This window comes from Miscanthus floridulus, chromosome 8, assembly GCF_019320115.1.
Source record: "Miscanthus floridulus cultivar M001 chromosome 8, ASM1932011v1, whole genome shotgun sequence".
Lineage (NCBI taxonomy): Eukaryota > Viridiplantae > Streptophyta > Magnoliopsida > Poales > Poaceae > Miscanthus > Miscanthus floridulus.
Window position 1 is genome coordinate 62,889,841 of NC_089587.1, and position 122,795 is coordinate 63,012,635.

General features: G+C 48.4%; 11 protein-coding genes and 2 long non-coding RNA genes across 28 annotated transcripts; 5 read left to right on the forward strand and 8 right to left on the reverse strand.

Moving 5' to 3' along the window:
• Positions 1-588: 588 nt before the first annotated feature.
• LOC136469211 (uncharacterized) lies at positions 589-894 on the reverse strand. The gene has a single exon (XM_066467499.1). It carries the CDS (start codon positions 892-894, stop codon positions 589-591), a length of 306 nt encoding a protein of 101 aa, XP_066323596.1.
• Positions 895-5,420: 4,526 nt separating this feature from the next.
• LOC136472311 (uncharacterized) lies at positions 5,421-8,267 on the forward strand. The gene is made up of 3 exons (XR_010762314.1): positions 5,421-5,482; positions 6,935-7,036; positions 7,196-8,267. It is a non-coding gene; the product is annotated as an uncharacterized lncRNA (long non-coding RNA).
• Positions 8,268-9,257: 990 nt separating this feature from the next.
• Positions 9,258-14,050, reverse strand: LOC136472312 (uncharacterized). The gene is made up of 6 exons (XM_066470033.1): positions 13,932-14,050; positions 13,481-13,821; positions 11,471-11,683; positions 11,109-11,257; positions 10,961-11,029; positions 9,258-10,776 (listed from the first exon to the last, which is right to left on the reverse strand). The coding sequence occupies exons 2-6, from the start codon at positions 13,766-13,768 to the stop codon at positions 9,447-9,449; spliced, it is 2,049 nt and encodes a 682-aa protein (XP_066326130.1). The 5' UTR covers positions 13,769-13,821; positions 13,932-14,050; the 3' UTR covers positions 9,258-9,446.
• A 3,599-nt stretch (positions 14,051-17,649) lies between these two features.
• Positions 17,650-20,341, reverse strand: LOC136476516 (dihydroxy-acid dehydratase, chloroplastic-like). 14 transcript variants are annotated; one of them, XR_010763638.1, is made up of 7 exons: positions 20,258-20,341; positions 19,995-20,065; positions 19,720-19,821; positions 19,502-19,621; positions 18,947-19,390; positions 18,277-18,485; positions 17,650-18,180 (listed from the first exon to the last, which is right to left on the reverse strand). XR_010763638.1 is itself a non-coding variant. In XM_066474388.1 (6 exons), exons 4-5 carry the CDS (start codon positions 19,232-19,234, stop codon positions 18,302-18,304), a joined length of 354 nt encoding a protein of 117 aa, XP_066330485.1. In that variant the 5' UTR covers positions 19,235-19,390; positions 19,502-19,621; positions 19,720-19,909; positions 19,995-20,221; the 3' UTR covers positions 17,650-18,180; positions 18,277-18,301. The 14 variants fall into 14 exon arrangements, 2 of the variants coding, with proteins under 2 accessions (XP_066330485.1, XP_066330484.1); XR_010763640.1 differs by having other exon boundaries at positions 19,720-19,824; XR_010763639.1 differs by having other exon boundaries at positions 19,720-19,901.
• A 61-nt stretch (positions 20,342-20,402) lies between these two features.
• On the forward strand, positions 20,403-22,785 carry LOC136476519 (uncharacterized). The gene is made up of 2 exons (XR_010763642.1): positions 20,403-22,001; positions 22,080-22,785. It is a non-coding gene; the product is annotated as an uncharacterized lncRNA (long non-coding RNA).
• A 20,110-nt stretch (positions 22,786-42,895) lies between these two features.
• LOC136472313 (uncharacterized) lies at positions 42,896-47,789 on the forward strand. Its single transcript, XM_066470034.1, has 7 exons — positions 42,896-43,214; positions 44,163-44,310; positions 44,610-44,801; positions 45,556-45,684; positions 46,223-46,392; positions 46,912-47,042; positions 47,393-47,789. Exons 1-7 carry the CDS (start codon positions 43,016-43,018, stop codon positions 47,468-47,470), a joined length of 1,047 nt encoding a protein of 348 aa, XP_066326131.1. The 5' UTR covers positions 42,896-43,015; the 3' UTR covers positions 47,471-47,789.
• A 5,652-nt stretch (positions 47,790-53,441) lies between these two features.
• On the reverse strand, positions 53,442-56,666 carry LOC136472314 (2-succinylbenzoate--CoA ligase, chloroplastic/peroxisomal-like). Its single transcript, XM_066470036.1, has 10 exons — positions 56,358-56,666; positions 56,187-56,259; positions 55,931-56,102; positions 55,692-55,790; positions 55,471-55,568; positions 55,073-55,266; positions 54,857-54,984; positions 54,272-54,642; positions 53,965-54,173; positions 53,442-53,828 (listed from the first exon to the last, which is right to left on the reverse strand). Exons 1-10 carry the CDS (start codon positions 56,567-56,569, stop codon positions 53,702-53,704), a joined length of 1,683 nt encoding a protein of 560 aa, XP_066326133.1. The 5' UTR covers positions 56,570-56,666; the 3' UTR covers positions 53,442-53,701.
• Positions 56,667-59,520: 2,854 nt separating this feature from the next.
• Positions 59,521-61,997, reverse strand: LOC136472315 (large ribosomal subunit protein uL10). Its single transcript, XM_066470037.1, has 4 exons — positions 61,537-61,997; positions 60,440-60,538; positions 59,967-60,359; positions 59,521-59,778 (listed from the first exon to the last, which is right to left on the reverse strand). Exons 1-4 carry the CDS (start codon positions 61,861-61,863, stop codon positions 59,638-59,640), a joined length of 960 nt encoding a protein of 319 aa, XP_066326134.1. The 5' UTR covers positions 61,864-61,997; the 3' UTR covers positions 59,521-59,637.
• Positions 61,998-63,725: 1,728 nt separating this feature from the next.
• LOC136472316 (uncharacterized) lies at positions 63,726-67,769 on the forward strand. Its single transcript, XM_066470038.1, has 8 exons — positions 63,726-63,891; positions 63,986-64,124; positions 65,000-65,187; positions 65,291-65,462; positions 66,080-66,282; positions 66,586-66,708; positions 66,783-66,886; positions 67,490-67,769. The coding sequence occupies exons 1-8, from the start codon at positions 63,816-63,818 to the stop codon at positions 67,622-67,624; spliced, it is 1,140 nt and encodes a 379-aa protein (XP_066326135.1). The 5' UTR covers positions 63,726-63,815; the 3' UTR covers positions 67,625-67,769.
• A 109-nt stretch (positions 67,770-67,878) lies between these two features.
• On the reverse strand, positions 67,879-71,071 carry LOC136472317 (L10-interacting MYB domain-containing protein-like). 3 transcript variants are annotated; one of them, XM_066470039.1, is made up of 4 exons: positions 70,543-71,071; positions 69,211-69,324; positions 68,801-69,109; positions 67,879-68,651 (listed from the first exon to the last, which is right to left on the reverse strand). In XM_066470039.1, exons 2-4 carry the CDS (start codon positions 69,283-69,285, stop codon positions 68,106-68,108), a joined length of 930 nt encoding a protein of 309 aa, XP_066326136.1. In that variant the 5' UTR covers positions 69,286-69,324; positions 70,543-71,071; the 3' UTR covers positions 67,879-68,105. The 3 variants fall into 3 exon arrangements, with proteins under 3 accessions (XP_066326136.1, XP_066326137.1, XP_066326138.1); XM_066470040.1 differs by lacking the exon at positions 70,543-71,071 and having other exon boundaries at positions 68,801-69,138; positions 69,227-69,324; XM_066470041.1 differs by lacking the exon at positions 70,543-71,071 and having other exon boundaries at positions 68,801-69,138.
• A 174-nt stretch (positions 71,072-71,245) lies between these two features.
• LOC136476520 (BTB/POZ domain-containing protein At1g30440-like) lies at positions 71,246-76,014 on the reverse strand. Its single transcript, XM_066474390.1, has 5 exons — positions 75,904-76,014; positions 75,314-75,784; positions 73,860-73,929; positions 72,523-73,749; positions 71,246-72,091 (listed from the first exon to the last, which is right to left on the reverse strand). The coding sequence occupies exons 2-5, from the start codon at positions 75,373-75,375 to the stop codon at positions 71,474-71,476; spliced, it is 1,977 nt and encodes a 658-aa protein (XP_066330487.1). The 5' UTR covers positions 75,376-75,784; positions 75,904-76,014; the 3' UTR covers positions 71,246-71,473.
• A 2,005-nt stretch (positions 76,015-78,019) lies between these two features.
• LOC136472318 (endoglucanase 19-like) lies at positions 78,020-79,901 on the reverse strand. Its single transcript, XM_066470042.1, has 2 exons — positions 79,588-79,901; positions 78,020-79,484 (listed from the first exon to the last, which is right to left on the reverse strand). The coding sequence occupies exons 1-2, from the start codon at positions 79,795-79,797 to the stop codon at positions 78,195-78,197; spliced, it is 1,500 nt and encodes a 499-aa protein (XP_066326139.1). The 5' UTR covers positions 79,798-79,901; the 3' UTR covers positions 78,020-78,194.
• Positions 79,902-87,214: 7,313 nt separating this feature from the next.
• LOC136469212 (uncharacterized) lies at positions 87,215-87,697 on the forward strand. Its single transcript, XM_066467501.1, has one exon. The coding sequence runs from the start codon at positions 87,215-87,217 to the stop codon at positions 87,695-87,697; it is 483 nt and encodes a 160-aa protein (XP_066323598.1).
• The last annotated feature ends 35,098 nt before the right edge of the window (positions 87,698-122,795 follow it).

The following is a 122,795-nucleotide window of genomic DNA, read 5'->3' on the forward strand; positions in this document are numbered from 1 at the left end:
TTGATCAGGCTAATCGAACGGGTGGATTTGGTTGGCGAAGCATTGCTGCATGCACCTTTGGTAGGTGGCGCCAGCGTTCTTCAGACCGAAAGGCATGGTTACGTAACAGTACGAACAATACGGGGTGATGAATGAGGTTGCAAGTTGATCAGACTCTTTCATCACAATCTGGTGATAGCCTAAATAGGCATCTAGAAAGAAGAGGATCTCACATCCTGAGGTGGAGTCAACTATCTGGTCTATGCGTGGCAAAGAAAAGTGATCCTTTGGACACGCTTTGTTGAGGCCAGTATAATCAACGCACATTCTCCATTTCCCGGTCTTCTTTTTAATAAGAATAGGATTGGTAAGCCAGTCAGAGTGGAATACCTCTCTGATGAATCCGGCTGCCAGGAGTTTGGCGATCTCTTCACCTATGGCCCTGCGCCTCTCATTGTTGAAGCGACACAGGCGTTGCTTAGCGGGCTTCGAGCCCGGGATGAGGCGCAGTGTGTGCTCGGCGACGCCCCGTAGTATGCTCGGCATGTCAGATGGCTTCCATGCAAAGACATCACGATTAGCGCATAGGAAGTCGATGAGCTCGCATTCCTATTTGGCTGGGAGCTGGGTCCCGATCTGCACTGTCTTGGTTGGGTCAGTAGGGTCCATCCCCGCCGCCTTGGTTTCCTTGAGTGGGCCAAATGCCATCAAGGAGGTTGGTTTGTTGTAGTCCGGGACTGCTAGGGTCGACGACACCCTAAGCTGCGGGAGCTCGGATGAGTTGATGACCGCGGTGGCGAGCTCAAAATGCTTGCGGTCGCATGTGAAGGCGTGCGAGAAGGAGCTGCCCATGGTGATGATTTCGTTTGGTCCCAACATCTTCAGCTTGAGGTAGGTGTAGTTGGGGATCACCATGAATTTGGCGTAGCATGGCCACCCCAAGATGGCGTGGTAGGACCCTGGGAAGTCCACCACTTCAAAGGTGAGGACCTACGAGCGGAAGTTGGCTCGATTGCCAAATGTGGCGGGCAGGTCGATCTGCCCGAGTGGGTATGCCTGCGCTCCCGGGATCATGCCGTGGAAGGGAGAGCCTGCTGGGTGGAGTTCTGATCGGGGGATGCGCATGGCATTGAGGGTGTCGACGTAGAGGATGTTGAGGCCACTGCCTCCGTCCATCAGCACCTTGGTGAGGCGCTTCTTGCAGACGATGGGGTCAACAACGAGCGGGTAGCATCCTGGTCTGGCGATGTGGGAGGGATGGTCCCTCTGATTGAAGGTGATCGGAGATTCCGACCAGCTAAGGAAGGAGGGGATGGCTGTCTCGGTGGCGCATGCCTCCCTGTAGCGTACCTTGTGCTGGCGCTTAGAGTAGATGGCGTCGGATCCCTCGAAGATCATGATGCATTCCTCAGGGTCGGGGAAGCTATCCCTGTCCTTGCCCACCGCACCTCCTTTCTTGGCTGTCGTCTCCTTCTTTTGGCCCACCGGCCTGTCGTAGAAAATGTTTGAGGAGCTCGCAGTCCTTGTAGAGGTGTTTGATGGGGTAGGCGTGGTTGGTGCATGGGCTATCCATGAGCATATTAAAGTGGTCAGGTAGGCCCTGCTGGGGCTGCTTGCCCGAGCGATCAGCTATGGTGACCAACGCGGTGTTGGCCAGTCGACGCTGATCCTTTTTGTTCTTCTTGCCCCTCTGCGTGGAGGGGCCCTCATCTTGGTCCTCGCGCTTGGCCTTGCCTTTGTCCCAGCCTCTATGGAAGACTGCTCCAACAGCCTCCTCGCCGGAGGCGTGGTTCGTGGCGACATCGAGTAGGTCACGGGTGGTACGGGGCTTCAGGCAGCCAAGCTTGTGGATTAGGGACTCGTAGGATTTCCTGGAGAGGAATGCGCTGATGACATCCGCATCGATGATATTAGGGAGGGAGTTGCATCATTGGGAGAACCTACGGATGTAATCCCGTAGGGACTCGCTGGGCTCCTGCTGGCAGCTCTTGAGGTCCTAGGAGTTACTAGGGCGGACATAGGTCCCCTAGAAATTTTCAACAAAGATCCTCTTGAGGTCCGCCCAGTCGTGGATGCTGTCATGCGGGAGGAATTCAAGCCATGCTCGAACATGTTCCCCCATGCAGATGGGGAGATATTGAATGATGAAATGGTCATCATCCACCCCTCCGGCTCGGCAGGCGAGCCAGAAATCTTCGAGCCATATGCCGGGGTTCGTCTCCCCGGTGTACTTGGCGATGTTGGTGGGTGGTCAGAAGCACTGTGGGAACGGCGCTCTTCAGATGCGTCGGCCAAAGGCCCGTGGTCCCGGGCCATCTGGGCTGGGACTCCGGTCGCCTGGCCGGCAATCATGCCTGGGGCATGTTTCACTGCTCCCCTCGATGGTCTAGCTAGGGCCTATGTCACCTGCCCTCACCGCCGCCCGATGGATGTCATCATCACGCCAGGCCTAATGCTAGTTGCTGATGATGCTACGAGCGTCTTGGTTCGGACCGAGCCGTTCACGTACCGGCGATCGGTGTGGAGCAGGCGCCAGGTCGGACCGCAGCACAGCCACAGCCTCTTGTGCCACGCTTGGTGGCTGTAGTGGTGAGCGGATGGAGTGATCCGCCTAGTACGTCCCCTCTCTCCTGGTGGGGAGAGAGGCCATGAGTCGGAGTCATGATGCAGAGCTCTCCGCCTATTGAACGGCGGTGGCTTCCACTAGCACCCGTTGGTTTCAGTGGACCGCCCGCTCCTAGGGGTCGACGGGCTCAGGAACGCCTCGCAGAAGCATTGCCACAGTGGCGATGTTCTGGCTAGCCCGAGCGAACTGTGGGGGATCGTTCCCCCTGTCCATGATGTCGCGCTGGACTTAGCAGGCGTGACCCCAGGCACCGCTCGCTGGGTTACGCGCACGGGACGCATCATGATGCGTCGAGCGTGTGGGCGCAGGTGGTGGCTGGTTATGCCGCCTTTGTCGTAGCTCCTCACCATGTGCCTAGGCACATGCGAGGGCATCCGCGCGAGGGTCCAAAGGGATGTGAGTCTGCAGGGACTCCGCTACCACCAGCGGCTATCCCGGAGCGTCCGCCATAACGCACTCCCGGGACGGATAGTGGCTAGGTGCCATGTCATCGATGCTGGAGTCGTCGCTCTCAACATCGTCATCCATGAGGTCGTGGAAACAGGTGGGAGCGTGGCTCACCATCCCCACGAATTCGGATGTGAGAGGGGGCGGCACCAGCATCCTTCGGAGCCATTTAGAACCTTTCAGTAGAGGATCATCCAATTGTGCTCTAGCCACTATATGCACTTAGAGAACATTAGATGGTTAGCAAAAGTGTTAGGATTAGTGCTTAGCTAATTAGAGGATAATTTATCGCTTACTCTAGGTTTAGGCCTAGTGTTTAGTAAGGTTTTCTACCTTCTTGCTGTTGGAGCTTGCGTGACCATGTGTTGTACTCCTCAAGGCTTGTAAATCTTGTGAGACCCTCGAACTACATTTGTGGAGTGGTCACTGATGGTGTACGAGAGAACGTGGGGCCCTCGACATTTTTGGACGAAGCCCACCTAGTGGAAAATGATAGGACGTCATTCGGGATAGGCTTGGTTGGTAGAGACTCACTTGCGAGTAGGGAAGGCCCATGAGAAATCCATGGAGTTACTCGACCCAGAGCTTGGCCCTTGCAAGAGGTTCCAATGAGGACTAGTGGAAAGCATGAGCTTTTTTATACCTCGGAAAAAATATCGCCAAACAAAAGTTTGCATCATCTAACTCTTTATATTCCGTAATTAGATTCTTGAATTTCTTGGTGTGTGATTCACCTCCCTAGTTTGGCTTGCTAGGTTAGTTGATAGGTTTGGAATCTAGGTGCAAAATTCTTTTACATTAGAGATAGCAACACACTTATTAGAAAAACCTAGTGCACATATTAGAGGGCAAGATGCCTATTTAATTGGATGTGATAATCTCGATGGACATAAACAAGAATTAGAAGGAAGAGCCTTTTCTCTTGCTCGGGCGTGGGTTGCCCACGGCTAGCCCCCTCTCTCCCTCACAACCTCGGCAACCGCCATAACATCTGGTATCGCAGATGCCAGGTTCCGCTGCAGATCTGTCCCAACTTTTCCATCGCCTACTTCATGTCAACGGAACTGCTTTTGCTTCTGTTGATCCTTCATCCGGTGTGGGCAGTGCACCATCTTCAAGCGCCAGCGCCATCTCAACCCTGCAGCACGCCACTCTGCAGCAACAGCTGTGCTACGGGAAGACATGTCCCTATGACTCCCAAAGGCGAGAGTGTCTCCTGCTGCGATTGTCCCATCGATCAAGGATCTGTACGCCGACATGAGGGATACAATAGCCCAGATGCAAGCCAAGGTGGAGGAGTTGCTGTAGCTGCTACAGTTCGAAAAGACGACGGAAATCACAGCGGAGCCAACGAAGAAGATGCATACCCGCCAGGTGTTGGCAGCAGTGTTGTTATAGGCTACAGCACGCGGACTCCTGGCGCAACGGCGGGTGTGGGCCATGCAAAATATGCGGCTGATTGAGCCTCGTACCCCTTCGCAGCTCCTCCAAGTTGCGCATCGCCGCGCGAAGGACCTTGATCTTGTCCGCCACGTTAGGGATCTTGGGCATGACATTTCCCCTGTGGGCGGTGGGCTTGTTGTTTCCTCCATGAGCGGCAAACTCATAGTCTGCGACATTGACGGTTGGGGAGGCGCACCCCTCCCCGCCGTTCTACATCAGAAGCCATCCTCTCTTCTCGGTGTGGTGTGGACTAGCAGCCGTCTAGCGGGGAGAAGCCTTGGGGTCAATGACAGGAGGGCACCGCATAGCGCTGCTGCATTCCGTCACCAGCCGCCGCGAGGGCGCTTCCGTTGGTTGTTGTTGCGGCCACTTCCAGGTGGCCATCCACGTGCAACCCCTTCATCCCGATGGTGTCCATGGGATCCAGGTGGTTGTACGTGTGCATTTGATGGTGTCCACCTTTAATTGAAGAGGCCACAAAAATAAAGCGTTCAAGCCTATTTTAGGTACAGAATAATAAAATGAACCAAGATGTAAAAGATTCGTTTTTAGGTGTTAAGTTTGTGTCGAGTCGAGTCTTCGTTATAAGCTAGTTAGGTTGCAGCTCGAGGACAAGTTGCTTGTCCAGAAGGGGTGTAGTGTTAGAGGCATGTAATGGCATAAGTGGGCAAGGGAAGACCGTTCATGGCCTAAATTTAGGAGGAGAAAATCAGGCATGCGGTGGAGCGCGGTGGAGGACTGGGCAAAGGGGATGTGCCTAAATTTAGGAGGAGAAAACCAAGCATGCAGTGGAGCGCGGTGGAGGACTGGGCAAAGAGGATGTGCGGTGGAGACTAGGCAAAGGGGATGACCATGGGCAAGATGCCTATTTAATTGGGAGATAAGCAAAAATTAGAAGGAAGAGTCTTCTCTCTTGCTCGGTGGTGGGCAAGGTCCCTGGTCGGCCCCCTCTCTCCCTCGCAACCTCAGCAGCCGCAGCATATCTAGGTAGAACTTGTGTAGTTTTTTTTATAAGTGACTTTTAGCATTTAGCATTAGTTTTAAGTAGCCTCTCCTCTTAGGTCTCACAGTCCCTTCTCTCTCTATATAAACTCTCAAGAATTCTATGTATATACCACCTGCATTTTCCTACACAGGTTATCACTGAACTAAATATGTCGCGTTATCGTAACTTTAACGGAAGTAAATTGTCTATTATCACTGCTCTAGAAAATACCGGACTTGTATTATTCTATTAGAAAAAAAAAGATGCTTAAAGGAGCTCGTTTTTCAGAGCAAGCTTGGTTCATGCATGCATGTTGCTTTGCGCAGAGCTAGCTTCTAGCACAACAGTGGTTCCCCCTCTTTTTACCAATGGTAAATACTGTGGCGCAGTTTTCGGAAAACCATGAATTACTTCTCCATCGCCTCTCTGTAATTTTTTTTGTATAGCTTGTATGTCCGGAATCTCCCGTTCTACACATCACGGCCTATATAAGGGACGGGCACCTCTACTTCCTCCCTTCATCACATCCATTCATACATGTCAGTCATCACCACTAAAACACTTGTGATAGAAACCATGCATCTTTCTGCATGGTGTGCAGCATGCATTGGGCAACAATGCCATGGCACATTTATATGAAGCTTTGAGATCGACCACAGGATGTGGAAGGGCTGTAGATATTTCTATATATAGAGAGAGATTCTCAATAGACAGTAAGCAAAGGTGATTTACATATGAAGGTTTGCATTGGGATGTGCCTGGCTCCCTGTATGCCACTCATCTAGAGCAACAACTTTTGATGCCTATGGTTGCCTATGATGGATGGCGTGCACGGTGCCAAGCATATCTCTCTATTTCCGAGCTCATTTTCGAACCCTTTCTCTCGCTCCTCTCGTTTATTTTTAAAGTTAGTTTACTTGTATTTATCGCCCATTTGTATGATTTTATATGTATGACTTCCTCTATGGCTAGTTTATTTGATCTCCTGCTTTGGTGATGTACAATGGTTGTTTTCATGGCATTTAGGAAGGCTGTTTTCTGCACATTGAAACAAATATTATTCATTAACCTTTACAAGTAATAAGTACTAATTAGTTTCAATTCTCCATGACTGTTTTCTGATATCCATGATTTAAACGAAATTTTCATTGGAAGATTTGCATGACTCCGATCAAATAAATGTCCATGTAATTCATTTTCCAAGTAATTAATAGGGACTCTATTTTTTTATTGTTTATTACTGCACTGTTAGATATTGTTTTAATGCATTTTTCATTTTTTTATTTGTATTGAAGCCTTTGCATTGCAAGCATAAGCGGGGTAAGCGTCGTCTACAAGACATTAAGTGCATGAAACTAATAGCATTTGATTTGAAAATATTGGCAGTGTCATTATCTCATTACTATCATGTTTATTACTCTACAATGCCAATTATGTTATTAACTTGTCACAAGGAACGGAAGGATTTCTAAAGGGGGGAGGCCAATTGAAGGCTTGGTTCAAACCGTTTAGCAAGAAGCATGCATGATTCACATAACCACAGTAAGCGCCACCAAGTATGTCACAAGTGTCCTCAAAGGGTGGAACATAAACAAATCATGACTGCCTTGATTTACAGAGTTTGTCCAAGTTATGGGAGAATGAATCCAAATAATTTCATAAAACTGTTAAGGCTTGTATTCTGTATTTGAAACCCTGAGTGTTTCACTCTGCAGGCAGCAGGATACCAAATGAACAACTGGCAGCAGCATTTGAGGAGTTGATCTGCTGTTCAAAGAGCACATGGCTGGTGGTTTTGTATATCATCAATGATTAACGTGTCATTGCAATGTAATTATTTCATTCATTTTGTCGGCAAGAAATAATGTGTCCATTCAATCAATCATAAATGTACAGCGTATAAACCGTGTACGCATGGAAGTCTGGATTCAGTGCATATTTGTTCAGAATGAAGCCACCGATTTCTCTGAATGTCATCGATTACCACTCGACATGCATGAGATTCAGGCTTAACGACTGTAAAGTGCAAGTTGCCAATTACCTCTCCGTCACAGTACCGGCACGTGAAAACGCACTGTACCGTGTCTTCTCTCTCTACCTGTCCAGGAAATAACTGAAGAAGATGACTGGCCGCACGGCATGATTGAGCTGGTAGAACAGTTCCCCGTATAGTAGTCACCCTGGAAAAAGCCATCCACAGATGATTCAGGTAATGGTGCAGTCACCGAGGCCCGCCCGTCGGCCGGCTGCCACTTCTGACGGCCGCACAGTTTATATAGCAGTAATTGTGTGTACCTCAGATGAGTGCGACGAGAGATCTCACGTTCCCTGTGCAACCCGACCTCCAAATGCATGTATCCATTGCTGCAGCGGTCACTGCTCACACTGATGACTGACCACGCAGTGCACACATACTGATCAGTGTATGATTGATTGCATTCGTATCACATCACACAAGAGAAATGTGAAGCAATGCGACTAGCTTCGTATCTGAAAACCCGGGATAGATATGATTGCATTCATTCATTAACAGATGATCGAGAGGTTGAAGAAGAGTATCTTACAATTCATAGACAGTGCAGATCGATCACATATAGAGATGGTTGTGTATATAAACAAGCACCAGGACGAGGATTCAGCAGGTAGACAGCTTCTCCATATGTGAAGCCAACAATGGCTCCGTTCGGCTTACCCCATATTCGGTTTGTTCGGCTTGTTTTTTCAGCCGGAACAGTATTTTTCTCTCACAACAATTCAGCCAGAACACAGCCAGTTTCAGCCAAGATTCAGAACGGGGCCAATCATGCACTAGAATTATTAGAGGCCAAACCCTGGCGCTGGCGAGGCGAGGCTGCCTCGCCTGCAGCCTTGTCGCCCTCATCGAAGTGTCGACAAGGCGCTACACGTCATGACAACTGAGCTGGCAGCATCGCCTCGGCCTTGGGGCCCAAGTCCAGAGGTTGCAGATGAAGCTCAAGGCTGCCGGCCAGCCAGCCAGCCATTGCTGCCCCTGAGGAAGGACAACCACCGTGTTAGGACACCCAGACCAGCTGCAGTAATGGAATCCGTCAGGCTCCAGTGTGTAGACAAGCTAGAAAATGCCACAGGAATTAGCACTATGCAGATGCAGGCGACTGCTCAGTAGCTGCACCTGTGTCCATTTGCAAACTGCAGTGCTTTTCATTGCTTGTTCCTGTAGTGGACAAGAGGAGGGAGCACACTCAGATCTTGCAGCGCCCCATTATGCAGGAGATGTCCAGCCACAGATGGAACCATGTACTATCATCTAAACAGTAGTGACAAGAGTCCAAGCAATTTCATGGTAAGCCACATTGCCGAGGTGATGTGAAATCAGGGAAGGAAAAGATTCTCAGGGGGTGTTTAGATCCATTCCAGTTTGAAAAATGGACACTGTAGTACTTTTGTTTTTATTTGGCAAAAATTGTCCAATTATGGACTATTTAGGCTTAAAAGATTCGTCTCGCCAATTACGGGCAAACTGTGCAATTAGTTATTCTTTTTACCTATATTTAATGCTCCATGCATGTGCCGCAAAATTCGATGTGACGGGGAATCTTGGGAAATTTTGGATTTTGGGTGGGATCTAAACAGGGCCTCAGTCACAAAATAGTGACCACTCTGAGAAATTGATTTTTTTAGATAATGGATACTCTGAGAAATTGATAGACAGACCACCAGTTTTTATAGATACTTGGGCACTCTAGTGATAAAGAAAATATATACAGATATCATGATCCATCGACGTGCAGGAGTATGAATGGTGGTGGGCTGTGAAGATATTCGCAGAGTTTTTTCTGTAGCTATGCTGAATCTCAAAAACAGAACCAATTGAAGCGAAAAACTGTGTACAAGGAACTATTTCACAGATCCCATCTGTAGTTTGGGTGCAAACAACATGTTGCGGGAAAGGAAAACTTCCATCAACAGCAAGGAACAAGGACATAGTTACACAACATTTTGGTTGATCTCATTTGTGATTTCCTGGAAGACCCGCAGACGGTTCTGTGGCCTCCATGACCCTGTACTTGCCTCGTTATTAGGCCAGTGATGAGTGGCCTCATTGTGACTGGAACAATGAGTGTGTTCGTTATCATCAAACAGAACACAACCATGGCCATATCCTTCACCCTTTGATTTCCAGTCAGGAAAAAGAGCGCGCTGAGACGTGTTGCTTCTCCGCGGTACTTGCTTCGTGCCTGAGGCTCTCTCATGGGGATGAACTGTGTCAAGCCTTTGCCAAACTCGATTGTTGTGGTCCTGTACTTTATGTTTGCTCCATGTCGGAGCAGTCCTCACAAGATCCCGGTTCACATTCTTATCCATGGAGATTTTGGAGTCATTCTGTCTCCATGAACCTGCTGAAGAACCTTGCAGTTGACCACCCATGACTGGTTTTTGATGGGCCCTGCTTTCTTGACAAGACAATGGTGTTCTGTACTCCAGCTTAATTGCATGCCTACTGCTCTCATTTTGTTCAGTAGTTCCCATAGCAAGTGTTGACTTGCCATCACCCAATTGATGTTCATCCTTCGCCACCATGTCAGCCCATGGTTTGTCATCACCCAATTGTTGTTCCTCTTCATCCACCATGTCAGCCCATGTTTTTCTAACACCTTTGGTCAATAGCTTCCCTTCTTGCATGGGGGTCTCACTAGCATCTAGGTTTCTTTCAGAGTTTGGCAAGCATTCAGTTGGAGGAGTCTGAATCTGATCATGAATACTGATTTTTGGTGCCTCTTTAACTAGCCTCTTTCGTAGTTTCTCAAGTATTGAATGAGGTGTAGCAGCATCATTGAACAGTCGAGAAAGATCTTGGAACTCTGCAAAGCCTTCATTCTTTTCTGCACCAGCAGTAACCATAATGTGTGGTTCTTCACGTCTCAACTGAGTAATGGGAGATTGAAGCCCTGAATTGCAAATCTCATGCTTCTCTGCATTTTGTGAAACTGAAATATGTGGTTCTTTATATTTCAGTTCACTCAAAGGAGTTGATAGTGTTTGTGGCTGTAGATCTACAAGCATCTCCACATCATCAGCAACAAAAATCTGTGATTCTTTGGACTTCACCTGAGTTATGGGAGAGGGGAGTGATTGCAAGTCAAGTTCCCTAAGCATTTCAGTAGCCCGGGAGAGAGACTTAACATGACTTTCATCATCACAGTTGTAAGGTATAGCTTGAATCAGGTATTTAGCTTCAGCCAACTTTCCAGTCTTCATCAAACAGATGGCCAAGTTACACTCTTTGTTGTAGTCAGCTTCTATAGCAAGAGCTTGCCTGTGCCAAGTCAATAGTAGCCAGAGTTAGTTTGTTTCCCTTTCGAGATAAAGGGTAGGTGCACACAGCACACCACATGCAAGTATGCCATTCACACACTTAAGTTTATAGGTCCATCTGCAACATGCCATTTGAGAAAACTCGTGACATTTAGAAATGAGAGAAGGATGAACTCAAAATGTACCTGTAGAGCATCTCTGCTTCCTCATAATTTTCAGACTGCATATAGGCCCAAGCAAGGTTCCCCAATAACCTTGGCAAGAAACAAGGAACTTAGTTTGAATAGTGTTTAAAAGTCAAATCTCAAATGGGGATATAAAGATTTCCAGTACCTTGCTTTTTCATCTCTAAGAGAAAGGTAGACTACTCTTCCATGAGATTTAGACAGTTTTGTTTTCCACCGACCAGAAGCTAGCTCCTCATCAACAATTCGCAGCTTTATTGTCAGCATTTCGATCTGCTCATCTGTCCTACCACATTTCTGGTTTGACATGAAAATTATTAGTTTCAGAAGAAATGTATTAGTGGCATTTTCTTCCAAAAATCATGTGATAACTAATTATTTTAAGATGACTCATTCGCAATGGACAATGTGATAACTAATAAAATGAGTTCAATATGTATCTGCATAACCAAAGAGAAACTCTTAGCTTATAAAAATGAACCCATTTCTTTGAAAGGATAAACAATATACCTTGTATAGGTCTAGAAGAATATTGTCAAGGGACTCCTGAGCTTCATAGGGACACCGATCACGAAAGGATCTTATTGCCTCAATGGCTTCTTCAGCCCGATTTGCTTGTTTCAGTACATTGGCCATATCCTTTAATGCACTCTCAGTCCGGTCACCACTGTTTATAGCTGCCCAAAACAATGGAACAGCCTTGTTTGGATCCTTTTCAACTATCTGGAATAACAGAGACAACATATGGAAACATAAAAATCTGCATATTCAGCTTATGGTACTTCCTATGTTCAGGATGGCAAATGCAATTTTTTAAATGAACATCCACAGTTTTAAAAAAAACAGCTGATGCCAATACACATAAAAATCTTGACTTAATAGTGTCAATCCAATCTCTTGGTACAACAGGTTTCTGGTAATAAGATGCATAATCAGAAGGTACAGTATTTTGGTTTCAATTCCTCGCTTCCTGGTAATGCTTACTCAATCTACAATTTTGTTTGTGCAGAGCAATTTCCTGGTATTTTGTTACAGCTACATGGTAATATGGTATCCTAAAACAATAATGGGGCTTTCCTTAAAGGATAATACATCTTTCTCCCCCCAATGTGTTACCCTCGAGTCTGCAAACACATATGAGAACGAGCCTGCAGTATAGTGCATACACAGAGGACCAAATATCAAATGCCATCATAATGCAGCTTGCAGGGTCTGTGTTAACTGAGTATTACAAATGTTTGAGTAATTAATTAGGTCAACATCACATATATATTGATACTTTAACTAGATAACTAGATGATAAGGACTTTCACAGTCTGCAGAGGACCATTGCATTGCCAGTCCCAACTCCCAACAATTGAGTAAACCTAGTAGACTTTGGCACGTAATCCTCCTAATAAATTGTACGGCTGTAAGGTTTTTGGGCCTAGCTTCCCTTATAAACCGGGTCAATTCTTTTCTTCTTAAGTGAATTGCAGGACCTCCGTGCCCTCTTCGAAGAGGTTTCTTTGGAAAAAAAAAAACTTTGGCGCTTAAGTCAAGGAAGCCACATTTCCTCCTGAGTTTAAACTGGGAGTACATGCATGTTAGAAACTTGGAGAAAATCTAATCCATTCTTCAGAAATTAGGCACATATGCATGCGAAAAATGAAAATCGTTGCTACAGACAAGGCAGAAGGCTTAACATAATTGAATTGTCACTAGTAGAGAAATGGGTTGTAGTCCCGGTTGGGAACTGGCTTTAGTCCCGGTTTCCCAACCGGGACTACGAATCCGGGACTAAAGGTCCTGGCCTTTAGTCCCGGGTTACATAACCGGGACTAAAGGTCCATCCTCAGGAGAAAAATAAACGAAATTGTAGGGAGACCTCTCTTGCGATGTGTGAGATTCGAACCCAGGACCTCTTTCCTCGCGCATAAACTCCTTACCAATTCAGCTGTACACCACATGTGACAGGGTCCTGGACACTCTCCTTTTGAATTAACCTGTGAGGTACCTTTAGTCCCGGGTGGGAGACCTTTAATCAAGGTTGGTGACACCAACCAGGACTAAAAGGTCACCCTTTAGTCCCGGTTGGTATTACCAACCGGGACTAAAGGTTGAAGGACCTTTAGTCCCGGTTGGTAACACCAACCGGGACTAAAGGTGGCCTGCTGCGAAAGCGTGCCAGGACAGGGGCCTTTAGTCCCTGTTGGTAGCTCCAACCGGGATTGCTACCAACCGGGACTAATTCTTCATTTACTCCCGGACGCAAAAAATACCGAGACTAAATCCCAAAATCGAAGCGGATGAAAGGTCAATTCTCTACTAGTGTGTTAAAGGCCTGAATGTGGCAGGTATCGATCGAACATTGTGTATGAGAAATGCCTAAACCATTTTAATGGTAACAATCGCTAATCCCATGCGTGAGCTGAAGGGCAGGCTACGACTAATTGCTGACAAGCTACATGTCGTTGTGTAGTTCTCGAATTCTGTGCCTAAACATGACCGAAATGCATGGTACCGCCGATGATCAATTACCTGCGCCTGCTTGGCCCGCACGTAGGGCGAATCCAGGGAAGGTGGCGGCCTGGGCGGCCGCGACGAGCATCCCCCGGTCGACGGCGGCGTGACGCGCGCGCCCCCGCTCGTCGGCGGCGTGACGCGCGTGCGGAAGCAACCCGCGCTCACGGGCGGCGTCCCGTAGCCCGGGCCCGGGCGCGGTCCACCCGCGGCCGCGGGCGTACCAGCAGGGCCCCACCTCGCAGCCCCCGCCCCCGCGCTCCGAGGCGACGTCCACGGCGGCAGCCGCCTCCCGCCGCTCGGCATGGGTCGCGGGGCCCGACTTCCGTCGAACACCTGGCGTGCGCGCGAGGCCGGGGCTGCACCAGTACGGTCAGGAGACGGCGATTAGCATGCCTCGTGATGATTATTTCCCGCAGGATGAGCGCGGTGTCCTGGAGGGGATCAGATCAGAGGATGGAGTGCTCACCTCGGCGAACTTGAAGCCGCGCGGGCGCCGCAAAACCCTAGCGGCCTCGCCTGCTTGGCCTGCGCCCTGCGCCGACGCCGCGAGGTGGCCAACGGAAGCGCGCGCGTGGAAGGAGGGAGGGAGGCAAAGGCAACCAGCCGACGCAGCAACCGCCTCGAGTTTATATGCCACGCGTTAAGAGGAGGAGGCTTTTGAATTTGGAACGGGCAGGAAGCTGACGTGGACGGAGCTGTGGGGCCCGCGTGCACACGTGGACGTTGCGTCACGGGGAACCCGTCCGGCACGCGTGAATGCGAATGATGACTTGGCGTAGTAAGAGCAGGTCATGTGTTTCCTGTGAGAGAATTGCTAGTAACCATGAGTTGATTTCATTCACCATTCTGGAACAGTGACAAGGTCAAAAGGGAATATTTAACCCGTCGTCATTTTCTTCGTGACTGTGTCTAAGCATGTTTTCCATTATTAAGAATAGAAAGTTACAACGTATGGTCTTAGTAAGCGGACTTATCAAGAACCGCACAAATCATTACGTGATTAGTCTCTCAAAGATCAACCATATCTCACAATTAAATGATTATACACACAAATAATCCGCGACTAGAACTAAAAAAACTGGACCTGCGAGGATATGACCATCTCCAGGTATTGCATTAAGAAGAAGACATTCTCACGCAGGCCCAGAAAACCCCCGAACCCCTACCCCACCCTTACACAGTGACACCGTCGCCCTATGAGACCGGACCGGTCCTTAGACCTGTGTTTTGACGTGGGACAGACGAGGGGATTTTTTTAACCCCAACCTAAAATTCGCTCCCATGGAGAGTCGAACCCAGCGACTAGAACTAACATATATAGAATCCCTATTCATTAGGACACCAATAAGAGCGGCTAGCGATATACACTGGGGTCTAGACCGGCTTCAGTGCCCCTGATGGCCTCCTCTAGGAAAGAGTTCCCTCAAGGCCACCCTTTTCGAAGATGATATTGATGATGCAAAAGCCTCCGTGGAGTTTGGCGTACAAGGAATCATCCGCCTCCTAAGACTTCTTACCGAGACCCCACTTCTTGAGAAGCACCTTCCTTACCCACAGATCTGATTTGCCTAGGCGTCGATCCGACTTTGCGACAAGCCTACTGCTATGTTTGGGAATAAGCTCTAAGGCACTGGATAACCGGTCGCTACTGATAGTAGGAAGTGAGGAATAATTTGCCACTTTGTTAGACAGGTGAGCGGGAGGAGAGGCACGGTAGTAATGGCAAGAAGTTAAATTTATGAACGTGGCAATCCCAACGAATAATCCCCCTTTGCACTAATTTCATGCCACATTCATAAATTTCTAAGTTCCAAATTTATCTTCTGTTGCACACGGAATACGATAGAACATATCTTCGATCAGAACATTTTCTCCTAAGCAAGTGGGAGAATCACTATCCCACAACCTGCATTCAGTTCCAATCGGCGGTGATAATTACCTATCGTTGTCGGTTGGTCAACCGATAGTGATATCCTATCACTATTGATTTTCATAAATTGTCCGATAGTATGGGTCAACAGGGATTATGGTTTCTGCCTATATTTATATTTAAAACTCGGGCTACGAGGGTAGACACCCCCGAGTTATTTAATTAGCTTAAGGTAGATGACTTTTCATCCAGCCCGAGAAAACCCCGAACCCTACGACAGCATATAGGGCCTGTAACCCGGTGAGAGGGCCTGTACATTTTACCTGTACTTTGGGAATGAGGGACAGACGAGGGTTTTTTTCACACCGCCGGCCAGAAATTCGCCTGACCAAGAATTAAACTCTGGTCACGGGGGTTATATTAAAAAGAAAAAAGTCTACATAACCCCCAACTATTTAGGGTGGACTACTTCACCCCAAACTATAAAACCGGATTTTTAAATGAACATCCACAATTCAAAAAAAAACAGCTGATGCCAGTACACATAAAAATCTTCACTTAATAGTGTCAATCCAATCTCTTGGTACAACAGGTCTCTGGTAATAAGATGCATAATCAGAAGGTACAGTATTTTGGTTTCAATTCCTCGCTTCCTGGGAATGCTTACTCAATCTACAATTTTGTTAGTGCAGAGCAATTTCCTGGTATTTTGTTCCAGCTACATGGTAATATGATATCCTAAAACAATAATGGGGCTTTCCTTAAAGGATAATACACCCTTCTCCCCCAATGTGTTACCCTCGAGTCTGCAAACACATATGAGAACGAGCCTGCAGTATAGTGCATACACAGAGGACCAAATACCAAATGCCATCATAATGCAGCTTGCAGGGTATGTGCTAACTGAGGATTAGATATGTTTGAGTAATTAATTAGGTCAGCATCACATATATGTTGATACTTCAACTAGATAACTAGATGTTAAGGACTTTCACACTGTTTGCAGAGGACCATTGCATTGCCAGTCTCAACAATTGAGTAAACCTAGTAGACTTTGTTACGTAATCCTCCTATAAATAACCGTGCGGTTGTAAGGTTTTTGAGCCTAGTTTTCCTTGTATTCCTAAGTGAATCGTTGGGGCTCCATGCCCTGTTCGAAAAGATCTCTTAGGAAAAAAAAAACTTTGGCACGTAAGTCAAGGAAGCCACATTTCCTCCTGGGTTTAAACTGGGAATACATGCATTTTTAGAAACTTGGAGCAAATCTAATTCATTCTTCTGAAGTTAGGCACACATGCATGCGAAAAATGAAAATCTTTGCTACAGACAAGGCAGAAGGCTTGACATAACTGAAGTGTTAAAGGCCTGAATGTGGCAGGTATCGATCGAACATTGTGTATGAGAAATGCCTAAACCATTTTAATGGCAACAGTCGCCAGTCCCATGCGTGAGCTGAAGGGTAGGCTTGCTTGACCAGCTACATGTAGTTCTGTAGTGCTCGAATTCTGAGCCTAAACATGACCGAAATGGTACCGCCGATGATCAATTACCTGCGCCTGCTTGGCCCGCACGTAGGGGGAATCCAGGGAAGGCGGCGGCCTAGGTGGCCGTGACGAGCATCCCCCGGTCGACGGCGGCGTGACGCGCGTGCCGAAGCAACCCGCGCTCACTGGCGGCGTCCCGTAGCCCGGGCCCGGGCGCGGTCCACCCGCGGCCGCGGGCGTACCAGCAGGGCCCCACCTCGCCGCCCCCGCCCCCGCGCTCCGCGGCGACGTCCACGGCGGCAGCCGCCTCCCGCCGCTCGGCATGGGTCGCGGGGCCCGACTTCCGTCGAACACCTGGCGTGCGCGCGAGGCCGGGGCTGCACCAGTACGGTCAGGAGACGGCGATTAGCATGCCTCGTGATGATTATTTCCCGCAGGATGAGCGCGGTGTCCTGGAGGGGATCGGATCAGAGGATGGAGTGGTCACCTCGGCGAACTTGAAGCCGCGCGGGCGCCGCAAAACCCTAGCGGACTCGCCTTCTTGGCCTGCGCGGCCGCGAGGTGGCCAACGGAAGCGCGCGCGTGGAAGGAGGGAGGGAAGCAAAGGCAACCCAGCCGACGCAGCAACCGCCTCGAGTGTTACATGCCACGCGTCATACGTGTAGTAAAGTTAATCATGTTCATCTTCATACGTGTAGTAAAGTCCATCATATGTTTCTTGGTTAAATGACATTAGCTCTAGACTCAGTCTCCTCTTGTTGAATCAGAGGACAGCCATCTGCTTGACAATGCCATGTGATTTTATTTGATTGTTGATGGACAAAGAAGTCCATGGCTATTGAAACTTGTAGTTTGCTTAACAAAGTTTGATGTTCCCATCTGCCGACTATGATCATGTCAATTTTTGTGTAAATGTCGAAGTTTTGTATTTACCAGAGCCATATAACTCATGAAGTTTTCATGTAGGTCTGCATAGTAGTAACCCTTAAGCTAGCACGGTTTAAGCTGGACCTTGTAAACAATAGCCCTATAATATAACGAAATACAACTTCGAATAAGAATTATTCATACAAACATAAGCCAACCAAAATGTCATTTGGCTACATATTTACAATTGTTAAGAGCAAATCGAAGGAAATATTGTTATCCCCTATAGAAAAACAAAATTATTGCCAAAATTCCATTCCAAAAACTGTGCTTAGTGGGGACTCTCTGATCCTTTTCAGCCCTGAAACCTAATGAAATCAAAGCATAGACATTTTTTTTCTAGTCCAATGACTGGCTCAGTCTCAAGTGCAGATTCACCCAAGTCTGAGTTGTCAGTCGGAACCGAGTACTACATGTACCAGTGATGCAGCGACCTGCGAGGACAAGATTATTAATTAGAGAAATGAGCTTAACATGCAAATCCTGCATTGCTCATAGGCTACCAAATTTATTAGCAGTGTTACACCAACCTTCTTAAACTCAGCTTTGCCCTTCTCACGACAACATAAAAATCATTCCAACAGCATACTCGGCTGGTGGTGGTAGCTCAAACCCAGCATCCTTTGCGACCTCCAGGAACACCAAAGCAAAAGCATTTATCAGGTGAAGAATCATAGGAAAGAGCAGAGCAATTTGCATACCTCCGCACCATGAAGTAGGGCCTTGCTAGAAACAAAGCCTGGCATATGAAACTATTGCATTACAAATGAATCACCACATGTGGGATTTGAATCATAAAACACAAAATAAGAATTGTCATATGTCTCTTCAATCATTATTATTGACTGTTGTAAAGCTTCAGTTATGTAAGGAGAGAATAGCTCATGGAGATTAGATGGACGAACTCCTAATCTGAAGCATGATGGTGGCAGTGTTGTAACTGGAACATACAACCAAGTTAATCAAAGAAAAACTAATAGATTACTTACTACCTTAAAAGTTTTAGCGATGCCAGTATTTGTTGCTGGTAAAATCGGTGACACATATCATGTAATAATTCAGGGCTTTTATGTGCAAATTATGAGGGTAGCAACCTTTGACTCCACTCCCAGTCCCATTGAACTAACTGGTGCATGAACACATTTCAGAACACCCAATCCATTATATCTGCAACAGCAGAGACAGCGGGAAGGAACTCACGTTTTTGTCGCACCCAGGTATGGAGATGTTGGCGTCGTAGTGTAGCGCGCCCATGACGGTCTCGATGCTGTCGGCGACGACGTCGTGGGACTGGAGGCTGTAGCACATGCCCCGGGTGCCCATGGAGATGGCGTCGCTGACACCATCGGTGTTGAATCGGAAGCCGACCATGCCGGCCTCGCGCACGCCGTCGTGGACGGTCTCGGCGAGGTGGAGCAGGTGCATGTTACAGGTGTTCCCCTCATACCACACCAAGGAGACGCCGCCCTGCAGCTTGCGGAGGTCCATGTCGGTGAGGCCGACCTCGTAGAGCACGACCTGCGAGGCGCCCTGCGACTTGGGCTCCGTGATGCGCGCGCTGTACTTGTTGAGCTTGGGCTTGTCGGAGACCGCGGTGGCGCGGACGCGCTGGATGTGAAATAAACCAAGTGATGCAGATTTTACCTAGCAGCAAGGCAGCCGAATCAAACCAATTTGTATATCCTACAGTAAAGCTTGCTCTGCTGCTAGAGGCCTCCTATATTTCTGATATTTACCAAGTGATGCGGATCTTACCTAGCGGCAAGGCAGTCAAATCAATCCAATTTACATATCCTAAAGTAACATGTGCTCTGCTGCTGGAGGCCTCCTATATTTCTGATATTTTTCCCCATCCTTCTTCACATAAGCTCCCCTCTGGTCACAACTTATACAGCTTACATTAAAAAAATCTACCATGAACCATGAAGTATCAAATAATGCAAAAAAAGAGAACTGAACAATGAAAATTTCACCTCTCAGTTCCAGCTAATCAAGAGCCGGGCATGCTGGCCACTGATGCTGTCAGAATTGTCGAGTAGGTGAAATCATTCAGAGCAACACCATCTTCTCTCATTCTGCTAAAAATAGGAGCAGCAAGAGGTGTGTCACCGTTCTGAATGCACCCATTAATCATAGCAGTCCATGAAACAACATTCTGAGATCCTGGCATCAACAAGCCAACGAATAACTGAACTAAAGCATTTTTTTGAAAAATAAAATGACATAAGCAAAACTGAAACCTACTTACAGAGTTTCAAGCAATGAACAACCACCAATCTCATCAAGGACATGTCTTGAGTCCATTTGGACTTCAAATTGCTAAACACAACCCAACATACGGTGAAAAAAAGTTGAGCACAATTCAGCATCTGAAGTTCATATGAGGAAACAATGCATTGCAGACTGCCGAATTGCCAATGACTGCGACAAGATGAATCGTCCTGTCATCAAGCCGCGTCTCACTCTCGCTCGAGAGGTAGGCAGAGATTACCAAAGCATTGTAGCCTTTACCTTCTCCATTCTCACGCTCTTGAACGCCCTCCGACACTGCGCGAGCAAGCCGAGAGGAGAGGGTGCCGCCGCCGCCGCTTTGCTGATTCCCCCCCCCCCCCCCCCCCCCCCCCCCCCCCCCACCACCACACACACACACCAACGATTCGACTATTACGCGCACGTCTTCGGGTCGGTGGAGCGTGCAGCGTGGGAGTGGGAGAGCGCCGTGCGGGTAGGAGCGGAGGAGGCGCCGTACGGGAGGGAGTGGAGGCGGCGCAGATTGGATCTCCAACAGACGGCAACGAGGGATGAGATGGAGAACATCTGCAGCGTTGGCAGGGGCCGAGAGTCCTGGTACGGACGTCGTCAGCGACCGTGGTGGAGGCCCGGAGCTGCAGGTGAACAGGTGAATCCGACATCGGCGGTGGCGGCGACAGCTGCGAAGATCGAAGAGAGCAGGCTGCGCACCACGGATCGAAGCGGGTTAAAAAAAAGGAAACAAGACGACATTAACGGTGGGTGGGTAGCGTGGGCGGGTATGCGGCGCATGGGTGAAAAAAAATTGCGAATGAGGCGTCGCCCGTCGTTCTAAGGGCAACTCCAGCCCTCATCTCATTCTGAGGCTTCAAAACGAAAAAAACATTCTCCAACTCATCTCCTATCCGGCCCCGGCGGATGAGGATGTCTCATTCCTCTCTCCTTGTCCCCCACATCCGAGGGAGTCCTATCCGAAGCCTCATCTGGCGGAGGGGAGCAACGACCATCTTCCCGCGCCGCCCCAGAGTTCTCCATGGCGGTATGTCCCCATCCTTCTGTTCTCGTTTTGGTGTCGCCCACGGCCGCCGCTGCTCCCGTGCGGAGGTCGCCCCCTGCTGCTGCGCCTGCCAAATCTGCTTCCTTCTCGCCCATGGCCGTCGCTACTCCCGTGCGGAGGTCGCCCCCCTGCTGCTACCGTTCGTCCTGCTGGAGCTCGTGACCTGCGCAACCTACCGGAGCGGCCTCCTGCTCGCGTCCCAAATCTCGACGAGACAATTTTATTTTTTTGAATTTGTTTAATAGGTGAAGAACGACCGGTTGCAGCTTGTCCATTGATGTGTTGGAGGTGTCAATTAGGCCATTTCATTTTTTTTTTTTTGATTTATTCAATAGGTGAAGAAGGTTCTGAAGCTTATGCGATTCTGAGATGGCCAAAATTGCCAGTAGAGCTTTTCTGACTTTCATGAGATTGTTTAGACCTATTGAATATTATCTGCTGGTTGTAGACAGATTAAGGTCTTATTATTTAGTAGTTTAAGTTGATTTTTGTGTTCTTAGAATTATTGAAGACAATTTCTATATGCAGGAAGAAAAAATGCAGAGTTGGGTTGATTTGGTCTCAGCCAATGGGGACACCAATGATCTATTTTTTGATGACTTTCAAGTTGAAACACATGTTAAATAAGTTGCTGAACAATCAACTCCCCCTTGAAACCAAGTAAGAAGAGCACTAGAAATTTCAAAACCCCCCCAGGAAGACAATATGTTGGTGACAGCATGGCTAGAAATTAGCTTGGATCTAGTTCAGGGCACTGATCAAACTCGTAGTACCTATTGGAAGTGAATTCATGATTACTATCATGAGCACAAGACTTTTGAGTCAGAGCGTAATGTCAGTTCTCTCTCTCACCGTTGGGGTATCATCCACAAAAGTGTTAATAGATTTTGTGGATGGTATACTCAGGTTCAGAATAGAAAAGAAAGCGGGCTGACACAGCAAGATAGGGTAAGTTATTTAATTGTGTTAATTGATTGAAAATGTATATGTTTTGTGTATCGTAGCCAACACATGTTTCTTGTGCAGATAGAACGGGCAAAGGAAATGTATCAGGCAAAAGATCCGGAGGGGAAATCATTTACTTTCATGCAGTGCTGGAATAAGTTGAAGCATGAGCAAAAATGGGCTGATCTAGGTTGTGAAACCTCTCAAAGCTCTCAAAAAAAACACAAGACGTCCTCAACTGCAAGTCCAGGGTCATGTACATCTGGAACTCATGAAAGTAAGCATGCTGATGAAGAGGAGGGACCAAGTCATACATCACCAAGGAAAGGAAGGCCAGATGGTAAGAAGAAGGAGAAAGCACGCAGGTTTGGAAAATCTTAACTCTCAAGGAGAAGGCCTTTACATGGAGGCAATGGAAAAATTATGGGCAAAGAGAGAAAAGGCCGAAGAGATGAGGGGGATCAAGAAAAAAAGAACGTAATGATGAGAGGCTTGCGGTAGAGACTAGAAGGCTTGAAATCAAGCAACAAGTAGAGAATAGGAGGCTAGATTTAATGCAACAAGAAATAGAGTTGAAACGGAGAGAAGATGATGAGAAAGTTATGAATATGGACCTTACTAGTATGAATGAGCAACGAAAGGTATTCTATAAGACATTGCAGGATGAGATCATTGTTCGACGTTGTGGTGCTGGCAACTAGAGGCATCGTGTTTTTATTTGTGTTGTGTGTGCACTATGGACTATGTTTATTTAAATTATATATCAGTATGTTTGTTATCCAAGGAACTCTGTATGCATAATTTGTGGCTCGATGATGGACCTCTATGTGTAGTGATTGTTAAATTGTGTGCGCAAATGACTAATGAATTTTTGACTGATACATGACTGAAAATAGAGAGTACAAGACTTATACATGACTGATAAAATAGAGGGTACATGACTGATACATGACTCATAAAATAGAGAATACATGACTGATAAAATAGAGGGTACAAGACTACATGGATATGACGGTACACTACTGATACATGTCCGGGTGCTGTTGCCAGAGGTGCTCGATAAAATCATGCTGAAGTTGGATGTGGATTTGCCTGTTTGTGATATTGTGATGAGCTTGTATGAATTCACGGAACTCCTGTGTACGATTACGAGCTTCACGTGGAGTAGGCCTCACAAGCTGGCCGACGCCCTCGTAATGGCCGTCTTCGTCTTCGTCTTCACTGTGCCCGTCTTCAACGATCATGTTGTGCATGATGACACAAGCTGTCATTATTTGTCTAAGTGTTGCTTTATCCCACATACGAGCTGGTCCGCGAACAATGGCAAATTGAGCTTGAAGAACCACAAAAGCTCTTTTGACATCCTTCCTAACCGCTTCTTGTGCCTTGGCAAAGTATTTCTTCTTATCCCCTTGGGGATTTGATATGGTCTTCACAAATGTCGCCCATTGAGGGTAGATGCCATCTACAAGGTAGTACCCTATTGTATAATTATTACCGTTAACGCTAAAATTAACTTCCGGGGCATCTCCTTCGGCTAGCTTTGCAAATAGATGGGAACGATGAAGAATATTGATATCATTGTGTGACCCTGGTAAACCAAAAAAGGCATGCCAAATCCAAAGATCATGTGATGCAACTGCTTTGAGTATTATTATAGGCTCGTGCTCATGCCCAGTATATTGTCCGCGCCATGGGTTAGGACAATTCTTCCACCTCCAATGCATGCAATCCAAACTCCCAAGCATTCCTGGAAAACCCCTCCGCTGCCCGATTGCAAGCAATCTAGTGGTGTCATTCTCATTAGGGGATCTCAGATACTCCTCTCCAAACACTTCAACAACAGCTTTGACAAACCTTCTAAGGCTTTGTACAGGGGCGAAGCTAGGATAAACTGCCACCGGGGTCGGTGCATCCCTGGCAGGGCTTCTTCACCTGCTTCAGGAGCTATTTGACAAACCTTCACCTGCTTCAGTAGATGCGAAACCCTAATAGAGAAAGCAATGTAGATGCGAATTTGAATCGTATGGCTTTCTACCTGATGATCCGCGAACCGAGAATAGATAAGATGTCACGCGGGGGATCCTCGGAACCGGGCTAGGGTTAGGGTAAATGTCCTGAATGTAATGGAGAATCAGAGACTGCAAATCGATCTAGGTCACCATTGTATAGATCAAGATTGAGAGAAAAAAGAAATTTCCTTACCAAACAAGGAGATAGTAGGGCTAGGGCACACGAATTGATGACCAGCAGATCGGCGCAAGAGGCAACGAGACTGGGCACAGCCGCTGGCGGCGCAGACAAACGGCGAGGTCTTCAGCTCGGCGGCGCGGCGAGGTACGGCAGCGCGCGGCTGGCGAGCGGGGGCGCGAAGAGGCTGGAGCACGGCGGCGCTGCAGAGGCGCGGTACTGAGCAGGCGCGGTGGCGCGCGGGACGGCAGCGCGTGGCTGGCGAGGGGGCCGAGCGCGGTGGCGCGAGGGACGGCGGCGACTCGGCGAGGCTGCGGCGGCGCGGCTTGGCGGCTAGGGCATATGACGGCGCTGGTTAGGTTAAGGAAGATGAACAGCGAAGACTCGGTTAAATAATCCCCCTAGATCGTGACAGAAAAGGAAACGGGAAAAGAGTCCTTAAGACACGCGAGATCCACTAACCGGACGCTCCGGTGGTAGCGACCGGACGCTACCACCCAGCGTCCGGTCGATTTCAGAGAGGTCCAAATCCTCTGGAATCAGGACCGGACGCGTCCGGTGGTCCATGACCGGATGCAGGCAGGGTCCGGTCAGTACAACTTGGTCATCCTTCGATCGACCGGACGCTGAACCCTTCCTGACCGGACGCACAGACGCAGCATCCGGTCACTCCTTTATCAGCAGTTCACCTCCTGTGAACTGACCGGACGCTGGACAGTAGCGTCCGGTGCAGCGTCCGGTGCACTTTTTCCAGCAAACCTTCAACCTTCCTTCGCGCTGCCTGTTCCCAAACAAGTCCCAACTTGAATAAGATCCAAATAAACACCAATTGGGACTAATGTGAGTGACCTCTCTCAAACCCTCATATTTTCAAAATATTTTGCCTTAGGCTATAATTCTTTTTAAGAAAATAGGCAACAAGAGGGCAAATGGAACAAAACGACAAAACAACATTCATGCATATGTAATACTTGTAAGTAAATCTAGTTGCTTGTCAAGTTTGATCCAAGGTTAAGCTTCTTCACACGCTTTTCGGCGGTTATCTTAACCATGTTAGACAAGCCCTATATGCATTGCCACACATCAAACATGTTGTATATTACAATGAATGCAAGGGACAACACAAGCTCAATTTTTAGTGAAGTTACTAAAATCAAGTACATTGAGCTCATTCCGCAATCTACAAAATGTAGCTTCATCTAGCGGTTTAGTGAAGATATCCGCTAATTGATCTTCGGATCTTACACCTTCTAGTGATATATCATTTTTAGCTACATGATCTCTTAGAAAGTGATGGCGGATATCTATATGCTTGGTGCGAGAGTGTTGAACCGGATTATTTGCAAGTTTTACCGCACTTTCATTGTCGCACAAAAGAGGAACTTTCTCTAGAACTACTCCATAGTCTAGTAAAGTTTGTTTCATGTATAATATTTGTGCACAACAAGCACCCGCGGCAATGTATTCCGCTTCGGCGGTGGACAAAGCCACACTATTTTGTTTCTTGGAGGACCAAGACACAAGTGATCTACCAAGCAAATGGCACCCTCCGGATGTGCTCTTTCTATCAACTTTGCATCCGGCGTAGTCCGAATCAGAATAGCCAATTAATTCAAATAAAGCTCCTTTGGGATACCAAAGGCCAATGCTTGGTGTGTGCTTAAGATACCTAAGGATTCTTTTTACGGCAATTAAATATGTTTCCTTAGGACTAGCTTGAAATCTAGCACACATACACACACTAAACATGATGTCGGGCCTAGATGCGGTTAAATATAACAAGCTACCAATCATAGAACGGTAGAGAGTTTGATCAACCGAGTTACCTCTCTCATCTAGGTCGAGATATCCATTGGTAGGCATTGGGGTCTTGATTGGCTTACATTCATCCATCTTGAATCTCTTGAGAAGATCTTTTGTGTATTTCTCTTGAGAGATGAAGATGCCTTCTTTCATTTGCTTGACTTGAAAACCAAGAAAGAATGTAAGCTCACCAATCATTGACATCTCGAACTCCTTAGACATCAATTCACCAAATTCTTTGCATGAGTCTTCATTTGATGATCCAAAGATGATATCATCAACATATACTTGACAAATGAAGATATGCCCATCAAGCTTCTTGGTGAATAGTGTGGTGTCGACCTTCCCAATGGTGAAGCCCTTCTCAATAAGGAAATCCCGAAGGCGCTCATACCAAGCTCTTGGGGCTTGCTTAAGCCCATATAGTGCCTTGGTCAACCTATAGACATGATTAGGATATCTAGGGTCTTCAAACCCGGGAGGTTGATCAACATAGACTAGTTCATTAATAAAGCCATTTAAGAATGCACTTTTCACATCCATTTGATATAGTTTCATTTCATGATGTGATGCATATGCAAGAAGGATACGGATGGCTTCTAATCTTGCAACCGGTGCAAAGGTTTCTCCAAAATCTAAACCTTCAACTTGAGAGAACCCCTTTGCAACTAGTCTTGCCTTGTTCCTCACAACAACACCTTGATCATCTTGCTTGTTGCAGAACACCCACTTCGTTCCAATGACTCTTGCACTTTTTGGTCGCTCTTCAAGATTCCAAACTTCATTGTGAGTGAAGTTGTTCAACTCTTCATGCATGGCATTGATCCAATCTGGATCTTTAAGAGCTTCTTCTACCTTGGTAGGCTCATAGAAGAGACAAAAGAGTGATGAGCAATAAATGAGGTAAGTTTTTGAGATCGAGTCATCACCCCCTTTGTTGGACTCCCTATGATGAGATCTTGTGGATGATCTTGTAGGAGAGGTGTATTTCTTCTATTGACCACTTGAGGAGGAGGTTGTGGAGCATCAACATCTTGTGCTTGTACCACCATTTGCTCATGGGAGATATGAGTATCTTTATTTTCTACTCTCCCAACTTTTTCACCATCTTGTGGTACATTTGATGAAGAAGGTTGGTTAATGACTTGTACATCATCTTCATCATCTTTTGGCTTGATGTCTCCCACCGGAATATTCTTCATAGCCTCCCTCAATGGTTCATCACCTACATCATCAAGATTCTCATGTGCTCCTTGGGAGCCGTTAGATTCATCAAATTCCACATCATATGTTTCTTCAACCAAGCCGGTGGCATGATTAAATACTCTATATGCTTTGGACTTTAATGAGTAACCAACAAGAAAACCTATATCACAACGCCTTTGAAACTTCCCTAGGTGTTGCCGCTTCTTGTAGATGTAGCACTTGCAACCAAACACCCTAAAGAAGGAGACGTCTGGCTTCTTCTCATTGAGCAACTCATATGGTGTCTTGACAAGGAACTTTTGAAGAAATAGGCGGTTGGATGCATAACATGCGGTGTTGATTGCTTCCGCCCATAGAGCTTCTGGGGTGTTGTACTCATCTAGCATTGTCCTTGCAAGAGTGATCAAAGTCCGGTTCTTCCTCTCAACTACACCATTTTGTTGAGGAGTATAGGTTGCGGAGACTTCATGTTTGATTCTAACTTCATCACAATAAGCTTCTATGTTTGTGTTGTCAAACTCTTTGCCATTGTCACTTCTTATCTTCTTGAGCTTCACTTCAAATTCATTTTGAGCTCTCTTGGCAAACTTCTTGAAACAAGATGCAACTTCGGATTTGTCATGAAGGAAGAACACCCATGTATATCTTGAATAGTCATCCACAATCACAAGACAATAGAGATTTCCTCCCAAACTCTTGTATGTTGTTGGTCCAAATAAATCCATGTGTAGGAGTTCTAGCACTCTTGTGGTTGACATGAAAGCTTTGGTTGGATGAGTGTTTGCAACTTGCTTGCTGGCTTGACATGCACTACAAAGCTTGTCCTTCTCAAACTTCACATCCTTCAACCCTCTCACCAAATCATTCTTCATAAGCTTCTTGAGTGAGCTCATCCCAACATGAGCAAGTCTTCTATGCCATAGCCACCCAAGTGTTGTTTTGGTGAATAGGCAAGTCTTCAAGTTTGCATCTTCGGAGGTGAAGTCAACTAGATATAAGTTGTTGTATCTAAATCCATTGAATATCACTTGATTGTCATCTACCTTGGATACAACAACCTCCTTCTCGGTGAATAAGCATTGAAAGCCAAGATCACACAATTGCCCAACGGATAGCAAGTTGAAGCTCAATGAAGCAACATAGAGCACATTGGAGATGGAATGATCATTTGATATTGCCACTTTGCCCAATCCTTTAACCGTGCCCTTTGAATTATCTCCAAATGTTATTTTCTCTTGTCCATCTACCTCTTCATCTAGTGAGGTGAACATACAAGGATCACCGGTCATATGTTAAGTGCAACCACTATCAATAACCCAATGACTTCCACCGGTCTTGTAGTTCACCTACACACAAGAGATTCAAGCTTTAGGGATCCAAGCTTGTTGAGGGCCCTTCACCTTCTCAACAAGTGACTTAGCCACCCAAATTTTCTTAGGCCTACTCTTGTTGGGGGGACCTAAGAACATGACTTTCATCTTTCCACTCGAATCTTTTCTAAGCATGTAGTGAGCATTGAAAGCAAAGGGTCTAGCATGCTTGGGCAAGGGTTGTGGTGGTGGAGTTTGACACTCATGAGCAAAGTGGCCTTCTTGTCCACACTCAAAACATCTCTTTGGCTTTGGCTTTGATTGTTGGTGTTGAGCTTGAGCCTTCTTCTTCTCTACACTTGCCATATATCCAATGCCACTTCTATCCATCTTCATGACGGTATTCATGAGTAGCTCACTTTGGAGATGCTTGCCTCTAGCAAACTTGCTCAATCCCATCTTGAGATGCTCTTTCTCCATCTTGAGCTTCTTATTCTCTTCCTTGAGAATATCATTGTTCTTCTCCTCCTTGAGTTTCTTGATTTTTTCTTTTAGCTTCTCATTCTCAAGGATCACCTCTTTGTCATGATCAAGATTTTCTAGCACAATGGTGTTGTGACTTTTCATCTCTTCAAGATCTTTCATGAGCTTCTCATTGTCACTCTTGAGCTTGACATACTCATCATAGTCATTGCACTCAACCACTTGCTTGCCCTTGCTACTAGATCCATGCTCAATGCTTTCATCAATTAAATCATCACATGAGGTAGCTATATCAATCTTAACAACATGGTTAGTAGCATCATGTGGCTCATTTGGTAAGAATTCTTGTGCAATAATAAGAGTATCATAATTGATCTTTAGAGTTGTATATTCATCTTTTAGCTTATTGTGACTAGTGATAAGCTCATTGTGCACCCACTCAAGTTTATCATTTTTATCTTTAAGCTCTTTCTTAGAAGATTTGAGCTCCTTGAGTTTGGATGATATAGAATCATTTGTTTCTTTGAGCTCATCATTGGCCTTTTATAATGTATCACACTTAGCTAAGAGTGAATCATTTTTAGCATCAAGTTTTTCATTTGTAGCTCTACTCTTTCTAATGATCTTAGTATATTTTCTTAGTATTTTGACAAGATCATCATATGTAGGTGAGTCATCATCATCGCTATCACTATCATCATCACTAGCATGTTCATCATCACTACTATCATCACTCTTAGTTACCTTGCGTTCACCTTTGGCCATAAGGCATAGGTGTGTAGAGGATGATGGCGATGGTGGCGGTGAAGATGCAAGATCAATTGCAATGGCGGCCACCTTTTCATCGTCACTATCATCATCGGATGATCCACTTGATGAATCAATGTCCGTGAGCCAATCACCGACAATGTAGGCCTTGCCACTCTTCTTCTTCTTGTAGAAGTCCCTCTTTTTGCCATCTCTCTTCTTGTATGGCTTGTTCTTTTTCTTTTCATCTTCATCGCTTGACTCATCTTTCTTGCCCTTATTCTTGAACTTGTCTTTCTTGGGCTTTGTGCATTGATGAGCTAGGTGGCCAAGTTCGCCATAATTGTAGTAATCCATCTCGGAGATTGGCTTTCTTCTTGAGCTAGTGAAGAACTTCTTCTTCTTGCCATCAAACTTGATGCCACTCTTATTTAGCCTTTTTAGCATCTTGGTGGTCTTCTTCACCATGAGGGCAAGGCTTTCTTCATCATCTTCATCACTTGAGCTCTCATACTCAAGTCTTGCTTTGCCCTTGTCTTGGCTAGCTTTGAATGCTAAGTCCTTCTCTTTCTTCTTTGTAGAGGATGAGCCATCTTGTGGTGTGATGTGCATGTATATCTCATGAGCATTGATCTTTCCCAAGATTTGTGTCGGTGTAGCGGCGGAAAGATCACCTTGATGTAGCACGGTCACAATGTGCCCATATTTATCAATGGGGAGTACACTCAAGATTTTTCTCACAACGTCGGATGGTGACATTTGAGTAAGTCCAAGCCCATTGACTTTCTCTACAAGAACATTTAATCGAGAATACATCTTATTAGCACTTTCTTTGGGAAACATCTCAAAAGAATTTAGCTTTTTAATCACAAGATGATAGCGTTCCTCACGCTCACTCTTGGTTCCCTCATGGAGCGCACAAACGTCCGACCATAGTGCATGGGCGTCTTTGTGGTTCCTTACACGATTGAACACATCTTTGTAAAGGCCTCTAAAGATGGTGTTGCGAGCCTTTGCATTCCATTTTTCATAATTCACTTCATCGCCTTGAAGTTGTGCGGCATTCCTAGGTGCTGGGAACCCTTGAGAGGTGGCTCTAAGAATTCCAACATCTAGAGCTTCTAAGTATGCCTCCATGCGGATTTTCCAATATGGAAAATCATCTCCCTCAAAGATAGAAGGAGGTCCATCCCCGTGAGACATCTTGCTCTAAGCGATTAAGCTTAAAAACATGAGCATGAGGCTCTGATACCAATTGAAAGGATCAAGATGCCCAAGAGGGGGGGTGAATTGGGCTAATTCTAAATTCTCTTGCAATAATCAAATCCTACGGATAGCCCAATTAACCCCTTGTGCCTAGAAAAGTGTTTATATCAAACTAAAGCACAACAACCTCGCAACCTATGTTCCGAACTTACTCTAGCAAGCAATTCTATGGATGTAAAACAAGTATGAATTGCTTAAAGTAAATACTCAAAGTAAGTGCTCAAAGTAAATAGAGAGAGGAAGGAACGCGGCGATGTTTTGCCGAGGTATCAGAGAGTCGCCACTCCCCACTAGTCCTCGTTGGAGCACCCGCGCAAGGGTGTAGCTCCCCCTTGATCCGCGCAAGGATCAAGTGCTCTTTACGGGTTGATTCTTCGACACTCCGTCGCGGCGAATCACCCAAAACCGCTCACAACTTGAGTTGGGTCACCCACAAGCTCCGCCGGGTGAACACCAAACTCCCAATCACCACCAAGCCGTCTAGGTGATGGCGATCACCAAGAGTAACAAGCATGAACTCTCACTTGACCACGCGAAGCCTAATGAGAAGATGGATGCACACTTTGCTACTCTTGATTTGCTAGTGAGGCTACTCTCTTGGATTCTCAGATCACAAACACCTCACTAGGACCTTGCTCTTCTTGGCACTCACAAACGTGTTTCTCAGCTGTTGGAATGAGCAAAAGTAACTCCACTCACGAGTGGAGCTTCTATTTATAAGGCAGCCTGAAAAACAAACCGTTATGAGCTTCTGCGGGATGACCGGACGCTCCGGTCAGTTCAACCCGCGAACCAGTATTAAAGAGTCGACCAGACGCTGGCAGGGTCCGGTCAGCACTGACCGGACGCGTCCGGTCGCATAAAACCCTTACTGGAACCTTACTGGACTCGACCGGACGCTGAACCCTCAGGGTCCGATCAGTACTGACCGGACGCGTCCGGTCACTCTTTCCCAAGTCTGGACCCTTACTAGAGTCGACCGGACGCTAGCCCTCAGCGTCCGGTCACACGACCTTCCAGCGTCCGGTCACACTAGACTTGTTCTTCACGGTCAAATAAACTGACCGGACCCTGCGGCCAGCGTCCAGTCGCACCGGAGCCAGCGTCCGGTCAGTGTTTGACCCTCCATTCACTTCCAACTTTCGAACATATGTGAATGAAGTTTTCTCCAAAGGATCTTAGGCATTCATAGGAGCTACCTAGAGCTAGTTTTAACAAGTGTGCACCACACCTAACTCACTAGACTCAACTAGGTCAAGCTACCCGTTCATACCCCCCTTAATAGTACGGCCAAAGGAAAAACAAAGTCCTAAACTACTCTAAGTGTCTCTCCAACTCCAATTGACACTTAGAACTAGTTATCCTTAACCTTGTCGTCCGTCCTTTGAAAACCGAAACGATTTCCATCGTAGGGGCATGACAACCTCGATTGCCCAATCGATCTCCATTACCATGACCTAACTTAATTGCCTCTGCAAAACACACGTTAGTCATAGTAATCTTGTATTGACATTAATCACCGAAATCCAACTAGGGGCCTAGATGCTTTCACGGGGTAAAATGAAACGGCACGCCAGGAGTCCCTTAAAACGTGCTGAGACAAAGGATAGATGAGTAATGGAGCCAAAAAAAATAGTGGTTTAACCTGGCTTCACCTTGCCTACGTGGAACCCGACCAGGATGAAAGCCTAGATTGTCTCCATCGAGGCTCGCAGGCTCGTAGGCTGTGGCCACCGGCGGAGGTGGAGAGGGGGGGCGCAAGCTATGGCGCTCAGCCGCCTGGGCACGCAGGCCAAGGCAAAGAGAGCGTGCATCTAGGAGAGGTGCTCGGCCATCGGGGCGTGCAGGCCAGGGCGGAGAGGGCGCCCAGGGAGAGGTGCTCGTCCTATTTTTAACATTTGTTAATCACAAGCTAATAAAAAGTTGAACTAATCCAAACAACGACTTAGTCAAGTCCATCATCAAACACTAACTCACATTTTCACAATACTCGCAACCATATTTAGTGAACCATTCAGATTGATATTGACATAGATGTATGGCATCAAATTAGTTAATCTATGGAGAGCAGATTTGATCATCGTATAAAAAAAGTAATAATTTGGGATTTGCGTTACCGCGTCAGCTCGTTAAGTTCCCTACGGAGCGGAGCGCCTCACTGAGCGCGGGGCGCCACGACGCCGCCGCCATCAGAATGCATGATGTGTCGACGTGCGGGGCAAGGGCAAGAGGCGGAGTTGGATCGTCGGATGGGAGGCGCTGTCAGGCTGAGAATGAAAGAATTCGATCGGTGCAAAGGAGGCCAAATGGGAAGTCTGGGCTGTTGCCTGTACAGGCCAGCTAGAATCACGTCCGCGAAGTGGAATTTCCTTGCTGCTTCTGCGGCGTGCTGGGCTGTTGGGCCGCTAGGGTCAGGAAATTTTTTTGCTGGGGTCGACAATGGCCAAAATTTGTAGACTATTAGAGGCAGCCGCAAAGCCGTCGGGGTCAGCCGACCCCTTCGACATAACGTAGCTTCGCCACTGGCTTTGTATGACAGTACTTTCACCAATACAAATGTATTGATCCATGAAATCAGCTGGTACTCCATAACTAATAAAAAAAAAGCTACAGTAATATTTTGCAAAGATGATAACCCGGGTCATCCAACTCTATCTCTTTTTTGCTCGAAGTAATTATCATGTTGCTCTATAGCTTGCACTATGCGAAGGTATAGTGTACGAGACATCCTAAACCTGAGGGACAAATCCAAACTAAGCAAACATGTACATAGGAATATGGATAAAGAAAGTAGACAAAAATTTACAGGCTATTAACAAACCTGCGCCGGAAGCAAGGTGGCCCGTAGGTTGGATTTTCGGAGAAATAGTCATTGTACAACCTCCGATGCCCACTTTATCTGTCCCAATGAATGTATTGACGCCCAGGTACAGAACCACCGCATCGTGGAGCATGGAGAGCTTGATATTGAGTGTGTGCTTGGTGTAATGCAGTAAGGGTGTCCTCAAGATCATCATCACCGTCATCAGACGAGGAAGATGAATCTAGTCGAGAGAGACGACTCATTTTCAGTGGAGAAGAAGCAACATAATGTCGGAATTGGTTTAGGAAATGGAATGGCCATACATATATATATAGATCGAAAACATATAACCGTTGGAGATAGACCGCTTGAAATATAGCCGTTGGAAGGGCGACCGTTTGATTTGTAGCCGTTGGAAGAGTGACGGTTCAAATATATAGCCATTCGCTGACAAACCAAAAAATAATAGTTGCAAACTATCTGAAAAATAATTTCTCCAATATTTAGCCATACAAAAATATTGTTAATAAATATCCATTCCAATAATACCAATTTGAAATAACACGGTTTAGCTCTAAAATGCTGGAATTGGTAGTTAGAAGTTATGTATAAAATATATGTGAGAGAAATATAGGGAGGCTGAAATGAGGGTTCAGTTGGAGTGCAGAGATAAATGAGGGATGGAATCTGGACGAGGGACTCCTATTTCTGGGTGTAGGGGGTCAAATTTTGAGGGATTGGTTGGAGTTGCCCTAAAGGGCAGGAACGTGTAACATCTTACGCCTATGTGTACGACTTTAACGGGTCCACCATTATATTGATTGTGCACCGTTAGATCTAAAGACAAAATAAATCCTATGGTCATAATATGAGGTGGGTAAAAAAAATAGGTGAAAAGCTATTCTCAATTCCTTCGCTTTTTATAGTATAGATAAGAAGAACAACAAGTTTACAACGTAACGCATGGTTTTAGTAAACCTAGTGTTACCGAGAAGTGCATAATCATTGCATGACTAGTCTCACGAGGATCAACCAGAGTTCACAATTAAAGCTTGGTTTGGATGTAGATATTAGAGACCATGGAATTGAATTGACACCAACACCAAATCAGACTTATATTGGAAATGGATATCAATATCAAAGTGGTTGTTTGGAAGTAGATAGAATTGCTAGCTGAAATCAAATGCAGTGCCAAATACAAATTCATGTTTGAATGTGCATACCATGAAATTGGGAATTGACACATCTTCTTCCCCGGTCACCCACCACCTAGGCCCTATCGGTGGCAGCAAGAGGTGCAGAGGGGCGCTGCAAGAACATGCGCTGGAGGTCACCATCGTTCCGGCGCTGCAGGAACAGACGCTGGAGGTCGTCGTCGTCCAGCGGTGGTCACCCCGACTTCCGGCTAGATTGGGATGGCGTCCTCATCATCGGGGAGTGGGCAGAGGCGATGGAGGGCATGGAGCCGCCCCTTGCCTGAGCGGGAGAGGACAGACGCCTCCGGCAAGGGGGCGGAATGAGCTGGCACACGAGGGGGCGGGAGGCCTCTAGCGAGGTGGGCGGTGTCGACAAAAGATGCTCGGCAGTCCACCGAGGGGTATCCCACGATGGTAGATTTGTCAGTGGGGATGCACGTAATCAGGAACCGGATGGTGACACAAGGCGCAGAGACAGCGATTTAGACAGGTTCGGGCCGTCTAATCGACGTAATACCCTACGTCCTGTGTCTTTGGTGTATTGTATTGAATACATGATGCCGAGTAGAGGACCCCTGCCTCTCCTTATATACTCTGGAGGGGCAGGGTTACAAGTAAAGTATCCTATTTGGTACTATACAGTGTCTTGCGATGCACGCCGAGCAGCGCCGTGCATGCCTTGATCTTGTGGGCCGGGCCACCTCCGATGGTGCGGCCCATGTCTTGGGGGTCATACCCCCACAGTTAGTCCCCGAGCCTGACAGTAGGTGACACAGTCACGTGGTGCCAGGGTCATAAAGTAGAAGACCAGCCGAGCAGGCAGCCAGTCCCCGGGCGTAGCCTCGAGATGAGAACAAGCACATTCACCGCAAGGTGAAGTGTGCCCACTTAGTCCCCGAGCCTACTGGAAGTTGAAGAATGAATCTTGTAGCAGGGTCAAAGAAAAAGAAGTCTGAAAGCTTGCCGACGTCGTCCGACATGTGCGTATCAAGACCCCAGACGTGCTGCCCAAGATCAGCACCCTGATCCGAACAGCATGGAGCAACTTGATAGCACACCGACGAGACGTAACAAGATCCAAGCACCGAGGAGTCCCCGGTGTAGCCGGCGATGTTCGACCAACCATGGAGTTCCCGGCGTAACTGGCGATGACCGAGAACTGAGGAGTGAGGAGTCCCTAGTGTTGGCGGCGATGACCGAGCACCGAGGAGCGAGGAGCGAGGAGTCCCCGGCGTCGGCGGCGATGACCGAGCACCGAGGAGCGAGGAGCGAGGAGTGCCCGGCGTAGACCGAGCACCGAGGAGTGAGGAGTCCCCGACGTCGCTGGCGATGACCGAGCACCGAGGAGCGAGGAGTCCCCGGCGTCGGCGGCGATGACCGAGCACCGAGGAGCGAGGAGCGAGGAGTCCCCGGCGTAGACCGAGCACCGAGGAGTGAGGAGTCCCCGGTGTCGCTGGCGATGACCGAGCACCGAGGAGCGAGGAGTCTCCGGTGTCGGCGGCGATGACCGAGCACCGAGGAGCGAGGAGTCCCCGGCGTAGGCGGCGATGACCAAGCACCGAGGAGCGAGAAGTCCCCGGCGCAGGCGGCGATGTCCGAGCACCGAGGAGTCCCCGGTGTCGCTGGCGATGACCGAGCACCGAGGAGTACCCGGCGAGGTCCGAGCACCGAGGAGTCCCCGGCGTAGGCGGCGATGTCCGAGCACCGAGGAGTCCTCGGTGTAGGCGGCGATGTCCGAGCACCGAGGAGCGAGGAGTCCCCGGCGTCGCTGGCGATGACCGAGCACCGAGGAACGAGGAGTCCCCGGTATAGGCGGCGAGGTCCAAGCACCGAGGAGTCCCCGGCGTAGGCGGCGATGTCCAAGCACCGATGAGTACTCGGGGTAGGCGGTGAGGTCCGAGCACCGAGGAGTCCCCGGCATAGGCGGCGAGGTCCGAGCACCGATGTAACTGACGACGTCCGTGCGGTGAAGTGTGCCCACTTAGTCCTCGAGCACGAAGATTCCGAGGGCCGAGGAGTAACCGACGTAACTAGCGATGAAGCACGAGCGACGAACATTCTGGTCGATTGGTCGGCGGCGAAGTGAACATTGAGTAGAAGCGACCTGCGACCAGTCCGATCAACTGGTAGTACATGATGTACAAATAAAGAAACTTCGGAGAAAAATCAGCAATGGTGATGAAACGGCGTATGCAGTTCGGCGATCAGTTGGCGTGAAAATATATTTATGTTTAATATAAACTGCCCGACCAGTTAGTGTGTAGCTGAGTCTCCAGCCCTAGCTAGCACATAGTCCATAACGTCGAGCGCGGAGCCCGTGCACGTGTAGGAGAAACAAGGAGCCGCTGTCGACCACCCATAACGCAGAGGGCAGACGCTCGTGCACGTGTAGGGAGGAGCCGGAGACAGGGCCGTCTCTGGAGGCGTCCGAGCATCAACATGACTATTCGAGGGTTCGAAAAATCGTTTGGAGAGCAAATATGAAGAAAACAGCTCGGAGAAACATTATGACGATATACGGAGATTGGAGAATATTTAGAAGAATATTAAAGCGTGACTTAGCTTTAGACGGAATGTCTGGTCAGTGGCGTATGGCATTATCTAGTCGGCGTTGACGACGAGCACCTGGCGGGTGGTGAGTTGTTGCTAAAGACGACCTCGGAGATGGTTCCAAGATCGGATCTGCTGTCGCGAATTTGCGATAAGTTGCACCAAGACGTCGTGTCGCCATGGAAGCTGTAGATAATCATGAAAGCAGATGTAGAAGCGTACATGCAATAGAATGCTTAATCTAAAAATAGAAAAACGACTTAGCTTGTTAAGCAGCTCGCGCGTATGGGCTTACATCCTTCGTATATGCATATGTTGTATATGTGCATACGCCCGTACATGCAAGTTAGCCTTGCATGTTGCTGTAGATCACGGGCCTGGCCAGCAAACGTATCCGTGTCGATCTCTTGGAATCGGATCCCGAAGCCATGCATGTTTGCTTGCCGTGCAGATGCGTACATATTGGAGCCCTGCGTGCCCGTCGTGAGCCCGATGGGATCTCGACGAAGCGCCGCCATGTAGTTCAGCCGAGGAGAGGATCAGATGGACGTCGGTATGCAACGGAGGTCGTTGAGTTGTAGCCGTAGTAGATTGATTCCGTCGCCGAGTTGTCGCCGTACGGTGGAATCGAGGTCTGCCATCTAGTTCACCATGGATCAGCGCACACAACCCCTACCTGGCACGCCAACTGTCGACAAAAGATGCTCGGCAGTCCACCGAGGGGTATCCCACGATGGTAGATTTGTCGGTGGGGATGCGCGTAATCAGGAACCGGATGGTGACACAAGGCGTAGAGACAGCGATTTAGACAGGTTTGGGCCGTCTGATCGACGTAATACCCTACGTCCTGTGTCTTTGGTGTATTGTATTGAATACATGATGTCGAGTAGAGGACCCCTGCCTCTCCTTATATACTTTGGAGGGGCAGGGTTACAAGTAAAGTATCCTATTTGGTACTATACAGTGTCTTGCGATGCACGCCGAGCAGCGTCGTGCACGCCTTGATCTTGTGGGCCGGGCCACCTCTGATGGTGCGGCCCATGTCTTGGGGGCCATACCCCCACAGGCGGGGACGGAGGTGCTGGCGCACGAGGAGGGTGGAGGTGCTCCGGCAAGGTTGGCAGAGAGTCGCGCGAGGATATCTCGAGGCCGCGGGGGGCGGGGGAGGTGCGTGAAGGCCTGATGCGATTCTAGCCAATACAGAGGGTCTTGGCTCGGTATGGTCTTTGGGCTGCGCTAGGTGAAGTGAATGCCCGGAGGAAACGAGCCCAGATTCCATACTACAGTACCATGACCATTCAAACACGTGGAATTCGGGCCTACCATTTCCAATTCCAAATCCTGGGCCTCAATATAGACATCTAAACATGGTATAAACGATTACACACAAACAATTCACTGCTTGAGACTCCTCGCTGAGACCCCTCTTCTTGAGAAGCACCTTCCTTGCCTGAAGCTCCGGCTTGCCTAGCAGGCGACCTCACTTCGCGGCAAGCCTACCGCTACATCTAGGAATAAGCTCTCCCCACCGAGACCCCACTTCTTGAGAAGCACCTTGTCTAAGGCGCTCTGTCTTGCCTAGGTGTTGACCCGACTTCACGGCAAGCCTAGCGCTACTTTTGGGGTAATAATAAGCTCTGAATCTTCAACACACACAGTCTAAGACGTGGGGTAACCCGTAGCCCACTGTTAGTAGGAGGTGACAAATAATTTGCCACTTTGTTAGACAGGTGAACCGTGAACGTGAGGACGAGGGAGGTTAGGCGGGACATGCTAGTAGTGGCAAGAAGTTAAATGCCCCGTCAATCGAATTGTTCATTGGGATTGCTACAGTGATAAATTTCTTGTTCATTGGGATTGCTACGTCATAAATTTCTAATATGTTCCAAATCTGTCTTCCGCTGCACACGGATATATACAATAGAATATATCTCCTACCAGAACATTTTCTCCTAAGCACGTAGGAGAGAATCACAACCCAACGGCCTGCATTCAATTCCAACTAGCAGTGATACGTATCTATCACTTTCAGTGGTTTTAAAATTCGATAGTAATAGGTTTTTTTCTTATGAACGGACAGTGATTATTCCATCACTCAGGACTGCCATCACTGTTGGTTTTAATAAATTGTTCGGGAGTGATAGTGATGGGCCAATAGGGATTAAGGTTTCTGCATATTTTTTATTAAGAAGAAAAGACATGCATACACAGAACACAAACACCAGCGTAAGAGGAGCAAACGTGAGCTGGACCAAACTGGGTGTGAAGAAAAAGAAAATTCCTTTTCATAAAACAAAATTTATTAGGTTAGGGGAGCCGGGCTGTGGCAAACTGGCAATGTAGGTTCTGAAAAACGCTTGAGGCATGAAGGCATTGAATTTTCAGTGCTGTGCGCACGCGCGCATGCGGAGCAGACTGCACGTTCAGTGGGTGAGCAGCAGGGAGCAGAGCAAACAAGAGCACGGGCAAGGAGAATGGAAGGGCACACGCAGAGGCTGTGATCTCTGGAGGCAGAGGAACATGAGCAGATGCAGACAGCTTCACCAGACTGACAATACATGCAGATGCAGAGGATGAAGAGTTCTGAAAAACGCCTGTGGCGTGAAGGAATTCAATTCAGTCCGAGAATGCATGTGAATTGAGTGTGCTGCATCACGCTCTTGGCATGCCATTTCCATCGCCGGCTTGCGCAGCTCCTGCTCCAAAACCCACAGGCCACAACTACGGGACAGACAGGACACGACAGGAGCTGGCTGGTTGAAGTTTTAGTACAGCAGTACTCGACTAGAAACAAGAGCAGGCACAATGCATACATGTATATATAGTCTTCTACACATCTTTTTTTTCCTTTGCAAAAAAAAGAGTGAACTTTATTGAGTTTTTGTTTTCAAAAGGACAAAAAGTTTAGCCCATAATAAAAGTACAAGATCAATCAGCTCAACTCTGGCTTCAGAGATACTCTCCAATCCCATTATAAGACGTTTTGACCTTTTTTAGGTTTTTCATATGCACTTGGATACAGGGGCAAACCTCGTGGAGGCCAAACTGGGCCGTTTAGTTCTGATGCCTAGTCTATGTTTGCATCATGCTTGTAGGGACATCGGCATTACACCATGCAAAAACTATTTTTTACCAAGCGACATATTATCTTTTGCCTCTTCAAATTAACCTACAGTTCTATTCTTATTCTCTGTTACCTCTAGTTGCTTCTATTAATAGATGCTCTTTGTGAAGCTTTAATTAGTGATCACTTTACACCTGAGTTAGTACAACACTAAATCCCCCCCCCCCCCGGATTTTACCTAATCCTTCGCCACTGCTTACATATACACTGTGTCAATGGCGAAGCTAGAACAAATTAAAGGTGTTGTGTTTCTCTTATAGGTGTGAAAATATAAGCAGCAACCATAGTGAAACTTTGATTCTAGCGGTGCTCTTTCAAATTTTTATGGCTGCATCCGCACCACAAGCTACAACGTAGCACTGTGTCTATATAGTAAAAGCAATTTATGTATAAAAAAAAACCAAGATGTCTTATAGCCAGGGTCGTACACGACCTAGATACACAGTGAAGGGAGGTCCCAATGTCAAGGTCGACCAGCAGTCGACAAAGCCAGTTCGATGCTTGTTCTTCCCTCGAAAAAACCTACCAACGCCTCCCGAAAAGACCTATCAGGAAGATGCACAGAGATGGAGTCCTAAGATTGGCAAGAACACCAAGAACATGGGCAAATCTCATCGAGAGAAGTACTGAACAGCAAGGAATTGTTAAAGATAGAGGTTAGAGGTAAAAAGTTAAGGTATTCAACCGGCCATTGTGGGATTGTCCTTCGACCTCATGATCCTCGATCATTTTGACCAGAGGAAGGTAATAGTAAAATTCATTCTTCAATATGAGGAAGTTGGTTTTGAAACCGACTAAGTTAATTTTTGCTAGATAATTATCTCAAAGTTGCATTTTCTTTATTTGGATTTTAATTGGACGTTCTCTCTCTCTCTCTCTCTCTATATATATATATATATATATATATATATATATATATGTGTGTGTGTGTTTATCATCTCCGAGAGAAACGCAATGGTAGAATCCGCTACACATTTTGATATAGTTCTAAAAACCGGTTTGACCAGTTTTTTTTTATAAAAATCTAAAATCGGCTGCTTCTAATCTATACATGTGATCTTCTGTATCCATCTTATACTCTCCGATCACTTTTTGAGACTTTTCCCTGTGTGCCCTTATAAAAGATCGTAATTCCCTGTGTGCCCCTGAAAAAATTCAGCGGTCTTCAGCGCCACTACTCCAACTTTTTCGTGTCATCCATGCCACTTCCGTCAGTTTGGGCTCTAACGCCGTTAAACTACAGGTGTGAAAAGACGAAAATGCCCTTAAGTTCAAATATGTTATTAATTTTTTTTGAGCATCTTAACGACTTCAAATGAAAAAACTCAAAACTAGAAAGTTGTAGATCTCGTCGAGATCTATAATTTTTATATAAATTTTTTTTCATTTAATTTCGCAAAAAAAATATGATTTGATATGATTAATATATCTTAGAAAAATCATATTATTTTTTTTGCGAAATTAAATGAAAAAAAATTATATGAAAATTATAGATCTCGACGAGATCTACAACTTTCTAGTTTTGAGTTTTTTCATTTGAAGTCGTTAAGATGCTCAAAAAAATTAATAACATATTTGAACTTAAGGGCATTTTCGTCTTTTCACACCTGCAGTTTAACGGCGTTAGAGCCTAAACTGACGGAAGTGGCATGGATGACACGAAAAAGTTGAAGTAGTGGCGCTGAAGACCGCTGAATTTTTTCAGGGGCACACAGGGAATTACGATCTTTTATAAGGGCACACAGGGAAAAGTCTCTCACTTTTTTGGCTGTCAAAACAGATAACAATAGTGGGAATAGTCGGTGATCTTCTCTATCCATCTTCGTCCGGTTCGTTTGGGCTGATTTGGCTTATAAGTTATGACTGAAAGTACTGTTGGCTGGTTTGGTGTGAGAAAAAAAATTATTTGTTCGCTAATAAGCCAAAGCTTATAAGTTAAATACGACCAAGCGAACAAACTGCTCTCCAATCACTTTTTTGGCTGTCAAAACAGATAACAATAGTAGGAATAGTCTTAGGCCAGGAACGGGAAGATATTAAGCCTGTTCGGTTGGCTGGTTTGTTTCGTTGCTGGTTCGTAAAGAAGTACGGTTGATTGGTTTATATGAGAGAAAAACACTGTTCTAACTAAAAATTTACGATTGTTTACTGTTAGCCACAGCCAAACGAAGAGTCTGATTATTGTATACTACGCATGCTAACAACAATGGATTAGCGCCTCAGGAGAAGAGACAGGAGGAACCGATGCCTCACTCCAAAACGAGTAAAAAATCTTCCACACATCAGACTGACTCGCTTCTATCTCGCGCAACCCGAGAAGAGAGGAGTCGACGCGAGAGATGGGCGGCTACGAGAACGGGGACTCGACGGCGGCCGCGGCGCTTGCTGACGGCGGCGTGATCCTGGGCGTGGACGGCGGCACCACCAACACCGTTTGCGTCTGCCTGCCGGCTGCAATGTCGCCGCCGGAGTCCCCGGCCGCCGTCCCCGTGCTTGCCCGCGCCGTCGCCGGGTGCTCAAACCGCAATTCCGTCGGAGGTAATCGCCAGAGATCTTCCCATTTAGAGGATGCCTGATGCGCGACTCGTGTTAAAAATTCGATCTTGGTGATTGACGAGTGGTCTCCCTGTCGAATTTTTGGGGGATTTTGTGTCCTTGAAAGGTCTTGCCTAATCGCCGTTGATTTTGTCATACATAGTTGCGGGTGCTGTAAGGATTATAGGAAATACTGGATCTTCGCAATTGGGGGAGAGTTTCAGGGGAATAGATGAATTGTTTGCATAATAGTGCTCGTGTATGTTCATTTTTCCTTTTTTTTCTTAAAAAAACTTAGCTTTTGTTCTATAGAATGTTAAAAGGCTATGCCATTTTGTTGTCCATCCTGCTTATTTTCCGATTCTTTGGGTTCCTAGTTGTCAAGCATTTAATGAAGTTGCTGAACAGATAGTACCATTTCTTGTGCTAAGCAGGGTGTTTTATAAAGTAGTCTGGTAACTTCCACTGATGGGGAAAAACAGCACAACATTTACCCCTGTGTTGATACTTGATACCACTGTGGTTTGCACTTCCTTTGCGATTGTAAAGGAATACTGTGCCCAATGTGCGACTAGAGTCCATAGTTCTGTACACAAACCATGTATGTTTCTGTAAGCTGTAACACAGTATACAATTGGAACATGGGAATGTTTTCTGAGTGATATCTATCTCTTTTTTCCACCTTGCCATGTTTTAATGTGGGAACAATAGCATCTGGCAGAATTCTGAAACATGGTATACAGTTGGAACATGGGAATGTTTTCTGAGTGATATCTATCTCATTTTTCCACCTTTCCATGTTGTAATGTGGGAACAATAGAATCTGGCAGAATTCTGTAACACAGTATACAATTGGAACATGGGAATGTTTTCTGGGTGATATTTATCTCTTTTTCCCCCTTTACATGTTCAGTCAAAGAAATACTGACCACTTTGTCCTCTATTCATCAGAAAGCACCGCCTTGGAAACTCTCGAGCAGGTCATGACACAGGCTCTAGCATTGGCCAACACAGATCGTTCAGCTGTCCAAGCAGTTTGTTTAGCCGTATCAGGAGTCAACCATCCTTCAGATCAGCTGAGGATGCTGGAATGGATCCGGTATAGTTTTCTCTGTATGTTAGTTAAAATGTATTTGAGTATTGCACCTAAAGGAAAGTGTTGCATTGTTGTGGTCCACAACAACCACTTCATTTCACTTGAATAAATGCTGATATCAAGATGCTCAATTGCTTGAGCCTATTCATTTGGACACCCCTGATGCTTTGGATTGTCAGAATGGTGCTGTTTTTTATGTATGTCATTACAAATCAGAACAGGCTGACAGCCAGAAATGCAAAACTGATAGTAAGTCATCATTTTCTTGTATATCTTCTAAGTGAACCTTGTTTGTTCTCCAGGGATCTGTTCCCAGACAATGCCAAGTTTTATGTAGAAAATGACGCAGTGGCGGCTCTGGCTAGTGGTACAATGGGAAAGCTCCATGGCTGTGTGCTGATTGCAGGCACTGGATGCATTGCTTATGGGGTTACAGAAGATGGAAAAGTAGCGAGAGCAGCTGGTGCCGGGCCTGTTTTGGGCGACTGGGGTAGGTGAGTTATATTATCTATGGTTATGGCAACAGGACCCTATGACCCTTGAAACTGGATACTTTATGGTGCCTTGTTTGAACTTTAAAGTTGGATTGTTGGAACATTGTTCCTTGTTTATGATTTTGTTGTTGGAACAGATATATAAGTGCTTTCAGTTGCCACGTGCTCTTTTTCAAAAGTTTATGCCTGATTTGCAACATGAGAAACAGAAGTTTAGGGGGTGCTCAGCTGACAAGCATCATTGTCTGTCGCACACCCAGTAGAAATTATATGGGTGTTTTCAGATCTTGTTTGGATTTCAGGATATATGCATATATCATGCAAAGACAACAAAGCCCTTTATACCCGAACATATCGCAGAAAGGCTATTTTTGCCGAACTATGAATTGGGGAATTGGGAAGATGACCACTTACTGCTTTTGGTTAAGGAGATCTGACTGGGGGGTGCCAAACTGTGAATTGGGAATCAAAAGTGAGTGATGCTGTCATACCCTAAATGAAACTAGGGGGATAGCGACCATGAATGAATGGTTGGCCGAATTGTCCATTTCTCCTTCAGTCCATTTGACTCAGCCTTGCAGCTCCTGCCTCTCACCCAAATTGATGGGTCTTCCAGCATCTTGAAATCCTTCACCATTGACTGTTGGTTAAAAAGATTTGTTCGGTGCTTATAAAACCTATTATTCTGTGATTCAAATACAACTTGCCTGTGACTAAGGAAAACGTAGGTGACTATATGTGTACATTAATGCAGTGGATATGGCATTGCTGCACAGGCCCTGACAGCAGTTATAAAAGCATATGATGGTCGTGGGCCACAAACTAGTCTTACAAGAGACATCCTTGAGAAGCTTGAACTTTCTTCACCAGATGAAATCATAGGGTAAGTTCTCTCACACTGATGCATCATCTGTATACAGTTCAGTTGTCTTCCCTGGGAACTCGAATGGTAGCTTAATATGCAAAAGAAGACAGTAGGGTTTCCCCTACTGTTTTGGCAGAAAAAAAATATGCAAAAAAGGGCACACTAATTTTATTGCATAACATATATTATTTGTGTCAAAAGGATGTGCAGTACCTTCTGTGACCATGACGATATTGTTCATCAATGTAAATATAAACCTGACCAGGCTTGCATTGTTCTAACAGGATTTTTCCATTAGGCATTAATCCTTATCATTATTTGGCTATACTCCTTTAATTTCTTCTCATTTCAAGATTCATCCTGTTGGTGCACTATACTCATTCCATTTAGTAGTCCATATTTTTAAGCTCCTAGAATGATTAACAGTTTAATATTTCATAGCTAATTAATATTTGCTAAAGCTTCTAGCATTTGTGAATATTTTTCCGTGCTCTAGCTGATAAAAACATTGATATTTGGAATCTTGTACTTAATTGCCACTCTTGTTCTGGCACAGGTGGACATATGCAGATCCATCTTGGGCTCGTATTGCAGCACTTGTACCAGTTGTGGTATCTTCTGCTGAAGATGGTGATGAAGTAGCTAACAGAATTTTGCATGATTCAGTCCAAGAGTTGGCTGATACTGTTATAGCGGTTGTTCGACGTCTTAGATTGTGTGGTGAAGGTAATGCCTATGTTGTTCGTGCAACAGTACTTGGCTTTAATTTTGTCCAACAGGTCTATTTGATTATTTGAATGGATTAGTGGCATCTTAGGTATAAATATTACTTCTCTGGGGTCAGGACATCAAGTCAAGTCATCCGTACATAGGGATGTCATTGTATATCTTATTAATCAAGCAAAGAATGAAAACTGGTCTTTTCCCTGCAAAAGGTTCTTTTGGCCCATTCTGTCTGCCTTCTGCATGTCAGTTGTCATGTCATAGATGAGCATTTAGCAACTGGTTTACTGTGATAAATGAGTTGCGGGCTAAAGACACTCTTGTAGGGTTCTTGTGGTTCAAAGTAAGACGTACTCTACTTCTTCGGAGTGGAGTACTAAGAATTCCGACATGGAATTCTTTCTCTGGACCCAAATATTATTCTGCTTAGATTCTGTTTCCATTTCCAAATGCTGTGTCAATGTTAGGAACTGACAACAGGAAATGCTCTGTATACCTGAAAGTTCGTCTTTAATCTGGCAGATGGAAAGGACATATTTCCACTTGTTTTGGTTGGAGGGGTCCTTGAAGGAAATAAAAAGTGGGATATCAGTGGTGAGGTTATAAAATGTATTTCCAAGGTCTTCCCGGGCACTGATCCTATTTGGCCTGAGGTTAGTATACACATTACTATTCTTGTTCTAAACTTTATGTCTCTGTTGCACACATCCATGCTGGTTTCTGGGTTCAAAAGATTTGGGATGGTCTCACTTTTTATATCAGAAGACATGTTTTTTTCTCTGAGTTATTTGATATGATAAAATGGCATATGCCAGTAACATAGTTTCGGATTAAATGTGCATACATTTCTCTCGCCAAGAAAGCAGTGATATATCCATTTGAAAACATGGGGAAAAAATTAGTCCCAAGAAAATTGGTATAGGCATTAGTCATTTTTTTAAAAAAAAAACATGGATGAACTATCATCCATTAGGAAGCTAACCTAAATGTCATGAAATTTCAGGTGGAACCAGCAATCGGTGCTGCCTTGCTAGCCAGGAGCCATCATCGCAAAGGATTGAAATTAGAGAATGGAAGTTGATTCTCAGCATTTAAGGGTTTCAACTGTATATTTAGGAGTTGGCCAACCAAAGGAGAAATTTGGTCCCAAGGATACATTCAAAGGCATGAAGGCTTTCCCAGCAAGTAATAAATCACGGATGGATGCAAACATAAGGTGTTTATAAAACATATTTCTGATGTAATTAGTTAGTGTGTCGAAAGAATTGTTCAATAGACCTCTGATTCTAACTCTCGGTGATTGTTGTATGTGTGCTGTTTGCGTTTGGGGGTAACATGTATGTGTGTACCATGGATAATAAATCTTCAAATGTGCAATTTTTTTAACTATACATTGTACTTGGCCTGATGGTGATGGCCTCTATAAACGTGTGCAGCTGAATGTCCAGTCCAGCATTTCTTTGCTGTTGGGGACACGTAGAGCTCCCTTCGTAACAAGGGAGTCAGGCAGGCTCCTCGTGATCCACTTGGCTCGAGCAAAAACAAGTCGGCTGCTACCAAGTAAAAGGTTTCATTTGTTTGCTATATGAATGATTATATTGAAGGGACGAGCTTGCACAAATTTGATTCAAATCAAATCACATGAATCCTGGTAACTGAGGTTGTCCATTCATCCAATCAGGATAGTAAATATTATGAATCGTCTGCATTATGACCTACTAGCATTTCAATACAAATATTACTTTGGTGGCAAGTTTGACAACTGCCGAGGCTGAAAGTCTGAATTCAGTTAATAGCAAGGATCAAAGGATAGCAACTCCAAATCAAATCATCACAGCTGGCCAGACTAATGTTTGGATTCATCTGCCATTGTGCCAGGAAAAAAAAAGATCATCTGAAAACTCAGCCTCTATAACATCCTCTTTGCTACCAATGCCGCTCAATACAGTACGTCACTGTTACAAGAGTTCACCTTTGCAACCCAGCATAGCAGGTTGCAAAGCCCATGGCATCAAAATCCAAACACAAGAACTAATAGCTACGGTTGGGCCATTTACAAAGTGCTCAAAAGCTACCAAGACTACTACTGCCTGCAAAAGGGAGCAATCCACTCTGCATTACCTAGTCCTTGAGTCGGAACCAAAAGCTCGCTGCCACCTATAATTCTAACAAAGTTATCTCAAATCACTGGAAGCCTGCTGTCAAGCCTACAATTCTACAATGTCAAGCCGACCAGAAGCATTTTACTTTGCCATGCTAATATGTTTCTTAATCATGTGCAAGGTCTCCATAACCTGCAAGAAAGAGATCAGTACAGTACAGTTAATGATATGATACATATCATATGATACGATATGATAATGATATGATATGGTTATGACATGATAACGATATGATATGATATGACTATTAACTTAATTATAAACAATGTCAATCTACGCATGATGGTTGAATGCTTCCTTGTATGATGTTCGGGTGAGATTTGGGTTGTCTCATTGCCTAGACTTATGTATAGGACACCTAGTCGATCGTCTAATAGAGTTTAATGCATGTCTAGCCTTCGTGTCTAGATGGTCTTTGACTAGAGTTGACTGTCTAGACGGTATAACCGTCTAGCCCAAAATCTAGAGGCTAAACTAGTCGTTATCCCATGACTAGTGTCGAGACGTCATCTAGACGGGCTAGACTTATGTGTCTAGGTGAACACCGCCATTGATTAAACTTCTTTTGAAACGAACGGTTGGAGCTTTGCCTCTCAATTAAGGAAGGAGTAAAAGAGTTTTATGTACAGGTTATAGATCAACCGCAAGAGAAAACAGAGAAAGGCCAACAAGAGTGGCAAATATTAGCAGAAACCCGGGTAGAATACAAACTTCAGCTTGCTAGCCTTCTCTTTCGAGAGCCCTTTTTCTTTGTGCAATGTCTTCCTTGATTCTTTAAGCAACCTGCAAGGCCGATTCCTAGGCGTTGCTGAAAATTCTTCGATTTCTCTCCTTCCAAAGATTCCAGCATATGCAAATGACCAAACCGTTGAAAGCGCCTTCTTTCTTCTTTTGTAACCTTGGTCACAGTCTCCTCCCACCATGAACTCAAGCGAGTGGGGTCTTGGCCAAACTGAGTCAGCTGGGTGTCAAAGTGCTCCCAGTTTAGGATTTGGTTCCATACCACCTTGGCGAATGGGTAAAGTAGGGAAAGGTGTAGGCACGTTTCTAAGGGGCCATTGCACAGTGCAGCAGCGATCTTGGTGAGGCCATCCTCTTTTCTGTAGGTTCTCCGCCGTTAGTATTTTTTCCTGCACAAGAATCCATGCGAAGACTTTGCATTTATTTTTCGCCTAAGCCTTCCAAATGAGGTCGCTTTTGAAGATGACATAGGATCCTTTGAACTGAATCCTATACGCGGAGTGAGTGGAATAGGAACCATTTTCAGTCCATCGCCAAATAATGGAGTCTTGTACGCCCGGTTGCAGGTGGACGGCTTGGATTCTTATCCAAAGGAAGACAAATTCTATAATACCCTCGGTGTTACACCCTAAATCAATTACTAAAATATGTCATGAGTATCGTGTTTATGTGTTAATGCATATGATAGAATGTGTACATAAATTTCTTATAACTTAAAATGATCAATAAAAATGTTAATCGAAAGTTGATTCAATAGTTCAGGTATATCAAGTAGGGTTTAAAACCAATTTTTATTAAGCAAAAATACTATAGAACATGTGTGTGATACTTAAATAAAGTTTGAAGTACAAACTTGGTAGATGACAGTGAAATACTTGCTGTCAAAAAATAATATTACTAGCTAATATTTCTACTAGCCTAGAAATTACAAATTAAAATCAAATTCAACTCAAAACTTAGAAAATTTTCCAAGTTGTCAACAGCTAGACATTGCTATGTTTAGCAAATTATTTTGAGAGATTGGGTTAAAGGGTGGTGCGGTGTTATAGCTCGATTTGGTAGTCTCATATGCCATCTTGAGCATGGTGAAGATGGTTTAGGTCCAGAAGCAACCGTTTAGTTTTTATGGGCGCTTTAAAATTCATGCACGACACGGTTTCGGGCTGGTTGGCCGCGTGGGCGCGATCACCACGCTCGAGCGTTTGGCGTCGCCACGCTGACTGTCCCACGCGCGCGCTGCCGCGCGTGGCTGGCCACGGCTGCTCTGGCCTAGGCTGTGGCCTGGCCGCCGCTGCTTGCGCAGCCGGGCGGTGGTGCCACCAGCCTCGTCGCGCTGCCGCACTACCGTTCCACGCCGCGACGCAGCTGTTGCCGATGCCGTCGCCTCGCCATCATGCCCGTGCCTCCCTCTGCATCTCTGCGCTGCTGCGGGCCCAGTGCGTTGCCGCCTCTGCCGCACCGATAAAATGATGAAAGAAAAAATGGAGACAGGGTAGGGACATGGTATGGATATTGGTGGGTGTAACAGGTTGTGTCCCTGAGGCCAACGGGGCGTAGCTTGGTTACACTGTTTTTTCTGTTCATGTCGATTAAGTACCATCCATTATTGTGGATGGTAGTCATATCACAGACTTATTATCCTAAGCACATACTTGCTTATGGGAGAGGGAAGGCTCGTTACGCTCTTATTGTGGGTTCCAGCTCTTTTCGAACCGACTGATTGGAGACGGGAAAAGATGGAGGTCTAAGCACCATACTGAGACCGAGTCTCAAGTGTGGGGGCTTGGAGTCCAAGTTTGGACGGGGACCTGGACCCCGTGACAGGAGTGGAATTGGTTGGTCTTGTCTGTGCCTAGGGTATAAACGGGTCATGTGTTTTGGGGTACCCAGCTGGGATACATTGGTTCACGAATCGTCGTTTCCATGAGACAGTACAACTTGGCTATGGTCTAGCACCGTAGTAAGAACTGTAAGATGAAAGATGGTAAAATGGTTCTGATGGCTCAACTCTTGCTTGAAAGTATAACAGGTGCTTACCTAGAAGGGTTAGCTAATGAAGTAATCATGACTGCTAATAAAACTTGACTGTAAGGATGAACTATTATTAAAGTTTTTCGCAAACAAAAAGAAAACAACAAACCCATATTACCTATCATATTTCTTGGAGTCGGGAAACTATTCTCACTAGTCCGGTAAGTCTTGTGAGTACATTGTGTACTCAGGATTTATTTTACCCCTGTTGCAGGTGTAGCTTGAGGAGTAGCTCTTGTATGGAGGATTCTTCTAGTGGGCACAGACGGATCCTTGAATCGTTTCCGCTAAATGCTTATTTTCATTCTGTTGTTTAATTATCGCACTCTGAACTCTAGTATTGTAATAAAAAATTTCTAAGAACTCTTGTTGTATGAAATGGACTAAGTTTTGTAAGCTCGTACTCGTTATTGGAATCTGATGTAGCTCCCTTTTGAGGTGCTTAGTGTCTAGTGGAAGACGAGCGCCTCCGGAAGCGTGTTATTTCTGATGGTTCTGCCACAAATTCCTGCATGTGCTCGGTGGTGCTGACACGGTTTCTTAGGTAGTGCATCCATATGCCGTTGTCAAGCTCCTGCTGCACTGATCTGTTTTTCCTTGCAACCAACTTGAACAAGTGCGGGGCGAGGTTTTTGGGGGCCTCGCCTTCAAGCCAGTTATCGTGCTAGAAATGAGCCTTGGCTCCATCACCATTCGTGATCGTGGTTGAGGCTTTAAAGAGGAGGCGGTTATCCTTATTGCAGGGGAGTTCAGAGCCTGCCCATGGTTTGAAGTCATCGGTCCAGTCTTGCCAAAGCCACCGAAGGCGTAGAGCTCTTCCAAATTTCTCCGGGTCGGGGATTCCTAGCCCGCCTAAATCCTTTGGTCTAGTCACTGTTGGCCAATTGACTAGGCAATGCCCACCTTTTGCATTTTTCTCTCCCTTCCAAAGAAAAGATCTCCTGATTTTGTCAATTTTCTTCTTAGCCCATGCAACTAACGGGAATACTGTGAGATGATAAGTCGGCATGGATGAGAGTACTGAGGAGACCAACGTGAGGCAACCCGCTTTGTTGGGCCATTTTCCTTTCCAACTGGGGATCCTTTGGCCGATGTGCTCAATGAGCGGTTGTACATGGACCTTCTGGAGCGTCCTTGTGTGGAGCTGCAAGCCTAGGTATCGACAGGGGAAGGTGCTTCTGACCCCAGAGAAAGAGGAGAGTACTTGCTCCAGGTCAACTTCATCGCATCTAATCGGGTGTATGGAGCTTTTTTTGCAGGTTTATGTGTAGTCCTAAGGAGGTGCCAAATATTTGGAAAATCTCTTTGAGCGCTTCCAGGTCGTCCTTTGATGGATTTGTGAATATGACCGCGTCGTCCGCGTACATGGAGATTCTCCATCTAGCAGCCGATGGTGGAAGCGGGGAAAGGATCCCATGCTCGGTTGCAAGGTCGAGCAGACGCTACAGGGGGTCCATGGCGTGGGGGAGAGCAGGTTGCCCTGACGAACCCCTCTGCCGTGGCTGAAAGTTGGGCCACGCTGTCCATTGAGTAGAGCCGCCGACGTGGCCGTGCGAAAAAGGATAGAGATCCATTCCCGTCACCTCTGGCCAAAGCCCAGTGCCTGCATGACCTCCAGAAGGTTGCTCCAATTCACCATGTCAAATGCCTCGTGGATGTCGAGCTTCAGGAAGAGGGCCGGCAATTTTAGCTTGTGCAATTTTCTGACCGTGTTTTGCACATAAAGGAAATTATCATGTATGCTCCGCTTTTTAATGAACGCATTTTGGCAATTTGAGACCATGGAGTTTAGCTTAGGCGCCAATCGATTAGCTAAAAGCTTGGAGAAGATCTTCGCAATGCTGTGGATGAGGCTAATAGGTCCGTAGTCTGATTAAACTTCTTTTGTCAAGGTGGAGAAGAGTCATGGATGTCACAGGCCTCCAGGAATAATCAAATAAACCATTTCAGATTTGTGATGAAACATTTAGGGGGTATTTTGTTTGAGGCGAGAATTATTCATCATTTTCTCACTTCTCATTTTCTTTTTGTTAGTGAAATAAATTGCATGAGGGATAGGGTGATTCACTAAAATTCATAGAATGAATTCACTACCTCATCTTGGACAGAATGGTCCCTCAAACCTAACATCCTCTTAGAAACTTGCAAAATTTATTCACCATACATTTAGAACCCGGAGATGAAGATATTTCAGTTTTCAAAAAACAAACTCACATTTACGTCTTCTCTCACTGTCTCGCTCTTTTTTTAAAAACGAACAGCTGCCTCGCATCTTAACTCCAACCAGGTAAAAGCTAAGCACCTTTTTCACAGGCCTCAAAAATTAGAGTGGAATTGAACCAAAATTTGGTTCAAAAATGGATCTTTGCCTAAAAAAGCTACAAGTTGCTGGGTAGTTGAATTGCTGCTAAAATTTCCCTCTTCAGCTCCTCTCTTTTGATTTTCCCTGTCGTGGTTACTGGAAATGGCTGCCTCCACTGATAATAAGACCTTGGCACCTTAAATCTGTTACACAAAAAAAAAAAAATTTGAGGACTGTGATGGTAGCCCCATTGGTAAGAAATATTTGCTCTCAAACAGATGCGCATTCAGTTTCCAAATGCTAATATGTTCTCATGGGAAGAATATATGAGAAGATTACCTGCTCAGTTTTTTCATCCTGCAGTGGTCATGAAGGATCTGAGGAGACACTTCCATGCCTTTGCCTTGGTGTTCAGTTCTTGCATCAACCCACTTCCAGCCATCCCTGATGCTAACACAAGCAATAACTTTCTCCCCGAGACGACTATCTGGTATACCGACTACCACAACTCTTGCTACTCCTGGGTGCTGAGATAGTACCAGTTCAACCTGAACAATTCCAGGTGTTATATATTTTGTCAAAATCAGATGTCATTGTTAAAGGACTGAAGAATATGTAGAGTTTGGAGTAGTTATGGAACAAGTACCTCTTCCGGGTAAACATTTTCACCTCCAGTTTTGATGCGGCCCTTTTGCCGCCCCATGATCCACAGATTACCGGCTTTGTCCATCCATCCAGTGTCTCCAGTGTCAAGCCATCCGTTCCTGACACAATCCGATGAATCCACCTTGTTGTTTGCCCAGTACCCAACCATGGTATGCAAGCCTCTAGTTAAGATGTTCCCAGCTAGTGAAGAACTGGTGTTATCACCATCCATGCCGATTTGTATCTCTACATGCGGTGCTGGTTTGCCAACGCAAATGCCTCCATGATGGCTGCCTAGTTGGTTCTTGGGTTTTTGAAGTTTTGGTATGTTGAGAGCCATGAACGTCAGAGATGAGCAGGCCTCAGTCATCCCTGTTCCAAATTATAAGGTATTAAAATTCAGTATATGCATTTCCAAAGTGGCTAAATCGCGATGCCAGAGGGAATAACTAGCATGATTTTAGAGTACATTATAAAACTGTACTGTTCAGCCAATGCAATATTTCCCTCTTCATAGAGATGTTAGTTTGCATACAATAAACTAATCCTCATGACACTGCAGTGCTAAGTGGCAAAGAACGCATACCATAAGCTGAGAAAATGGCAGCATGAGGAAACAATTGTGAAGCTCCATTTATCAGGTCAAGAGACAGCCCACCACCCCCATTCAGAATCTTGGTCACTGTCTTCCCACAGTCTGATACCATCTCTTTTCTGATTGAAAACGGGACAAATGTTAGCCAGTTACCAACAGGTGTGCACTCCTAGGATTTCAGAAAACTGGAGCACTACTATCTCATACCGAGCATAGGACAACAGGTCAACCATGATCGCAGGGACAGTGATGAAAGAAGTCACTCCTTGTTCCTGGATGGCGTCAAAGGCTGATTTGGCGTCGAATTTCGGTATCAGGACATGGCAACCTCCGGCCATCAGGATAGCCATGCATGAGGATATCCCTCCGATATGGCATAGAGGTGCTGTATGCAGGTAAACCTGCAGACCAACAAAGGCAAAATATTGAAGTCTAGTCATACACTTACTGTTTCTCCTGAATTGAAATCGAATTGCAGAGTCGTGAACATGACATAAAAATTTTGTTGGCGTTTTATCAAATCTGTCAACGACGTCAACATGGCAACACTGTTTTCAGGGGTAAGCTGTAATATAACGGCATGTGCTTGGATCCTGAAAGCATACATCATCCTCACCGTAGCCAACAATGGCAATTTTCGCAAGGGACTGAATGATCAGCGACGTATGGCTTATCGCTACACCCTTTGGCCGCCCAGTGGTTCCTGAATCCGAATATATACCGTAAGGTTATCAGCTATTTTGTACCCAAGTTTCTTAATCCAAATTTTCTGTAATAGGCAGAAAATTTGCAGAACACAATCCAAGATAAGGTAATACTGATTTACCAGATGTGAAGCATATTAGAGCAACATCCCCTGGAGCCGACATGGGTTCCGTCGCCGGAGCTCCTCTCAGGCTCCTCTTGATGTGGGCAACGGATTCAACTGAACCAATATGCCAAGACAAAAATAACCACGTGCAAATGCTACTACTAGATGTGTGCACAATCTCTTGTAAGATCCACACTGTTCGATCAATCCAAAAAGGGAAAGAGTTTTCCTTCCTGGTCCAGCAAGAACCTTACAATCTGCAGCAGCATGGCTAGTACTGCAAGGATCGCCCAGGAGGATGTACAGGCCAATCGATGGAAACCTGTCGCTCTCCGTCAGTCGAAGCGCCCAAGAGGTGAACGCGCCGTCGAAGACGAACGCCGACGGCTGCACGAGCTCCACCGCCTGCACCGCCTCCTCGAAGCTCTGGATCACAATTCACAAGGGAGACGAAACCTTTACACTCCTCTGAATCAAAGACAATAAAACTGGAGAAGTACAAGTACGTACCCAGCGGTAGTTGAGAGGGGCGATGATCGCTCCGGCGTACGTGACGGCGAGGAACAGTTGGACGTACTCGACGCTGCACATATATGCCAGGCACAGCAATGGCTCAGCGAAAGCAACAACATTTCTGCCGCTCCGGCTGACCGGCTCCCTGCACGTACGGTACGTAGGTACCTGTTGAGGGCGACGGCGGCGACGACATGGCCCGGGCGCACCCCGCGGTCGACGAGGCCGGCGGCGAGGCTCCGCACGCCGTCGACGAACTCCGCGCCGGAGAGCCGTCGGCCGCCTGGGCCGGCAGCGGCGATGGTGGCGTCGCCGCGGCAGGCGAGGATCCTGCCGAGGCACTGCGCAATGTGGCCCTGGCAGTGGCGTGGCGGTGGCATCGCCGTCGGGCCGAATGCAACGGAAGGTCCGGTCAGAGACTGACTTTGAGTGCATGCAGGTTTGACGCGCGCGGCAAAGGAGGAAGGAGGAAGATAGCACGAGGACACGAGGGGGGGGCGGGGGGGGGGAGTTACGGCCACAGATTGCAATGCAGCGCTGACGACTGAGGAGATAGATAGGAAGGCTGTGCTGACCTCTGACTGCCACCAAATGGATAGCAGGATAGGCATGTCATCAGTATATGTTTAGTGAAAAAAATGTGAGAGAAAGTCATTTGTTTAGAATTTCAGGTGCCTTTTGTTTAGAATTTTTAGGCCATGTGCTTTCAACTTGCACCGTAGAACTTGCGGAGTTGCGGTGCCGTTTCACCTGGGTCTTGTTTCACACTAGGGGTATGGATGAAAACAGGACGGGAAATTCCCGTACCGACCGACACCGTATACCGCATTAACCGACCGCATACCGTTTTTGCAGGAAAAATAGGAAACGGGAAACCGACACCGTATTTTAGGCAGGAACGGGAACGGAATCGGTTAAGGGATTTTCCCGACCGTATTTACGGTTCCCGTATTTAGGCAGGAAAATTCCCGACGATATTCCCGTATTCCCACGCACGGCCCACTGAATGTCTGAATCACTGAGCCCATTCCCGTCCGCTGGTGGCCGGCCCACTGAATGTCCGTATTTGGACTTGTGAATTGAAAACTACTTGTGTTACTGTTGTGGGCTTGTGGCTGCTGGCCGGAGACTTGTGGTTGACTAGTTGTGGGCTTGTGGCCGCTTGCTGTTGCCTGTTGGCTTGCCTGTTCACATGCACTATTTTTTTTTTAATTTGAATTGTTGCCTGTTGGCTTACTGTGAATTGTGAACTATTGTTTTTTGCCTGTTAGCTTGCTGTTGCATATGGTTGCTATTGTTGCATCGAGCTCATTGTTTTAAGTGGTTACATATATTGATGTTCCCGTTTTGTGTTACCGCTTCCCGATCGTAATCGAGACGTTCCCGTTCGAAATATTCCGTTCCCGATATCCCGTAATACCGGTTTCGTTTTCCCGTCCGGCCTTCCCGTTCCCGTTTCCGTTCCCGGCAAAAAAATACAGGAGCGGAAATGGTTAAGACATTTTCCCGACCGTTCCCGACCGTTTTCATCCCTAACTAGGGGAGGCATAAAAAAACTAGAATTTGACGTTATGACCTATAAAATTTGCCGTTATGACCTATAAATAGATGCATCAGACTGACTCCAACGAAGAGGACCCAAAAGCAAGACGCATTCCCCGGTTTACATCGCGCACAGTGAAAGCGTCCGTGACCCATAAACTTCGTTCTCCAACCGTCGGGCGCAACAGGGCGTCCTCTTCCCTTCTTCCTCTCGCGAGCGCCGCCGCATCTTCCCTTCCTCCTCTCGCAGGCCCGCCTCCGGTAGCAGCAGCTCCGAGGCCTCCCTGACGGGATTTGGTGCTGGGGCGCCCCCGTCCCCGCGGCCCTCCACGCGCCCAACAACGACGACGTCGGGCACCGCCACCGCAGCCGGCGCTGCCACCTCCGGCGCGGGAGCGCCCCTGGGGACGTCCTCCCCGTCCACGCCGTCGATGGCGCCGGGCCCCTGCGCCACGGCCACCACCTCCAGCAGCAGCTCCATCGAGCCCGCCCCAGCGGGATCCGGCTCTGGAGCGCCTCCGCAGGCGGCGTGGATCTGGGCGGAGCTCCAGCGTGACGGCCAGGCGCGGAGGCAGGTGTGGCGGCGGCCCCCTCTCTGCGACGCCCATCGCGCCTCTTGCGGCGGCATTGCTCCTCCAGTCGCGGCGAGCGCGGCTCCTCCACTCCCGGCGCGCGCCTCCTCCACTGCCGGCGGTCGCGGCTCCTCCACTCCTCCAGTCGCGGTCGCGGCGGTCACGGCTCCTCCACCGCCGGCGGTCGCGGCGAGCGCGGCTCCTCCACTGCCGTCTTCCCCGCTCCAAAGCTCCGACCCAGGCCGCCGTCTCCGCCCGCCGTCTCGTCCGCGGGCCCGCGCAAGATTTTGCGTCGTCTCTCGTCGACGACGCTTTTTTGCCTTCTGGATGGCGTCGTACCCAAAATAGGTCATTTGAATGGGTCTTCTGTTGGAGGATGATTCTGGCGAGGATGATTCTGGCGAGGCAAAGCACTGTGTAATACCGATTTTGCGTTTGGGTTCCTTCATTGGAGACAGTCTCATTCGTTGATGCAACCATGAGACCCAAATACAACAGGCACAGGAAAAAACGTCACAACCCAAAAGTCAGCCTCTCCAACAACCGCAAACGCAAAATCCCCAAATCCGCCGGAGGTCGCCGCCTCGTCCGTCCTCGCCTCCACGCGCGCTCCTCCTCCAACACCGGCGGCGGGCGCGGGCGAGCTCCGCCTCGGCGCGGAGGACCCCGGATCCCCGCTCCCCGACGGCCGCGCCCCGCTCCCCGCCTCGCCGCGCGCTCCTCCTCCAACACCGGCGGCGGGCGGCGGGCGCGGGCGAGCTCCGCCTCTGCGCGAGCGAGCTCCGCCTCGGCCACGGCGCGGGCGAGCTCCGCCTCGGCCACGGCGCGGATGAGCTCCGCCTCTGCGCAGGCCCGGGCGAGCTCCGCCTCGGCGCGGGCGAGCTCCGCTTCTGCGCTGGCGAGCTCGGCGATTTGCGTAGCAATGCAAGAGGGGACGCTTTTTTGCCTAACGTTTAGGGGAGCAGGCAAAATGCGTCGGGTGTATGGGTCTGCTGTTGGAGAACGTTTTCAGGAAGGCAAAGAACTGTGCCGGACGCAAAAATGAGTCTGGGTCTCCTCATTGGAGACAGTCTGCTCTTGCAAAAGATTCAGCGCAATTATGTGCTAACTCTACTCAAAAGATTAGAGCATCGATTTACCATCTTCTGCCTCCAATCTGAGGACAACATATGCAAATACCCGCACAATAAACGCTCCGAAACCACAAAGGGCTATAGTGACACAACACAGGTGCTTAACATTAAGGAGATAACATTGTCGATTACACACTAGGTGGACACCAACATTCATAAGCAAAAGCCAAAACTTGCAGCAGATTGACGATAAGAGCAGCTCTAGTCGTCGAACAGGCTGAAGCCCATTTCCTCGTCCGACTCCTCTTCAGGCTCTGGAGCCTTCTCTTCCTCCTTGGGAGCAGCCGCAGCACCAGAGTCCGCACCAGCAACCGGGGCAGCAACAGCAAACTTGCTCGGGTCCTGCAAACGAATCACAAAATTAGAACAGCTTAAAACATCAGCTTTCAAGACATTTCCACACTATCATGACCTAATGATACAGTACATATGGGCAAATAAACGTAGATATGCATCGTGATTAAAGCAGATTTATACAAGGGCTTAAATTGCTCAAAATAATTGCCATAGCACAAGCGAACATATATCACCTTGAGGTACTCCTTGATCTTGTCAGCATGTGGGTACGAGTAGTCCGTCTCCACCGCAACAGCAAGCACATTCTTGTACCCATTGATGAACATATGGGGCACAGCAGCAAGGGTCGGGTATGAGATTGCCAGGGACAGAGAGGCAACCATGGAGACACCAGTGGCAAACTTCTCAATCAGGTCCTCCTCAGAAAGGTCAAGCACCTCAGGGCTGAACACAGACCCATCCTCATAGACACTGGTGACCTGAAGACCGTATGAGAAGGGGCGGATACCCAGCTTGGCGAGCAGGGCGGACTCGGATGAGCCCACCTTGTCACCCTTCTTGATCAGCTCCACAGGGGTGATAATTTCCACAGTACCCTTGTTAATCTTGGTGGGGATGTTAAGCACCTGAAACAAATGACAAGTGAGACATTGCCATTATGTGCTTGAATTTAACTGTAGCACAGATGTATTGCTTCCAAGCTTACCTGGAAGAAAGAGGTCTGGGAGGGATCCAGTCCAGTGTTGCCAGGGGGCACAACAACATCAACTGGAGCAACCAGACCAACACGGGCAGGGGCCCCAACCTGTAGAAACAACACAAGAATTGCCATTACTATTCGATCTATATAGCTTGGCATTGATACTGTATCTGTTACAGAAACAATACTAAACAACATCAAAGAAGCGTTGAAACACGTACTTCATAATGTCTAACAACAAAGACAGGATATGGGACATGAAAAAACTGACTTGTCATACCTCTATCAGAGATTCTTACTCAATCGTTAAAGCAATAACAGACATAAATGTGAATTTAAATTTAGTCTGGCAAGTTCAACAAGTGATATCACAATACAGTACAAGCTTTTACAGCTAAGTTACCAACAGAATGTGAAATGATACTATGAATATAAAATCTTCAAAACATCCTAACACAAACAATTTGCAAGTATATTCAACGTAAGAGAATAGCTTAACTGACCACCATCTACAGGTGCCACAGACTACACGTACTATCAGTGAGCTAGGTGCTGTACCAAAATAAAATCAGGTGACTAACCCAAGTAACACCCAGAGTTATATCCTGACTACTCGATGTGAATTTAGATCTACTATATATGTGACCCTCCACACCTAAGGCACACATACGAGACAATTTGCATAAAAGAATAAATTTTGTGCTGTGAGCCATCGAGTTACTACTCCGAGCAAATTACCATGCAGTGATGAGCAGCAAATGGTAGTACATCTCGCAAGCTATTCAAAAATAATGACCGCATTGACAGGTAACAGCAAACAGGTGACTAACCCAAGTAACACCCAGAGTTATATCCTGACTACTCGATGTGAATTTAGATCTACTATATATGTGACATCCCTCCACACGTACAGCACACATACGAGACAATTTGCATAAAAAATAATTTTTTTTGCTGTGAGCCATCGAGTTACTACTCCGAGCAAATTAGCATGCAGTGACGAGCAGCAAATCGTAGTACATCTCGCAAGCTATTCAAAAATAATGACCGCATTGACAGGTAACAGCAAACAACAGGTGCCGGAAAAACTTCAAAGTATTCACCTTGTACTTGGCGACCTCCTCGCGCACCTCCTTAAGGTCTCCCTTGGTGAAGATGAGGCCGACGTTGCCGACGAGGAGGTCCATGAGCGGGTCAAAGGTGTGGTTGCCGGTCTTCTCGGCGTAGACCTTGATGCAGCGCCTGATGAGTGTGTTCTTCCCCATGAGCACCACCGAGTCGCCCCTGAGGCCCCGGCGGATGTCCTGGAGCTGCTTGGAGCCGACGTTGTCGGCGAGGGCGATGAGCACCTTCGTGTACTCATCGAGCAGGCTGCACAGCTTCTTGTCGTACGCGATCTTCTTCTCCGCCTTGGTCCGCTTGATCGCCATCGCTGCAGAGGAACGCTAACCCTAGCAGGGGAACGGATCTGTGGCGGGGGGAGGTGGGGGTACAAGGAGGAGGACCAAGCCTTCGTGAAGGGCAAGGCGGACGGCTTGCGGCGGCGGCGGCGTCGCTTTAACCTAGCTGATAAGCGGCGGCGGCCGTGGCTTTTATAGGGGTTGGAGGAGCAGGGGCGCTAGGGTTTCCTCCTTCCGTGGCGGCAAAGATGGGCCTGCCTGTTGTTGGGCTCCTGTGGTCGTAGCTCGGCCGGCCTTCTTTTGCATATAAGCCAAGCCCAAGCGAGGTGACGCGAAGGCCCAGTGACAGACAAGCTAAAAAAAACAAATAGTGACAGACGGATCAAAAAAATGTGGCGGATAAAAAAAAATGTTAATTAAGGTATGTACAATCCACAAACGCTTAAATGTGCTCTTATTAACAAAAGAGAATAATCGCGTAAGAGCCTTAATCTACAAATGAAAGAAAAAAAAAAGCTAAACTTGCGTGCTAATACTTATCCATTCTTAAAACTGTCACTTTTCAAACTACAAAAATCTCCAAGCGCCGGTTGCTTGTTTGAGCAGCGATGCCTGTGCCAAGCGCCTCCCCAAATTTACACGGTGGCAAAAAAAAAAAAGGAACAAAATGCAGAATCGCTGATTAGCGCCGCCTCAAGTGCCTGTGTTGTATCTAGCCTTAGCACCTTAAGGGTCTGTTTTCAGGAGCCATTTCAATTTATCAACACTATATAAATTAGTGAACAATTTCAACTGTGAATCGTTTCAGGACTCGTTCCGAAGGAACCCTAAAAAAACTAAGTTCGCGTAGCTATGGTGGACGCTTCATAGACTCGTAGCCCGCGAGAGTACCACCACGCATGACTCTATGGTCCACTCCCCAAAGTTACCATGATCGGATTTTGTTGGCACTACTTTCATCTTTCGACCCACGTGCCCATACAGTTCTCGATAAGATTATCATTCTTTATAAATATTATTTGTTTCTCTAGTAGTAGTCCATTAATAATCCACTTTTCTACACCAAAAAACTTTTTATCTTCCCTCGATCGTATAACGCGTTGTTCATCTCATCTCTAAACCAAGAGGATTGGAGCTCTCAAAATCCTCTTGGTTTAAGGATGAAATGAATGAGGTCTAAACAGGAAGCTTCACAATGGCTATCATTTATTCTTTCTTGCTTGCTTCTGTGTCATGACTGTGCTAATAAGTTGTCCTCATCCAACAAGATCTCTTACGCTGCTAGAATTAATGCCGATGTCAACGACCTCTCTTGTTGACTAAGATTGGGGCATTATGCTCTCCGTTTATAACTACATCGTGTCAAGAGCTTGTACAAAGGGCTTGAGGAAGATGTACTAGTAGGGATGACGAACTATGAACTGAGATGCGAAGAGAAAGATATGTTTGATGACATAAGGAAGATGAACAAAAACAAAATAATAATTAATCCATTTGCAGTGGACCAATCTGCCACTAGAACAAGTAATTTAGATGCACTATTGGCCGGTAAAACAACTAATAATTCTACAGAATAGTATTAAAATGATGTAATTTCAATATGGAATATTTATTGTAGTCGGTTGATATTTGCTCTAAAAAGGACTAAGGCCCCGTTTAGATCCAAAATTTTTTGGATTTTGGCTCACTGTAGCATTTCATTTGTATTTGATAATTAGTGTTTAATTATGGACTAATTAGGTTCAAAAGTTTCGTCTCGCGATTTCTCGACCAACTGTGTAATTAGTTTTTTTTTTCGTCTACATTTAGTACTCCATATATGTGCCGCAAGATTCGATGTAACGATTACTGCGCAAAAAATTTTGAATTCTAAACAGGCCCTAAAGCTAACCCCACGTCCCCATCTCGCCCCACGTCCCGATCCCCCATCCCCCCGCCCCGCGCGGAAACCCAAGCTCGCGCGAAATCCAAGGTAAGAATCCATGGGGGGCGGCGGCGCCCTCACTCCCACCAGCACCCCTTCCTCACCGTCGAGCTCGTCGGAGCCCCTTCCTCCTGGTGATTGTCTTGCCATGCCTTATTGAGTTACTGTTCTCCCAATTCCTAACTTGAATGATCACTCCGTCGATTTGACCTGGTTGTGCGGGTGTAGAGTTCGCCGAGCACGTGGCCGTCTCGCCGATCTCCGATGACGACGGATCAGATGAGTGCTGCGTTTGCGAGGACGACGAGGTGGAGGCGACCCTCTACTACAACCGCCAACTGCGTGAGGCGAAAGAGCTCATCAGGAGGTAACCTGATTGCTGTTGTTTTTTCTTGATATACAAGACGATGTGAAGGACTAGTGGAAAAGATCATTTTATTATTTTTATTATTTTATTAATGAAATTGTGTTGCGTGCACGAAAATGGTACCATGGATTTGGGGAAAAACACCCCTTCTTGTATGTGACACTTCATCCTGCTTTTTAGACTGAAAATTTCCAGGATTACTACTTATTGGAAAGCATGGTCTGGTCTGATGCCATAGACATACTAGATTTCCATGGAGTGCATGTTCATTTCCTGATGTGTTTTGTTTTGCTGATTTTTCATGACATGAACGAAACGATGCCCTTAGGGTCTGAAAATATGTGAATAGTCAAAGATAGCATGTGCTTTTCAGCTCTGCATTTTCTCTTCTTTATACGCTATGCTCTGTACTTACAAAACTTTAAATATTGACTGTACTTATTCAATGAACCAACCAAAAATAAATACTGAACTAAGGGGGTGTCACGTGAGGGTGTCGCATGGGGTGTTTGGATACAAATAAAAAAACAAATTATAGAATCCGTCAGTACTCCACGAGACGAATTTATTAAGCCTAATTAATCCGTCATCGGTACATGTTACTGTAGCACTCATTGTCAAATCATGGACTAATTAGGCTTAAAAGATTCGTCTCGCAAATTAGTCGCAAGCTGTGCAATTAGTTTCGTAATTAGTCTATATTTAATACTCCATGCATGTGTCCAAACATCTAATAGGACAACGACTAAAGTTTAGGAGGAGAAAACAAACACCCCCTAAAAGGGTGCTACCTTGCACTATAAATCCCTAGCAAAGTTCACTCTATTATGTTCTTATTTAGTAAATGCTTCACTAGAAAGTCAACCTATGAGCAGGTATAAGCCTGGTGACTGGGTTGAAGGAGTTGGTGGCGCAAAGGCTGGACATTTTCTCTTGCCTGAGATCACCACCTTGCTGCTGGTGGGGCCTAGAGGTTCTGGCAAGAGCACGCTTGTAAACCGAATTACAAGGGTCTTTGACAAGGACGATGATCCTTTTGCACCAGATCGAGCACAGGTGTCATGTAAGTTTTATCCTTTTTTGGGATGCTATTTCGTGGTGACATACAACTGAAGTTGATTTCATCTATTACTGTTTAGTAATTAAACCTAAATCGATTTTGCTAGGCAATTCAAAATCAAATGGTACAATCTTTCTTCGCGAGTATCCAATTCCTAGGAATTCAAGTGCCATATGTGTTTATGATACATGTGGCTGGTCAAACGACCCAGAGAAAAAATTCAAAATGCTGCATCAATGGATGACAAAAGGAATAAGCCATGGGGAGACAACAATGTGGTAAGGGGTGACTTAACTCTTTGTTTTCTGTCTTGAAACTAGAAAAATATTGTACACTGTATGACTCTGTACAAACTGTTTATTATTTTCCGGGAGAGTAATTCTCATATTTCTGCCAACAGATTTGAGTAATCAACCTTTTGCCATTCAGTATGTTCAAATATAATCTCAGCTGTCACCAGCCATATACAGATTGCAGAATGTGGCAGATTCTTAGGGCTAACTATAGATTGTGACTGGATTTGTTGTCTCTCGTTTGTGCACGGATATGATAGAATTCAGGCATCAATAGGACAGCTGTCCTGAATTACTTACCTACCTGCTGTATGCTTTATAAGAATTTAAGGCCTCAATGAGGATCACCATGAAAATTCTCCCATTCTCTTTCACAGAACATGGTATTTCTAGCCAGGATCTGGATATGTTTTGAATTTTATGACAATTGCACTCATCATTGCATGGCATTCAGAGTATTGTTATACTTTAATGTTGTTTCCGTTTTTCTGTTTCAATTTCACAAACTTCCTTTATTATTTTAAGCTAAGGAAGTAACATATGAAGATTTACAACTCAATATATAACTTAAAGTCATTAAATTTCTGAACATTTTTAAACAGGGATAATGATGAAGGCAATAAGACAGGGGACATCAAACCATTGGGGAGGCAATACAGTTTTCTTCGTTACATAACCCGGAAGGTCAATTTCGTGATATTTGTTGTTGATGGTGCCGCTATCCTTGAGTCAATTGATAGCAACAATAAAGGATGCACTGAGATACTCCATCAAACTTTTATGTATCCGTTCTTATCGATTGGAGGTGGGGATTGCTAAGATGCACACAAACCTTATATATCCATTTTATCATTATCGTAGGAAATTTCCTGAATACAGATTTATGTTCACATATACTGCTTTATGAATGAAATATATGTTTCGATCCTATTGTATTCTCTTCAATTCCAGATCTCACCTGCTATAGAATAAGAGGCTCGTATACAGGTTGTTGATTTAAATTGTTAGCTTCAATCATCACCTTGTTCATCAATGATGTTTGTTCTCTATTGATAAATTTATACTTGCTATCATAACCATCATATGATCATAACAAATTTTATTGCAGATGACAAACCTGTTGTTGTTGTCACACATGGTGATAGACTATCGATACAGCAACGTGCTCATGTTCAAAATGAGTTAGCAGAGCTACTAAACATTCCTGCCCAGCAAATTTATGATATACCAGGTATGGCATCAGTACTTTTTATCATGATGTAATATGAAACATTTTGAGTGCAGTATCTGATATATTCTACACAGGATCCGATGATTACCAAACTGATACGGCTGTATTGGATATGTTACATTACTGTGTCCGACATGCAGAGCAGAACCTCCCTGTTAAATTGAATTACCATTTAGAGGTTTGAGTTTCTTCCCTCTGCCCCTCTTATCATGGATTATATTATCTTTTGTTCATACAGTTTGTCAGCATACGGAATTAACATTTTCGAGTATGTTGAATAGATTAGACCCGTTTTTCGATAGAGTACATGTTAGTGATGATTCACCTAGACGTCTTAGATTCTGGACGACGTCTAGATGCTAGTCGAGGCTGTGATGAGTGTCTAGACGGCATGGATGCACAATTAGACCATCTAGATAATGGTTAATCAAGATTAATCTCTAGTCATGGGATAGCATCTGTTTTCTGCAACTGATATTTTATTTACAAGGTGCTGTGTTGGATAGGGTTTTTTTTTATTCTCTTTTAATGTAAACAAAAAGGAGTTTCCTGACAGTGTGAAATAAAGATATATTATTGCCTAGCAGTAAAAAAGGAGATTATTGCTTATTTTCGCCTCAATATCTCCCTAACTAGTTAGAAGCACATGTAGAACAGTAAGTTGCCTATTGTTTTACTGTCATAATAGTTGGTTCTCGATTTTTTCCCCGTAAGGTATATATATCACTTGATTTATTGATACTTGGAAGATGTACCTACTCTAAAGTTCATGTTTTGACAGGTGCTTGGGCGTGAAACTCGTAATAAAATGGCAGAGCAATTGATGGGCTTAGATGCAGTCATTGAAGTCGCCATTATTTTCCTATGCATCGTAATCCTTCTGCTTCGATTTTCAGATAAATTGGTGCAGGCATAGCTATGTTCTGCACTTGGATTGTAAATAAGAAAACAATTACGGTTACTAGTCTTCCTTAACTAGCCGAGGACTCAAGGTAGTTGAGCAAGTAAATGGTTTGGATGATTGTTTGTGGTTATGCGAGACATCGAGTACCCTATTATTACTTTTATGTGTGCATTGTATATATTGACATAATGCATTGTATATATAATAGTTTCTCACGAACTGCCGGAGGAAGACTTATCATACACATCTGCGGAGCCTTTGTGCTGTTTATGTTAACATCACCCAATACTTAATGAACTTGCATATGAAGCAGTTATAACAAGGGACATCAACATCTAATTAAACTAAAACTAAAACAAGGGGGACAAGGTTCAGCATAACATAATTCGCAATACAGATATAATGCTACCCTATGTCGCCAACTCGCCATGTGTGCATTCCACTCACACGAGCCTTGCACAAGCAACTGAAAACTAAGCGAGCACGGACCATATCACATTTTAACATTATCCCAAGTCCACCGGAGCCATGCAATTCGGTTCTTTGGAGTGGTAATGCACCTAAACGCCGCACGTCGTACTGGTGACCTAAATAGCTCAGTAGCTATAAAAAACAACTCAGATCCTTGAGACACGCCATCCTTTTCTACAAGCTGCAGCAACTCTGTCACCTCCTCTTGCTCACGCCAGATGGCATTGCTTTCATTCCTACTTTCAAGCATGCTCTCAGATATGAGTTCGCCGTAGTACCCTGTATTCTTATACCTCTTGGTTGGGCGGCTGTCAACCATATGCTCCTGGCTTGACCATTGGGACACATGGCCAATCCTATAGCATCCTACGTTCTCCTCCGGACAACCGATATTGTCCTCTGACACTCGTGCATGGTTATCTTCACCTCCCCCACTTGGTGTCCTATCACCAGTTCCACCGACACACAACTTTGTACTGTCTTTGCCGTCCATGGAGCCGAAAAGAATGGTGAGCACATCCTCGTGCGCAAGCGCCTTACCACGAAAGTCTTCTGCTGCACTATTCTCCTACAAGCCAGTACCGGTGCATACGTAAGATAGAGGACAATTCAACATAAACTTTTCTGCAATTGATAACAATTAAATGTCCAACTACAGGAGCACTTTAAAACTCAACGAAAAAAAGAATTGACATTAAACATAACAACTGTAGTTACCGCAATTTGATTGTCACATGCATCAGCATCTTGTGTAACGGTGCTTGAATTCTTGTCCCACTCGCCTCTAGTCTTGTCGTTTTGTTGCCTCCATAAATTGTACATCCTTTTCAGGCTGTTAAATTTGTTCTGCAGCTGTTTGGTATCATAAACCCTGCGTGTGTGTTCTTTGAAATTGCGATACAGATTGTGCCACCCTATCTTGGTTAACCCCTTACTGTTATAGTTTTCCTTTTCCTTCTCAGCAATGCAAAGGTCCAGGAACATTCTTGTAGTGTGGTTATCCCAATGAGCACGGCCTCGATCCATCTGTGTGTAACTTTGCATTGTATGTCTTTCTACTTACAAGATTTATAGGTCACACATGCATTACCAACAGCAAGATACAGGGTAAAGTAACTAACACTTGCCTTGATGGGGTTGTACCTTGCTGGAGTTGTATGCAAATCGTAGCCACGAACTTCAGGTGGAGAGCATGATGACATCGAGGAGTAAGCCAGAGTTGTCACCTTTCAGTGGCGTATCTGAAAATTCAGTAGTCAGTCAGAATTATCAGGATATTTGTTTATTGTCAGAGTTTCTAACTGATAATTGGTATTTTATAAAGTGAAAACTTTGTCAACTTCACTGATTTCGTAGCAAGAAACCTTTATGCTTGAACTATTACAGGAACAACAAAGAGATATCATATGTAGATCAGAAACTCTACTAGTCTACTGAAATGTGCAACACAGGACTGGAACAGGCAAGCAACAAGTTGAAGTTGCCAAGGACTGGAAGCAAATCATAATACTGCACGCAGTACTATGGCAAAGAAAATATGAAACAGGGCTAAAAAAGGAACCAATATGCAAAAGATGCCGAACACAAATCTATATTTACGTGATACAACAGGTCATGCAAAAAGCCAAAAACACAAATTTCAAATCAGTAGATGCCTGCACGATTCCATAGTTGTACTAGGACTGGAACTGCAATTACATTTGAGTTGGCCTAAAATCGAACTCTAGGAGCAAAAAACTGTTGTAAAAAATCTTCTGCAGAAGTGCCACTTAGTTTCAAAGCAAGGTGCAATAAAAGGGCGTACCCAGTGCAGAGAGCTCCCACTCTGTGCAGGGTCTGGGGAAGGGTGTCAGTGGCAAGCCTTACCCTCGCCTATGCAATGCGAGGAGACCACGACTCGAACCCGGGACCTTCCGGTCACAGGCGGTAAGACTCTACTGCTTGCACCAGGCCCGCCCTTCAAGGTGCAATACATGGATCCAAAACTTATCTTGCAACCACTATCTTCTAGAGCTGAATGCAGGTTATAGAAATTAACAGAAGCTATTTTTTAGGGACCAACCAAAAGGTAGAAGTAGTACATGCAGCAACATGAATACATATGTTTAAGGGAGCTATTTGCAGCTATTGCTTGGATTAGGTCGACAACATAGGCATGTCCATTGCTGCTTTAAGTTGCATATAAAAAAAAACAGAGTGAAACATCCACTCATAATATGGAGGATGCTTCTATGTGACATTAACTGATATATAGTTTCTACAGCTTAAAAAAATTCAGGCTGCCATGTTAACCTTGAGTGACGATCTCTCCTGCTCACAGATTGTCAACTAAAATCTGTCATGCTCACTAATGGCTTAGTACGCTCTTAGTACAATTAAGCATGGGTCTCATGGGATTGAGTTGACGGGGAACGCATGTACGTACGCAACAAAGCTGCGTCCGGATAGAGGATAATCACCTTGGCGGGACGGCTCGATCTGCACAGAAGAGTCAGTAGTGCGCGGAAGTGCGCGCGTGCGGGCTCGCCGTCGCCGCGAGGGACGCCCGCCAGCGGTGGGGAACGCCGGAACGGGTGACAGAATCCACGCGAGGTCGCCGTCGCCGCCCAGGAATGCCCCCCGACGTCGATGGGGGACGGGTGAGGGAGGCGTCGCCAACTCGATTTAGCGCCTCCTAGCGCCAGTGACCTGGCCGGAGGGCGGAGAAGTGGGCAGCGACTGGGGCACCAAACCCTAGAGCAGGCGAGTCCTCTCGAGACTCGAATCCGCCGGAACCGAAGGACGGAGAAGACGGGGAAGGGAAGTCTGTGTGCAGCTGCAGCCCAAACAGCCGCAGTAATCAGAAGCGAGCAGGCCTGGGCAGCTGCTTCGGCTGCAGCCGATGGGCTGTGCTTTTGTGCAGCTGCAATAAGCAGAAGCGAGCAGTGCATTGTTCACTGACATGCTTGAACATAACATAACACTTTCAGCGGTCCTATGAAATCATATTTGAATTCAAAATACTAAAAAACGGCAGGCAGTCTCGTTAGGGTTTTCTCCCAATTTGATTTGAGAAGAACAAGTGACAAGGCATTTATCAAAATCAATGCGTATGCCCTCTCAAATTTGAGTTTTGAGAGTGTTTGAACCCAGAAATTTCACAAAAACTTGGTAGGATCCTACTAGTAAATTCCTTTCAGATTCATGGACATGTACAAGTACAACAGAAAACATGGAACAGCTGGAGCATATTCCCTTGAAATCTGGATGGATGTCAAAGTCCAAAAGACATTGGTAACGCTATGCATTTTCACTGAGCAAATGTCAAAAAAACATGAGCATCACATCGGCAGTGTCTCACTCACAGTCGTGTTCATCCTGGACCTATACTGTGTATATGTAGATATATATCTAACAGGCTGACAGGTTTATCTTGTGCTTCCTGTGCTTCGGCTGCGCCGCGCCATCACTGGCGGCACCGCCCTTGACCACGGCCAGCTTGTCCTCGCTCCTGGTCGCCGCCGCCTTTGGCTTTGACGTCTCCGGTGCAGCTTCCTTGTCCTTGGTGCTGCAAACCTGGGGCTTTGCGGTGAGCGCGAACGGGAACCTGCTCTTGCCGGCGCTGCGGCTGCGGCTGCGGCCGAGCCGCTCGATGTCCTCTCTCATGGCAGAGCATTCCTTCTCCAGCTCGGACACCAGCTGCTTCATGCTGTCCATGCCTTCCCGCAGCGTCTGGTTCTCCCTGGCAGCCAGGGGCCAGCCGGCGCCGCGGTGGTGCTCGCCTGAGACAGGCAGGCCGCCAAGCTGCCGCGAGCCGCCGCCGCCGCCATCGAGCGGCTCTGAGATCATGAGGCATTCAGCGATGGAGCTCCGAAGCTGGAGCTGCTCGAAGAAGAGCACCTGCACGATGATGCGGAGCGGGAGGCGCTCGTTCTGAGCCGCGTGGGTGCAGGCCCCCAGGGACAGCTTCTGGCAGTCCATCACCCAGCAGAGCTCTTCCTTCTCCGATTCTGACAGATGTGGATGTGCCTACCAAACGAAAAAAAGTGGACTGTGAGCAAATTAAACATGAAGGTGATCGATCTGCTAGCATGATAAATGACAAACATTCTGTTACATAAATAGATACAAGGTAAATTATGTCCTAGGTGCAATTAAAATGCAACAACAATATCAGAATATGACTTGAGTACAACAGTATGGAGTAAGCATCATCTCGATGCAACAAAAGTCATAGGTTTCTAAACCTCATCTTTCGAACCATGGACAGTGAGAACAGCCATGCACCAATTCCTTTCCAATGCAATGATACTACCAATACTGAAGGATATGAAAGAACTTTGAAATGCATATGCAGTGAAAAATTAACTTTATCTGAGTTCTTGAGGAAGTGAAAATTTTCACACACAAGGAAACTGCTATGTTCACAGAAACAAAGAGCAGATATAAACAATTGTTACCTTGAGATATATGTCAATAGCACGATAAAGCCCATCATCTATTGGACGAGCATAATCTGGTATAGCAGCAGCCAAAGACCGAAACTTTGGCAACTTCAAGTTCATGTCTGGTGCAACTTCAGCTAGATAACCATCAATCAACTTAGCAACCATTGTTATTGGCATTAAAGACGGTGAGGCTAACATTTGCCCATCTTCACCAATGCCAGGGGAGGCCCCACCAGTTTCTTGGTCCATTGCCAAGAAATGGTCTACAATCCTCTGCACACAGTCCACATCATACAGTGTTTCCACAGAATCAGAGACATTCGGTATCAAAAGATCTTCCAGGCTGGCCTTGTCAAGCTGCATACCTATCCGTCTCTCCAAGTTCGACACGCAGGAGGGACTGGCTTTCAGGAAGATTGCCGTACGCAGAAGGCCAAACAGTAGCTTGCATGATGTAACACCCCTTTGGAAAGGTAGTAGTCTATCGATCTCCTCAAGAAGATACTTCTGGTCATCTTCAGAAGGGATGGATGTTAAACTAGTCATAGAAAGACAGTTGCTGACATCACCGATGCTTTTACGCCGATTCAAACCAGGCAAACGCCTTTTGGCATAATGGTTAAGGGATCCAACGATAATCTCCTGACTGATGCCCCGATATTCCATGGCTGAGATGAGTTTTTTGTATAACGGAAGGCTTAAACATGAGACATCATCATACCACCAATCCGGGCTGCTATTTCTGGGCCTTGCTCCCGTGCTAATACCATTCCACAAGAGGCTTCCTCCAGGACTCTGCATGGGGCCTCCATACTGGGCTACTGGCCAGCCAAATAAATCAGGGTCACTGCATGATCTAGTTGCAATAGAGTCTACACACCTCTTTACAATTTGCAATCTTTCAGCAACTTCAAGGACATTGTCACAAGTTTGAAGCGCCTTGACTGAATCCTTCCAGCTCCTGAGGACTGTTTGGGTAAGGAAGTACTCTGTCTGTGCGATCAAATTTTCCTCGGATATCTCTTCGGTCATCTCAAGATAATCAGCAGCACAATGAAGGTGTACAACGTTGGAGGCAGTCATTTCAAACTTTACACCATAGCAAAATTTGGCAGCCAGTTCAAAAGCCTTTGCTCCACCAGGAATGTCAGATAGATCAATGGTACAGCTATCGTCCCCCTTATCTATTTTCTCTCTGATAAGCTTCTCCAACAGGCCACTTTTTGATAATAGAGGAAACTGTAACAGCCCCAAATTCAAAGAAATGAGTCAGTTGCACAAATGGGTGAAACGATGGAAAATGGTGCGAAAGAAAGAAACGGTTGTGAATGATTCTGGTGAAAATTTACCTTGTGAAGATGGAAAGACTGTTCCCCAACTACCACAGTTATATCACTGGGAAGACCAGATGTGCAGTACCTGCAACATAATGGACATAACTTTTCATCATTCATTTTCTCTTTGGATAACTCAATCTTTAGTAAAACATGTATTTCGACAACTTTAACAGAGGGACATGCATGAAAATAAGTAGAGAACTCATCCCAGTAAACCATAGTACAAGACAATTTTCTTGCCCTCATGAAAAGGATCCACAATAGGCATCATGTCATTGTATCCCTGGTTATGGGCATTCAGTTGCTATTCAGAAACATTAAAGACTGTTAAAGAGTACAGATTATCCAAAACCATGAAGCTATCAAGGCCTGCTATTTCAGAGACAGATAGAGAAAAAACAAACTTCAGATTAACAAAGAGATGGCTAAAAAACGATTAAAAACACTTGATCAATTGTTATCAACACTACTGATAAATTTTGAACAAGTTAGGTCTTTGATTGAAGCAACGGTCACATATGTTCTTCTGCTCCTGATCCAAATAGGCAGTTCTAAGTAAGAGATTTGTCCAGTAAAAGACAGTTCTTCAAAGCTTAAGCATTGTACTAGGTACAGCAAGTTATCTCAAGTAGCATAATTGCAGAAGTGTATTTACACACTGCAGGGCCAGTATCTGCCACAGAGTACCCAGCATAATGTGGTGACAGTACAAAGTGTGAAGGACCAAATTCGGTCCATTTAGTGCTCACCATGTGCGAGGCATTTACAAGTGAGATCATAATATGAGCCCCCAAAGTCAACGGAAATAATTGTTGCAAATAAAAGGGGGATAACGCGGCTGTAAATACTGAACCTAGGACAAGATTTCCGCACTATACGCGTTCTATGTACCCACCACTGCCTTCACCTCAATAAGTTCCAAAGCAGTACAAAAGAAAAGAAATGCTGACCTCTACCAACACATCGAATGCATCGAAACAGAAATCTTAGCGCATACGTATCAACAGGCTGTATTTTCGACCACTATCCAGAAAGTGGTAGCAGCTAAAAACAAAAAGATAAGGTTTCTCTCATCTTTTATAGCTGGCTCCCACTTTCTGGTTGAAGCCCAGCCATTCAAGAGGAATGGATTATACTCCGTATGCTATAGTTGGAGCTGCAGATGAAGCCAAGACGAAGAGGTTTGGCAGTGGATGTACAGCAGCTTCTAGTATCACTGTATCATGCATGGCACCTTTGATTTGGCGCATAGACAAATGCTAGTGGTCTATTGTGGTCCTAGGTATAATAATGATAAATAAATAACTGTATCAGCAAATCAATCAATTAAGCACTGCACAAATCAGTCAATTAAGCACTGCACAAATCAGTCAATTAGTACGCCAGTTATTATATTAAAAAATAAATAAACAAATGACTGTGCAGATTAGGCATGGCAAGGCAACTTGGCAGGGGAAAGTGCGTACCACTCTTGCCCTTGCTTCCGGAACACATCAGCCCTGGATCCCAGCTTGAGGCAGGCCATCATCCCGGACGGAGCTGCAGCTGGTTCCAATTTCCAACCTCTGCGGCGGCCACCCAGCAGGACAGTGGACACCACCACAATGGGCGCGCGGGGCGCGGGGCGCGGGGCTCCTTGTGTGAGACGGACCAAAGGCAGCAGCGTACCGGCTTTCCGCCGCACCGCACGCGACGCGCTTGGACGGACCGAACTCTACAGGAAACCCCACCGACGGAAAACTTTCTTTCCCCCGCGAAAAGAGGATCAATCAGTTATCAGTCCACCACGGGAGCCGCCGCCGGCGGCCACGGCGAAGTGGAGAGCAGAGCACGGGGGGTGGGAGCACTGGGAGGTTGAGGCTCAGAAGGCGACGCTGAGGATCCGCCAGAGCACGCGGAAGAGCCAGACGAAGTTGCACATCTGCAGAGAAGTGATTCTGATCCAGGAGAGGGGAGCGGTCAGGACTCAGGAGGAATTCGGGGTTCGCACGCCGGAATTAGGGAGCTTTATTTGGAAATAAAAAGGGAACGAGAGATAAAGTGAGCAATCGCGTACCTGAACCCCTGGCGGACCCCTGGAGGCAAGAACCCCGTGGCGTGGCGGATACAGAGGAGAGAGAGGCAGGCGGCGCGGGCTTGGCTTTTGTTTATGGAAGGGGCGGGCCGTACAAGGGAAGGGAATGTTGCGGGCGCGAGAGCATCCAAGAAATAGGCCGGGGCCGCGTTTAGTTCGGCCGATTTGGCGGCGGGCGAATCACTGTAGCTACAGTGTCGTTTTGTTTTTATTTGGTAATAATTGTTCAATCGTTGACTAATTAGGCTTAAAATGTTCGTCTCGCAAAGTACAACCAAACTGTATAATTAGTTTTTGATTTCGTCAACATTTAGTACTCCATACATGTACCGCAAATTTAATATGACGAGAAATCTTCTTTTGCGTAGTACCAAAATTTGAATTTTAGGTAACTAAACAAGGGTCTAGTAGAACATTCTGTTCTATGGCGTGGTGCGGCGCGGAGGGCAAGGGCCGGGAGGAAAGGACAGGGGGCAAGCAGGGGAGGCAATGGACAGGGGCAACTGGCCGGAGAGAAGGGGAATGGAGTGGAAGGTGAAAGGGATTGCAGGTGGTGGGGCCCGCGTCCAGCAGGACCAGTCCACTTTGTCGCTGTGCTCCCTTCCTTTTTATTATTTATTATTTTCGGAATCTCTCCTCTGTCCCTGTACGTATATACGAGTGTTGGTCCATTGACAGGCGGCACGGCACGGCAGCCATGCACCAAGCAGGCAAGCACCATGGACCATGGTCCATGCCTGCACGGCTGCACCCGTCCATGGAGGTACTAAGTAGAACCAGTACAAGTTGGGACGGAGGAAGTAGAACCAGTGCAAGTCTAGAAGGCGACATGAAGGGGCGCCGGCTGGCTGGCTGGGGACTGCCGGACTGGGGGACGAGTGGTAGGGCTCACACACACAGCTTGCCTGGCATGTCACCCAACGCCGGTCCCCGGTCACTCGGTCAGCTTGCGATTGTGACCAGATGTTCGGCTGAGCTAAACTTTGGCTCTCTTGGATTTTTTTTTTTTTAGCCACAACAGTATTTTTCTCTCACAACATTTTCGTATAAACAGTATTCCTAGTATAAACAGTGAGAATTTCAGCTCAGCCGATCAAGCTGCTGCTTTGCGGTTTTTTTTCCTTTCCTTTTTTTCCCCATATAGGAGTACATACAGGTCGACCATTTCAGCGAATTGGGCGTGTTTTTGTTACCCGTTACCACCAGCCACACCACAGATCCCGGTAAAACTGTTGTTTGGTTCTTTTATCAAGCTGGCCGCACCACAACCTTCCATACTAGCTATTGATTCTCGCCACAGGTAAATTTTTTTCGTTTTTTTTTGCGATTGATTCTCGCCACAGGTGTGACGTTAGTTTTTGCTGCCCTAGCTTAGGCGCCGTCGTAAGCTCGGTGTGGCTGGCGAGCAAACAGGCATGGCCGCCGCCGCCGCCCGCGTCGAGCGCCGCCGGGCCTGGCTGATGCCGCCGCGGCCACCCTGCGCCCAGGCTCGGCCAGATCTGAGGCCCCACGGCGCCCAGCCCCTTCCTGCCCGCCCGACGCTAAGGAGGCTCCGCGGGCTCCACCTTCGCCGCCGCCGAAGCTGGGGGCTGCCGTCGCAGCCGCGCCCTCCGGATCCGAAGCTAGGGCGCGGAGGGATGAGGACCGGGGGCCGCCGGCGTGGTTCGCAGCCCTGGTCGCCGTCGGCCTCTACATCGTCGTGCGGTTGAACGTCGAGGCCGCGACGGGCGAGGTAGGTAGCTCGGCGGCGTCCTCGGCCGTGCCGTCGTCCTCCGCTTCGGGATGGGCCTTCCCCGTCGCTGTTGGAGAGGGCTGTTTTACGGGTGCGTGACTTTTTCCTGTGCATGACCCAAAACCAGGAATGGGTGTCGTGTTTAGGTCTGCCTCGTCGGAGACGGTCTAACCCAACAGGGAGTTGGCACTTGACACCCAATATCGCCGTGCAAAGACCATCGGAGCTTACGGTGCAACGTGATAATAAATAGTATACAATGAAATAAATACGGAGTACGTCCGAGCACAGGTCCATCCCAAATCCGTCCCACTAGTATCGGCAGAATCGGCGAAATACACGTACACCCAGACCCAGACCCAGACCCAGACCCGGCACGACTGACGGGGGAGCTCTCTTCGGCCAAGCCTTTTGCCCCGGCGCTCCCACACTGTCACACAACACGCACGACCCGACGAGACTAGGAGAGGAATACACGACACGACACGACACGGAGTCACGGACACGATACGACGCCTGGCAAACAGCAGCAGCATCTGCCTCAATACTTGGCGATGCCGGCGAAGTAGGCGAGCACGCCGACGAGCGGCGCGTTGATGTAGGTGGCGGGCTCGGTCTGGCCGTAGCTGTCGCGGTCGTCGACGAACCCGTCGCGCGCGTCGGGGCCACCCACGACGGCGCCCACCAGCACGTTGGCGTCGGGCGCCGCCGAGTGCAGGTACGCGAACCCCTGGTCGCATCCGATGCGCGCCGGGTGGGCGCGCACCGACGGCAACGACGCGCCGCGGTGGTGCAGCCGGCGCGGGTACCGGTCCCCGAACCCCACCATGAACGACGTCCCCGCCGGGTTCTTCCCCAGGATGTAGTCCACCTGCCGCTTCGCCAGCGCGACGAGCTCGGCCGGCGCCACCTCGCCGCCGCCGCAGGCCACGGTGGCGCCGGCGGACCGGAGGTATTTCGCGTACGCCAGGAGGAGGAACGTCGTCGTCGTCACGTACTGCATGTTGCTGCCGCCTTCCCTGTAGATGAGCCCGCCCGGCGTGTACTGCCCGGCCTGGAACCCGGCGGCGCCCGGCACCAGCGAGCAGATGTAGCTGTCGGAGTGCGCCTTGTACAGCTGCAGCCCGGGGACGTTCCGTCTCCGGTCCCGCCGGAGCACGCCCCTCGCCAGCAGCACCTTGGTGCCGATGCGCTTGTCGTCCCAGCTAAACGAGTAGTCGTCGTTCCCGGCGCCGTCTTGGGCGCCGTTGGCGCGCACGTACGCCATGAACGACGCATTCCCGGACGCGCGGTGCAGCCATGCGGCCGCCCACAGGAGCTCGTCCTCGTACCCGGAGTATGAGCAGTAGAACGGGCACACCGCGGCGCTGAGTGCGCCCTCGCTGTACGAGCCCCGGTGTCGGTCGGCGAGCTCGAACGCCACCACGGCGGCGCGGAGCAGGCGCGCCGCGTACACCGGGTCGGCGCGGCGGAACGCGACGGCGGAGGCGGCCAGCGCCGCCGCCGTCTCGGCGGCCACGTCGGACCCCGGGGTGGAGGAGGTGACGGAGTACACGGCCCGCGGCGTGTCCATGTCCTCCGGCCGCTCCCAGCACTTGTGGTCCTGACCCGGGTCGCCCACCTGGACGTAGAGCGTGCCCGGGGTGGAGGTCGCGGCCTTGAGGAGGTAGTCCGCGCCCCAGCGCACGGCGGCGCGGGCGTGTGGGAGGTCGGACCCCATGTACTTGCCGAAGTCCGCCACGCTCCATGCTAGCATTGTCGTGGTGAACGCCATCGGTAGGCCGAACTTCATGTTGTCGCCGGCGTCGTAGTACCCGCCCACCAGATCCACCTGCCGGAAGCCGGATACATAGAGGTCGTCAGTCATCCCTGCGTGGACAATGCGAGCGACAGAGAGAGAGAGACAAGACTAGTAGGAGCATTGGCAGTATTACGTTGTGCTGGGCGCCGTCGGTGAGGCCGGAGTCGCCGCGCCAGGGCATGCGGTTGCCCGGCGGCAGCTTGCCGGAGCGCTGGCCCTCGAGGTAGATGATGGACTTGGCGAGCGCGTCGGCGTAGTTGAAGGCCGCGGCGAGGTCCGGGGCGAGGAGGAGGAGCAGCAGGACGGCGCTCAAGCTGAGCAACCTGCTCCGGGGCTGCTCCATGGCGGCTGGCTGGCTAGTGACAGTTGGGTAGTGTGGGGTGGTGGGTCTGCGGAGCAGAGTGGGGGAGTGTGAGAGTGACAGCCGCCTCGCCTCCCTATTTGTAGAATGGGAGCGGCCGGCAAAGACGGTTAAGTTAGTTGGACCCGAAGCTTTTTTGTGGCAAGACCGGTATCAGCTGCGAGAAAACGGGGAGTTGGGAGACATGATGCAGTGGAGTGCTGCAGTGCATGCAGGAGTTAATTACAGAGGAAAAGGGGGCAGAAGAATCCCAAGAAGACCGCAAATTTGACCGGAGTCCGGAGTGACTTTCGGCTTGAGGAATGATCGTCGGGAAGTGTGAACAATTACATATTCGCTTACGTTGAAATTTAGCTTATACTAAAATGTTATAAGAGAAAAATATTGTTCTAATACTAAAAGATAACACTGTTTCATAGCTAATCTATGGCTAAAAGATAACACTGTTGCATGACTGAAAAGTAGCTCCAACCATTCTTTATAAGAGACTTTTTTTTATAATAAAAGAAGACAACTAGCTACTATCTCGCAAAAAGGAAAATGTAGTCCTTCTCCTAGGCCACTAGAATTTCACATTCTATTTTTTTTTACACTTTGTAACCAAGCCTTGTCCTTGTACTACTTTCCAGACAGGGCCAATGTTGGCAGTGAGATTGAGCTGAAAAAATAGACATGGTGACATGGTAGGAGTACAGTAATAAACTGTCCTCTACTAATCCTGCGGTTTCCTTGCGGGCGGCTGCCTGAATCGACGCCGTACTCCCTCCCTCGCCTGAAAAGCCAAAGCCAGATGAAGTTGGCCGGTGCCGGGTGCGGCGCAAAGGAGAAAAAGCTGCCGGCTGCCGCGGGCACGGGAGGAGAGGTGGGCTATGGAGATCTATGGTCGCTAGTAGTCCTCGCTAGGGTCCCGGCGACCGTGACCGGCTTTTCTTTTCAGTTTTCAATTGAGGCCTCGTTCAGTTAGTCTTCTAGAAATTTAGGTTCTATCCCATCAAATATCTAGATACATATATAAAGTATTAAATATAAATTAAAAAATAACTAAATGTACAGATTGTGACTACTTTTTGAGACGAATCTTGTAAACCTAAGTAGTCCATGATTTGACAATAAAGTGCTACGATAACACTTATGATAATGACGAATTAATTAGGCTTAATAAATTTATCTCGTGGTTTATTAACTAATTCTATAATTTATTTTTTTTATTAGTATACAAACACTCCGTGCCATACCACCATGGAACACCCAAAACTTTATACTTGAACTAAGGCCCTGTTTGGTTTCCATAAGTCAGGTGACTTATTAAGTCAAGTGACTGAAAACTAGTGACTTATAAGCCATGCCTGTTTGGTTGTAGATGACTTATAAGCTCATGTCTGTTAAGTGAAAGGTGTGGGCCCCACGTGAAAAAAGAGTGGCTTATAAGTTTTAAGCATGGGTGAACCAGCTTATTTCTTATAAGCAGGAGTGACTCATAAATTGGTGGTGTTTGACAAAATCAGTCACTTAGGCCTTGTTTAGTTCCACCCCAACTTTCAAAAAGTTGCTACAGTACATGTCACATCGAATGTTTGCGATCCGTGCATGGAGCATTAAATGTAGACGAAAAGAAAAACTAATTGCACAGTTTGGTGGGAAATTGCGAGACGAACGTTTTGAGCCTAATTAGTCCATGTTTGAACACTATTTGCCAAATAAAAACGAACGTGCTACAGTAGCCCCAAAATCCAAATTCACCCAACTAAACAAGGGCTTATTTCACTTTTTAACTTATAGGTAAGTGACTTATTTGAAACCAAACATATCCTTGCTCGACTTATTTATGTATCAAAACTCAGCAGAGCACAACCGGAGGTGAAAAAGACCTCTTGTTCCTTATTACAGCCCCTCCCCCCTCCAAAAAAATATGACTATAAAATTTATACAAATCAAACTAGCTTGACTTTGATTAAATTTTAGTGAATAGTATTAATATTTATGTATCTAACTAAATTTAATATAAAACATAGTCTATAATTATTTTAATAGTACTTATCTTATATCATAAATATAAAACTTTTTTTATATAACTTCCATCAAACTTCAAATCGTTTCAATCCTCAAAAACTACTAATTACATCCTTTCATAGACGGCGGAAGTTCATAGGAACAATCAATCATTTTTGCGGGTTGCAAACTTGTAACCGGACACTCCCTCAAGGTCCGACACCGGTGTACGCTACAGTATTCGTTACATCACGTTCAGCTCCAAACTAAAAAAAAGCGTGTTGTACCACCTTGAGTTTCTCTGGGGCTCCGTTCGAGCCCGGGGTTCGCTACTGAGTGAGTGAAAACGTCCACCAAAACCCGCCGAGACTTCGCTCGGAGGAATTTTGAAGGAATCTGGAGCAATCTAAAGTAATTTGTGAGAGAAAAACACTGTTCCAGATGAAAAAAAGAAGTGGATCAAGTCAGATTTAAGGGCACGTGAACGGGGCCTTAGGCAGCGTTTTCCAACGGAGAAAACATAATGAATCGTGTGGGTCTTATTTGGATGTACTCGTATCCACTTTAATCTATGTGTTGTAGTGGATTGGAGTACAACTTTATTTAGTTTTTACCTTAATCCATTTCAATGTGTCAGTGTTTCGAACAAACACCGGCTAGTAAATTTATGATTATTGCACGTTGGGCCCGGATGGTGCACTAAAGGAAACAAGGTTTATACTGGTTCGGGCTGAACGTCCCTACGTCCAGTTTGCTGCTGCTGCTCGTGTTATTAGTACCGAAAATGGTTTGTAGTAGAGGGTACAAAACAGTCGAGAGAGGGATGAGTCCTAGGTCTCTGATGGAATGATCGAAAAGGTTGCCGAGAGCTTGATCGCTGCTCAGCTGTTTATGAAGTGTCGTGTGTGTTCAACTTATCCGTCAAGAGTTAGTCCCCTTGTTGGAGGAAGCGCACCCCCTTTTATAGATGAAGGGGACGGCTTTACAGGTGAGAAGGAAAGGGTGCGTATGCTACCGAGTCTTGTTGTCCACGTCTACCGAGCCTTGTTGCCCACACCGGCGGGTATCAGATAATGGTAGGCGCCTACAACACTGTTGATGTCACTATAGAATGTCAGGGTGGCTGCAGAGTACTGCTCCGCGTAGGGTATGGTCTCTGTTATAGTGGTTTTGACTTGTGAGCCTTGCCTTGCCTTCTAGTTTCTACGAGCCCCGGTCGAAGGGACGCGGGGTCAGAGTCGGAAGTAGCGCTTTGGGCTAGGCCTTCCGATCCGAGAGGGCGTCCGGAGGCCAAGGCGAGTGCTCCGATCGGAGTGGTGGGCCCAAGAGGTCGTGGAGCGGACGCCGCTCCTTTCGGACCACGGCGCGGTGATAGTACATCCGTCATTGTAGAGGGCGCGAGTCTCTTCCTGGACCGTAGTGGTTGTCGTATGTCTATGTCAGGTTCCGTGTCTGAGGGTTGAAGGCGGCGCCTACAATACTATTCGGACTCTACAATGCCGGAAAGGTCTAAAGCGCCCATCCCATCGTACCCTGGCGGTACTTTTCCTACCGCGACGCAGGGCATGGTCCTTGGTGTTGCGTTTGACTCAAATGTCATGTCGTACCCTATGCTCATCCTTATGAAGGCGCAGGGCGTACTTGTTGGGTGAAGCAGAGTCTGCCCTCAGCCGTAGGGCGAGGCGGAGCCCACCCTCGGACGTCGGGCAAGGCAGAGCCTGCCCTCGGGGGTCAGGCGAGGCAGAGCCAGCCCTCAGGGGTCGGGCGAGGCGGAGCCAGCCCTCGGGGGTCGGGCGAAGCGGAGCCAGCTCTTGGGGGTTGGGCGAGGCAGAGCGAATCTTTTGTCGTTCGGGCAAGAAGCATAGTAGCGCTATTGTCTGACCGGAAGCGTCAACATTCGATGGTTATTAGTTCTACCTCATTGGATACCCCGGTATTAGGCTCTCCGACAGTAGCCCTCGAGCCCTCGGGTGATTCAAGCAAAATCGCCCGGGGGGTGCTTTGGACCCTTCGCTGGCAAGGCTATGAGGTTTGGTTTTGTCAACCGAAAAGCTTTAAGGGAACCCTGGTGTCCCGTTCATGGGGATTTTGTCTAGGGTCAGCCTGGCTAGGGCTCAACTTCGGATCGAGGCCCTACTGACGCTCGTGTACCTGGGTCCTGGTTGCTTACGGGCCCATCCTCTATTAGGTTGGTTGTCGAGACCGTTGGGCCGTTCCCTGGACGTTCCAGGCCCAGATGTGCCAGAGAAGAAGCATTCTGACCCATATCCCCTCTGTGGGAAAGAAGTCCAGTCCGCTTGGGAAGGCGAACCGTCCAGCGTGGTTTTGGTGGGAAAGGATAGGGATCGCGGGCGCGTATCCCACGAGGTGACACGGCGGTGCACGTGGCAGGCTCGGAGATCGAGGCGGACGGTTGTTCGTCTCGCATCTGTCGCCCCTATAAAACCATGGGGTTCACCCCTAGGGTTCTGTATTCCGCCTCCTTGCCTTTGCATCTAACTCTTCCACCGTCAATCGCCCTAGCTTCTCGCATCCACGTCATAGCCGTCGTCGAGCTCGCACCCACCTTTTTTCCCGACGCCTCAATGGAGCTATGGGGCAGATCTGGCATTACCCCTCGGCATTTGGAGGGCCTCCTCCGCCCATCAACCGCTGCTGAGGGGTGGCTGCTGCCTGGTGATGAGGACGAGCCATCGCCGCTTGAAGGGTATGTTGTGTCCTTTGCTATCTTCCATAAGCGGGGATTCGCCGTACCTACGCATAGATTTCTTTGGGGGCTGTTGGATTACTACCAGGTGGAGTTGCAGCATCTTACTCCTAATGGGGTCCAACATATGGCGGCATCTGTTGCCCTGTGTGAAGGTTTCCTGGGGATCGATCCCCACTTCGATTTGTCGCGGCACTTCTTCACCGTCAACCTATCGAAGAGGTGAGTTGGGGGGAAGGAGGTGAGTGTGCCGATGGGATGTGCCAGCATTCATCTACGCCATACCCGAGCGAGTGGCTACCCATTGATGCGTCTATCGACCTCCAACAAGGGGTGGCATTCGTAGTGGTTTTACGTCAAGGATGATGTGAATGCCCCCTGCCGAAGTATTTAGGGCGCCTTATTGAAGAGGCCCTGTAGTCGTGGAAGTGGGGCGTCCTGACTAAGGAGAAGAAGCACATCACCGACCTTCTCGCCGCCCTCCATGCTCTGAAGGACCAAGGCGTGAAGGGGTTGGGGATCATTGGCGCCTACCATGCGAGGAGGGTGGCACCCCTGATGGAGCGCGCGCTTCCCCTACACCGGATGGTGCCTGGGGTGTCGTTTGAAGGGACGGTGCTCGTCGATGAAGCGCTTCCTCCCTCTGAGGTGGCGCAACGCATCAAGGAGGCGATGGAGCCTTCGAAGGACTCCACCGGCATCATCCTTGATCATGTGTATCCGGTGCCAGGGCATCCCCCAATGCGGCCAGAACTGGGGTTTTTTGACTTCATAAGCTTTCTTTCCCCGCGCTCCTCTTTTCTCTTGAATTTTCGACCCCTTGATGCTAACTTTGGGATGGCGGGACCAGCCGAGGAGACTTTCCTTCAAGGAGAGTCCGGCTTCGATGTCGAAGGACCGGGTCCTAGCGGCGACGAATCACACCACGGCCGAGTGGGACAAGAGGACAAGGGAGCTCAAGAAGAAGGAGATGATGCAGAAGCAGCAAGTATGGGATCGAGGAGAGGAGGTAAGCAGTGATGACGACGATGACGATGACGACGATGATGATGATGAGGTAGCTGCCAACGTGGATTGGGATATCCTGGAGGATGAGGACACGCTGACAAGTACCCAACCATCCATGTAGGGGCCCTTCCCGTTCCACATAGAGGGAAGCAAGTCCATGAGGTCGGCTGAGGTGGGCTAAACCTCCAGCCCGTCCTCAGGGTCGGCGGGAGCCGAAGAGTCCGCCACTTCACGCGGGGTGCCGGCAGAGGATCGGTGGGTGGGAGGAGGCGAATGTGCCGCTGCCCCCGAGGCACTGATGGAGGGAGGTAGCTATGTTGCCATGCCCCATGAGATGACGGAGGCAGGTGGTGCTGCTGCCCCGCCCGAGGCATTGACGGAGAGGGATGGCTCCGTTGCCGCGCCCTCGGAGATAAGGGAGACGAGCTCCCCTGCCCGGGAGCAAGGGACAGGCTCAAAGCGGGTCCGCCCAGATGAGTTGGGGGTCTAGGGGCTCATCCCCAAAACGTTCCCGCCACCCAAAGGCGCCAGACTAAGCCACTGATTCTCCTGTTTTTCCTCCTTTTTATTTTCCCGCTTTGACCTTACGCCCTTCACCTTCGTGTAGATTCTTGCGGATAGGCCGTTCTTTGGGGCTGGCACCCAAGAAGAGCCTTGCCCTCCAGGTAGGATGGACCGCATTGCCTGACGTCGCCCTATTTTGGGTAGGAGCGGTGCTGATGTTGTGGCCTCGTTGGCCGATTCGGCGGCTCCCGCTCCCTCGGTGGTTGTCAAGCAGGCGGCGTCTTCCATGGCGGACATGGCCGAACGGTCCCCAACCCCGACGAGCCAGGCACATCCGGATGCAGTCGCGATGGCGTCCGTGGGAGCAGCATAGTTCGTGCCACCGGAGACCCAGGCGGTGGTGCCCACGACCGTGGCCAGCCCAGCGAGGCCGGACGTCGCCATGGCGGCGCCTGAGGGAGCGGTGCAATCCACGCCACCGGCGGCCTAGGCCGCGGCGGCCGAGGTGGGTCCGATGGAGGAGGACATGGCCGAAGGGTCTTCAGGCATTGTGATGGTGGTGAGGAGGACCAGAAGGGAGCCGCCTTTGGCCCTATTGTTGAGAGGCAGCCACTCCCCCGCACAGGGTGAGCCACCGCTCCAGTGGATGGCCGCTCAGGACCCAACATCGGTTCTTTTTTCGCTTGACGATGCTTCCGAGAGCTTGGAGCGGGAAAGTCTTGACGTCGGGTTCTCGGCTGTGGTGGATGCCTTGAGCCAGGCCAGTGGTGCCCTGTGCAAAATCTTCATTCCTACTGGCCGGGTATCCGCTTGATCTTCTCCCTCATTTTCTTCTTTCTTCACGTATTTTTGTGTTTTCGTGTTTTTTGATACCGGTCTTCTTTTCAGTGTATTGTTGCTCATAGCCGGAACAAGTCCCGGTTCCTCCGTGAGCAAAAGGTGGAATGGGACCGCCTTACTGAGGAGGCCCAACTGTGAGGAGATGTAGGAGCGCAGCTGGCTAACGCCCAGCAGCGGAAGGCCGAGGCGCGTTGGGACACGGAGGAGATCCATGGGATGTTCGAGGACTTATCGATGAGGGTGAAGCTGGATGAGGAGGCAGCCGCCAAACTTTGAAAGGAGCGGGATGAGCTACTATAGAAGGACACCACGGCCAGTGAGCAGGTCGTCGAGCTCCTGGCAGAGCTAGAGATGGAGCAGGACCTCAAGCTGAAGGCTGAGGAGAGGTTTATGGTGTTACAGCAGAGGGCGGACCGGGACACCGAGGTGATTGCCCGGTTGCGCAAGGAGCAGGACGAGCTATGCCGGACCGAGGAAAGACTTCGTTCAGAGCGCGGCACAGCTCGTGAGGATCGCGACCGGGCCATCCGGGAGCGCGATGAGGAGCATCGGCTGGTCGAGTCCCTTCGGGCGAATCTTGGAGCCACAGTGAACCAAAGGTTGGACGCCGAGAGTGTCTCGATCGGGCTGGTCAAGGAGCTCACTGAAGTGCGAGGGATCCTTCAGACCGAGAGCGATGAGCATGACCTTCTGCAAGCTGCTATCGGTGTGGTCATCGATGACCTAAGGGTGGCGCAGCCAGAGGGAACCAGCTCGCTCGTGGCTCATGCTGCGGGTATCACGGCGCAGGTAGGGCAACTTGAGGACGACGCCTTTCACACCGAGATCACCTAGGCCTTCGCCGTTGCCCGTTCTCATTATGATTGGGAGATCAACTTGGAGGTAATGAGCCAAGGCTTCATGCCTGTCTATGAAGATGCTGAGCTGGACGAGATGGAGAAGGCGGTGACTCCCCTTGCGTGGGACCTAGTGAACAGGCTGAAAGAATCGGTTCTCCCTCCGCAGAAGTAGTGAGTTGAATAAGTTTGATAAACACTTATCTGTAATATGTGAACAAGTGTCGGTACTTTTGTGTCCAAAAGCAGATTCATGACTTTGTTTCGCACTTTTGTTTTATTTGTTTGATCTTACCTTCTTCCTTTTTTGCAATGAGAAAAGATTTACGCGATCCGACCCTTCCATTTGTTTAAGACTGTAGGGCTCGAGCAAAAATTACCGTAGCCGTCTAGGCGTGGGCTTTTTGCAGCCTTACCTATCTGTTCCCCCAAACCTAGCCACCAGTCTCGACGCGAGGAGAAGGTCTGATGTAATGACTGTTTTGAAAAAAAAGAATAGGGGGTACTCGTACCTTTATCAGCCCCCAAGTGAGATCCGACCCCCTGCGGTCGCTGGGGCCAGATGTTACTGGAGACCGGAGCGAGTGTAGCGAACTTGTGTTTGTATTCGTACATACCCCTTACCTAGGACTTTGGTGATCGCTGCGTGACCGTGCGTTCGGTCTTATCGCTAGTCTGGCCTTCCTCGAGCCCCCGCGCGTGGTGGGGATTCGGTCAAGGCGGGCTCGTTCGTGACTGTCGCCCCATCATTGGTTTTTCGCAACCGGAGGGGTTAAGGCGACGTCACTTGCCTCGATGGCTCAAGTGACGTGCTTTATAAGCTCGCTAACGGGGATGTTCGGACAGAATCCGATCCCGTTTTCTTCGCGACAGGGTCGGCAAAGCCCTCAGGTGGCGTTCTGTTGCTCATTGGCCCGCCTTCCAACAAATTCCCCCTCAATGGGGTTTCTATGGGCTCGGCTATAGGCTAGATTGAACAAGAAAGTTGAGATGACCCTATTCGCCTTAATGCGGGTTGGGCAAAGGCTGTTGAGGCTCATCTGTGTTTTCTCCCCTGGCTCTTGTTTGACACGAGGCGGCCTCGGACCTTTTGCAGGTCAGCCTTCGAACCTCGGTCTCTCGACCCGGCTCGAGCCCCCGAGCCCTTTAGGGTCTAATAGGGTCAGCCATGTTTTCGCGCATTACCCCATCCTTAGTTTCCGCAATCGGAGGGGCTGAGTTGACGACACTTGCCTCGATGGCTCGAGTGTCGCGCTCAATGAGCTTGCTATCGGGTATGTTCGTGTGAAATCCGGGTCCATCATTCACTGACAGGGTCGGTAGAGCCCTCATGTGGCATTTCACTACTTCTTAACCCACCTCCTGGCAGATGCCCGAGCCGTTTGATAGGCTTAGGTGGCCCATTGGCCTCTCCTCGACCGAGATTCTATGGGTTTCGCTTGGGGTTAGAATCGAACGAGAAAGGTCGAGACGTCCCTGTCCGCTTCTGAGCGGGGTCGGGCAAGGCCGTTGGGGCTTGTCTCTGTTTTTCTCCCCTGGCTCTATTTGACGCAAGGCAGCCTTGAGCCCTTCACGGGCCGGCCTTCAAACCTCGGTCGGTCGCCGCTCATATTGAATGAGGCGGCCGTTGCTTCGTGACACGACATGAAGCGTTGAGATGCAGGGATTTACATATGCAATGTTTGGACGTATGGAATTAGTGTATCACTTAATTGAAACGAAAGTGGGGTTTGGCAGCGTTACCTTGGTGATACGAGTGATGGGAAGCTCCTACCACACACGTCCATGTGGGGTTCGGGCCCGATGTTTGCGATGAAGGTGGCATAACCTACATAAGCATCACTATTTTTTGTTTCCTATCTCTCGGCGGTGATTCGAGCCGCTCAATTTATTTTAGTCGACCTGACAGCTTCTTCCTGAAGGAGGCTCTGTAGGGAGACCCCTCCAATCCGTTCTCGGGAAGGCGAGAGCCGAGGCTTGTGGTGCGAGGGACTGTGAGTTCGATTTATGCTAGTGAACAAAAGACACCATAGCCGTCGAGGCATAGGGTCTGGCAGTTCGTCCAGTTGTATTCAAAGTTTTATACCCACACACTGCGCTTCTGGTTTTAAACATAAGGAGGGGTCAGGCGAAGGGGGTGTCTAAACAAATAGACACCCTCGGCAGCCCCTGAGCAATGTCTGTGCCTCTGCTGTTGCCGGGGTCGAAGGCTCGGTAAAAAAATTAACACTCAAAGTAAGTAACAGAGGTCCTTATCTTTCAACGGTCATTCGTTCGTTGTTTTACTTGGGCCGCCCGATTGACCCAGGCGGCCCATTGGGCTCCCCCTGGAGGGGGGTTCCGTTGTTGGGTCGTTCCACGGTCCTACCCAGGGAAGCGGAGAGTTGCCTGCATGCGAGCGTGCCCCAGTTCTCGCGCCTGGGCGCATTAGTGGCAGGCCACGTCTAGGCGACGTTCCGTCTGACCAGGTGACGTCTTGTCGACCAGAGCGTGTCCCTCCGGCTCCGTCGTATCCCCTTAGATTTCTGTCAGCATTGATTTTGCATTTGCATTGAATAGGGGAAGGCAGAGAGTTTTTCATCCCAACCTTTCGCCTTTCCTTAGCTGCTGATCCCCTTCTTTAAATAGGGGGGGGAAGAGGAATTCTTGTCCCACCTCTTCACCAGCCTCTGAGCCACCACCTCTTCTCCTTCCTTTCCACCGAATGCATCGGTTCCTAAGTAAGAGATGGTGATGCCAGGGAGAGAAAAACTCATAGATCCACTCGTGAATCTAGAGCGTGATGTCGAGCTGGAGGTCATCCAACATAGATGAGATGGTGCGGGTCACTTGTGCTGAGGAGGGATCACTGCCATCGAAGGGGGAGGAGCGCTGGAGGGTGCCGAACATCGTCAGTTTTGCCATCATGTGTTGTGGCCTTCCTTCAGCGAGAGGCGCCCCCCCCCCCGCCCAGACATCGTTGTCGGGGTTGTGGCTGATGACGATGACGTAGTCCCTGGATGCCTCGGCGGAGGGGCACCACAGTCGCCGGCGTGGTGCTCGACGTTGTAGATGATGGCGCCTTTGAGGATCCCACAGAGCGGTAGGACGTCGTTGATGGAGAGCGTGGTGTGGCAGCCGCAGTAGATGAACTGGCCCGTGTACATGGCTGGACGTTGCCGATGGAGAGCATGGCGCGGTGGCTGTAGTAGATGAACTGGCCCGTGTACATGGTCGGACATTGCCGATGGAGAGCATGGCGCGGCGACCGCAATAGTACTCATAGCAAAGCTAGGTAGAGACTGTAATTGAATAAGTTTGTGGGGGAGCCCTCGAGTGAACAATCCTTTGAATTTTAAGAGCACATTAGTCCTTTTTGCGATGAAATCACTTTGTAAGTGGTGAATTTGTGCAAAAATGAACAAATTTCATCTTTTGTTACGGCAAATAGTTTATTTGCTTCCTCTTTTTGTAGAAGAGGTATCGGCGTCCTCCAACCCTTCCCATGGCTCAAGTTGCAAAAAACTAGGAGTGCGGGTGAACTAATTCTAATTACGCTAGTGAGCAAAGAGGTCGTAGCCGCTTCCCGCAGTCCTACCGGTTGTACTCAGAATTTTCTCCCGAAATCCTAGCCCTTAGGACTTGTTACGGGAAGAGTGGAAAGCTTAGAGAATGTTTGCAAAGGTAACACAGGAAGTGTTTGCAAGATAAACGTACTTGTATCATTTGTATCGGCCCCTGAGTGAGGTCCGACCCCTCGCAATTTGCAGGGGTCGGATGTCACTAAAGATCGGGGATTTGTAAAGACAAGAACTGATAAGAAGTATGCGTTTATTTAAGGGTAAAAACGACGTAGCTACTCGATGTTCCAGGTGTTGGTGAAGACCTCGCCGTTGATGGTTTTCAACTTGTAGGCGCCTGGGCGGAGTACTTCCACAACGACGTATGACCCCTCCCAAGGTGGGTAGAGCTTTTGGCGGTCCTTGTTGCTCTACACGAGGTTGAGGACAAGGTCCCCGATGTTGAAGGCTCGGTCCCGCACCCGTCGGCTGTGGTACCATCGCAACGCCTGCTGGTACTTGGCCAACAGAGGAGGGTAATGTCGCAGGCTTCGTCTAGCTGGTCCATGGCGTCTTGGTGGGATGCTTCGGCCCCCTGTTCATCGTATGATCTGATTCTTGGTGCTCCATAGTCAAGGTCCTATCGATACGGGACCCACGGGATACCCCACAAGGAAGGGAGAAGATCTAGTCTAACTAGGACTTCTTTCCCTGTAATCTTAGTAGTAGTATTATTCTGTAATCCTACTAGGAACCTCATTGTAAACCGACTAGGACTCTGGCCTCCTGACTATATAAAGGAGGGCGGAGTTCCTGGAGAGACGACAGATAACGTAACACAACACTTTACAATCAATCCAATGCAAAGGCTAACGCCGACTGGACGTAGGGCTATTACTCGATCACGATCGAGGGCCCGAACCAGGATAAATCGACTGTCTCTTGCATTTACCATCGAGTTCTGCATATGCTGAAGCCCGAACAAACTGCCCGGGTACCCCCTATGGTAGGCTATCGGTGGTGAAACATCGACAGGTCCGTTGAGAGAACGACCTCGGAACCGTAGACCATGAAGAAAGGTGTGTAGCTAGTGGCCCGGCTGGGAGTTGTCCTTAGGCTCTAGAGTACCACCGGGAGCTCGACGAGCCAGCGCGCACCGAACTTGTTCAACCGGTTTAAGATCCTGGGCTTAAGGCCCTGTAGGAGCATGCCGTTTGCGCGCTCAACCTACCCGTTTGTCTAGGGGTGAGCGACGGCCGCCCAATCGATCCGGATGTAATGTTCATCGTAGAATTGAATGAATTTCCTACCGGTGAACTGCGTGCCGTTGTCTGTGATGATGGAGTTCGGTACTCCAAAGTGATGGATGATGTTGAGGAAGAACAGTACAGCTTGCTCGGATTTGATCATGGAGATCAGTCGAGCTTCGATCCATTTTGTAAACTTGTCTGTGGTGATAAGCAGGTGGGTGAAGCCCCCGGGTGCCTTTTTGAGTGGCCCAACTAAGTCGAGCCCCCAAACCATGAAGGGCCACGTGATGGGGATCATCTGGAGTGCCTGGGCTAGGAGGTGAGTCTGCCGAGCATAGTACTGACACCCTTCGTAGGTGCATACGATTTGCTCAGCGTCGGTTACTACAGTGGGCCAGTAGAAGCCCTGGCGGAATGTGTTTCCAACCAAAGTCCTCGGCGCGGCATGGTGACCGCAGACCCCACCGTGGATGTCGCTCAGCAAAAGTCTTCCCTGTTCATCGGGGATGCAGAGCTGCAGGATCCCAGTGTGGCTCCATCTGTAGAGTTCGCCCTCTACAAGAACAAAGGACTTGGCGCGACGTGCGAGCCATCGAGCTTCCATCTTGTCCATTGGCAGTGTGTCGCAGAGGAGGTAGTCGAGGTAGGGCATTCTCCAATCGTCTGGAGGGTCGAGCTCTACAGCTGGATCCTCTTCAAGCTCCATGACCTCGGGGTCGGACAGAACAGTCGGCGGGTCAGCCCTCGGGGCCGGATCAGACGAGCTATCCTTGGCCTGTTCTGACCCTTCGTAGCACACCAAGGGTTTGTGTTGGTCGCTGGCGAAGACGCCCATTGGCACCGGCTCTCGACCAGACGCCGCCTTCGCGAGTACGTTGGCCACCTCATTGAGGTGCCTCGGGACATGATTAAGTTCAAGGCCATCGAACTTGTCCTCCAGCCGTCAGACTTCTTAGCAGTACGTAGCCATCTTGGCATCATGGCAGCTAGACTCCTTCATGACTTGGTTAACGACCAGCTAAGAGTCACCCCGAATGTCGAGGCGTTGTATGCCCAGCTCGATGGCGATGCGTAGGCCATTGACGAGTGCCTCGTATTCGGCCACATTATTTGATAAGGGAAAATGGAGCCGAACCATGTACCTCATGTGGACCCCAAGGGGTGATACAAAGACTAGCCCTACGTCGGCGCCCTTCTTCATTAGCGACCCATCAAAGTACATCATCTAGCACTCTTGATCAACGATCGCTAGTGGTATCAGGACCTCGGTCCACTCCGCGATGAAGTCAGCCAGCACCTGGGACTTGATCGCCGTTCAGGGGGCATATGCGATGCCTTGATCCATCAGCTCTAGTGCCCACTTTGCGGTTCTTCCTATGGCATCCTGGCTATGGACGACCTCGCCAAGGGGAAATGACATCACTACTGTCATAGGGTGTGACTCGAAGTAATGGCATAGCTTCCTTTTGGTGATGAGGATGGCGTATAGGAGCTTCTGGATTTAGGAGTAGCGAGTTTTGGAGTTGGATAGTACCTCACTAATGAAGTACACCGGTCACTGTACCTTGAGGGCGTGCCCCTCTTCTTCCCATTCTACTACCAGGGCAACACTGACCACTTGTGTGGTGGCCGCTATGTATAGCAGGAGGGATTCTCCGTCGCTTGGAGGAACTAGGACCGGGGGTTTTGTTAGAAGTAGCTTGACCATGTCAAGCGCCTCCTAGGCCTCGGCTGTCCACTCGAAGTGATTGACTTTCTTCAGGAGTCGATAAAGGGGGAGTCCTCGTTCACCGAGGCATGAGATGAATCGGCTAAGGGCGGCAAGGCACCCTATGACCGGTTGAACCCCCTTTATGTTCTGGATCGGACATATCCTTGTGATGGCTAAGATTTTCTCTGGGTTGGCTTCGATGCCACGCTCAGAGATGATGAAGCTAAGCAACATGCCCCTCGAGACCCCAAAAACACATTTCTCAGGATTGAGTTTGATGCAATTTGCCTGGAGTTTCACAAAAGTTTGCTCAAGATTGGCGACAAGGTGGTCAGCCCATTTGGACTTAACTACGATGTCATCGATATAGACCTCAATGGTCTGCCCGATGAGGTCCCCAAAGTAATTAAGCATACAGCACTGGTAAGTGGCCCCAGCGTTTTTAGACTGAACGGCTTTGAGACGTAGCAGAACGGTCCGAAGGGGGTGATAAAAGATGTCACGAGTTGGTCGGACTCTTTCATCACGATTTGGTGGTAGCTGGAGTACGCATCAAGGAAGCAGAGAGTTTCACACCCTGAGGTGGAATCGACTATTTGGTCGATGCGTGGTAAAGGAAACGGGTCTTTTGGGCATGCCTTATTGAGACCTATGTAGTCGACACACATCCTCCATTTCCCGTTCTTTTTTTGTACAAGAACAGGATTTGCTAACCACTCTGGGTGGTGAACTTCCCTGATGAATCCAGCGGCAAGCAGTTTTGCTATCTCTTCACCAATGGCCCTGCACTTTTTGTCGTCGAAATGGCGCAGGCGTTGTTTCACCGGCTTGGAGCCTGGGTGGATTTTCAAGGTATGCTCGGTGACCTCCCTCGAGATGCCTGGCATATCCGAGGGTTTCCACGCAAAGATGTCTTTGTTGTCGCGGAGGAAGTCGACGAGCGCACTTTTCTATTCGGAGGAGAGTGTGGTACCTATGCGTACCATTTTACCCTCGGAGCTACTTGGGTCTATGAGGACCTCTTTGGAGCCCTCTGCCGATTCGAACGACCCGGTCGATTTCTTTGCGTCGAGCGCTTCTTCGACGACCTCCTCCCTAAGGGCAGCGAGTTCCTTAGAGGCGACGATTGCTGTGGCGTGGCCACAGTACTCGACTTCGCACTCGTAAGCCCGTTAGAAGGAGGTGTCAACGGTGATGACCCTGTGTGGGCTTGGCATCTTCAGCTTGAGGTATGTGTAGTTGGGGACGACCATGAACTTCGCATAGCATGGTCGTCCCAAGATGGCGTGGAAGGTTCTGGGGAACCCTACCACGTCGAAGGTGAGGGTCTCAGTCTTGTAATTGGACTGATCCCCAAAGGTAACGGGTAGATCGATCTATCCAAGTGGCGTGGCCTGCTTTTCGGGGATGACGCCGTGGAAAGGCGCTCGGATTGGGCGGAGGTGCGTTCGGTCAACGCCCACTACATCAAGCGTCTTTGCGTACATGATGTTGAGGCTGCTGCCTCCATCCATCAGAACTTTGGTGAGGCGCTTTGGGCCGATGATCGGGTCAACGACAAGCGGATACCTTCTCAGATGCGGGATCGCATTCGGATGGTCGGCCCGATCAAAGGTTATGGCGGACTCTGACCACCGGAGGAAGAGAGGTGTAGCCGGCTGGGCCGTGTAGACTTGGCGGCGTGCGACCTTCTGACAACGTTTAGAGTCATAGGCCATTGATCCTCCAAAGATCATGAGGCAGCCGTCCGGCGTTGGAAAGCCGTCATCCTTCTCCTCGGCATCGTTGGTAGTGGGGGCAGGTTCCTTCCCCTACTCCCCCTTGTTGGCACTTCCGGCTATGAACTTCCACATGAGTCCATAGTCCTTGAGTAGATGCTTTACGGGGAAGGCATGATTCGGGCACGGCCCCTCGAGCATTTTCTCGAAGTGGTTTGGAGCGCCCTCCGTGGGCTTCCGACCACCCTTGCGGTCAGCAGTAGCCATGAGTGGGTCCTCGCACCTTTGCTTCTTGTTTTTCCTTTTGGCAGAACGATTGGAGGTGCCTTCATCGACACCCTCGTCCCGCCTTGCCTTACTATTGAAATGGTCGAAGATTGCTCCGACTGCCTCTTCTCCTGAGGTGTGGTTGGTGGCGATGTCTAGGAGCTCCTTGGTAGTACGTGGGCCCTTGCGTCCCAGCTTGTGAACCAAATACTCACAGGTTGTCCTGGACAGGAATGCTCCTATCACATCAGCATTGGTGACTTTAGGGAGCTCGTTGCACTATTGGGAGAAGCGCCGGATGTACCCACGAAGGGTTTCGCCGGCCTTCTGGCGATAGTTCTTGAGGTCCCAGGGTTCCTAGGATGTTTGTACGTGCCCTTGGTGGGAACGCAGCGTTGAGGATGTGACGGCCAAAGGCCTGAGGGCCTGGCAGGCCAGGGCTCGGGCTTCGGTCTTTGCCACTATCGTAGCGTCCGCCGCGTCGAGGATGATAGCCGCGGTGGGCTCCTTCCCTTGGGTCACTGTAAGCGCATCTACGAGCGTCGAGGGTGCTGCGTGTGTCGCAGTTGTGGCCGAGACGTTGATGCACCGGGATTGCAGTGCACTGCCCGTCGCCTTGCGGCGCCTGGTGGACCAATGCGTCCCTGGAGGGACGCACCGAGGGGGCACGCTGGCTGGCGTCGGGCTCGTGTCGCCGAGACATCGAGCTCTCCGCCTGCTGCACTGCTGCATGCTCAAGTAGCGTGCGAATCTCGTGGTGGACCCGGTGATCCTCGGGCGTCGTGGCCTCTGGAAGGCCATGAAGCAGGGCCGTCGCGGTGGTGATGTTCTGGCTCACGCGAGCAAAGCGAGGAAGGGTTTCATCATCGGCGATGATCCTTTGGTTCACATCGTGGGCCATGGCGCGTGCGCGCCCTCCATCTCCGCGGTGCCTGATCTCCTCATCGATCCTCTTGTACTCCCGAACAAGCTGCTGTCTGGTTTCGTCTATTTCCCGCTTTTGGGCTTCCAGCTGCTCCACCCCTTTGTGAGGTGGGGCCACTGCTCCTCCTTCGGCTCCATCACCGAGGTTGCCTACCGAGGTGACCTCCTCCTCGGAGGCGCTTTCGACGTGTCCCTCGGAGGTTTCTGCCATGAAGCATTCCTGAGAGGGATGATGGCTCCCCCTACCGGAGTCAGAACTAGAGTCCGACCCCGGGTCTTCCACGAGGAGGCCGTGGAGGGATTCTATGACGCTTTCAATCATCCCCACGAACTCGTTGTTCGTGGGAAACGGGATCGCACGCTGGGCCACAAGGTGGCTTACAGTCGCCGTGGTGTTGCGGAGACCGAACGAAAACGCCATCGAGGCGCATCGAGTGGAGCATTCTAGAGAGAGGGTGATGCAGCGTGGGGCCTCCCTAGATGGCTGGGGTCCACGAAAGACACCGGGCTGGCCCTCAAGCCTTCGGTAGCTAAAGTTGGCGGAGGGGAGAGATTGGACAGCCACGTGGGCCAGCGCCAACTCTCCTCCCAGTGTGACAATGAAGTCCAGGTCACCGAAACGCACGTGTGTGCCCGGGACCCAGCTGATTGCGTGGTTAGCCATCCGAGGCCTGATTTGGAACACGCAAAGTCCCCTACCTGGCGCGTCAACTGTCGGTGTTTCGAACAACCAGCAGCTAGTAAATTTATGATTATTGCGCGTTAGGCCCGGATGGTGTACTAAAGGACACAAGGTTTATACTGGTTCTGGCTGAACGTTCCTACGTCCAGTTTGCTGCTGCAGCTCGTGTTATTAGTACCGAAAATAATTCGTAGTAGGGGGTACAAAATAGTCGAGAGAGGGATGAGTCCTAGGTCTCTGATGGAATGATCGAAAAGGTTGCCGAGAGCTTGATCGCTGCTCTGCTGTCTATGAAGTGTCGTGTGTGTTCAACTTATCCGTCAAGAGTCGGTCCCCTTGTTGGAGGAAGCGCACCCCCTTTTATAGATGAAGGGGACGACTTTACAAGTGAGAAGGAAAAGGTGCGTATGCTACCGAGCCTTGTTGTCCACATCTACTGAGCCTTGTTGCCCACACCAGCGGGTACCAGATAATGGTAGGCGCCTACAACTCTGTCGATGTCACTGTAGAATGTCAGGGTGGCTGCAGAGTACTGCTCCGCGCAGGGTATGGTCTCTGGTACAGTAGTTTTGACTTGTGAGCCTTGCCTTGCCTTTCTCAGCACGTCTTCTGGTTCCTACGAGCCCTGGTCGAAGGGACGCGGGGTCGGAGTCGGAAGTAGCGCTTTGGGCTAGGCCTTCCGATCGGAGAGAGCGTCTGGAGGCCGAGGCGAGTGCTCCGATCGGAGTGGTGGGCCCAAGGGGTCGTGGAGCGGACGCCGCTCCTTTCGGACCACGGCGCGGTGACAGTACATCCGTCATTGTAGAGGGCGCGAGTCTCTTCCTGGATCGTAGTGGTTGTCGTATGTCTATGTCAGGTTCCGTGTCTGAGGGTTGAAGGCGGCGCCTACAATACTGTTCGGACTCTGCAATGCCGGAATGGTCTAAAGCGCCCATCCTGTCCTACCCTGGCGGTACTTTTCCTGCCGCGACGCAGGGCATGGTCCTTGGTGTTGCGTTTGACTCGAATGTCATGTCGTACCCTGTGCTTATCCTTATGAAGGCGCATGGCGTACTTGTTGGGTGAGGCGGAGTCTGCCCTCAGCCGTAGGGCGAGGCGGAGCCGGCCCTTCGGAGTCGGACAAAGCGGAGCCAGCCCTTGGTGGTCGGGCGAGGCGGAGCCAATCTTCCGTCGTTCGGGCAAGAAGCGTAGTAGTGCTCTTGTCTGACCGGAAGCGTCAACGTTCGATGGTTATTAGTTCCACCTCATTGGATACCCCGGTATTAGGCCCCCAACACAATACGTTTAAATTAAGATGAATACGAGTGTAACCAAACAAATCCGTCTCACGTCCTGTTGTCGTGCAGCAGGGTCGGGCTACATGGAATCCAGTCCATACTGCCATCCTCACACAAAAATAGGAACGTAGTGATAAATTTTCACTATATTAACGTCCCTCTGGCCCCGTTCGCTTCACTGAAAAATTAAGCCGAAACACTATTTCGGCCGATTCGTCGTGAGAGAAAAACACTGTTCCGGCTGAAAAAACAAACTGAAAAAGATGGATTATAAGATAAATGAACAAGACCGCATATCAGACTGTCTCCAATAAGGAGACCCAAACCCAAAATGGGTAGTGAGAGACCCAAAATCAGTCTCCAACAGAGTACCTATACGAGAGACCTATTTCGGGTTGCCCGAGAGACACAACCCAAATATGGGTATCATCTTTCCTGAAAACCTATTTACAGAAAAGATTCTCTTTTGTGTCTGGTTGTTGGAGAAGATACCGAATAGGTATTGAACCTTTTACCTATAGTGCTACCTAAAGTACGAATGAATCTTATATTTTAGGTGGTGTTGTTGAAGATAACCTTACAAATTCTTATATGCACTCCTCGGATTTGCTCGCTTCGCCCCAGCCCTGTCCTGCAGGGATGCGAATGGAATGGATGGGTCGACGAGACGAGCATCTTCGGCCGTGCCACGCTACGGGTAATCATCACGGCAGATTGTGGTGGTGATGATGTCCGTGCTACGGACGGACAGAGTGCCGTGCCGGAGTTCAGTTCAGTTAACTTAATTACTGCTGCGCTCGTAACACTGTCCTCGAGCTTCATTGGCTATTTGGCTTTGACTCGCATGGCCCTGCCATACTCGAGCTTCACGCACGCGTATGCGTTTGCCTTGTGTTTGAAGGCAACAAGATTCTAGCTACGACACTGCTAGACTAGATTTTATATACTTAAGTTATATTCGCTCGACTTATAAGCCGTATTTTTCAGTCAATGAATAATATTTTTCTCTCCCAACAAATCAGTCTGCAGTACTTTAGTCATGGCTTAGCATTAAGCAAAAGGCAGCAGCAGTCAGCAGACCAATGGAGCTGAATGAATGAACCAGGTGTAGCGTCGATCAATTATGGCTTATGGGTAGGAGCATTATGTGAAATCCAGGGGATTGATGGGCAATTGATGACCATCGTACACGTGTCAGCTTGCTATCATTCAGAAAAAAACATCGCAGCCCAAAAAGCTATGCACAATGTCAGCTGAATCAATCATATCTCTCTGATCATATTAAGGGACTGTTCGCCACAACTCATAACAGCTTCATGAATCGTTGTGCGCTGTTTTTTTTTCAAACACTCATTTCCAAAACAGTTGTTTTTCTCCTCGTTTCACAAAGACATGAGTTGAGATGAAACTTAAAAAAAAACCTTATCCTATCTCCCTCCTTCATTTCTCTCTCTCATCCATAAATGAAGTTGTTGGTGAAGCTGTTTTGTTTAATAGTTTTTACAAAATAACTCAGCTTCACTTAAAAAGTTGCTCATAAAACTATTTTTTTTAAAAAACAGCTTCACTGTGCCAAACACGTCAATTTGCAGCACTATGGACAGCTATAAATGAGGTGACAATTGACCGTGGACAGAAAGACAAGAAGTCTGGTCGCTTGGTCGTATTTGGCTGATAAGTCCTCACACTAAATCAGACAACAGTACTTTCAGTTATGACTTATCAGAAAAATAAGTCCAAACGAACAGGGTGAAGATTCGTGATGCTGAACGCCAGATGGCACTTACTCCACTAAAAGTGTATACCTCATCCAGTTCAAAGAAAATTATACAAGAATGAATCTATGTTCAATCTGGAAAGTGAAAAGCGGAACTGAGACGTAGGTTCTTTGCTTGGACCTTGGTGCATCAAAAAATATGAACGGTAAATTATCTGAAAAAAGATGACGCCTCTGAAAAAAAGATGATGCCCAATGAGGCAATGACCCAATCTGCAGCCCAATCAGAAACACACAGGCATCTGTTCAAAGACTGCACTTATATATACTAGAGAAGTCTGGGCATCAATCCTAGGCCTTGTTTAGATTGCAAGTTTTTTCACTCTTTTTCCATCGCATCAAATCTTTGGACACATACATAGAGTATTAAATGTAGATAAAAAAATAACTAATTACACAGTTTGATTGTAAATTACGAGACGAATCTTTTGAGCCTAGTTAGACCACGATTGGACAATAATTGTCAAATACAAACGAAAGTGCTACAGTGCCAAATACTGATTCCTAACCCCAATCTAAACAAGGCCCTACCATGGTTTGACTTAAGACGTCTGCAAAACTTAGACAACATCAGGATCTATTGACAAGACTACAAAGATTGGAGGAAAGGGGACACACGATCAGGATCTATTTTTGGTGGAATATCTAGAAGGAGTGAAATCAAAGAATTTTCCTCATGCATCTTTACAACCTTTTTGTTGACACTCAAATTGGTTCTAGGCTGTTTTTAGAAGCAGCCCATGCTAGTTTTGGCGCAATTGATGGACAACTCCACGAAGCGACATGAATTTGTATCATATTGATTCTCCATACTCCATATAAAATATGAGGGATACGGCTTATCGAAGTATCCAACTACACAATCGATTTTTACTAATATATTTGATCGATACATATATTTAGATTTGTTGTCAAAGGATCCCATCGGTAAAGACCAGTATTTGGGTCAAGCCATCAGTCACTATAGCCCCTTCTCCTTTCGGAGTGCTCGACCTAACCCAATTGCGTGTAAAATTTTTTAGGGTCTGTTTGTTTGGCTGGACGATATTGGCTCGTGTAACACCATAGATGTTAAGCTTGCGTCTTGCACTTGCATTGCATGAGCATAAGCATTATTCATTCATTCATGAGCATAAGCATGTGGTGATGCATTCACTTGTCTATGTTTAATTCCATGAAATGCTTAATTTATTTATGTGTACGCTTTATGGCCATGTTTGTTAAAGCAAGTGAGTGTTGTTTGATCACTTAACCAACCTAGAACCACTTAGGATCAGAAATGAAACAATGTTTGTATTCATGACCTGACCAGAAATTGCTTCTATAGTTCTACATGTGTGAATAGCTAAAAATGTCTTTTTCATGATGCTAGTTTGACCTTAGTTGATCTGTGATTTAGAGTGCTCTAATGATGTTTGACCTTAAATAAGAGTTGTAGTTTAGCTTGAGTGCAGCAACCTTTGTTTAAGGACCAAGACCTAGTTCAGCCTCGAACCTAGCCAATTAGAGACCTCAAGATCGAACCCAGTGTTGTTTTAAAGTTTCAAATTTCGGTCAAGTGTTGAAACTAAAGTTTTCAGTCTTCAGTTTTCATGTAGCCATCTTTGGGGATTTATATCTTGCAAACTAGTTCGATTTTGACCAAACTTATTTAAGCAAAGTTGTAGTACTCATGAAGCTCTACAACACGGTGTAATTAGTTTAGTTTTTTATAACTCGGTTTAGGAGTTAGAGAAGGTAGAAGATGGGGGTTTCAGTCGGATAATGGAGCCTGAAATTGCCATCAGGGCTGGACGTGGACAACCGATCGCAGCGCTTCGCTGCCGCATGCCTCACGCGCTCGCCTGCATGTACGCCACCACGCCCAGCCCATCGATTTGGAGAAGCCGACGCCCTCTGCTCTCTCTCTCTCTCGCTCGCTCGCTCACTCGCTCTTCCTCCCTCTCGCTCTCTGCTCGCCATGCTCGAGCAGTGCAGCAGCTCCGTAGCCACGGCCCTCGCTCGTCCTCCGAGCCTCCTCCATCCTAGCCGGCGTCACCCTCAACCTCCCTACTCCGCGTTGCCTCCCCTGCGCCGCCTCCCCGGTCGCACAGCTGCCTGCAGCCCCGGGTCACCGGAGTCGCTACCGCTGCGGGCCGCCTGCCTCCGTGGCCGGCAACCTGCAGACCATCGCTGGCTGGGCTGCACCCCTTGGCTGGTGCACCCTACTGTAGGGAAGCTGCACCGCCACTTACCCTCCACCGTCGGTGGCCACCTCGTCGGATTCCGGCCTCCCCGATCGGCTCTGCTCTCTTCTGCGTCGAGATGAAAAGACAAGGGAAGAAAATGAATTAGAAACAAGTTATAGGGTTTCTGATGCTTAATGGCCAGAGAGGGTAGTTTTCAGATCTAGCCTTAGTTGATTTGTTAAAGATCTAGGGTTCCAGATGCAAAATTGTTTTCCTTTATCTGTTAGTCTTTTTCTGCTATGCATATAATCTGGCCGAAACTTTGAAACTACATAGTAACTCATAGAAAAATTATAAAATAGTAAATGAAGATGTTTTGGAATCCTTGTGAGTAGATCTATGCAGTGAAACTATAATATGACATGTTTTAGTAGAAAGTTTTGCTGTAGATTTATATTTATGCCTTGTTAAGGTTTTTTGTGTGTAATTCTTATATGTTGTTGTATTGCTCCAATTGATGTGAAATTTTTATGCTATGCTATTCATGTGATGCTTGTGCTGTGGTAAAAATTTTAGCTTCATTAGATGTAGTATGACTGAGCTTTTGATTTAACTTGTTTAGTGCTTGTTAAATGGGTTATAAATAATATACATGTGTAAAAATGGAAAATGTGGTTCCGCTAGCTTTGCATGATGTTGTTGTAACCTAAGAAACCTTAATATAGCCCTGTGTTTATAGAAAATAGTCATTCATAGATTTATCTTGCTCTCAAATGCTTATTGCAATAAAAACTTATTTTTATTGTAATAATTAATCTACTAAATCTTAGAATGTAAGATTTGTACAATAGTCATCTTTTGATAACATCTCTCACACATAAAAATCTCAGCTCCAATTGAGATGTTTACAACATCACCTATATTTAATATATATGCTTTATTATGTAATTGGATGATGGAAGTTTGGCTATAAGATACTCATGTGTGACCCATGTGATTATTTGGTTACTAGATTTTTGGGTTAACTATTGTTTAAGCTATGATAAGTAGTGGTTGAGCTTTGAATATAGCTTATGTGTATACTCTCATGTTGATATGACAACTAATGATTATGTTGCACATGCATGTTTCTAGCCTTTACTTTAGCTCTTATGTGATTGTGTGCTATGTGCATGTTAGTTGATGTTTAGGTGTTGTTTAAGAACCATCTCAAACCACCCTAGGGGTAAGTTACCTTTCTTGGTGTGTGTCGGGGACCAATACTAGGGTATCCGAAGAGGAGGAGCTAATGGTCATCAATATTGATTCATCCGAGCAGTCAAGAGTACGACTACAGCTCCAATTGACCCCCAGGTGCACGGGCTTCACCTCGCCCAATCCCTAGGTCGGGGGCCCCGCCTCTCCTGACCTCTAGGTCGGGGGCCCCACCTTGCCCGACCTCTGGGTCAGGGGCCTCGCCTCGCTCGACCTCTGGGTCGGGGGCTCCATCTCGCCCGACCCCTCAGGCGTGGCTCCTGATAGAAGCCCGTACCGCCGCCAACTACTATGGGCCTAAAAGTACAACCCAAGGTCAAACTTCTGGCATCGTGCAAGGAGCAGGCACATCTCAACATGATCATGCTAGCGACATGTCACTCCAGGGAACTCACATCACCAACAGTGAGGGACGCGTGGTCACTATGCTGCCTACTCCATGTACGGCCACTGACCAGCACGCTGGTTCGTCGTGTCGCCCGCCGGGATGGAATGGGACGTCACGACCCGCTGACAACGCTGGGGCATGGCATCAGTGGCGAATAGGCCCTCGACATGGAGCCATCCCTATCACCATCTGCAGTGTTGGTGGGACCCGCATAAAGGAGAAGAAAGGCCCAGTGGTCCTAGAAGCCTTCCTCTCCTTGGCTCTTCTCCCTCTTTCTCTCTGTGTAACCTGCTCTTCCCCTTCATCTATAAAAGGGGAAGCAGGACGCCCTAGGAGAAAGGACGGCGATTCACCACTCTACACGGCTGTAGACATCAAAACACACACCCTAACATGCCTTAGGAGCACACACACATCAGATACTTGGGACCTGTCCCTCTCTTGTTCATTTGTAACCTATACTATAAACTTTCAGTGATAGTAACACAAGCAGTAGTGACAAACTGGACATAGGGACTTTCTGCCCGAACCAATATAAACCTCATGTCCTCTAAGCACACCATCCGAGCCAGACATGCAATACTAAAAATGTACTAGTTGGTAACTCAAAACATCGATAGTTGGCACGCTAGGTAGGGGCTTTTTTCGTGTCTCGACGTCCACATCAGGCCTCGGATGGTTAGTCACGGCGTCAGCTAGGTCCCAGGCGCACGTGCGCTTTGGGAACCTAGACTTCATCGTCACGACGGGGGAGAGTTGGTGCAGTGTGGCAGAACTGCCTAATCTAATGCCTCACAGGAGTGCTTGTCTTCCATTAGACACTAAGCACTCAAGAGAGAACACTAAATTACTTGGTTCCGTCGAGCACACCCCAGGGGAGAACCCAAAAATCCACATTTTTGCCATTAGGATCACAAATGAGAGAATAAAGCTTACATTATTCTTAACCATTTCTTACATCACTTTACATGTACATCAGAGTATAACATTTATTGTTATAACAGCGGAATGAAATCATATTATCAGAGTTATGAATAATTTAATTGAACAGTGGAATATAAACATGTGATCAGAATTACAGCGGAAATAAATATCTAATCATGACATGATGAAGTATTGATATATAAACTACGACTATAGATTATGAAACTTCCATTTATAAAAGCATTTAGTAAGAGTTATAAATAGCAACTACGATCGCAGCGTAAAGGAATCCTCACTGAGCCCACCAGGAGGTATCCACACACAAGGGTCAGCTCTAGCATCCACCTGTCACCTGCAACAAGGGGAATAAAACCTTGAGTACTTAATTGTACTCAGCTAGACTTACCCGACAGGAGAAAAGAAAAGACTCCAAGGATATGCAAGGCTATCTGGCTTGTGGGTTTATTGCATCTACAGAAAGCATTACTAAAAGTGTGTCCTTATATTCGATTCTTATTAGGAAGCCGCATTAGTTCATTAACTAACCATTCTATATAAGCACCTGTACTACTTTCAAGCAGGTGGTAAGCAATTAGACTTCCTTTTTCATTCCATTTTTCATCTTTCAGTTCTTACTACGGTGCTAGACACAAAACAAGCCATACCGGATTGCCCGGCGATTCGCAAATCAATGTCTCCAGCTAGGTACCTGTGGGGTGTAATACCCTACGTCCTGTGTCTTTGGTGTATTGTATTGATCTGGATGACCAAGTAGCTTGATGTAGCCTATCCGCTAGGGGACCCCTGCCTCTCCTTATATAGTCTAGAGAGACAGGGTTACAAGTAAAGTATCTTATTTGGTACTATACAATGTCTTGCGGTGCACGCCGAGCAGCGCTGTGCACGCCTTGATCTTGTGGGCCAAGCCACCTCCGATGGTGTGGCCCATGTCTTAGGGGCCATACCCCCACAGCTAGTCCCCGAGCCTGACAGTAGGTGACGCAGTCATGTGGTGCCAGGGTCATAAATTAGAAGACCAGATGAGCAGGCAGCCAGTCCTTGGGCGTAGCCTCGAGATGAGAATAAGCACATTCACTGCAAGGTGAAGTGTGCCCACTTAGTCCCCGAGCCTGCTGGAAGATGAAGAATGAATCTTGTAGCAGGGTCAAAGAAGTCTGAAAGCTTGCCAACGTCATCTGACATGCGCGTATCAAGACCCCAGACATGCTGCCCAAGATCAGTACCCTGATCCGAATAGCATGGAGCAGCTTGATAGCACACCGACGAGACATAGCAAGATCCGAGTAGCAAGAGAGTCCCCGGTGTCGCTGGCGATGACCGAGCACTGAGGAGTCCCCGACGTCGCTGGTGATGTCCGAGCACCGAGGAGCGAGGAGTCCCTGGCGTCGTTGGCGATGACCGAGCACCAAGGAGCGAGGAGTCCTCGGCATCGCTGGTGATGACTGAGCACCGAGGAGCGAGGAGTCCCCGGTGTTGCTGGCGATGACCGAGCACCAAGGAGCGAGGAGTCCCTGGCGTCGCTGGCGATGTCCGAGCACCGAGGAGCGAGGAGTCCCCGGCGTCACTGGCGATGACCGAGCACCGAGGAGCGAAGAGTCCCTGGCGTCGCTGGCGATGTCCGAGCACCGAGGAGCGTGGAGTCCCGGCGTCGTTGGCGATGACCGAGCACCGAGGAGCGAGGAGTCCCCGACGTCGCTGGCGATGACCGAGCACCGAGGAGCGTGGAGTCCCCGGCGTCGCTGACGATGTCCGAGCACTAAGGAGCGTGGAGTCCCCGGCGTCGCTGGTGATAACCAAGCACCGAGGAGCGAGGTGTCCCCGGTGTCGCTGGCGATGATCGAGCACCGAGGAGTCCCCAGTGTAGGCAACGATGTCTGAGCACCGAGGAGTCCTCGGCGTAGGCGGCGAGGTCCGAGCACTGAGGAGTCCCTGGCGTAGGTGGTGAGGTCTGAGCACCGATGTAGCTAACGACGTCCATGCGGTGAAGTGTGCCCACTTAGTCCTCGAGCACGAAGTATCCGTGCGCCGAGGAGTAACCGGCGTAGCTGGTGATCAGTTCGATCAACTGGTCGGCGACGGAGTCCATGAACCAAGTGGTCTGACTAGTTGATCGGTGGAGAAGTCTGAGCACCAGGTGGATGATGATCCCGCAATACAAACATGTAGAATAGGTAGTACATGATGTAAAAATAAATGAACTCTAGAGAAAATTCAGCAATGGTGATGAAACAACGTATATAGTTCGGCGATCAGTTAGCGTGAAAATATATTTATGTTTAATATAAATCACCCGAACAGTTAGTGTGTAGCTGAGTCTCCAACCCTAGCTAGCCCATAGTCCATAACGTCGAGCGCGGAGCCCGTGCATGTGTAGGAGGAACAGGCATGACCAAGGAGCCGCTGCCGACCACCCATAACGTAGAGCGCAGAGCCCGTAGCACATGTAGGGAGGAGCCGGAGACAGGGCCGTCTCTAGAGGCATCCGAGCATCAACAGGACTGTTCGAGGGTTCAAAAAATCGTTTGAAGAGCAAATATGGAGAAAATAGTTTGGAGAAACATTATGGCGATTAACGAAGATTGGAGAATATTTAAAAGAATATTAAAGCGTGACTTAGCTTTAGATAGAAAGTCTGATCGACGACGTATGGCGTTATCTGGTCGGCGTTGATGGCGAACACCCGGCGGGCGGTGAGTTGTTGGTGAAGGTGACCTCGGAGGTGGTTCCGAGATTGGATCTGCTGTCATAGGGGCTGGTGTAGCAGCGATGAATCATCGTCGTGGACCAGCATGGATCTCCATGAGATTGATGACGAGAACACGATGTTGATTTGAGGTCCATCTGTTGCCCATCCAAGAGCCAACGGTCAAGTCAAACAGGCGAACGGTATGATCCTTGATGCCCTAAAAAATGACTGTATCAGAAAGAAGAAAAGCACCCGAGCAGATGGCTCAAGGAGCTTCCAGCTATAGTCTAGGGACTACGTACTCAAGCTAGTCACAGTACCGGTGTGACTCCATACTTTTTGGTCTACGGCTCAGAAGCCATACTACCAGCGGACGTTACTTTCCAACACCTAGAGTGGAAAACTATGATGAAGAGCTGGCCGAGTCTATCCAGTCCGAGGACATCGAGAGAGCAGATGAAGAGCGCCTAATCACCTGTGTTCGTATAGCTAAGTATCTGGAAGGCTTGTGGAGGTACTACAATCGAAACGTGAATGGTCGTTCATTTACTATTGGCGATCTCGTTCTCCGCAGAAAACAAAAGACTGACGGTTTGCACAAGCTCTCTTCCCCCTAGGAAGGGCCTTATATCGTCAAAGATGTTACTCGACCAGGTTCTTATCGCCTAAGTAACTTAGAAGGAGTCGATGTTCCCAACTTGTGGCACATCGAACACCTTATACGTTTCTATCCTTGAAACACTACAGATATATACTCTACAAATTTATATTCAGTAATGTTTTTTGGTCTCCATAACTTGTCTCTGTTTTGTCTCTATTGTGGATTAACAACCACTTATGGTCGCCGAGCTATATGCTACTTCATAACGAACTCTAGTACGTAATCACCGTAACTACGCCGACCACGTTTTCTCCAAAACGCCAAATACGTTTTCTCCAAATCGCCGAACACGTTTTCTCCAAATCGCCGAACATATTTTCTCCAAATCGCCGAACACGTTTTCTCCAAATCGCCGAACAAGTTTTCTCCAAATCGCCGAACACGTTTTCTCCAAATCGCCGAACAAGTTTTCTCCAAATCGCCAAACATGATTTCCCCAAATCACCAAACATTTTTTGATCGAAGAGCAACATGCTTTCTTTTTTCTGATCTCTTCGGAGACGACCCAGTCTCCGATTTCTCCCTACACGTGCTACGGGCTCCGCACTCCGCATTATGGGTGGTCGGCTGTGGTCCCTTGGTCACACCTATTTTTCCTACATGTCTACGGGCTCCGCGCTCAACGTTATGGACTATGGGTCAACCAAGGCCGAGAGTTCAACATAGGACTACTTGCTCATACTCCGCCTATACGATCTATATCTCCAAGTTATTTTGATAACCACCGAGCAGTACACGTTCCGCTTTTTTCTTTCTATGGAGAAGACTCAGTCTCTGATCTCTCCCTACATGCGCTACGGGCTCCACGCTCTGCGTTATGGGTGGTCGGCTGCAGTTCCTTGGTCACGCCTGTTCTTCCTACACGTGCACGAGCTCCGCGCTCGACGTCATGGACTATGGGCTAGCTGAGGCCATGGGGGTCAGTAGCGAACTAACTGCTCAGACTCTACTTATACTCCGTATAAATACCTTATGGTCGTAGTTATGAAGGTTTTTCGCTGAAATATAATCTGACTGCATACACATGCACTTTATAACAGTTATGATCTGTATAAGTATTTTCCATGCTTTGGCCCATTCTAACTATACTGTCTAGAAATTACTGATGATATCTACCAAGGAGATCATTATGCTTCGCCACTACCGTCAGTCTCTCTGAACAGGTCTATATCGCCGGCCAACTTTTTCGCCGCGTCTTCCACCTCATCCTCCAGCCGCTGGTCTCTGCTTCGCTCAGCCCCTCGGCGTACCCGCCCCCTATCGCCTCAAGGTTAGTGGCTGGATAGTGGGACTGAACAACAGCAAGGGCGTGGGTAGCGGTGGTAACAACAGCATCGCGGTTGAAGCTCTTGAAGCTTTCCCATGCCATCTTGCATCTTTTGATGAGGATGTCCGGGCATGGTGGCCTGTTGTCAGGCTGAGGAGCAGTTTCTGGTTCGACACAGTCGAGCACTGGGTTGATTCCAGCAACTACGGCGTCAAATTTGTTCCTCTAGGACCGGGCTTCTTGCTCCAGCACATCGAACTGTGCCTTGACCCTCTGATGATAGTCTGCATGCATTTTGAAGTTCCATCAGGCGAGACAATCGCTACAGTAGAAACCCGACCAGGGGGTACTTACCGTTCAGCTCCTCGGTCAGTTTGTTCGCTCGCCTTGTCTCCTTCACTTTCTCCTCTCGGAGTTGCTCGAGGGCCTGGCATAGTTGGCCGATCACCGCGTCTTGTTCTACAAGTACATCATTCATCACCAAAAGTAATCATATCTAACTATGCGAGGCATTTTTGTGGATCGTACGCACCTTTCTTCTCCTCGGAGACTTTCTGTAGCTTTTCTAACTGCTCGGAAGCATCTTTAAGTTGTGTAGAGGCAGTGGTTAGCTGCTCAGACTTGCTCCGCAGTTGTTCTTTCGTAGTCGCCAGGTGCTCAGACAGGACCGCCTTCTGGTATTCTAGGTCCTGCGCGTTGGACTCAGCAAGGTCTCGCTCACGCTGGGGCCTTTGGATGTTTTTCTCCGAACGGTTCATCGCCTCCTTGAGTTTTTTGTTCTCCTCGGCGAGGGGCTCCATCCTCTTAATCAGCTGGTAACGGTGCTCGGCAGTTCGAGTTATGCCCTAGAAATGCACAATGACAATGATAGAAGGACACCACCAATGTCAACGAAGAATATTCGGGATTCAATATTAACCTCAATTTGTTTTACTACTCCGTTGAGGGTGGATTTCAGCCTCCTCGTTTCTCTAGGGGTGTCCTCTTCCTCGACTACTACCACTTCGTCACCGCGCTTGCGAAGGATTCAGACGGATTGGGTTTGAGGCTCATTACGAACGATCTCCTCCACCTTGTCCTCCTCTTCCGTAGTAGTTGGGGTCACCGCAGGGGGGCTCTATGGCCAGATAGTGGGTCCAAGCATGACCTGCGACCCCTCAGGGGGCACCATTAGTTCCTCGGGCACCCCTAGTCTCACCGACCCAGATTTTGTTGCTTCGCTGGCAACTCTAGTTTCAGCTCCCAAGGGTCCGGCGCTACCCGTCGTTGCTTCGGGCATTGTCGCCGAGCCAGCCTCTGCTGATGCCGGCCCCTCGCTGTCTCCAGCTCCACCCACAGCGGTTGTTGATTTTTTTGCCAGCTGACAAGCACTAGGGTACCCTGACACAGGGGCGGCAGGCATTACCTCCACCTCGGGGTCAGCTCGAGGCTGCTCGTCAGTCTGGGCGGTTGATTTCAGATCCTCCATGTGCCTTGCGCTGCATCAGAACATTTGGTCAATCGCCCAAATAGCTATGATCAAATAGCAAAACAACACCAACGCGAGGATACTTACCGTTTGGTCTGCTGATGTGCTTTTTTGAATCGGCGAGGCCTATTCGAGCCCCCAGGTGCGGCCGTGGGGTCGACCCCCATACTCTCGGGTGGAGGTCTATCCTCCTCTACAGTCGGCCTCTGCTCCGCCTATTGTTCCGGTGTTTCCTCCACCTGTAACACTAGGTTTACCTCTACCTGTTGCTCGGGGACTCCCATCGCTTGCTTTGTGGGGATTTTTGTTGTCTGCTGCTTGGGGACTTTATTGCTTCCCCTTGGTTGCTCCTCCACGCGCGTACTGCATGAAGTTGTTTGCACGCTTAGGGGAGGGGGAACTGTATCTTCGTCGTCATCAGACCACTCGATTACCGCGGCCCTCCGCGGACGAGTGGTCTAGTTGCCACCCAGTGATATACCGCCTAGTTTGCGGGGAGCGGCAGTCGCCGTTTTCCTCTTCTTCTGGGCTGGCTCGTCCGCTGCTGCCCTTTTCCCCCAGGATTTCTCCGATAACGGGGGGGGGGACACACCGTGTGATCAACATCCAAATTTCTAGATTCTAATGAGATACTGATGGAACTTTCTTCAGGGTTTTCTGTTGGCCGGACGTCCACCGCCGGCGGCCATTCAGCTCTCGGCACGTCAGAAAAATATACTGCCCTGTCCTACGAATGGGTCTTTGCATAAGTAAGTCAGTTCCCTGCTTGGCAATGGACATTTGAACAATGCAGGTTACGATTATTACCTGAGGAGGCGGGTTCATACAGTTGAAGGCCTTTGTTTCTTCCGGCTAGCTAAATGAGGCACTGGAGGTGAATAGTTCTGTGGCGCGGCTTATTACTTCTTTCCTTGACAGCCGTTCAGGTCTCTCCCAAGTTCCGTCGTCGTCGCCCTTGTAGTCAAAAGCAGGTTAGGCCCTCTCCTTGCAGGGATGGACACGACGTACTATGAAGCTTGCTGCAACAAGTTCACCTCTCAACTCCACACCTTGAATCAAGTCAAGGAGCTCCTTCACTTGCTCCATGTTGATAATTCTTGGTCTCTCCGACCAGCTTCTTTGGTTCTCTGGGATATGGTGGACATCGCAGCGGATGGCCGATTGGTTCTATTTCGTGTAGAACCACTTGGAATTCCATCCTTTCAGGGAAGTGTTCAGTGGTATGCTGATATAATCATTGGCCATTCTATCCCGGAGCTGAAGATATACGCCACCGACCACCTTGGAGCCACCGCCGCCTGTCTTCTTTAACAAAAACAAGTGTCTAAAGAGGTTGAAGTGCGGCAAAATCCCAAGAAACGCCTCGCAAAAGTGAATAAAGATCAAGATGTGGAGTATAGTGTTGGGGTGGAGATTGCACAGACTAATCGACCAAAATACCAACAACTCTCACAGAAAAGGATGAACGGGGAACCCCAATCCACGCCAGAAATAATCTTCAAAGACTACGACTTCATCGATGTTAGGCATTGGAAAGGGCTCACCACTGGCTGGCCGCCATCCGATGGTGACGTGGTCGGGAAGCATGCCTACCGTCACCATTCTTTCGAGCTCTGCTTCTCCAGTTCACGACAACGTCCACTCTTCATCGCAACTGGCTCTGCTTCCTGCCTTCTTTGGGCTTGTTTTCTTTGGGTTCATGGCTCACCTCTTCGGTGCCATCACTCAGATCTAGATGTGGTCTGGCATCGGCAACATGTGTGGCTGCGAATCTGGAGGTGTGGTGGCTGAGATGGAAGATGAAATGGTGAAGTGGCAAGGGTGGAAGAATGGGGGTGACGGTACTGTTATAAAGCACTTTCCCCACTTTTTCGACTCAAGGGTTTTTGGGAAACCGTTCCCGCGATCTGCGCCGCTCCAAATTCTCCGATGCGGCTTAATGGGTCATTACCAGGATTTCCACGCAACCTCAGCCCACGTCGCTTGTTTGTTGCTACCTTTAGTTGCTCCTCGCCGAAATATCGCCAACATCTCCACCATTTATTGAGGCTAAGTAACTGATACTGAACAGCTGTTACTTCAGTTTTTCTTCCATGATTTGATTTCTCTGATAACTACGCCTGCAGCTCGGGGACTGGCGGTCTATTTCATTGGTCGATTGATTGTTTTTCTGTTACTGACCCTGGCACCACGTGACTACGCCACCTACTGCCAGGCTCAGGGACTAAGTGGGCACACTTCACCTCGCGGTGAATGTGCTTTGTCTCTTTCTGGGACACGCCCGGGGACTGGTTTCTTGCTCGGCTAGTTTTCTACTATTCTTCAAGTTTCTGACCCTGGCACCACATGACTACATCATCTACTATCAGGCTCGAGGACTAAGTGGGCACACTTCACCTCGTGGTGAGTGTGCGGGGTTATTCTCATAGACTACATGACTATAGAGGAAGATTGACTCCTACAATTTTGTTCGGACTCTAAGTGGGCACACTTGGTCCACTACAGAGAAATTTTTTATTCTAAACTTGAGCTCCTTACACCCTTATAGCAAGCCATACTTTGGTCACTCTGCTCGGTGATGGTTCACGCTGCTCGGCGATAGGTCGTGCTGCTCGGCGATGGGTTACTCTGCTTGGCAACGGTTCACACTGCTCGGCGATGGCTCACACAGCTTGGTAGTTTAGCATGGTGGTTGGACCATGAGCTTGACTGCTCGGCGTTGTTCACACCTGCTCGGACGAGCAAAAGACGACGTTGCACAGCGGGTACAAGGTGCTCGGGGACTAGCTATGGGGTGTACGACCCCGGATACCCATGGCCGACCACATGGGCTGCGCCCCTAGGGGTGGCCCAGCCCATAAGAAGAAGCCTTGTTGGGCACGACTCCGCTCGGCGCCTTCCGCAAGACATCGGGAAGATATCCTGAAGATACTACGAGATCTGTTAGGATATGTATGATCCCAAGATTCATGTAATCAGTTATTACTTTCCGGTTATCTCTCAGATCTAACTGACTTGTAACCCTACCTCCCAGACTATATAAGGTGGGCAGGGACTCCCCTAAAATCATGGCATATCATATGATAGCTAATACAAACCAACAGACCACAGGAGTAAGGTATTACGTCATACTGACGGCCTGAACCTATCTAACTCGTGTGTCTCTGTTGCCTTCTTGTTCTTGATCTCGCGCTCCCCTGCCGATCAATCTATCTTCGTGGGATACCCCTCAGAGGACTGCCGACGATATTCTGTCGACAGTACCCCGAAAACACACACCCCGCTTATACCCAAGGCACAAGCAAGATCAACCCATCGCCCTCCTATCCTGGGGTCCTAGGTCCCTGTCCAAACTGGGACTCTAAGCCCCTACCCCTGAGTCCCGGACTCAGTGCGGTGCAAGGACCTCCTCCACCAAAAAGAAACCCTAACAGTCGGTCTGGAAAGAGTTGGAACCCATGACAAGAGAGCAACAAGTCTTCCAAGTGCCCATACCTAAGTATGTGCTCGGGATAATAAGTCTGTGACTTGCCTCGATGGCTTATGCAACGATCGGTCCTTAACCGACACAGACAGGGAAAGCTGTGTAACCAAGCCATGCCTCGTGTCCACGACGACACAACCTCTTACACCTACCAATACCCAAACCATATCCCTACTTGATCACCATTTTCCTTTCCACCATTTTTATATTTTCCAAGTGACAATAATGCAGTAATATATTTCCTATCTCTCGCGAGTGACAGACAATCACTCGACTTCTACCGGAGTCCTATAGCATAGCAATCTACATGATCCTATCATACTAGTAAGACTCATAGGATAAAGATAATTATATGCAAGTGGGTTTCAACCAACTCCTTAAAACTTAATGCACAATTATAATTTAAATTGCAGAAAAGTAGAGGTTATGCACCGGGGCTTGCCTGGGTAAGATATATATTAAAAAGTTAGTATCTGCATCTTCAGATCATCCACCATCAACTGAATAGAAAGCCCATCGCATCATCTTCGGATTCCCAATCATCATTCAATTGATCCGTTGATCCATCATCGTACCTATATGATATGCAATACGACGCAATGCAAAGACGTAATTAATGAACTGCAACCGTGACTTGTAAAATACAATTTACACCTCTCAAGTTAACGAGCTAGTTCTAACGACGACCGTACTTAGGCTACATATCCATATTGTCGAATAAGATGCTATTTCTCAACAATTATTTTAGTTATACAAACCCAAGTTGTTTCTTTATTCCGTTCTATCAATTTAATCTTTATTCGAAATAGGACATCATTATCTATCTAGCTAACTAATTATCCTGGAGCTACAACAATTACAATGAGTACCTAATATTGCTAGGAATCTACTGTAAAAATTTCAGATTCAACAATATTATCAATTTATCATGGACATTACTACAAGTTTATATTTTACAATATCAAGTACCATAAATTAATTATATAGCTTCCAAGAATATTATCAAACTATGTGAACAAAATATACTAACAGGTAGATCATGATTTTAGAAACTCAACAAAACTGGTTTTACCATTTTTGAACAACTACATAATTTTATATTCATTTTGCAAGTTTATTTCCGAGACTAAATTAGCTAAATGTTCTCTAGAACAAAAAGGCCGACAGTGGCAAAGCGGCCCAGCAGTGACGATAACCATGCGGGCAGCCCAGGCGCACAGACATCTGACCGGCCCACCGTGGGGCGAATGGCTAGTGGCCCAACGACGGCCCAGCGGATGCGCAGCCTAGGTGCACCGCATGGCCCAGGCCTGCCAAGCGACGCGGCGAGCCCGGCTGGCACGCGAGCGGCCCACCAGCCAGCCCACGCGGCCAAGGCAGCCCAGGCGGCGATCACAGGCTGGCCCAGCGCAGATAGGAGGCATGGTACATTTGTGAATCGATCCCTAAGCTTCTAGCAAATCACCCCGCAGCACATCAGCACTATTTACTCGGGTCACGTATTTTGCGATAAGAACCCTATACAAAAATTTGGTTTGGATTCTTACCCTTCGCACCTTTTCTTCTCCCACAAAAATAGAGCATGGCAGGGAAACACCGGCCGGTGATGAGCGGTAGCGGCGGCGGTGCCGCTGTGGGGCGCGGTGACTGGCGCGGGCGGACCCCTCGGCACCAGGCGGACAAGGCGCGCCCCTCGGCTAGGCCCCATGTGTGCTAGGCAGGACGCAGTGGCCTGACCTCATGCGAAGCATGGCGAAGGCCCAAGCAAGGGCTGTGGCGGCGCTGGGGCGATGACGGGCACAGGCCACACGCGTGGGCAGCCATGGCGGTGGTGCAGGGAAAGGTCGTGGTCGCTGCGTTGGCTCTAGACGTGGCGAGGAGGGGGTAACCCGGCAATGGGAGGCGCGACACACGACGATCCTGACACGGACAGGAGTAGCATTGCGGCGTGGAACTCAGGCATACAGCGCCACTGGTTGCTACTCTGGCGCGGCCATGGAGGCACGCGCGCGCGTGGGGAAGCCGAGGGACGGGGCAGCGCGGGAAGACGCGCGGCTGCAAGCAGACTTGCCTAGCCATAGCATGGACTGAAGCAGAGGAGGCGCCATGGGGCAGGGCAGCGGGTCCAATGTGAACCATGGCTCGATGGGGTGGCGATGGTGGTTGGCCATGGTGGGCGCTCATGCGAGGCAGCAGCAGCGAGAGGAGCCGAGTGAGAGAGCAGGCGAGGTCATGGAGCTTGCATGCGTGGGGAGATGGAAGGAGCCGCGGCGGCCTAAGTGAGAGGGAGAGCGGCCATGGTGATTGCGGCAGTGGCTGGGTCATGTCCGGTCGGGCACTCAATGCTGGCAAGGAGCGGGGAAGAAAGTCGCGCGCGGGCTTGGCAGGCGGAGCTACGAGTGGCTCTGGTGAATGAGCCGAGGAGCTTCGCGTGCGGGGAAACACCAAGGCGATGCGGGCACTGTGTAGCTACTGAGGCATCGTTGAGGCTTGCGCGCACGGTGGCTGGCCGCTGAGGGTGCTTGTCCTAATGGGTGCGGTAAAGAAAAAGAAAGAGCAAAGGAACAGGGCGAGCAGCGGGTCTGCAGAAGCTGACAAGACAAGGCAGATAGAGGCAGCGAAGGTAGCACGGCAAGATAGCATGGCAAGATTATTAGCTCAATGAGACAATAGAGGTAGAGTGGTAAGGCGTAGCATGGCCGTGAGTTGCGCGCCTGTGCACACACAGAACACGAAAAGACATGGCGAGGATAGGGGAAAGAACCACGTGCTCCAAATAAAAATTCAGACCAGATCATCAGCTTCGCAAGCAAGAGATGAGCAGTGGGTCAACTTGTACCGTCTTGCAGAGATGACAGACAGGGATAGGTTATCACTGAACTAAGCACCACTGTTACACATAGGAGTACGTTTTAAACCAAAAATCAGAGAAACTCATTTCGGAAATTTCTCTTAGACCTAAATCACGGTGCTAAACAAGCTCGTAACACCAGGGGTGTTACATGCAGGCTCCCATCGCCGTCCAACCTCTCCACTCTGCCAGCCTCGACGCGATCGCCAAGGCGCTTCAGGAGCTGCGGCTACACACACCAAAGGCCCGCACCCTTGGGAGCGACCAGCTCCTCGGCTTCGATTATGGGAGGCTAGAACGCTAGCTTGGTGCCTTCCTAGGACCCCGACTGTCCTAGGAGGAGTTAGGCCACCTCACATTCTCGTTCGCCAACGTCATGACATAGCTTGCCAGAGGAGAACCGCTTTCCCCAGAATACCTCATCTAGAGCGCCCAGACAGTGCTCCCATCCGGTCTCCACAACGCCGCAGAGACCATTGGCCACCTTGTGGTGCAACGCACGCCTCCATCCCCCACGAATGATGAGTTCATGGGGATGACCGAATATGTCATGGAATCTTTCCACGACCTCTTTGCGGGAGAATTGGGGTCGCCCTCCGACTCTGACTCCAGTAGGGGGAGCCGTCACCCTTCTCGTGAATGTTTCATGGTAGGTACCCCCGAGGGATACGTCAAAAGCATCCACGAGGGAGAGGCTACCCCAATGAACGACCTCGACAATGATCTCGAGGGGGATGCAGGGGGCCCACCTCGCCTGTGGGTAGAGTAGCTAAAGGTCCAACACCAAGAGATCGAGGAAGCACGGCTCCAGCTCAAGCAGGAACGCGTGGAGCTTGAGCGAGAGATCGAGCACCATGGAGACGGTGGGCGTGCACGCATCGTGGAATGCGATGTGAACCGAAGGATCATCGAGGATGACGAAGCCCTCCCACACTTCACCTAGGCAAGCTTGAACATCACTGCTATGGTGGCCTTGCTCCAGGAGCTTCCAGGACCTATGATGCCTAAGGATCATCGGCCCATCGCGAGATTCACACGCTACTCGAGCGTGTGGCAGCATAGTAGGCTGAGAGCTCACTGTCCCAATGACATAAGCTCGACGCCAGCCAGCGCACACCATCAGAGCGACCTGACAAGGACATGTCAATCCACCAGGCGTAGCAAGGCGGTAGGCCACACACCACGGTCCCGGTGCATGAACGTCTCGGCCTGCACCATGACACACGCAACACCCTCGACGCTCGTAGGCGTACTCATGGTGATGCGAGGTAGGAGGCTAGCCATGGCTACCACCCTTGTCATGGCGGATGCTACAATAGTGGCGAGGACCAAAGCCCAAGCCCTGACTTGCCGAAACCTCAGGCCTTTGGCCGACACATCCTCAATGCCGTCTTCCCACCGCGGTACCGACCGCTGACCAACATCCCAAAATACTCTAGGGAAATGAACCCTGGACTGTGGCTCGAGGATTATCAGCTTTCTTGCCAAGTCGATGGAGTGAATAATGATGATTTCATTACCTGCAACCTTCCATTGTTCCTGGTCGATTCGACGCAAACATGGTTGGAACACCTTCCACCCAACCAAATCCAAAGTTGGGCGGACCTAAAAGAGATCTTCGTGGGAAACTTCTAGGGCACATACGCACATCCTGGGAACTCATAGGATCTTAAAAACTGCCGATAGAAGTCCAAGGAAACTCTTCATGGGCACATCCGATGCTTCTCCAGGTAATGCAACGAGCTACCCAACGTCGCCGATGCCGACGTCATAAGAGCTTTCTATCTGGGACCACCTACGAGTCGTTGGTTCACAAGCTTAGACATAAGGGCCCACAAACCACCAAGGAGCTCCTCGACATCGCCACCAGCCATGCCTCAGGCGAGGAGGTGATTGGGGCGATTTTTGACTGTCTCAAAGGCAAGGCAAAGTAGGACGAGGGCACCGACGAAGGCGTCTCCAACCGTCCCAACAAAAAAAAGAACAAGCAACGGCGTGAGGGCTCGCTAATGGCCACCGCCGACCGTAAAGGGGGTCAGAAGCCCACCGAGGGTACCCCAGACCACTTCGAGAAGCTACTCGAAGGGCCATGCCCGAACCATGCTTTCCCCATCAAGCACCTATACAAGTACTGTGTCCTCATAAAGCGGTTCTTGTCTAGAGGCTACAACAAGGGGGAGCATAGGAAGGAGCCCAAGTCGACCGTAGATGATGCCGAGGGGAAGGATGGTAGATTTTTGGTGCTGGATGGCTGCCTCATGATCTTAGGAGGGTCAGCGGCCTACGACTCCAAGCACCGCCAGAAGATTGCACGCCGCAAGGTCTATACGGCCGAGCTAGCCGCACCTACCTTCCTTCAATGGTCGGAGTCCGCCATAACCTTTGATCGGACCGACCACCCAAAAAGCATCCCACAGCCAGGAAGATATCCGCTCATGGTCGACTCAATCATCGGCATGAAGCGGCTCACTAAAGTGCTGATAGATGGAGGCAGTAGCCTCAACATCAGGTACGCTAAAACGCTCGATGCCATGGGCATCGACCGAGTGCGCATCCGGCCGACCAGGGTGCCTTTCCATGGCATCATGCCTAGAAAGCAGGTCGTACCACTTGGGCAGATCGATCTGCCTATCCCCTTTTGGGGATTTGACCAATTACACAACGGAGACCCTTACCGTCGAGGTGGTCGGGTTCCACAAAACCTACCACACCACCTGGGATGTCCATACTACGTGAAGTTCATGGCCGTCCCCAACTACACCTATCTAAAGTTGAAGATGCCGGGTCCGTGTGGGGTCATCAACATCGGCACCTCCTTCCAGCGTGCCTATGAGTGTGAGGTCGAGTGCTATGAACACGCCATGGCAATTATCACCTCTAGAGAGCTTGCGGCCATTAGGGAGGAGGTCATCGAAGAAGCACCTGACCCCAAGCGATCTACTGGGTCTTTTGAGCCTGTAGAGGGCGCCAAGGAGGTCCTCATAGACCCCAGCGGCTCCAAAGGCAAAGTGGTACGCATTGGCACCACGCTTTCCTCTAAATAGGAAAGCACGCTCGTCGACTTCCTCCACGTCAATAGAGACATCTTTACGTGGATACCCTCGGACATGCCAGACATTTTGAGAGAAGTCGCCGAGCACGCCTTGAAGATCAGGCCAGGCTTCAAGCTAGTGAAGCAGCGCCTACGTCGCTTCGACGAGGAGAAACGTAGGTCCATCAATGAGGAGATTGCGAAGCTTTTGATGGTCGGGTTCATCAAGAAAGTATACCACCCCGAGTGGTTATCCAATCCCGTTCTTGTATGAAAAAAGAGTGGGAAATGGAAAATGTGTGTTGACTACATGGGTCTCAACAAAGCATGTATAAAGGATCCATTTCCTTTGTCACGCATAGACCAAGTAGTCAACTCGACCTCAGGGTGTGAAACCCTTTGCTTCCTTGATGCTACTCTAGGTACCATCAAATCGCGATGAAAAAGTCCAACCAGCTCACGATGTCTTTCATCACCCTATTCGGATCATTGTGCTACGTCATAATGCTGTTTGGCCTGAAGAACGCGGGAGCTACGTACCAACACTGCATGCTCAAGTGTTTCGAGGATCTCATTGGGTGGACCATTGAGGCCTACGTGGATGACATCGTGGTCAAATCCAAATGGGCTGACCAGATCATAGCCGACCTAGAGCAGACCTTCGTGAAACTCCGAGCAAATGGCATTAAGCTCAACCCTGAGAAGTGCATTTTTGGAGTCCCAAGGGGTATGCTGCTAGGTTTTATCATCTCCGAGCATGGCATCGAGGCCAACCCAAAGAAGATCTCGGCCATCATGAGGATGGGCCCGATTCAGAACATAAAAGGGGTATAATGAGTTATAGGGTGCCTCGCCATGCTCAGCCGCTTTATCTTGCGCCTCAGCAAACTAGGTCTCCCCCTCTATCGGCTTCTGAAGAAGGTTGATCGTTTTGAATGGACGCCTGAGGCCCAGAGGCACTTGACACGGTCAAGCAGCTTCTGATGAGGGCCCCGATCCTAGTCCCTCCGACCGACAGGGAACTACTTTTGCTCTACATTGCGGCCACCACATAAGTGGTTAGCGCCGCCCTAGTGGTAGAGCGATAAGAAGAGGAACACGCCCTCAAAGTGCAGCGTCCCATGTACTTCATCAGCGAGGTCTTGTCTAATTCTAAGACTCGCTACCTCCAAATCCAAAAGCTCCTATATGTCATCCTTGTCGCCAAGAGGAAGTTGCGTCACTACTTTGAGTCACATCTAGCGATGGTCGTGACATCCTACCCTCTCGGCGAGGTCATCCAAAACCGAGATGCCACAGGAAGAATCACGAAGTGGGCACTCGAGCTGATGGGTCAAGTGCTGGCCGATTTTGTTGCAGAGTGGACTAAGGTCTAAATGCCCCTAGCAGTCATCGACCAACAGTACTGGACAATGTACTTTGATGGATCGCTGATGAAGAAAGGCGCCGATACGGGGCTAGTCTTCGTTTCAACCCTTAGGGTACGCACAAGGTACATGGTTCACATCTATTTCCCTCCTCCAACAATGTGGTCGAGTATGAGGCACTCATCAATGGCCTACGCATCGCCATAGAGTTGGGTATCCGACGGCTCGACGTCCGAGGCGACTCTCAACTGGTCATCGACCAAGTCATGAAGGAGTCAAGCTGCCACAATGCCAAGATGGCTACATATTGCCGTGAAGTCTGCCAGCTAGAAGACAAGTTCGATGGTCTCGAGCTCAGTCACATCTCGAGGCATCTCAACG

What these genes read in the sequence shown, in the direction of transcription:
- LOC136469211 (XM_066467499.1), bottom strand. Translation starts at nt 894, where the DNA reads ATGGTGATCCCCAACTACACCTACCTCAAGCTGAAGATGTTGGGACCA.
- LOC136472312 (XM_066470033.1), bottom strand. Translation starts at nt 13,768, where the DNA reads ATGCCGAGCGGCGGGAGGCGGCTGCCGCCGTGGACGTCGCCTCGGAGC. An exon ending in TTCTTCTAGACCTATACAAG is followed by an intron (nt 11,258 to 11,470) that starts GTATATTGTTTA and finishes ATGTCAAACCAG; the next exon opens with AAATGTGGTAGGACAGATGA. An exon ending in GAAGCAGAGATGCTCTACAG is followed by an intron (nt 10,777 to 10,960) that starts GTACATTTTGAG and finishes GACTTGGCACAG; the next exon opens with GCAAGCTCTTGCTATAGAAG.
- LOC136476516 (XM_066474387.1), bottom strand. Translation starts at nt 19,234, where the DNA reads ATGGACCTCCGCAAGCTGCAGGGCGGCGTCTCCTTGGTGTGGTATGAG. An exon ending in TACCTGGGTGCGACAAAAAC is followed by an intron (nt 18,377 to 18,946) that starts GTGAGTTCCTTC and finishes GTGTTCCTGGAG; the next exon opens with GTCGCAAAGGATGCTGGGTT.
- LOC136472313 (XM_066470034.1), top strand. Translation starts at nt 43,016, where the DNA reads ATGGGCGGCTACGAGAACGGGGACTCGACGGCGGCCGCGGCGCTTGCT. An exon ending in AAACCGCAATTCCGTCGGAG is followed by an intron (nt 43,215 to 44,162) that starts GTAATCGCCAGA and finishes TCTATTCATCAG; the next exon opens with AAAGCACCGCCTTGGAAACT. An exon ending in CTGATCCTATTTGGCCTGAG is followed by an intron (nt 47,043 to 47,392) that starts GTTAGTATACAC and finishes ATGAAATTTCAG; the next exon opens with GTGGAACCAGCAATCGGTGC.
- LOC136472314 (XM_066470036.1), bottom strand. Translation starts at nt 56,569, where the DNA reads ATGCCACCGCCACGCCACTGCCAGGGCCACATTGCGCAGTGCCTCGGC. An exon ending in GCCGCCGTCGCCCTCAACAG is followed by an intron (nt 56,260 to 56,357) that starts GTACCTACGTAC and finishes ATATATGTGCAG; the next exon opens with CGTCGAGTACGTCCAACTGT. An exon ending in AGGATGAAAAAACTGAGCAG is followed by an intron (nt 53,829 to 53,964) that starts GTAATCTTCTCA and finishes TTTGTGTAACAG; the next exon opens with ATTTAAGGTGCCAAGGTCTT.
- LOC136472315 (XM_066470037.1), bottom strand. Translation starts at nt 61,863, where the DNA reads ATGGCGATCAAGCGGACCAAGGCGGAGAAGAAGATCGCGTACGACAAG. An exon ending in AGGAGGTCGCCAAGTACAAG is followed by an intron (nt 60,539 to 61,536) that starts GTGAATACTTTG and finishes TTGTTTCTACAG; the next exon opens with GTTGGGGCCCCTGCCCGTGT. An exon ending in CCCAGACCTCTTTCTTCCAG is followed by an intron (nt 60,360 to 60,439) that starts GTAAGCTTGGAA and finishes CATTTGTTTCAG; the next exon opens with GTGCTTAACATCCCCACCAA.
- LOC136472316 (XM_066470038.1), top strand. Translation starts at nt 63,816, where the DNA reads ATGGGGGGCGGCGGCGCCCTCACTCCCACCAGCACCCCTTCCTCACCG. An exon ending in GCGAAAGAGCTCATCAGGAG is followed by an intron (nt 64,125 to 64,999) that starts GTAACCTGATTG and finishes ACCTATGAGCAG; the next exon opens with GTATAAGCCTGGTGACTGGG. An exon ending in GCAAATTTATGATATACCAG is followed by an intron (nt 66,709 to 66,782) that starts GTATGGCATCAG and finishes TATTCTACACAG; the next exon opens with GATCCGATGATTACCAAACT.
- LOC136472317 (XM_066470039.1), bottom strand. Translation starts at nt 69,285, where the DNA reads ATGTCATCATGCTCTCCACCTGAAGTTCGTGGCTACGATTTGCATACA. An exon ending in CAAGGTACAACCCCATCAAG is followed by an intron (nt 69,110 to 69,210) that starts GCAAGTGTTAGT and finishes AGTTACACACAG; the next exon opens with ATGGATCGAGGCCGTGCTCA. An exon ending in CATGTGACAATCAAATTGCG is followed by an intron (nt 68,652 to 68,800) that starts GTAACTACAGTT and finishes ACTGGCTTGTAG; the next exon opens with GAGAATAGTGCAGCAGAAGA.
- LOC136476520 (XM_066474390.1), bottom strand. Translation starts at nt 75,375, where the DNA reads ATGATGGCCTGCCTCAAGCTGGGATCCAGGGCTGATGTGTTCCGGAAG. An exon ending in CGGAAGCAAGGGCAAGAGTG is followed by an intron (nt 73,930 to 75,313) that starts GTACGCACTTTC and finishes ATTATGTTGCAG; the next exon opens with GTACTGCACATCTGGTCTTC. An exon ending in CTATTGACATATATCTCAAG is followed by an intron (nt 72,092 to 72,522) that starts GTAACAATTGTT and finishes TTCGTTTGGTAG; the next exon opens with GCACATCCACATCTGTCAGA.
- LOC136472318 (XM_066470042.1), bottom strand. Translation starts at nt 79,797, where the DNA reads ATGGAGCAGCCCCGGAGCAGGTTGCTCAGCTTGAGCGCCGTCCTGCTG. An exon ending in CCGACGGCGCCCAGCACAAC is followed by an intron (nt 79,485 to 79,587) that starts GTAATACTGCCA and finishes GGCTTCCGGCAG; the next exon opens with GTGGATCTGGTGGGCGGGTA.
- LOC136469212 (XM_066467501.1), top strand. Translation starts at nt 87,215, where the DNA reads ATGGAGCAGGACCTCAAGCTGAAGGCTGAGGAGAGGTTTATGGTGTTA.